The 139,985-nt window shown below is 38.0% G+C and overlaps 10 protein-coding genes, 1 long non-coding RNA gene and 2 other non-coding genes across 14 annotated transcripts; 5 read left to right on the top strand and 8 right to left on the bottom strand.

The window, feature by feature from the left end:
- Positions 1-10,481: 10,481 nt before the first annotated feature.
- On the bottom strand, positions 10,482-12,838 carry LOC131022331 (phenylacetaldehyde reductase-like). The gene is made up of 6 exons (XM_057951787.1): positions 12,405-12,838; positions 12,017-12,186; positions 11,738-11,929; positions 11,464-11,629; positions 11,160-11,346; positions 10,482-10,716 (listed from the first exon to the last, which is right to left on the bottom strand). The coding sequence occupies exons 1-6, from the start codon at positions 12,511-12,513 to the stop codon at positions 10,572-10,574; spliced, it is 969 nt and encodes a 322-aa protein (XP_057807770.1). The 5' UTR covers positions 12,514-12,838; the 3' UTR covers positions 10,482-10,571.
- A 1,331-nt stretch (positions 12,839-14,169) lies between these two features.
- On the top strand, positions 14,170-16,815 carry LOC131022330 (uncharacterized). The gene is made up of 5 exons (XM_057951786.1): positions 14,170-14,584; positions 15,045-15,122; positions 15,797-15,896; positions 16,285-16,427; positions 16,500-16,815. Exons 1-5 carry the CDS (start codon positions 14,279-14,281, stop codon positions 16,713-16,715), a joined length of 843 nt encoding a protein of 280 aa, XP_057807769.1. The 5' UTR covers positions 14,170-14,278; the 3' UTR covers positions 16,716-16,815.
- Positions 16,816-16,883: 68 nt separating this feature from the next.
- TRNAG-UCC (transfer RNA glycine (anticodon UCC)) lies at positions 16,884-16,955 on the bottom strand. The gene has a single exon. It is a non-coding gene; the product is annotated as a tRNA-Gly (tRNA).
- A 201-nt stretch (positions 16,956-17,156) lies between these two features.
- Positions 17,157-17,228, top strand: TRNAG-UCC (transfer RNA glycine (anticodon UCC)). The gene has a single exon. It is a non-coding gene; the product is annotated as a tRNA-Gly (tRNA).
- An 86-nt stretch (positions 17,229-17,314) lies between these two features.
- On the bottom strand, positions 17,315-19,065 carry LOC131022329 (RNA polymerase sigma factor sigD, chloroplastic-like). Of its 2 annotated transcripts, none has more exons than XM_057951784.1 (5): positions 18,548-19,065; positions 18,237-18,470; positions 18,022-18,154; positions 17,724-17,938; positions 17,315-17,650 (listed from the first exon to the last, which is right to left on the bottom strand). In XM_057951784.1, the coding sequence occupies exons 1-5, from the start codon at positions 18,989-18,991 to the stop codon at positions 17,381-17,383; spliced, it is 1,296 nt and encodes a 431-aa protein (XP_057807767.1). In that variant the 5' UTR covers positions 18,992-19,065; the 3' UTR covers positions 17,315-17,380. The 2 variants fall into 2 exon arrangements, with proteins under 2 accessions (XP_057807767.1, XP_057807768.1); XM_057951785.1 differs by having other exon boundaries at positions 17,724-17,924; positions 18,022-18,162; positions 18,548-19,064.
- An 8,435-nt stretch (positions 19,066-27,500) lies between these two features.
- Positions 27,501-29,677, bottom strand: LOC131022884 (uncharacterized). Its single transcript, XM_057952429.1, has 4 exons — positions 28,985-29,677; positions 28,762-28,888; positions 27,889-28,617; positions 27,501-27,772 (listed from the first exon to the last, which is right to left on the bottom strand). Exons 1-4 carry the CDS (start codon positions 29,675-29,677, stop codon positions 27,501-27,503), a joined length of 1,821 nt encoding a protein of 606 aa, XP_057808412.1.
- A 14,891-nt stretch (positions 29,678-44,568) lies between these two features.
- LOC131022334 (structural maintenance of chromosomes protein 5) lies at positions 44,569-58,095 on the top strand. Its single transcript, XM_057951789.1, has 30 exons — positions 44,569-44,901; positions 45,636-45,813; positions 45,908-46,061; positions 47,041-47,114; positions 47,379-47,528; positions 47,623-47,727; positions 47,801-47,946; positions 48,502-48,613; positions 48,709-48,864; positions 49,009-49,130; positions 49,216-49,360; positions 49,448-49,513; positions 50,069-50,197; positions 50,279-50,377; positions 50,525-50,690; positions 50,914-51,059; positions 52,801-52,864; positions 52,942-53,066; positions 53,182-53,259; positions 53,692-53,764; positions 54,616-54,719; positions 55,579-55,695; positions 55,783-55,860; positions 56,164-56,263; positions 56,336-56,390; positions 56,547-56,595; positions 56,670-56,757; positions 56,832-56,904; positions 57,504-57,607; positions 57,707-58,095. Exons 1-30 carry the CDS (start codon positions 44,861-44,863, stop codon positions 57,766-57,768), a joined length of 3,159 nt encoding a protein of 1,052 aa, XP_057807772.1. The 5' UTR covers positions 44,569-44,860; the 3' UTR covers positions 57,769-58,095.
- Positions 58,096-58,959: 864 nt separating this feature from the next.
- Positions 58,960-62,063, bottom strand: LOC131022335 (50S ribosomal protein L1, chloroplastic). The gene is made up of 7 exons (XM_057951790.1): positions 61,551-62,063; positions 60,617-60,796; positions 60,459-60,513; positions 60,037-60,164; positions 59,632-59,715; positions 59,318-59,443; positions 58,960-59,236 (listed from the first exon to the last, which is right to left on the bottom strand). Exons 1-7 carry the CDS (start codon positions 61,881-61,883, stop codon positions 59,108-59,110), a joined length of 1,035 nt encoding a protein of 344 aa, XP_057807773.1. The 5' UTR covers positions 61,884-62,063; the 3' UTR covers positions 58,960-59,107.
- Positions 62,064-64,886: 2,823 nt separating this feature from the next.
- Positions 64,887-67,295, bottom strand: LOC131022336 (uncharacterized). The gene is made up of 2 exons (XR_009101237.1): positions 66,893-67,295; positions 64,887-65,286 (listed from the first exon to the last, which is right to left on the bottom strand). It is a non-coding gene; the product is annotated as an uncharacterized LOC131022336 (long non-coding RNA).
- A 9,363-nt stretch (positions 67,296-76,658) lies between these two features.
- LOC131022339 (protein RETICULATA-RELATED 4, chloroplastic-like) lies at positions 76,659-77,628 on the top strand. The gene has a single exon (XM_057951793.1). It carries the CDS (start codon positions 76,831-76,833, stop codon positions 77,446-77,448), a length of 618 nt encoding a protein of 205 aa, XP_057807776.1. The 5' UTR covers positions 76,659-76,830; the 3' UTR covers positions 77,449-77,628.
- Positions 77,629-80,369: 2,741 nt separating this feature from the next.
- On the top strand, positions 80,370-82,855 carry LOC131022337 (uncharacterized). Its single transcript, XM_057951791.1, has 2 exons — positions 80,370-82,292; positions 82,391-82,855. Exons 1-2 carry the CDS (start codon positions 80,509-80,511, stop codon positions 82,725-82,727), a joined length of 2,121 nt encoding a protein of 706 aa, XP_057807774.1. The 5' UTR covers positions 80,370-80,508; the 3' UTR covers positions 82,728-82,855.
- A 96-nt stretch (positions 82,856-82,951) lies between these two features.
- Positions 82,952-88,427, bottom strand: LOC131022338 (uncharacterized). Its single transcript, XM_057951792.1, has 4 exons — positions 88,299-88,427; positions 85,197-86,033; positions 83,859-85,115; positions 82,952-83,787 (listed from the first exon to the last, which is right to left on the bottom strand). The coding sequence occupies exons 2-3, from the start codon at positions 85,413-85,415 to the stop codon at positions 84,120-84,122; spliced, it is 1,215 nt and encodes a 404-aa protein (XP_057807775.1). The 5' UTR covers positions 85,416-86,033; positions 88,299-88,427; the 3' UTR covers positions 82,952-83,787; positions 83,859-84,119.
- A 12,952-nt stretch (positions 88,428-101,379) lies between these two features.
- On the bottom strand, positions 101,380-104,371 carry LOC131022340 (anthranilate synthase beta subunit 2, chloroplastic-like). Its single transcript, XM_057951794.1, has 7 exons — positions 103,856-104,371; positions 103,656-103,726; positions 103,025-103,062; positions 102,821-102,931; positions 102,083-102,182; positions 101,746-101,881; positions 101,380-101,588 (listed from the first exon to the last, which is right to left on the bottom strand). Exons 1-7 carry the CDS (start codon positions 104,123-104,125, stop codon positions 101,478-101,480), a joined length of 837 nt encoding a protein of 278 aa, XP_057807777.1. The 5' UTR covers positions 104,126-104,371; the 3' UTR covers positions 101,380-101,477.
- Positions 104,372-139,985: the final 35,614 nt, after the last annotated feature.

A 139,985-nucleotide genomic window follows, 5' to 3' on the forward strand; every position in this document is an offset into this window, starting at 1 on the left:
GTTTAAATTTCGATACATCAGATAAACAAATTGAATATTTATATGAATTGTTTGAATAAGTTACAAAAAATATCAAATAAACAATTATGATAAAATAATATTTTTAAAATAAAATGTAAATATTTACGTATGGCACGATGATTAAAAAAAGAATTACGTACTTATAGTTTCCAAATACAAACAAAATATTTTTAACTTATTTGGTGAAAAACTAATGCTTTAAAATTAACATAACAATTTAATGATCGAAATAAACTGATTCTAAGCTTATTTATTAAATAGATGACTTTGTTCATTTTTTGGTTTTGCACTCCAACTTTAAAATCTACCTGCAAATACCTGAATTTTGTACTTTTTCTGATTTTGCATCCGACGAATTTTTATTCATTACTGACATGGCAGTCGGATTGAGAGAAAAATTTGAAGTGCATAATGAAAAAGATAAGTTTGTTGTCAATGTGAATCTAGAACATGTAATGGTAGGATTTGAGATGTCAATCCAATTGTCATGTCAACAACGATTTGAGGGTAAAAACACGTTGGGTGCAAAATAAAAAAAAATACAAAATTCAAGTATTAATAAATAGATTTTATAGTTGTGATGCAAAATCAAAAAATAGGAAATTTTCGAATATTTACAAGCTATTACCCTTAATTAATATTCTAATTAAAGGTTGCGGATCTCAATTAATGGGATTGATGTAAAGTTCTCATTTGTGTTGACAAAATCTATATCTATAATATATTAAATATGAGTTTGTAATCAAAATTCATATTTTATTATATATTTATAATTACAAATACATCAATAAATAAGTTTGGAATCAAAATTTTGACCCATTTGCCCGTAGGGCGGCCTAACACTAATTTTATTTAAACATCAATTATAGTAATTTGTTTAAATATAATTTGTTTGGCCCGACTTTAGGGAATGACTTTTATTTCATATATAGAATCAATTATTACATCCATCATAAATTGAGGAAATTCTTCTCCTTGAAACTTTCAACGGTATGCTTGAGGCTCACCTTCACATGCATGAATCTCACTCTCAATATATATATATGAAGAGGTTCAAATAAGAACCACTAATAAAATAAGATCGGAGAACCATTTTAAGTCATTCGATCATCAAGATCTACGGTGGATGCATCATCTTGGTGGATGGATGCAGATGCTGGGTTCGAATCCTGAAGGGAGCAAAAAATTATTTTTTTTTGGATGCATTAAATTTAATAGCGGATGCATTAATTTGTATAGCAGATGCAGTAATTTTATTGGTTCTTATGTTCTCACGATAATTGTGGTTCTCACTATAACCGCACCCTATATCTATATCTATATATATATATATATATATATATATATATATATATATATATATAGGGTTAGCATCACGTGAGAATTTAGGATTTTGTGATACCTAAGAATCATCTTAGACCCTTGATTATTGTTAATCTAACGGATGACATTAATAGATTATAGTTATAATTTATATTACCATTTAATTTAGATTCTGTGGATTTGTGTGAATAAGGGCAGTTAGGGTATTACATTGAAGACAAATAACCGAGTGCAATTAAAGATTTGTGCATTTCCCTAATTTACCGCGTTGACTAAATGGAAGAGAAATCAATTGATGAGTGAATATAGCATCTTTCCACCGCCATTTTCACTTATTACCTTATGTCACTTTTGGGCTTCCATTACCGAGTAAAACCATGGAAAGGTGAATAAAAACTTGTTCATCTACGGCCAAGCAAGAGTTCAAGGGTTTCGGTCATTCAAGTCCGATGGAGTCCGCTGAACATCACCACCATCAAACAAGGTGAGCATCATATTCTTGTTTAATTTTTTTTGTTTCATCTACTTTTTTGTTTTCATTGAGATTATGAGATGTTCGATGAACACCCGCTAACCATCATCACCATCGAACAAATATTAGAATTTTGTTTCATTTGTGTATGTATTTCTTTTTCTTTTAATCGTAAAGCCTTTGAACAAACCTTTGATTTCCAGCGAAGCGACGAATATTTTTGAAAACCTTCGATTTTGTGTGATTTTCGGCGTGCATGTTCCGACGACGAGTTTATTCTGTGGTTTTCGAAGATCTTCTATGAATTCCAACGAGTTTATTCCATCTATCCAGGTTTTCTCATTTTTTTTTTATATTCGTCAAATCCCCATTATGTTATGTGCAAGTTTATCTAATTATGAATAATATCATATTTTATTGTGTAGATGAGGACTATGTCGGGGTTTATTGGAAAGAATACATCTGGACTTTTTGGTAACAAAAGTGATTTTTTTTTTTGAAAAAAAAAATTCTGGTTTGTTTGAATTTTGAGATACTATTAGTACACCACTTTGAATATTTCAAAAAATTCTACTCCTAGGGTTATTCATGTTAATAGTTTTTATGTTCAACGTGTATAACATTGTTGTTCGCGTACTCATTACTGTTCATGTTAATGTTCAGTAGTTCATTAATTTTTTATTATTGTTCATTACTGCATCAGTTACGACTTTTATTCCATATGCATGTAGTAAAGGAGATTGTTCATGTAGATTTAAGCCTTGTTCATGTTGATGTTCATTTGACTTTTAAATCATATGCGTGTACTAAATTTTGATTGTTCATGTGATTTAAGCCTTGTTCATACCGATGTCAATTTGTTCATTAATATCTTATTGCTTTGTTCACGTGAGTATTATTCTTATATTAGCATGTCCAGTTTATACTTAGATTTACTCATGAGTATTTTAATGCATTTATCGTAGATGATATTTATGTAGCAAAAAATAATTACTAAGAAGTTAAATCTTATCAAATTACCTGCAAATGTGGTTGCTCATGAACATAATTTTTTTCCACGTAGTTGTTATATTTATTCATGAACATGGATTAATGATTTATATTTATACTTTTTTTAATGATTATCACGCCCTCATATTAATGTTATACTCCCTCCGTCCCAATATTCAAGTCCCGTATTCCTTTTTGGGCCGTCCCATGTAACAAGTCCCCTTTCCTTTTTTGGCATTAATTAGGACTCAATTAAGCATTTAATTAAGTCTCTCTACTCCCCACCAACCAACCCACCTACTTCTCTCTCTCTCTCTCTCTCTCTCTCTCTCTCTCTCTCTCTCTCTCTCTCTCTCTCTCGTCTCAACCCCACCCACCATCCTCTTCCACCGCTTCCCACCTCTCACCGCCTCTACAACCATTTTCTTCGGCCGAACAAACAGAGCCACCACTGCGCCGGGCTCCAACACCTCCGCGCCACCGTTCCTCTCACCCTTCCACCTTCCACCGCCTCCAACACCTCCTGCTCCGCCTCGCATCTCCGCCGCCAATGCAACTCGCGCCGCCTCGCGCTTCCGTCTTCACCGACTCCAACGCCACCGCCGCTTTGCGCCTCCTCCTGCGCCGCCTTCCACCGCGGGCAGATCTGCTCAAATAAGTTAGGGATTTGCAAGTATTTAGGGAAAATTGAATTATAATTTAGGGATCTGCTCAGATCTGCGCCGCCTTCCGCCTTCCACCGCTTCGCGCCTCCCACTGCGCCGCCTTCCACCGCGAGCTCAATTTTATGATTTTGATTTTGAAGTTAGGATTATTGAATTATAATTTCGTCTATTGGAGTTGATTTTTTATTTTGATTTATGGAAGAGGGAGAAGAGATTTTGCTAGATCTGGGAAATGATGTAGGTATTGCTATGGGTGTGTGTTCGTGTGTTCTGTGAGACCGCCGGAGGTGTTCTGTGAGACTGCCGGAGAGAGACCGCCGGAGGTGTTCTGTGATTTCGTCTCTTCCACCGCTTCCCCTTTCCTTCCTTTTTAATTTTGCTATATTCCTTGTTGTATTAGTCAATTGAATTAGTAAATAAAATAACATTAAATAAAGCATTAATCATATGATTCCTACTACTTTTACATTCACTTTAACTCTCCTAAATACCCGTGCCCAAAAGAAAGGGGACTTCATTAACGGGACGGAGGGAGTATAATTTTATTATTTCATCTCAAACATTAGAGAAAGGTTCATCATCCAAGCATAGACGCTACACAAGAGAAGAGAAGGGAAATGGTATAGCAAAAACAGGTACGATTTAATAAGAGTGCATTCATCATTGCATATGATATCATTAAATATATACTGAATATGTTGTGATATTCACATGAATGACAGTCAATGAACCCCCAAAGCTTGTTCAAAATGTGGAAGGAAACGACAAGGTAACCATTGGTAGGGGAAAACACAAACCAATACCGAAGAATCCAAAAGATATAAAATGCAAACACATAGGGTGTTGGGAACCTTGTGGAATATCTTAATCCTTGTTTTGATGATACTAAAATTCATAGGTCGTAATTGTAATAGACTAGAAATGTTTTGAACTCAAGTGTTAGAGTTCGTTTCTAGTTTAGCTTGCGGTTCTGAAGACTGAAGAACGAAGGACTGAAGACTGAAGACTGAAGATACCAACTGAAGTATCAGTTGAAGAATCAGTTAGGAACTGATTACTTAATGCGTGCCACGTGGACTCAGCGGACTGATACTAAAGTCAAGTATCAGTTAAACATTCTTCCTCGGACTGATCTTCCAACGTTCAAAGGAAGTCACGCACTCACAAAAGTACAGCCGCATTAAATGCAGAGATCTCAGGATCTTATCTCTGCAGAGGTCATTCCTATTTGGTGGCTACTTTATCAGAGACGTCACATCTCCCGTCCCTCAAGAGAGTCGTTTCCACCAGACAAGGAACCTCGAAGATTGAAGCCTCAGCCCAAATTCGAATTGCTCTCCAACGGAAGAAATCTTGAGGACGTTCTACGCCAACGGATCTATTCAAGAGTTCTCCTACAAATAGCGCACGAGGATCACTTCAATCTTCACCGATGCAACGACATAAGCTGAAGCTCTGCCAAAATCGCTACTCAGCCTAAAGCTTAACCTCCCCAAAGCTTGAATCGAAGAAGAGAATTCCAAAGCCAAAATCAGTCACTGCTGATTACACACACTCTCTTAGACTTTAGGCAAACCTCTGTTTACCCAGAAGCCAAGGTCAAACTTGCTACAAAGAACTTGTTCTTTGCAGTATAGTTGACACTCGTTCAAACCTCATTTCAGACAGAAAGATTTGAGTGTTTGAGTGATTCGGAGTTCAGGAAGGTACTCTGACTCTGAGAGTCTTAGCGCGGGTTGTGCTAAGCAAGAAAAATCCGACGCGAGTGAAGCGTGGGTACTGAAGAAGGGTTTTCTTCAGTGGTACGATTGTGTGCACCCGGCAAGCACACGATTTGGTTTGCAGTGCACTTGTTAAGCACTTGCGGAGTGAATTGTTGGTCTAATCAACCGACCGTGGATGTAGGAAAGGGTTTTTCCGAACCACGTAAAAGTCTCTGTGTTGTTTACAGCTTTCAGTTTTACTTTCCTATTTGTGTAGTTTCATTTAATAAACTGAATACTGAATAACTGCAAAGAGAAACCTAAGACCAACAACGTGCTCAACCGAGGCTATTGCGAAACTAAGTTTAATTTCCACTGCGTGTGATATCAGTCTGACTGACCTATCTTTTGATAGTCAGAAAGAGTGTTATCATCTCTGTTTTAGCAAACTCGACTGAAGCCCATAAGTGCATCAGTTAAGTTCTAGTAACTTAACTGATAACTCCTTACTGAAGAGCTTTCAGTATCAGTCGTCAACCCTGTTTGGTCAAAACTATTTTCAGTCAACAGACGTCACTGTTTGCGTGTAAAGTTTCGTTTTGATCTCTATCTGAGATCCCTCTGTTTGAGGAATTTGTAAAAATAGCTCATAGGTGTATTCCCCCCCATACACCTATTCGAGACCCTCAGGACCTAACAATTGGTATCAGAGCAGGTTGTTCGCAAGAACACTCTGTATCTGATTAGGTTCTAATTAAACTAGATCATTTTTCTCAAAGGTCTCGAAAAAGTTTTCTCTTTCAATTTGTGATTGCTATTTGCTCTGTCTGCTGTTATATGTTCTCTCTTTTTTGATGGAGACTAACCACAGCAGATTATCTACTCTACCTATGTTTAGTATTGAAAAATACGACATATGGAAGTTTCGGCTTGAAAGCTTCCTCACCGCCCAACATTGCCGAATGTGGGAAGTCATCACCAACGGACCAATCACCATCACCAAAACCGTAAAAAGGGTTCCTGTTGATCCACGACAGGATCCTTACGATGAGGTCCAGCCCAAGCAAAAGGCAGACTTCTCCACCGAAGAAAGGAAGCAAGATGAGCTTGACAACCTCGCCAAAAGCATCATCTCCGGCACCGTTCCCGACAAGCATGTCATGAAGATCATCAAGTGCGGAACTGCAAAGGAGATGTGGGACATTCTTGAAAGAATGTGCGTAGGGGGTCTTATATGTCTTATTCATTGTCCTCATGTTATACGAGAAATAGGCGGTCTCACTGGAGCGCACCCCTATATATATATATATATATAGGGTTGGGTTCATGTGGATCCCTATGCTTATAATAGATCCGTAGATCCAAATCTAGACCACACATTTATGACATGTGGCGCATCAAGATGGTGACACGTGGCAAGGCATTTCAAGGCAAAATCTGGAGAGGGGTAAAATTGGAATGTAATTTTCAAAATTAAAAAAAAAAACAATAGATTTTCTCAAAATAGGTATATTTTAGATGCATAAAGTTTCATACGAGAATGCATGAACTTTCATATAAAAATGCATAAGATTTCACCCCACCCCCCACCCCAAAACCCCACCCCCACCCACCCCCCCAAATTTTTTTTTTTAAACTGATTTTCTTACCACTGCCCCACCCCTACCCCCCACCCCCCACCCACCCACCCCCCACCAAATTTTTTATTTTTTTTATTTTTTTATTTTCTCAAAAACTGATTTTCTGACCACTGACCCCCCCACCCCCTAAAATTTTTTTTTTTTGAAAAACTGATTTTTACATGCATAAAAAAACTACATGTTTTACATGCATATACTTTCGCATAGAAATGCATATACTTTCACACAAAAATGCATATACTTTCACACAAAAATGCATTACATTTTTTGAAAAAATATAATTTTTTTGGGCTGGAAGGTGGGTGGGGGGTTAGCGGTCAGAAAATCAGTTTTTAAAAAATAAAAAAAAATTGGGGGGGGGGGTGGGTGGGTGGGGTGCGGGGGGGTGGGTCAGCGACTCAACAATCAAAAAATCAGTTTTGAAAAAAATAATTTGGGGGGAGGGGTGGCGGGGTGGGGGTCAGTGGTCAGAAAATCAGTTTAAAAAAAAAAAATTGGGTGAGGGGTGGGGGGTGGGGCATGGGTGGGGTGGCGAAAATACCAGATTTATTAAAATGAAATGCATTTTTTGTATAATTTAATGCATTTTTATGTAAAATCTTTATGCACTTTTGTTTGATTTTATATGCATGTGAAACATGACTATTTTGGGGGGCAGAGACGGATCTAAGAATTTAATTAGGACCGGGCGAGATTTTATCGGATGTTTTTAATAAATTTTTAGTAAAGAAAACAGATTGGGCGACCGCCGAGATTTCATCAAAATATATACATATATATAGATAATAAAAAAAAATTGACCGGGCGACCGCGGAGGCTGCCCGGCCTCTAGATCCGTCTCTGTTGGGGGGTGGTAATGGAGAGGGTTGGGGGGTGGTGTGGGGTGGGTTGGGGGGTGGTGCGGGGTGGGGTGGGGTGGTGAAAATACCAAAACTGTAAAATTCAAATGCATTTTTCTGTTCAAAGTTATGCATTTCATGTGAAAACTTTATGCATCTTCGTGGGAAACTATATGCATCTAAAATATATCTATTTTGAGAAAATCTAAAAAAAATATATTTTTTTTAATTATTAAATCCGAAAATTACATTCCAATTTTACCCCTCTCCATATTTTGCCTTGAAATGCTTGGAAACTCCTTGCCACGTGTCACCATCTTGATGCGCCACATGTCATAAATGTGTGGTCTAGATTTGGATCTACGGATCTATTATAAGCATAGGGGATCTACATGATCCCATTCCTATATATATATATATATATATATATATATATATATCATTTTGAGATAGCCTTTTAAACAGTTAAATACAAGATTTGATCACTCATCTAAACGACACAAACTTTAGCTATTTTTTTACGTTTTAAGATTGTTTTGCCCTTAATTAAGGCGGATCGGATTCGGGTTTGCGTGCGGGTTAGGTACACTTGGCACTATTAGTGCCAAAAGTACCAATAAAAAAAAAAAAAAAAAAAAACTCGGAACGGAGGTATCACTATTAATTGGTACTTTTGGCACAAATGACTATATTAGTCACTATAAAAAAACGTGTAATTAGCCACGGCAATTAGCGACAGCGGAGACGCCGCCGCTAATTGTCGGCGGCAAAAACGGCGACCCGTTTTTTGGAATTTACCGGCCAATTAGCGGCGGCAATTTTACCGTCGCTAATTAGTGACGGCATCGCCGCCGGTAATTATCAATATCAATTAAAATTAATTTTTATTATATAATTTAACCATTAGCGACGGCAAAGCCGTCGCTAATTAACGATCGCGAAATTGCCGCCCCTATTAAAGCTCGGGTCGTCAATTAGCGACTGCATATTGTCGCCGCTAATTACCTAATTCTAATTAGGTCTACCCAAATCAGAATCCCCCACGGCGCATCCCTCCCCCCCACTCCTGCCCCCAGTGCCCCCGCCCCCCCCCCCCCTCCTATAATTTGATTTAAATTATTTTTATTATTATTTTACATAACTATATAGGATTATTCTTGTGCATCGCATGGGGTAGTGGTACTAATTACATTTAACATTTAGAATTAATTACAATTTGTGTAATTCACAAACATTCATATGATTCTAGGACATATTGAAATTAACTAATGTGACTGCCACAAAAATACACGTGAACTATCCGTCTGATCTCCACATACGATATGCCTCATAATTGCACAAAATATCATGCATGCACTTTATACATTACTTTGGTTTTTTAACATAACTTTTAAATGGACTACATATAATTAAGAAACAATATATTCATATGGTCATTTTAAAGATGCAAACACAATATTTGGTCACTAATTGAAAAAATACAAATCTTAACCATTTTTTACGTTTTCGGATTGTTTGCCCTTAAATAGGGAAGACCGGATTCGGGTCGAATTCGAGTTTGCGCGCGGGTTAAGCACATATGACACTATTAGCGCCATTGGTAACATATACTCAGTGTTGCACGAATGGTACTTATGGCCATATTAGTGTCATTAGTGCCATACGAATGACACTTAATGCCATATTAGTGCCATTAGTGTCATTTTGAACACTTCCCCGTAGGGTTTAGATTATCATTTAGGGTTTAGATTCTCCATTTAATGTGTTGCACGAATGGTACTTATGGCCATATTAGTGTTATTAGTGCCATATACTCTGTTCTGTAGTGTTGCACTAATGGTACTTATGGCCATATTAGTACCATGACATATACTTAGATTTTTATTTTTATTTTCTGGTTGGCACATATGGCACTAATAGTGCAATATGTGTCTAACCCGCGCATAAACCCGAATCCGGTCCGCCCTAATTAAGGGCAAAACTGTCTTTACACGTAAAAAAATGGCCAGAATTTGTGTTTTTTCAATTAGTGGCCAAATATTGTGTTTTCTTCTTCAAAATGACTATATCACGAGCGCTTTCTATAATTAATATCATGAGTTTTACAAATTTTGACAATAGGAATGAGATCATGTAGATTCCCTTCTTGATAGTACATAGACCTAAATCTAAATCACACATTTTGTTTATATGGTGCACTAAGCACGTGACACGTGGAAGAGGTCTTTCAAGGCAAAATACACGCAGCAGTAAAATAGGAATAAAAATTTTGAAAATTTAAATTTAGATAAAAATAATAATATTCAAAATTATATTTCCTATTTCACTTCTCTGTGTATTTTACCTTAGAATGTATCTGTCACGTGTCACGTCCTTAACACGCCACATACACACAATATGTGATTCATATTTGGATTTATATCTACAATAAGAAGGAGAATCTACATGATCCACATTTTAGAAATGGAAAAAGTGTCTTATGTCTAAAAAAAAACTATTGCTCAATTCGGCATGTTTTTATGAAAACAAAATTTAAATATCTACATGATTGCTGAAATGGAAAACAAGTCAGCAGTTTTTTTTTTAGTTTAGAACATTTTGTATTTGATTGTCAATTATATATTTTGTTTTTTGGCGATTTTTTTTTTTTGATCGGGTTGAATAATAATAATTGCATTCAACGCAAACCTGAGATATTAAAGACAAATCATGAAGTAAATATTTTTTAAATTTCTTGAAAACTGTAGGCAGAAAAGTTTATATATTGAATATGAACATGTCTTGAAAGAAATCTAACTGCCACTCTTGTGCTTCAACAATAAATAATCTAGCTGAAACTGCTATATATATTGATTTAACATTCTTGCAAATACATAACATTAGATTCAAGAACATGTGCATCCCAACATGGATTTTTTTCATAAAGTGATCAAATTTCTGTGCTGGAAGCATTCAACAGAGTCCTTGAGACTCTCCTCGAGGGGCCTAAAACTGATGCCCAAACTTTCAGCTCTCTTTCTAGAAACTTGGAACGGGAGCTTAGCCGCCCGATTCACCGTTTCTCTGCAGTTTTGGTTGAGATTATTAAGGTCAAGAGGGAGACTACTCTGTCACACGGGTTAAAATTTGAATCTAAACACTATCAAATTTACAAATATGGCACTCAACTTGAGTTTGGATTCATATATCCAATCACTAAACGATGTTACACAAGTTTTTGTGAAAAATCAAACTACTCTAACAAGAAAAGCATGGCTAAGATGATATTATTCTCTACACAACTTATGAAAGTTCCCAAGTTGTAAAATTCTAGCATCATTGTAAAATTGGAGTTTCCAGGTAGCTTGGACAAGTAAAAATATTATAGACTAATCCACCAAAACTCAATCATGTAATGATTGTAATCCTTCATATATTCAATCATATGTATCGTTAGTCTAATCTATCACCCAAATTAAGTAAATGGTGCAGATAAACAAGAGCAGGGTCGATACCGTGAAACTTACGTTGGAGGGAGGCTGAGAGAAGGGAATATCAGTTTCAAAATGTCGAGTGCTTCAAACGAATAAGTCACTCTCCCAACCAGACAATATCTACCGCTTGCACAAGGGTTCTCCAGCGCTAGAATATGTGCAAGAGCAACATCTCGAACATCAACATATCGGTACACACCATTAGCCATTAACTGTTTTCCTGCACATAATTAAACATGGATGCCTTCAAATGCTAAACATATATAGAGCACTGAGTTAGGATAAAAGAGTTCAGTAGTATGTTCTGTCTCTTGTACAACAGATGAATTTTGAATACCTTCTTTGATGAGATTGAGAAGAGCAGCACAGCTCAAGTTGAGAGATGGCTGCAGTGGAGGACCAATGGTGAAGCCTGGGTGTAACGTAACCAAGTCGAGGCCATTCTCTTCCGCGAATTTCCATGTCTCCTTCTCTGCTAGAGTTTTCGACAGAGCATACCATTCCTGATCGATTTTATAGACTATATTATGTGATGGATTGATTTCCTAACTGCTAAATACTGTATATTGAAAAACAGAATACATACATATAGATATTATGTGTGTGTATACCTTTTTCTCCTCGCAGAAGATTGGATCCGAAAACCATGTTTCATCTACTATAAAATCTTGTTTTAAAGAATCGTAGTTATACATAACAGCTGCAATTGAAGATGTGATGACTACTCTTTTGATGGTTGTTGCTTTTGTGCAGGACTTGAGCACATTTATGGTTCCCTTCACTGCAGGATCTATCAGCTCCGTCTGAGATGTGAAGAGACAAATTGTAATTATAGATCATGATCATCATCATACAGAATCTCACCATTTCTAAGCAACTATATATCAGACCTGTGGATCGGAAACTGATACGAAAACAGGTGATGCAGTGTGAAATACTCCTTGGCAGCCATCAACTACGGAATCGAATGATCCTTCCTCGAGTAGGTTCGCTTCATATAAACGCAGCCTCTCGTTAGCTCCTTCTAGTGCTGTTAGATGTGCAACCTTGCTCGAGTCACCTGCATTTTACGATTGTTAGATTCAATTGTTTGAATAAGTTGTTCTTTCAGCACTAATTGTAATTTTCATCCTTTGAGAGGGTTAAATCATACAATTCATGTGCAATATCATCCAAACCTCAAATCATTCCTAATTAGCAGAAACATGTTGAAGAATTCATTCTCGCAACGAGCTGCAAAATTGTAGCCAATTTAGAGAGAGAGAGAGAGAGACTGACGGAGGTTCCTGACGGTGGCCTTAACAGTGTAACCACGCTGGAGGAGAAGCTTAACCAACCAGGACGCTATGTAGCCGGATGCTCCTGTAACACACACAACCTTTTCCATTTCTGATTTCCCTCTCTCTCTCTATAGAATGAAGCTCAAATAAAGGGGCATACGTGAGCAATTAGGATATGCAGAAATGCAGAATATTGAAATCTCCTACGCAAGCACGTACGTCACCTTTCTTAACCTTTGCTAATCAAACTTTACATTCCACAGCTTCCCAGAGTTTGTACCAGTCTCTTTGGATGGCCGTCCAATTCAAATTAATCAATTTTAGGTGTATTAATCTTCCAGAATTTCAATTAAAAACAACCACTACTTTTTTTTCACTATAAAACATTTGATTTGCTTCTATTCGCCTAAGTTTTTGTCCATTTTGATTTTCATTTTCTTAATTTGGTGTCAAACAAGCTAAACCAACCGACTGTCAAAGGCTGATCCTGATATTTTCGGGATCCTAGATAGGGGTGTAATCGAGTCTAGCCGAGCCAAATAGTATCTTGTTCAAGCTTGGTCCGTTTAGTTAATCGAGCTATTTGATTAATTATCGATCGAGCTTTAATTGAGTCGAATACAGTGCCGAACCTAATCGAGCTTTTTAAATTTTTATTTAAAATTTTAGTTAATTTCCTAATACATAAGTTAATTTTCAAATATATAAGTTATTTTATTCACAAAAATATAATATATTTACTATTTTCTTGTAAATAAATGATGTTAATTAGATACTTAATTCAAATATTACTACATATAGTATAAAATATAGTAAGACATTTAATGAATAATCTTATGTTTTTAAGATAAATCACTTCACCAGCTTGTTCACGAGCTAACGAGCCGAGTATTGTCATGCTCAAGCTTGGCTTGTTTAGCTAAACGAGTTGTTCATTAAATTACCGATCGAACTTTTATCAAGTCGAACGTCGCATAGCTCACGAGTAGCTTGGCACGTTTACAGTCCTAGGCGAAAAGAAAAAAATGGCCTCTTTTTCTATCGTTGTATATTATGATATTTTATACTTGTTCATTGGACTTAAATCTTGGGCCCCCGTAAATTCGGGGGCCCTAGGCTCCACCAATTAACACTACAAGGCCGGCCCCACCGATCACATACACTCACTTCAACCCCTTTATTTGCAAATTATTTTTTGAGGGTGTTTGATTAAGCTTAATATATTTTTTTTATGGAAGCTTATGAGTTTTTCTAAAACATCTTATAAGTTATTTAGTAGCTTATATATTTTTTATAAAGTGTTTGTCAAAATAAGCTTATAAATAGCTTATAAATATTAAAATAATTTTCAAAAACTTATAAATCTTATAAAAAATAAGTTTTTCTATCGCAACTTATATTTTCATAATTTCATGTGCAACAATTATTTTACAAATATCTTTTAACTATAATTTGTTATTTTCATTATATATCCTTTCAAATTCATATCTTTTCATATTGGTGAAGATTATTGTTATTATTATTAGATTATTTTTTACTATAATCACCAATTCATAAATTTTAAACTACCAAGATTTCAAAGCATGCCTACAAATGAAAAATTCCTATAAAAAACTTCTAACTCTACCTTAAAAAAATGTCCCAAAAACTGAACTAGTACAAATTATCAAATAAGACATGCAATTGGATAAAGGCCAAAAAAAAGCGAAAGTGAAAATGAAAATGAAAATGTTAAAAAGAATGGGATTACCGTTGGTATGGGTCCGGCTCCCGCCATCACAACTGATTTTAAGCAGTGCCTTCTTCCCGTCCACAAAAACACTCGTTTTTCACCGCATCAAAACTCGCATCCACTCCCAAATTTTTGCTCCAATGGCGTTGCTCTCATCTTTAGTTTCACCCAATTCGATCCCCCTTCACGTATTCGCTCCAAAATCCCCAACAAAACTTCCCAGACAATTTTCACATTCACTTGCTTCATTAACCCCTCCTCCTCCATCTCCCTCTTCTTCAAATTCTCAAGAATCGACGTCGTCCGCAACAACTGAAAGTTTCACTGTATTAGGAAAAGGGTCGTCTCCAAAATCGCCAGAATTGCCCTACAACTACGCCTTCGCTGACCTAAATGGAGACCCCGTCGTCCGGTTTGTACAGTCTACGGAATCTACGATTGAAAGAGTAGGTGAAATTCTTCAATTTTTTTAATCTCTTTTATTTTGCTGAGATGTGCTATTATAATTGCTCGAATTATATGTTGGTGTTTTTCTTTTTGTGTTTTGGATGAGAGTAATAATCGTCTCCATTACTTCTGCTATGATTGAATTCTTAATTGATATCAAATCCATCTTATTCCTAGCGTAATAAAAAGAGTATAAAATTAGGGGTTTACTTGAGTTTGACCAAGAGGGGAAAAGAAATTAAAGTTAGGTTTGATATGTCTGTGATCAAGATTGGTTTTTTTAGCAGTTTATGGTTCTGGTAGAAATATAAAACACAGAAATACATGTTTGATGATCCTTCCCTAATACGGTGTACTGTGGTGATTGCATACGAACTTCAAAATTTGAACATACTTTGTCTAGTGTACTGATATTCTAATGTTTTTAAGAATGATTTATTCTTCTATCTGTCTATGCAGGTCATATTCGACTTTCGCTTTCTTGCACTTCTGGCTATTGGAGGATCGTTAGCGGGCTCTCTACTGTGCTTTCTTAATGTAATGTTTCTTTCAGGAACTGCTCCCCGCGGCCGCCCACCCCCTTCTTTAATTTATTCGATAGAAAATAGTAGGATTATATCTCATGAATCCTTGTATGTCAGTATTTTCTCTCTGTGCAGGGTAGTCTAATCTATTCAACAGGCTAGCTTCTTGGTAACTAAGAACTTCCCTGGAACATTTCTGGTAGTTTATAAGAACAATATCCTTCTAATTTCTAACATAGGTTATTATATGAAATGGAAGCTATCTATTCCTAATGTGAAATACTGACACAGTAGAGAGCCCGCTAACGATCCTCCAACAGCTAGAAGTGCAAGAAATATTATTTATATTTCTTAGGAAACGAGTACAGTTCTGTCTTAGGAACCGGAAGTTTTGTTATGTTCAATAATAATTCAGGGTAACATAGAAATATTATTTATATAATTTACTTTGCAAGATCATTATTAATCCACATGAAAATTCAAAATGACCTATATATTTGGGACAGGGGGAGTGGTTGACTGACATGCGATACAATTCCACTACATAAATTAGGTATTGCCTGAAATCCTGTCATAGCTTTAGTGAAGACTTTTTAGTTTCATTCTTAAACATAAATTTTATTTTTTGTTCAATGTCTATCAGCAGCATTAACAAGATATGTAAGAGACGAGTCTAAATTTTTGTAGGGATGTGTATACATATTTGATGCCTATAAAGTGTACTGGACAAGCTGTGTCAAAGGAATCCATACTGGGAAAATGGTTCTGAGATTGGTTGAAGCTATTGGTGAGTTTCTTCAAGTTCTCAGTAGTGGAAATCTGAATTCTTCAGTTACTATATAATTGGTTCCAAACAGGCTCAATTCCCATCTTGCAGCATGGTTGAACTATTATGCTATTTTTGTCTATAAACAAATGTATCGTAACTCAACACAAACTTTAGCTTCCTTGCGTACATATGAGTCTGTCACATCTTGTTTTGTACCATTAAGTGATTCAATCAACAACACCGAGGATGTGTTGAGTTTCCACGATCCATCTGTCATATGCATTTTAAGTACAATCTTGATGGTCCTATAAGTAGTCAATCATATATGACAAAGAATCTTCTAAAAATGTGATTTTATTTTTATTTATTTATTTCTGATAGAATCTTTAGTTTCTGTTTAATCCAGATGTGTATCTGGCTGGGACTGTGATGCTGATATTTGCCATGGGCTTGTACGGATTATTCATTTCGAACGTGCCTCCGGGTGTACCTCCTAGCATGGATCGCGCACTCAAGGGGTCTTCCTTGTTCGGGATGTTTGCTTTGAAGGTAGCATCCTCGTAGCTTCCTGGTTTCGATTTTTTGGTGGCAGTAGTTAAGAATGGGGTGGACATGGTGCAGGAGAGGCCGCAGTGGATGAAGATCAGTTCGCTGGACGAGCTGAAGACGAAAGTAGGGCATGTGATTGTGATGATCCTTCTGGTGAAAATGTTCGAAAGGAGCAAGATGGTGACCATAGCAACTGGGCTGGACTTGTTGAGCTACTCTGTTTGTATATTCTTGTCGTCGGCATCCTTGTACATTCTTCACAATCTGCACAAAAATGACTCGCATTAATTAGCAACCTATGCTTGGCTTGTGCTTCTCACTCTCTGTAATTCACCGGTTCCCATCTATATCTAGCCATCTTTGATTAATAAATGATGTTTTTGCTTTTGTACACATTATTTTGACTTATTTCTTGCGGCTTATTAAAATATTTTGTGATTAAAAATAATAAAACTGTGCGTTTGCCGGGAGTCGAACCCGGGTCTATTGCTTGGAAGGCAATTATCCTAACCGTTGGACTACAAACGCTTGGTGTTAGAAGCCTTTGTTACGTACTATTTAAATAAACATTGTCGGCCAATATCTGCAGTATTATATTTTGATAAATAAGTCATATTAATATATGGTGAATATTTGTTAAAAAATATGCATGTTATAAATATTTTGAAAAAGTTAACAACGCTGAAACTAATCAAGAAATATTAAAATGAATGTTATTAAAGCATCTAAGTGTTTGTAGTCCAACGGTTAGGATAATTGCCTTCCAAGCAATAGACCCGGGTTCGACTCCCGGCAAACGCATCTCATATTCTTCTTTTTTGTGTTTGTGTTTGTGTGTGTTTTGTTTGTGACAACTCCGAACCGAAACTTGCAAACTCAAAGCCAGTATAGAAGGATATTTTGAATAGGCAGTGAGTGTATGATGATGAATTACAATCTTGAATTTGTATGTACTAGTAAATGAAATATTTGAGATGATCCTCTTGTCTCAACTTGGCCAACGCAGCAGAATTGATCTGCCTCACTCTCTCCCTCGACAGCTTCAATAATCTCCCTATCTCCTCAAACGACCACACCGACTCCCCGCCCAACCCGTAGTGCAGCCTCAAGATGCGTGCCTCTCTCTCGCACAACGCCTCTAGAAGCTTCCCCATCTCCGCTCTCACCAACTCCTTCTTCATCATCGCTTCTGGATTCAACTCTTCTGGCCCCGCTATTATATCCTGCACAAAATCCAATCCAATCCAATTAATTCTCTACATTGAAGATTCTACAAACTGCGTATGAATAATTAACCTGCAGCGACATGTAGCCATGGCTGGTCATGGCTTCATCCAGAGAAATCGGAGCTCTGTTTCTCTCGATAGCAAGCCTTACAGCTTCGGCGTTCACCTCCATAGCCTCTGCGATCTCTTGGTGCGTAGGAAACCTTCTTAGCTCTCTGCTTAACGCGTTGCTGGCTTCGTAGATTTTGGGGATCAGCTCGCTTATGCTGCCCTGTACATGAGAAGCTAGCCATGTATTCACTAATTATGATCCTCAATTATGAAGAATTAAGCATCGATTGACGTAGGATTCAACCGAGTGTTCGTACCGGTAATCTGACCATCTTCGACTTGCTTGCTACTGCTCTTGTGATGGATTGCCTGATCCACCAGTAAGCGTATGTTGATAGCTTGTAGCCCTTTTCTGGATCGAATTTGATCGCCCCTCGAAGAAGGCCGATGCTGCCTTCCTGCAGATTAAGATTAGTTTCAACTTTCAATCATATTTACAAATGCTGAGATTTGGAAACTGAGAAAAATGCACCTGAGCCAGATCTTGCAAGCTTAATCCTCTGCCTAGATATGAAGAAGCAATCGACACAACGAGACCGTGATAGCAGCTAATGATTCTCTTCTCCGATTCTCTCCCATTCCACAAGATCTTGTCTAGTTTACGCCGGCTAATTCCTGCGGCCTTGGCCCATTCGTTTGAGGAAACTTCATCTCCCCCCTTTTCTGCTACTAATTCTCTTCTCGCTGCTTCAACTCTCGCTCTTTCCTGTTGCATCAATTAGTTCATGAGATTTGGAAAACGATGCACAATTCGTAGAGGCGAAATCATGTATACGTGCATACCTTGAGGTACCAGGAAAATCTCGCCTCTTCTTTAGGGCTCATGAATCTCGATTTTCCCGCCTTCTTGTTCGAAAACACAATCTCATCCTCCTCTTCCTCCTCATCGTCGTCATTATATATGCGTTCCAATGTATTTCTTCTTTTTCTTCTCCTCCTTCTTTTCCTTCTGATTGTAGCTTCGTCGCATCCACTTTCTCTCTCCAATATCCTACGGGGCGAAGGCGTCGCAGCTCCGGCGAGCGGCGGAATTCCGCCACCGGTCACTACGAGTGTATCTTGTTGAAGCGCGCTGCAGCTGTAATGTGATGAAGATTGAGCATGTAGAGGGAGAGTGGCATAACTTGAAATGCAGAGATGTGGTTTAGTAGAGTATGAGGAGAATGGCATATTTGGGAATGGTGGTGAATGGTTTGAGCATGAGCGTATGGCCATGGCCATATGCATATGTGCAGGTGATGGTGAAGGAGAGCATCCAGATTGAAATAACCGTGTCCAATAATTTGGAGATATTATTGCATTACTGGCTTCATTTTATTTGGTTCTGCCTTAGATATTTTTAGTTTCTTTTTTCTTTTTCCATTTTAGTTCTACCTTTTTCCCCAGTGAATCATTTATATTCCCAAAAAAAGGATTTTCGCGTATAAAAGCACGAATTATTTTAAAATTGTAATTTTAATGTGATTTTGAAGCGTGATGAATTAAATTATATTATCTTTTCAATTTTTATAATTTCATCTATTCAATTATTTTCGATCACCAGATTGTTGAATTGAAGCTTACGTGGATTAATTCGCCACGTAATACTTATATTACAATGTTGTTTGCAATAAATTGCTGAATATTGGAAATATGGTGCAGATATAGGATGTAGTCTCTTTGTAATTTGAAAAAAAAAATTATACTACTAAACAATGTCGTTTAGACCTCACGAAAAGGACGCCGTCTTTATATTGGGGGACGAAATTGCAAAAAATGAAAAGGTGGTATTTAATTCATCACACTTCAAAAGTTACGGCAAAATTGTAATTTCTAAATAGTTCATGTTTTTATTTTCCAAAAAATCTACAACCTTATGTTATAAAGAATAGGGTTAAATGCATCTAAATTCACAAACTTTAGTCAAAATTCATTTTTATCATGAACTTTCAAAAATCCATTTTATACACCAACTTTGAGATCCTGTTCAATTTCAACAATGAATTCATCTCTGGCGATTTAAAAAACACGTGGCACTTTGGATAGGCTCAATACCCTCCTCAAATCACACGGGAACACTGATAGGTTGGAAGATAAAGGGTAGTGAGGCTACACTTCAGTGACATGTGTGTTTTAAAATCGTCGGAGATGATTTTATTGTTAAAAATTGAATAGGATCACAAAATTGGTGTATAAAAATGGATTTTGACTAAAGTTCGTGAATTAAGATGTGATGAGGAGTAAATACTACATCAGCCTACCAAATCTCATCTCTCAATATAAATATTTAAAGTTTAAAGTTAAAAAGGATTTCAGGATGCCAAAAAGGGAGTAAGAAGAGCTAAGAAGTATTCCCCTACCACGGTGGAAGGGTCAAGATCGGGTTACACAAACTTGCCACGGTGGAATCCCTGCCATGGACCATGGTGGAGCATGAGCTTTACAAAATGGGGTTTTCTCTCTTTGTCATAATGGAGCCTCCCTTGCCACGATTGGAGCTACATTATTAGACTCTACTTGCCACGGTGGAATTATGAAGAAGGTAATTCTCGACCAGGATCTTGGTCCTGGCCAAGGTAGTTCTCAACCAGGATCTTGTACCTAGCCAAGGTAATTCTCAATCAGGATCGTGGTTCTGGCCAAGTTCTCAATCAGGATCTTGGTCCTGGCCAAGGTAGTTCTCGACCAGGATCTTGGTCCTGGCCAATGTAGTTCTCCACCAGGATCTTGGTCCTGGCCACGAGTGGAAGGCCAATGACGGGTTCTCTCCTCAGAACATATGTTAGGAGAAGATTGGAAGTTAAGAACACACGCGGAGTACGTGAAGTGAAAAGAAGATTTTACATTTTTACTCATTTTTGTATATTGTCCTTATAAATAGAGGAATCGTCACTTTGTAATGTACACTATCTTCATCCGAAAAATCAATACAAGTCAAATTCTCTCTTTTCTGTTGTGTGATACTCAGGTTTTAATTTCTGTTCTTCTTCTCATTCTCATTCTACCTTGATGTGTTGTGAGTTTACTCATCAAGATGCATTTAAAGAATATTTATGTGTGCATATGTGGTTTTGATGTGTTTTTTGGTGTCAAAACCCGAGTTTGGAGTGAAGCTTGAAATTTGCAAAAATTAAGCTCACCGTTAGGGCTGTAAACGAGCCGAGCCGAGCCGAATACTAGCAGGCTCGAGCTCGGCTCGTTTAAATATTCGGGTGTTCGAGCTCGGCTCGAGCTCGATTCGAGCTTTTATCTTGATGATCGAGCTCGGCTCGTCATCCACTTACTAAGCTCGGGCTCGGTTCGAGTTCGGCTCGGGTGATGCTCGATAATATCGAATTCGAGCTTGAGCTCGAGCTCGACTCGTTAGATGTTTGTATATATGGTGTTCAAGCTCGAATTTGTTATAAATTTAAGAAAAAAATTTAAGAAAATCTTCTTAATTAATATGTTACACGAGTTTGAGTTCGACTCGTTTAAGGCTCGTGTACTAGCTCGACTGAAGGTTCGTGAACAAGCTCACGAACATGTTCGCGAACAATCAAATTCGAACATATTCGCGAGCTCAACGAGCCGAGCACTGTCAGGCTCGAGCTCGGCTCGATAAAAATTTCGAGCTCGAAATTAGGCTCGAGCTCGGCTCGTTTATTATCGAATCGAGCTCCGAACGAACTTTTTTCGAGCCGAATCTCGAATAGCTTGCGAGTAGCTCTGTTCATTTACAGTCCTACTCACCGTTACGATAGTATTTTGCGAGGCAATTTCGATTGACCAAATAGTTTCAAAAAAATCTCAAGATTTTAACATATGCATATCTATAAGTCCTTTGGTTGTGTTAAAATCTTGTATTTTTCTAAGGCCGTGTGAATATTTTTTCTAAAGTCACTGGCCAGATTGTATTGGAATCTGGCCTAATGCTTCGGGAACACACATGCACAGCTACTTTGCCCAGATTAGACCTCACAATTTCACATGCTCATACTTAAGTTGATTTTAACCCAAACCAAGTAAAAAATTACCTAAACATAATAAAATAAAAGAACACAAAAGAAATAAAAGAAATAAACATACTTGAATTGAAATAGATGTTTAAAAATAAAAGCAATCTTTGGGCAAAGCAAATAAAAAACAATACATAAAATAAAAGGGTGCCCAAAGAGCTTGTTTTCTTCCTTGGCTAGACTCTCATTGAAAATAGAAATACAAAATAAACTAATCTAAAGTGAGGAATGAGTGTGGAATTATGTGTGTAAAAATTCGTCCCTTTGGCCGCAGGGGAGTGCTTCTTTATATAGAGAATGGTAGTGGGCCTTGGGCCAGGTCCATGCAAACTAGGGTTTATGGGCGCAACAGCTAGGGTTTCTGGGCACGGCGGTTAGGGTTTTTGGGCGTAGCCAAGTTGCTGAGATTTATTACCTTATTTACTTAGCCCAATCAGATACGCACCCCATACTTTGGCAAGTAAATCAAGTCAGATCGTTCTATATAAGGTAAGTGAATATCTGCCTTCTTCTTTCCTTATGTTGATTGGTGCACTGCTTTGCCCTTGTACGCCAGCCTTTGCCTCAAAGTCAGTTTCATATTTCTGCTCAGTTTTTGCTCGACCTCTGATTTGTGGCTTTGCCCTTAAACACTAGTTTTTTCCGCTTTGCCGTTGAACACCAACTTTTGCTCATGTCTCGCCGCTTTGCCCTAGATTCCGCACGGTACTTGGTCTGTGCAAAAGAAGTTGTGACGCCCCAATTTTCTTATTAAATAAAAAGAAGTACTTTGATTGAAAAAAAATATAAGATTTCAATATTTAAATAACTAAAACCCAAATCCAACATAGAAAAGTAAATAAACATCATAAACTGAGACTTTATTCTAATTGAAAATAAAATATTATTTCTTCTTTTATCTTGACCATCACTCGCCCTGCCTCTCATTGCCCGAGTCATCTCCTGAAAAAGATATTGTTTTGGGGTGAGTACAATTAACTCAGTGGGGTGCATTTATCCATATTATAAGAATCACAACAAAATATAAGTGCAATAAAAACTGTCTGCTCTTTCATATTGCCCGAAAGCAATAACTTTCTGTCTCTTAGCCCGAAGGCTATATAACTTTCTGTCTCATATAGCCCGTAGGCTATAACTTTCTTTCTCATATAACCCGTAGGCTATAACTTTCTGTCTCATATAACCCGTAGGTTATAACTTTCTGTCTCATAGCCCGGAGGCTCTGCCTGCTTCTCACACATATAAATTGAGTAAAACGTATAATAAGGATAAATGTTAAATGCAACGTTATAACCCCACCTTTACTTCTCTTTGACACGTGTAAAGTAATTAAAGATTAAGTCTTGCGCGCCTCGCCTAAAAATTAAATAATAATAAAGTCATAATTAAAATACGATCTAACAATGATTATACATCCACATAAAAATACATACATACATATATATATATAACTATTCTGTCCAAAAACATGTATCGACTTTGTTTAAATGAGAATGATTTCTAAATAAGAACATTATTCCAACCCTATAAATATATATATATATATATATATACACACACACGTTTGCATCATAAACATATCTATATATATACACCTATTTTTGTAAAAACATAAATGACTAATTATTAAATCACTAAAGTAGACATTTGCACTCCAACATGATATATATATAGATACACGTATATATATTATATGTTTAGACATAAATAAATTTAAAAACATGACTTTATACATGCATTTAAAAAGAAGTCTCCGTAGCTATCACCTATACACCTATACATAATATATAGGGTTAATAGCAAAAAAATACACGAAGTTTCACCAAATTTGCATTTTGCACATGACCTTCAAAAATAGCCCCAGAATACATGAACTATTGATTTTGTTGTAATTTGCACACGGCGAGAACTCCGGCCATAATTAAAGTTGACCGGCAATGACGTGGACTATACACGTGGCATTTTTATTGTAGGTGGCAATACGCGTGGCAATTTAATTGATCTGGCAATACACATGTCATTTTTATTAAAACAAATTTAAAAAAAAAAAAAATCATCTCTCTCTCAAATAACAGCCGCATCCTCTCCTTCCTCAAGCTTTTCCACCACCGCCGGCCAGCTCTTCCACCAAAATCAGGCATCGGACCTCAGGGGATTGTAGGGAATTTGAGGGTTTTGCAGATATGGCGGTGAATTGAAGGTATGCGGTGCGGTGGAGGTGGAGGTAGAGGTGGTGTTTGGTGTCTGGAAAAGGCGGCGGATTTGGGGCGCCATTCCTCATCGACGCCGCCACCTCCCCCCGTCTCACCTACTCCGTCTTCCTCCGCCAAGTCGTCTCTCTGTCCTCCTTCCTCAACGCCGCCTTCATCCTCATCCACCGCTAGGAGCTAGCGCCATGGCTGCAGATCCCCAAATCGCGGCCCTCGGCCACCTAGATCCCCAAATCGCAGCCCTCGGCCTTCATCCTCTCCAACAACGCCCTCGGCTGCAGCGACCGAGATTGAGATTGAGCGGAAGTTGGGATTGAGATTTGAGTGAAAATTTGGAATTGAGATTGAGAGAGAACAAGACTGTTCCCTTTTTTTAATTTTTTTTATTAAAAAAACGCGTTAAAAAACGACGTCGGTTTACATGTCCGGCGGTTAGTCCACGTCTGCAATTTCCGGCTGCCACGTCAACTACGCTTAAGGTGATGGTTAACGCGTGTGCAAATTGCAACTAAATTAAAAAGTGATGTATTCTGGGGCTAATTTTAAAGGTCATGCGCAATTTACAAATTCGATGATACTTGGTATATTTTTTGGCTATTAACCCTAATATATATAAAGGACAAAAGGACAAACTAAAAAATGTTAGTAGTTATATATATATTCATGGGAAACATAAATGATATACTGACAAGACAAAAGGAAATGATGGCTTCAGTACGAAATGAGACTTACAGTTCTCAAATAAATAAAGTGAATACAGAGGGAAGGAAAAAAAGACACAGACGAGCTACAAGCGAAGAAGAAAAGAAAACGCGAAGGAAGAGGAATACCTCACCCCGAAGAAGAAACGCTGTAATTGTATTTCTTTGAGTGTATGGAAGAAGGGGTCAAGAGCAGCTATTTATACTACGAATTAGGATTTTATTTTTGGGAAGGAGCATCAATCAAACAAATCTTTCCATAATTTCATGATCATCAAGAAGGAAAGGTGAATTAGGGTTTTCTAATCTTCCTCAAACAATTCACGTGGCTGAACAACAAATTACTTGGGCTCAAGCAATGGGCTTCAATAAAAGAATTTGGCCTTTATTAAAAGAGGTAATTAGTATCTTGTAAGAAAATGAAATCCCCAACATAATAATAATAATAATAATAATAATAATAATAATAATAATAATAATAATAATAATAATAATAATAATAATAATAATAATAATATAATAAATGCTTAGAATTTATTATGATTAAATGCTCATGCTCAATGAAATAACTAGGCGCGACTTATAAGACTTAAAATTTAATAAAAAAAATTAAAGAAATTACTATTCTGTAGTTAAAATATTTTTGGGGTCGCTATATCCTTACCAACTAAAAAAAAAATTCATCCTCGAAATTACTTACCTGAGTAAGAAAAAAAGGTGAGGGTATCTAGATTTAATGTCATCCTCCTTTTCCCATGTAGCCTCACTATGGTCATGTCTACTCCACTGAACTTTCACCAGAGGGATCTCTTTATTCCTTAACACGTGAACTTTCCTATCCAAAATAGTTTTCGGGTGCTCATCATAAGTTAAGTCCTTATCAAACTCCAATTCAACATGACTCACAATGTTGCTCAGGTCGTGAACGTATTTCCTTAAGGACGAGACATGGAAGACGTTATGTATCGACGTCAGACTCGGCGGCAATGCTAACCGATATGCTACTTCACCAACTCTCTCGAGAATGTCAAAGGGTCCAATATAACGAGGTCTTAGTTTTCCTCCTTTGCCGATTCTGACAACTCCTTTCATTGGTGATAGCTTCAAGAAAACCTTATCACCCACTTCAAAATAAAAATCCCTCCTTTTTGAATCTGCATACGACTTTTGTCGGTCTTGGGCTGTCTTAATGCACTCCCGAATTTTATTGATCACGACTACCGTTTTCTCCAAAATCTCGGGTCCCAAAATTCTCTTTTCGCCAACCTCATCCCAATGTAGTGGTGATCTGTATTTTCTCCCATATAACGCTTCATACGGGGCCATGCCTATCGACGCTTGATAGCTATTGTTGTAAGCAAACTCCACCAAAGGAAGTTGCTTCTCCCAATTTTCTCCGAAATCTAACACACATGCTCTCAACATGTCTTCAAGTGTTTGAATTGTCCTCTCCGATTGGCCGTCGGTTTGTGGATGATAAGTCGTGCTGAAATTTAACTTCGTGCCCATAGCTTGTTGCAAACTCCTCCAAAATTTTGAAGTGAATCGCGTATCATGATCGGACACAATACTAACTGGCACTCCATGTAATCGCACGATCTCTTGCACATAGATTTCAGCTAAACGCTCCATGTTGTAAGTCATCTTCACAGGCAGGAAATGAGCAGATTTGGTTAGCCGATCCACGATGACCCAAATTGCGTAATTACCCTTGACTGTCTTGGGCAAGCCAACCACAAAATCCATGGAAATCTTCTCCCACTTCCATTCTGGGATCTCAAGTGGCTTAAGTAATCCCGTGGGGCATTGATGTTCTGCCTTCACTAGTTGGTACGTCATACACTTCCCAACGTAGTCTCCAATTGACCTCTTCATGTTCCTCCACCAGAAAAGTTTCTTCAGGTCCTGATACATCTTTGTTCCTCCTGGGTGAATGGAATAGGGTGTGCTGTGAGCTTCTTATAGAATTGTTCTTCTTATCTCTCCCTTCTTGGGTATGCAAATTCTCCCTCCTTGGGTATGCAAATTCTCCCTTCGAAAGTCAAAGCTCCGTCTGCAACTAAGAAGAACCCCTTGATGTTACCCCTTAGGACTCGATCCTCCAATTTGCACAAGAATCTATCACCATCTTGCGCTTCCTTGATTCGATCTCACAGTCTCGGTTGAATGTTTAAAGCCGCCAAGATTATGTTTGTGTTCTCTGAAGCTGGTACCACCTCGATTCTTAGCTTTGAAAATTCCTGAATGAGTTCGGGCATGCAAATCGCAGATAAGCTCCCCTTCCGGCTTAACGCGTCGGTCACCACGTTCGTCTTGCCCGGATGGTAATGGATTGTGCAGTCATAATCCTTCACCAACTCTAGCCACCTTCTCTGTCTCATGTTGAGTTCCTTCTGCGTGAAGAGATACTTTAAACTTTTGTGGTCAGAATAGATCTCACATTTACTACCGTAAAGGTAGTGTCGCCAAATCTTTAAAGCGTGGACCACAGCCGCCAACTCCAAATCATGGGTAGGATAGTTTTTCTCATGCACCTTCAACTGTCTTGATGCATATGCTATCACCTTGCTGTGTTGCATTAAAACGCAACCAAGCCCTTGCTTAGATGCATCGCAGTAGATCACGAATCCTTCGGTTCCCTGTGGAACGGTGAGTACGGGTGTTGTCGTCAGCCTCTGCTTCAATTCCTGGAAACTCTTTTCGCATTTCTCATCCCATTCAAAAATTACTCCTTTCCTTGTCAACCGGGTCATTGGGCTTCCTATCTTTGAGAAACCTTGATGAAACGATGGTAGTATCCTGCCAGGCCCAAGAAACTTCGAACTTCTCCTGCGTTCTTAGGTGATTTCTAGTTGTGAACTGCTTCAACCTTCGATGGATCCACTTCAATTCCTTGGGCTGAGACCACGTGTCCAAGAAATACCACCCGATCAAGCCAGAACTCGCACTTGCTGAATTTGGCGTACAACTTTTCCTTCTGGAGTGCCTCCAATACTAAGCCCAAATGTTCTTCATATTGACTTTGATCTCTTGAGTACACCAGTATGTCATCTATGAAAACGATGACGAACTTATCCAGGTATTGATGAAAAACCCGGTTCATTAAGTCCATGAACACCGCTGGTGCATTTGAATTGATAATCCAAAAGGCATCACTGTGAACTCATAATGCCCGTACCTTGTTCGAAAAGCCGTCTTTAAAATATCGGACTCCTTCACCCTTAGCTGATGATAACCTGACCTCAGATCGATTTTTGAGAAAACTCCTGCTCCTTTCAGTTGATCGAATAAATCTTCGATTCTAGGCAAAGGGTATTTGTTCTTGATGGTGAGTTTGTTGAGTTCACGGTAGTCGATACACATTCTCATGGTCTCGTCTTTCTTCTTTACAAACAAGACGGGTGCGCCCCAAGGGGACACACTAGGATGTATGAACCCTTTGTCCAAGAGCTCCTGAATTTGGATCTTTAACTCCTCCAACTTGGGTGGTGCCATTCTATATGGTGCTTTAGATATGGGCGTTGCTCCTGGGAGAAGGTCGATGGTGAACTCCACCTGTCTGTCCGGTGGTATTCCAGTTACATCCTCTGGAAACACCTCTGGGTATTCCCTCACAACAGGTATGTCCTCGATCTTCAAATCTGCGGGTGTTGAGCTCATCACGTTCACTAGACAAGCTTGACAATCCACCTTCTTCATCATGTTGACAGCTTTCATGGCAGAGATGATATGGGGAGTCCTCCTGGTTTTGTTCCCTCGAAAGGAAAATTGGTCCTTCCCTGGGTGTTGAAAGACTACTTCGCGGTCACGACACTTAATCACCGCATGGTTCTGACTTAGCCAATCCATGCCTAGGATTACGTCAAAGTCCATCATTTCCAGGATGAACAGTTCTGCCTCCAGGGTTCTCTTTCCGATTTCCACTAGTACTCCTTTAGCCAAACGATCTATTTCCACCGCCTTTCCTGATGGAATACTTACTCTCAAGGGTTAGGTTTCCTCAACGCACTTTACATCAGCCTTTTCATAAAATCTCTTTGCAATAAACGAATGTGAAGCACCAGAATCAAATAGTACTAAAGCAGACTTGTTCAGAACGGGTAAGATACCTGACATGGTCTGAGCCTCCCCATTCATCTCTTCCTGATTCATGGCATAGACTCGTGCCTCTCCCCTACGAGCATCATTGTTGTTGTTGTTGTTGCCCTGATTCATTCCCCAGTTATTATTCTTGTTCTGCCAGGTTGGGATATTGTTGTTCGGGGCATTTGTTCTCCGTGCTTATGGGCAGTTCATCGCCATATGTCCTCCTTTGTGACATCGGTAACATACATTTTCGCCATATCTGCACTCTCCAAAATGGTGACGCTGGCAACGTGGGCATAGAGGCTTGTTCGGCATAAATCCTTGGTTGTCTCCCATATTACTCCTTGGTTTCTTTTCTGGTTGATTGCTTCTCTTTTTGTCTCGATCATCCCACTGCCTCTTTCCTCCAGTATGTTGAGGTCGAGCAATCGAGTTGTCTAGTTTGAGGCGTGATGCGACTGCTTGAGCTCGCTCCAAGATTTCTGAGTATGATGTGATGTTGAGAGCTGCCAAGTGTCCACCAATCTCAGGGCGTAACCCATTCTCAAACCTCCATGCCTTCTTCTCATCAGTGTCCACCAAGTGAGGGGTGAAACGAGCTAGTTGGGTAAATTTTCGCTCGTATTCCAGCACGGTCAGGTTCCCTTGCTTCAGGTTCATGAGCTCTATCTCCTTTTGCTTGCGAAAAGCCTTTGGGAAATACTTCCCCATCACTCTCTCCTTGAATGTCCGCCAGCTGATGGCTCTCACCTGCTCCTCAGTAAGGGCAGCAGTTTCTGACTCCCACCAATGCCCTGCATCATCTATAAGTTGGAAGGCCGCACATGTCACCTTCGAGTCATCTCTACAACGCATGTAGTTGAAAATGCATTCCATCTGACGTATCCACTCTTCAGTCCCCAAAGGTCCCTCGTTTCCTTTCAACGTCGGTGGTGCCATGCTCCGGAACTGAGCTACTACTCTATTTCCACTTTCCGCCTGAGGTTGTGGTGGTTGTTGAGGCAATACCCCCCTCAACGCCTATGTTAGTACTTGGGCCAGTGCATTAACATCATTTCGATTTTGATTTCTATTTCCTATTGATTGAGTGGCTTCACTATCAGATTCTTCATCTGTCGGAGGTCTCCTATTACCCCTTGTCCTGGCCATGAACTAAAACAATGCGGTATAAAAAAAATAGAGTTGGTGGCAAAACAACGTTAGATACCAGTTTCATTTAAGCAACTCATAAAAACAAACATCTTGTAATAACGGAAAAAACATAAAGACCTAAATAATCACTAAACACTACTAGCTCTCTTCATCTTCTTGTTTGGGCCATTCGTCTTCGAGTTATTCCCATAGACATAGTATTTCCATGTTATTAAAAGTTCAGAGATAAACTCCTCAAAGTCTAGAGTTTCCATTAATCCATGTCTTCCTGGTCCGATTTTGACGACGTCCTCCATCACTTCCTCCATCATCCATCCTATCATTCTGGGAGCCACTTCCCTAACTCGCTCCGCGAAGTATAACGGTTCAGGTGTGCATCTTTCAGTTTTCATTTCCCTCCATAGGTCACGGTAGAGAAGTAGTTGCATTTCTACTCCAAGAGTATGGTCCCATGTTAGTTCTTGGAACCTATCCAATAATTCGGTGGTACGAGTAGGGACCCGACTTGCTAAAGGTCCTCTTGGGGCACTTCCCCCGAATCTTATCATATGTGTTCTTTCCATCGCCTAAAGGCCATCGCACGAAAAAAAAATAAGAGGTGAGAAAATTTTAAACGATTAAAAAAAATCTAAAATAATAATCCTCAAAACGAGGTCCAATAATGTCTCAAAACAAAGAAGTAACAACGCAATGTCTAAGAAAAAAATTCAATAGTGAGTTTCCAACGGATGGCTCTTCATATGGGTGGTTGGAGCCTTGGCCTTCTTCTACGGCTTTCTTTCCACGAAAGACGGTCTTCAATTTGTTCACAAGAATATTTATATATCGGTCAAAGGATGTCTTTTTAGTGCAACTCTCAGAATGATCGAAGCTAACTTCGAATGCTTCTAGGGCAAAATATTTCAGACGGTGGTCAATTATTTCTACCACTTTATTCATTGCCTGCATATCACCCGACTCTCCACCATTGGAGACATACTCCTCCCATAGTCTCAACATGGTCCACAAATTTTCCTCTGCACCCTTGCTATCTTCCCACTGGTACGAGAAGAAACGTCTTCCCAACTCTTTGATACTCGTAGGCACCAACGTGCTCTTTCTACATGTGTTGCGTGTTCTAGCCATCTAGACAAGTAATCTCGAGGACATGAGAAATAAAAAAAATAAAACCCCAACTTTATTGAGGAAAAAAAACTTAGAGCATAAAAAAAATATACCCTTTTACTTTTTACCTTTCTCGGTAGCGATGCGGCGGTTGCGATGATGGTCATTTTTCCTTAAGAAAAAAAATTATTGCAAGTCTACAGGAACGTAGACCTGCTCTGATACCATACTGTGACGCCCTAATTTTCTTATTAAATAAAAAGAAGTACTTTGATTGAAAAAAAATATAAGATTTCAATATTTAAATAACTAAAACCCAAATCCAACATAGAAAAGTAAATAAACATCATAAACTGAGTCTTTATTCTAATTGAAAATAAAATATTATTTCTTCTTTTATCTTGACCATCACTTGCCCTGCCTCTCATCGCCCGAGTCATCTCCTGAAAAATATATTGTTTTGGGGTGAGTACAATAAACTCAGTGGGGTGCATTTATCCATATTATAAGAATCACAACAAAATATAAGTGCAATAAAAATTGTCTGCTATTTTATATTGCTCGAAAGCAATAACTTTATGTCTCTTAGCCCAAAGACTATATAACTTTCTGTCTCATATAGCCCGTAGGCTATAACTTTCTTTCTCATATAACCCGTAGGCTATAACTTTCTGTCTCATATAACCTGCAGGTTATAACTTTTTGTCTCATAGCCCGGAGGTTCTGCCTGCTTCTCACACATATAAATTGAGTAAAACGTATAATAAGGATAAATGTTAAATGCAACGTTATAACCCCACCTTTACTTCTCTTTGACACGTGTAAAGTAATTAAAGATTAAGTCTTGCGCGCCTCGCCTAAAAATTAAATAATAATAAAGTCATAATTAAAATACGATCTAACAATGATTATACATCCACATAAAAATACATACATATATATATATAACTATTCTGTCCAAAAACATGTATCGACTTTTTTTAAATGAGAATGATTTCTAAATAAGAACATTATTCCAACCCTATAAATATATATATACACGTTTGCATCATAAACATATCTATATATATACACCTATTTTTGTAAAAACATAAATGACTAATTATTAAATCACTAAAGTAGACATTTGCACTCCAACATGATATATATATATAGATACACGTATATATATTATATGTTTAGACATAAATAAATTTAAAAACATGACTTTATACATGCATTTAAAAAGAAGTCTATGTAGCTATCACCTATACACCTATACATAATATATATAAAGGACAAATGGACAAACTAAAAAATGTTAGTAGTTATATATATATATATATTCATGGGAAACATAAATGATATACTGACAAGACAAAAGAAAATGATGGCTTCAGTACGAAATGAGACTTACAGTTCTCAAAGAAATAAAGTGAATACAGAGGGAAGGAAAAAAAAGACGCAGACGAGCTACAAGCGAAGAAGAAAAGAAAACGCGAAGGAAGAGGAATACCTCACTCCGAAGAAGGAACGTTGTAATTGTATTTCTTTGAGTGTATGGAAGAAGGGGTCAAGAGCAGCTATTTATACTACGAAATAGGGTTTTATTTTTGGGAAGGAGCATCAATCAAACAAATCTTTCCATAATTTCATGATCATCAAGAAGGAAAGGTGAATTAGGGTTTTCTGATCTTCCTCAAACAATTCACGTGGCTGAACAACAAATTACTATGGTCTCAAGCAATGGGCTTCAATAAAAGAATTTAGGCTTTATTAAAAGAGGTAATTAGTATCTTGTAAGAAAATGAAATAATAATAATAATAATAATAATAATAATAATAATAATAATAATAATAATAATAATAATAATAATAATAATAATAATAATAATAATAATAATAATAATAATAAATGCTTAGAATTTATTATGATTAAATGCTCATGCTCAATGAAATAACTAGGGGCGACTTATAAGACTTAAAATTTAATAAAAAAAATTAAAGAAATTAGTATTCTGTAGTTAAAATATTTTTGGGGTCGCTACAGAAGTACGACTTTTGTGCCCGTGAATGATTTGAAATATTTGCCTCTTTTGCGGAATGCAGCCTGTTTTGCCCAAGATCTCGTCCATCTGTCCTATTGCCCAAAATGTGTCCTCCCAAACACAAAAGACATAAAACACACAAAAAGAAGACTAGATCTAGACCTAAAAGACACACGAAAAGAGCACGAAAAATGGGCTCGTCATCGCAACACCGCGTTTAGGTAGAGGACGATGTCGTTTTGCACAACATTTCGAATTAAACCCTCAGATTAGGGCCTTTCATTTTTACAACCGTAAAATTAGGTCGCACCATTTTCACTGAGAGTTGAAGGCCAAAAGCTACAGAGAGATTGTTTAATCGAAGTAGTCCCAGCTTTCGTGTCATCAAATCGAGGAATACTTTAAGCATCAATGGTAGACAGGTAGGGCATTTTTAATTGCGCGCCCTTTTTTCGTTTTCGTCCACTAGTTCGTAGTAAAATCCTATAAATGGTAGTCGATTAGTACGAATTAGGGTTTCTTCGTGTTCAGATATTTTGTAATTTGTTTGATTTTGTTGAATGCATGTACGAATTAGTTTGGGTAATTTCTGAATTTTTTGCTTTTTTGGTAATTTGATGCAGTGATGAATTTGGGGTTTATATACATCATGGGGGGAAAATTTACTAGGGTTGGGTGTGCAAGATTATATATTAGGGGCATGTCAACTATCAAAATGGCAGATAAAGATAGATTTGGCTACTTTGATTTACTTGAATTAGTTCGTGAATTAGGTTATGTTAGTTGAGATTCTCTTGCTTGGAAAGCACCTAGGACACTTGCATTTACAGAATGATGCAGATGTTATGAAAATGCTTAAGATTAATCTTTGCAAGAATTCATTTTGTAGTGTGTATGTAGATAATGGTAAATTAGGCAGTGATAAAACTGTTGAACAGGAAAGTGAGAAGCCATTAAAATTGGGGAAAGAGAAGCCATTAGAAATGGGGAAAGAGAATGCATTAGAAGTGGGGAAAGATAAGGCCGTAGGAAAGGAGAAAGATAATATTATTGGAAATGGTAAAGACAAGGTAGTAGGAAAGGGGAAAGAGAATGTTATTGTAGATGATAACAAGAAGGGACAAAATGATAACAAGAAGGGGCACAAGGTTATTGGTGGATTAGAGGAGAATTCACCAATAACTAGGAGTAGGAAGAAGGTTGTAGATGTTAGCACTTCTCCAATTACAAGGAGCAAGAAGGCTTTAGATATGGGGAAATGTAGTGTGTCAGTGGAGACTACACCAAAAAAAAATGGGTAAGGAGAAGCAGAAAATGGGTAGGTCACCTGCTTCTAAAAGGTACAAAAATCAGGTTTCTAAAAGTAATGAAGTAGAAAATGATAGGGTTGGTGAGTGTGGGTCTGTGGACAAGGGTACATAGGCATTAACCGAGCCCCTTATAGAGACAGATCTTGAGGATTCTGACTACATTCTTGATGAAGAGGGGGAACATTATGAAACATATGACAGTTTAGGTCATAATGAATTGGGGTCTGATGATGAAGAGTATAGGGAGGCTAGATTGAACATTAGATTAGAGGAAGGTGTGGTGCATGAGATGAAACCCCGTGATTTTCCAGAGGATACCTTATTGAGTGAGGGTAGGTCTGTGGACAGAGATGAGAGTAATGTTGAGAGAGTTGATGGTATGCATTCTGACTATAACAAATATGATGGGGATATAGTGTCAGACTCTACAGATGAGGAATTGGGGCCTAAGAGATTGCCTCGAGTTATGTATGACCCTAAGTGCAACCACAGTGATTTGCCAGTTAAGATTGGGTTAAGGTTTGAGAATGGGTTTCAATGCAATGAGGCTCTTAGAAGCTGGGCTATTATCAAGGGGTATCATATTCAATTTAGGAGAGTAAGCAAACATCAACTAGAGGCAAAGTGTAGACCTCCATGTGTATGGAGGTGCTATAGGTCTTTAATCAAAGAGCAATGTACTTTTGCTCTTAAGGTTGTTGTGGGGGAGCATACTTGCCCTTTTTATATTCATAACAAATTGGCAGACTATAAATGGATAGCAAAACAATATCTTGATGTGTTTAGACTTAGACCATGTATGCAGGTTCAGGAGATGGCCTTAGATGTGAACTCCAAGTTCTCTATCCAACCCTCTTCAGGGAGACTATACAGGGCAAAAGCCCATGCCCTAGAGTTGTTAAGGGGTAAATAAAGAGCCATTACAATTCATTGAGATCATACATGTCTGAGTTAATAAGGGTGGATAGGGAATGGAGGTTTGGGAATCTATTAGGAGATGGTTCTATATTCGGGGGTCTTTACATTGGGTTCAATGCACAAAGAAAATGATTCATGGAGGGTTGTAGGAAGATAATTGGGCTTGATGGGTGTGTTCTTAAGACTTACTTGGGAGGAAGGCAACTGTTATGTGTTGTTGCCAAAGATGGAAACAACCAGATGTTTCCAGTGGCATGGGCAGTTGTCGAAGTTGAGAATGAAGAGTGTTGGACATGGTTTCTCAGAATTTTGCTTGAAGAATTGGGATTAACAAATGGCCTTGGCATGAGCTTCATTTCTGATCAACAGAAGGTATATTTACTCATTACTTTTCAATATCTGCTCAAATTATTGCATATTTCATAGCAAACTATTATGTGCTATTGTAGGGGCTCCAAAATGCAATAGCATGTCTTGCACCATTTGCTGAACATAGGAATTGTGCAAGACATGTGTACTGCAATTGGAAGAAAACACATAAGGAGCCACATTAAAGAATCTCTTTTGGATGGCAGTTAGGGTAACTTATCAAGCTGAATTTGATATGACAATGGAGGAGATGAAATCAGAAAGTGAAGCGGCATACAATGACTTCATCAACATGGAGTATCACAGGTTTTGTAGATCATTTGTTTCCACTGCTTGTTTGTCTGATATGGTTGACAATAACGTCTCAGAGACATTCAATGGTTATATTGTCAAAGCTAGGGCTAAGCATATCATCACCATGTTAGATAATATTAGAATAGTATTGAGGGAAAGGCAGTACAAGAAATTGGGACTAGTTACAGGGTCTACATATAAGCTTTGCTCTAACATTAAGAAGAAAGTTGAAAAATTGAAACATGAGACAAGAATGTGTCGTGCCCATCCTGGTTTAGGGGGTAAATTTGAAGTGTCTTGTTATGATGATAGGTTCATAGTTCAGTTGGGTGAAAGAACATGTACTTGTATGCAATGGGATATAAGTGGAATACCATGTAAATATGCAATTGCAGCCTTACATTTCATGAAGGAAGAGCCACTGACTATGTCAATGAGTGCTACTATGTTAAGAACTATTTGAAGGCATATGCATATGGGTTAGAACCAATCAATGGAGAAAAAATGTTGCCTAAGGGTCTGGGTTATCCAATACAGCCTTCTTTGATTAGGTCTATGCCAGGAAAGCTTAAAAAGAAGAGAATGAGAGATATTGATGAAAGGGATCTACATAACAACACAAGACTGAAAAGGGTTGGGATTAGGATGACATGTCAGAAGTGTCTTCAAATTGGGCATAATGCAAGAACCTGCAAAAATGAGGTTGTGGTTAGGGAAGAAGCGGATCCGGTATAATTTTTTACCTTCAATTTATCATCTTTAAACCTGTAGTTGTATGAAAATATTTATTCATTATATGAATTTTATAAAGACCCAAAGAAAGGCTAAGAAAGCATCATCTCACATGTAGTGAGAGACCTACTAAGGAAAAGAAGCGGCGCACAACGAAGAAAAATGCTACATCTGCCAATAATGAGGACTTAGCTCCAACTCCTACTTCCATTGGTCCAGCCACCACTTTGCACTCCACAACTAAGGCTGGTAAACCGGTCGGTTCGGTTTTAACCAGACCGGTTTACCGGTTAACCGGAACCGGTTAAGAGCAAATTCTCTAATCGAAAACCGAATCGGTTTTTTGACTGGTTAACCGGTCAAAACCGATTAATACACTGTTTTTCAATTTGGCAGAATTAACCGGTTAATTCGGTTAATCGGTTGACCGAAGTAACCAGTTAACCGAATTAACCATTTTTTATTTTTAAAAATTCAAATTTGTGAAATGTGTGCGATAGGATTTGAACTCTTGACCTTTGAAAGAAAGAATAAGAGCTTATCCATTGCACCAATTCATAACTTGTGATAATTTATAACAAAAAAAATTTATAGACACATGTAATTTATATTAAAAAAAAGAACAATGATAATAAATTAATTCCCAACCTAGACAACAATTAACGACACTTAAAGTAAACTACTAACTCACATTATAGCCAAAAACAACAATAATAAGTCAATTACGTTCAATCCATAAAAATGTCGAATAAAATTAGTCTAAACTCCACCAACAAGGCAACAAACATAACATAATATAAAGTAAGACAAGTCTAAAGTTCAACAGTCAACACCAACAACAAAGAAATGGATTCACGGTAAGACACTTCGGCTTGTCTGACTAGGAACATCTCCACTACTTTCTCCACGAACTCCATGTCCTCCACTCATCCCAAGTTGTGTCAAAACTGTTAATTTTTTAAAATTAAACAAAAAGAATAATTAGCATATTTGTAAATTGTAATGATTTGAATTTTATAGTTTATAAGACATTAAAGTACTCATCCAATTCAAACTCCTTCTCTAACTCAGTCTCAGACACATCTTCTTCATCTTGGAGAAATTTGTCCGACGAATTAGATTTGAGCCAATCCTCAACGCATATCAAAATCTCCACCATATTAACAGTCAACGAACTTCTAAATTTAGATAAAACACGACTACCCGTGCTAAATGCAGACTCAGAAGCAACGCTCGATATAGGGATAGCCATGATGTCCCTCACCATCTCGGATTGAATAGGGAAGCGCGGGCTATTTTTGGACTACCACTGTAGGATATCAAACTGATCACCCTCAATAGCTTTGTGCGAGTATTTCTTTTCAGCAAAGTACACAGTAATCTCTGACATATCGCCTGAACCTTCATCTTCACTATCATCAGAAATAACATCAACATGACTTCGAGCACCACTAACACGAGGTTCAATTTGAACCGAAGTAGGTGCATTCGCAAGTGCTTCATCAGTTGAACCAAGTTGTTTCTTGTAATACTCAAACAACTCATTCAATGAGTTGCGCACCTCCCCCAACAATTCAATTGCTCGCTGCGGAGCATAAATTTTCTTCAAGCACTTTTCCACATGTGTTATCTTCTGTCTCGGATCCAACAATGCAGCAATGTAGAACAACTTGTTCATTCTTGGGTTCATCTCATCAGTTTCCAACCAATACTTTCCAAGCTTGTCCTTCATCTCATTGGTCATGGCCCTAATCTCAGTATCGGTGTCCCTCTGTAACTGAGTAATGAACTCAAAGATAGAGCACATTTCCTTGAAAAACAAATGGGCAGAGACATATGTGGTACCTAAGAAGAGAAGTGTCAAATCATGAAATAAAAGACTTGCTTATTTCCTTAAAAAATAAATTGACTAAGACATATGTGGTACCTGAGACGAGAAGTGTCAAATCATAAAATCTGCCCAAATAATCACAAAACATCCTCACTTTAGCCCAATCATTGCTGTCAGGAACTCCAATTGTCAGGTCTTTGTACTTCTTTTGATTCAAATCATGTACAAATTCCTTAACTACATTCACGTGTAGATTGAAGACCTCAACATATGGCACAGCAGACTCGAGCATGAAATATGTAGAGTTCCATCTCGTCGGCACATCCAAAGTCAAAGACTTGCTGCAAGCAATCTTCAAGGCCTCCACATAACCTCTAAACCTGTCCGCTTTAGATGGTGATGCCTTTATCCATTTGACGGCTTCTCTTACTCGTCTCACGGACATGCCAATCTCATCCAATCCCTCATTCACAATTAATTTTAGGATGTGAGCAACACAACGCATGTGCAAATACTTGCCACCAACAACACTTGTCCCTCACCTCTCAAAGTCTGGCTTCATGTACCTAATTACAACATCATTTGACGTTGCATTGTCCATCGTGCAACAGAGTACCTTATGCAAGCCCCACTCCTCCACGGATAGTATGATTGCAGTAGCAAGATCATCACCTGTGTGACTAGTGCACTTGCGAAAACTGATTATCTTTTTATGCAATTTCCAGTTCTTGTCAATGCAATGTTCTGTGACACAAATAAAATTTGTGTTGTTGATCCTTGTCCAACAATCAGTCGTGATCGACACTCGTCCCATGCCTTTAGCTTGAAAAAAAGTTTTCAAAATGACCTTTCGCTCCAAAAACAATCTCATACAATCAGCTCTTACTGTTTGTCTGCCCGGGATCTTGAACATAGGACATGCAGCCTCTATAAACATCTTGAACCCCTCACGCTCGACAAATCTAAATGGAAGTTCATCCATGATGATCTTCTGACACAATGCCATTCTAACGACATTTTGATCGAATTTCCAACTTGCCAACGATCCTGTTCCATCAGTAGTGGGTTATAAGTTGAGAACCGATTGACTAGCTATTGCTTGATGCTTCTTCAAGCATGAAGTAGTATGATTCTTCAAAGCAGTGGTGTCGTTTCTATTCCTTATTAGTCTGCCACAACGCTTGCATTGCCCTTTCTTAATCCTTTCATCCCATTCTCCGTCCATAAGTTGAATATAATCATCCCAAACATTGGACCTTGTCCCAGAAGATTTCCTAGTTTTTTTTGCCTTTGGTTCTTCATCATCACCCTCTAGTTCACGTATTTCAACCTCTTCAAACATATCATCGTCTTCAATTCCAAGCCTATTGCTAGCTTGTTGTGTCATAGATTGTGATCCATCTTCAATTCTCTCCATCTAATCAAGAAGTTAGTCAACTTATTACTTATTAGTTATTACTCCCTCCGTCCCACTTCAATTGGCACACTTGCCTTTTTTGTTTGTCCCACTTCAATTGGCACTTTCCAAAAATAGCATGTGGTCCCTACTTTCTCTACACACATTAAACAAATGGCCCCCACCCACTTTACACACTCAACCCTTTATTCTTAATCTCCGTGCCCAAAGTAAAAGTGCCAATTGAAGTGGGACGGAGGGAGTAGTAAACAAACAAGTTAGTCAATTTATAAATCATTTACTACTTTCTCTTTAAACTTCATATAAAAAACTTAATTTACACATAATCAAGACAACATACTAGAAAATATTGTCCAAATCAATTTAATTAACAAAGCAAAGATTATTAAACACATTGCCTATCATCATCTCAATTTATATAATAAAAAAGAGTTAAAAGACCATAATCAATTTATATCATCATCGATTTATCATCATTCATCAGTATTAAAAGATCATAATTAAAATGATAATTCATAACAAACAGAAAACTATATAACTGCGAAATCAAATCACCAACACATAAATACATCATACATATTCAAAGCCATCAATATACATAAGATTTGTTCGACTTTCAAGTTTCAAGTTTCAAACAATAGGAAATGCAAACAATTTTTTATATACTAATATTTGTAATACCTTTAACAATGAAATATTCTAACACAAACTAGAAGTAAAAGTACTTAGCAATTCATCTCGCAACTCATGAACTTCTCAAATTAAACAATGCCTAAAAAACTAAAAATAGAAGAAAAGAAAAGATGTTAACCTGCTGAATGGACGAGCTGTTGCTAACGGAGGGAAAAACGGCAGAGGAGGCGAGCCTGGCGGACTGAGCGACGCCGGAAAAGTGACGAGCTGCTGCTGCCGGAGGGAAAAACCGACGGAGGAGGCGAGCCTGGCGGAGTGAGCGACGCCGGTAAAGTGACGAGTTGCTGCCGGAGGAAGAAACCAGGCGGAGAAGGCGCCGGTGGAAGGGACGAGCGCTGCTGCTGCCGGAGGAAGAAACCAGGCAGAGAAGGCACCGGTGCAAGGGACAAGCGCTGCTGCTGCCTGCTGATTCCGGAGGGAAAAACCGGTGGAGGAGGTGTCGGTGCAAGGGACGAGCGGCGAGCGCTGCTGCTGCTGGGACTGTCGGACTGGCGAAAGGGAGGGAGGCGCCGGTGGGAGAGGCAGCGGCGCCGGTGCCGGTGGGAGGCGGGGATGGGAGGCCGGAGGGAACCGTGGAGGCGGCTGGAACAGAACAGGAACAGAACAGAACATGAACAGCGGCTGGATGGAACAGTTTGGAAGTGGGAACCCTAAATGACTAATGTTAAATTAATAAATTAATTAATTTTAAAAAAACCGATTAATCGGTTTAACCGGTTAAACCAATTAACTGGTTTACTGTGAGAATGCTAATCGATAACCGAATCGAACCGAAAAAAATCAGTTTTCGATTAACCGATAACCGGTTTTTTCGGTTCAGTTACGATTTTAACTGAAAAACCGGCACCGATTTACCACCCCTATCCACAACTCATGCACAAGCTTCCACAAGCACAATCATGAGAGAGGAATACAACCTTAAAGGGGGTCTTGGGGCATATATGTCAATGTATGTTACTAAATGCATTTAATATCTTCTATTTTGTTCATTTGTTATAATTTGAACTAACTTATGTTTATTGTCTATGTAGATGTCTTCAAGGAGTGCCTGAGCAACCTTCGTACCACTCCGTCCCAACACAAGGTCTAATACCAGTGGAAGCCTAGCATCTGGAGTAGGATCTTCGAACACACAGCCTAGTCCAACTCAGTCAGCTCCAACACAAGAAAGTGAAGGCACTTAGGCAGTTAATTAAGTTTTTTTAATTGTTTTTTGTTGATGGAACAAGACATACAGTACATTTGATGGTAGCATATGTAATGTAATCATTTTGCAACTGTGGAGACTTGTTTTATCACTTTTGATTTATGAATCAAGCTTTGTTAATGAATCATCAGTTCAGGCATTGATCATTGATACAAATTTACACAGACAAAATAACCATTTTTCAGGCATTCATATTCCACCAAATACTCAAAATCCAACACCACAAAACCAATTACAATTGCTGCTCAAAATGATACAAAATGTCATGGAGGAATCTATCATACTCCAAGCTCCATATCCACCCATCTATCTCTAATCTATCTAAACATTAGATCAAACACAAGCACCAATGGCCTGCAATTGCAATACGCTGAACTCGAATTTGTCTCTTATTTCCCTTCTTAGCAGACTCCAAAATGGAGAGTTGAACTCTTAGATCATGATTATGCTTCAAGAAGGCTGCATTTGACTCAGAAATCTTGAAGTATTCCCCAATCCAAAAGTTGAGCTTTTTCGGGCAATTTTCATGTAGAAATGGAGAAGATGATAACATTGGTTGAGAATCAACCCACTGATAATAGTTACACTATAAGAGAATTTGAATAATTAATACAATCTTTCAAGAGGAGGTGAAGAACAATCAAAATTAACATCTATCTACCACTCCATAGGTGCAGCAGAAAAATTCGCTCCCAGGATTCTTGGTAGTCCTTGAAATCGCTTTTTTTGACCAGAGTATCACAATGGCACTTCCGTGAGTACGTGGCTGACGGAAATTGGCCGAAAGTTGCAGACGAAGACGATATTTGAACTTTCTCAGTGAGGAACCCTAGATTTGCTAAATAGGATGGAAATGAGCGAAATTCTTCACATTTAAACCTAATTATGCGATTTGGAGAGAAACGATGTCATTTTTCTCTTTTAAAAACGATGTCGTCTAAGTTATTTTCCGGCGGTTTAAATAGCACACTTCCGGCTGCCACATAGGTGCCACCTCAGCATCAAAATGGCCGAAGCTCAATTTTAAGGAAAATTTGGAACAAATGCAAAGTTCATGATTAAAAATATAATTTTCAAAAGTCATGTGCAGAACGGAAAAGTAACTAAAGTTCATGTATTTTCATGCAATTAACTCTTTTTGTTATTAAAAAAAATTGGAGCTATTTTTTATTTTTTAAATAATAATTATATAAACTTTTACGTGTTATTTACAAAGGATGGTTTTATTTATAGCCCATGTTTTACTCAGTACTCCACTTAAAATAATAACAATAAATAATTATCCTCAAATTATGGATTAATAGTAAAATTTGAAGAGAAGAGAATACAACACTATTCTATTATCTTCTCTTCGTAACAATTTGATAATTAGTAACCATTCTCTTTTCTTCTTTTGATGTAATTTTTGGAAGTCAAATTGATGTTATACGAAGAGAAGAGAATAGTGTTGTGTTGTGGATAATTATGACAATATTAGTGTATAACTCATCCAGATTCGACAGAAATAATTTGATGTATAATTTATAAGCAAAAGAAATGTAAAAATTATTTCACAATAGGTGAATTATACATGTTTATCATTAGAAGAAGTGTTACATGACATGTCAAATTATTATAATAATCAAGAACCAAAATTGGAGCTATTTTTGTTATTAAAAAAATTGGAGCTATTTTTTATTTTTTAAATAATAATTATATAAACTTTAACGTGTTATTTACAAAGGGTGATTTTATTTATAGCTCATGTTTTACTCAATACTCCACTTAAAATAATAACAATAAATAATTATGAATTTTTACTATTCTACCCTATATATAGCTTATAGCCCATAGCCCCCAAATTAAATACCTAATAACCCATAACCCCAAATAATTTATTCTTCTATATTTTTCGTTTTTATATTTGTGTTCTGCAATCTTTTCAATCATCTCAGTTTTTGAAGTTATGTCGTGTTATTTCAATTTACGAAATTTTGATGTGTCATCTTAATTTTCAAAGTTTGGATATTTAACTTCTACTCCGATATTTGTGATTCATGTTCAACTTTCTTAAAATTTATGTTACAATGTTCCCCTACAAGTTTTGGCTCGAGTAGGCTTTTCTTTTGATATTAAGGTTTTTCATATTGAACACTTGGGGGGTAGGGGGATGGAGGGGTCTGAAAAGTTCATTAGCGTTGTTTGTTTAAATGGTGGAGGAGGGAGTTCGACCCGGCGTGTACACTTTTCTGAGGGCGTTGAAAGCGTGCATAGGAGTTGGAATACTCGGGTTGGGGAAAAAGTTCATCATTGGGTGATTTGCTCTGATTTTGGAAACAATACCTTTGTTTTAAATGCTCTTGTCGATATGTATGATAAATGTGGTGACATTGTTAGAGTTAGGAAAGTTTTCGATGGCAATAAGCGAAAAAAGTTGGTTTCTTGGAATTAAATTGTTATTGGATATGTTAGGCATGGTTTGGTAATAGAAGCACTCTCTACGTTGGATGATAGTCGAGGGACTAAGCCCGACAGTGTCACTCTATCCATAGTTATGGAGAGCGTTGCTGTATGGTTGTTACCTTTATGGTTATGTTGAGCTCGAAGAGAGAGCTATAAATTATTTGTTCGAGTTAGAGTCAGAGGTTATAAAATATTTAATTTGATGTTATAAGTTATTAGATAAAACAATAAATTTATAATTATTTATTATTATTATTATTTTAAATGGAGGCTACCTGGACTAAAATGAATAGTATGAATAGAATCTCCATTTACAAACTACGGAACACAAGAAATGAGCCTACGCCAAGAATATTGGGAGCAAATCTATCCTCTTCCAAACTTCCGTCCCCATCTACTCACACACGTGCGGAAATCAATATGTAGACTCCATCGCACGTGCTTCTCTGTTGGCGCCAATTCTCCCACACTCTCTCTTACTGTATAGCCTGCGGGGCTGCTCAACTTGTAAAATTTTCTCTTTCATCTTAAAACACGCACTACACATAGTAGAAGCCCTAGTTCTCACACTTTGATTTCAAAAGGTATTCGTCGTCATCACCGGTGTTCCAGTATTTGACACGCCAATGGCGGACGAGCCAACGCCCAAGAGGCCCAAAATTTCCAGGTTTGCCGTTTACCCCCCATGTTTGCACTGTTTTTGAGGTTACTGTTTTTTTTCTTTAAAATTAATAATTTTCCTTTTTGTTTCGATCTTTTGCTATGTTTTATGTTTGGAAACTTTTTGCCCCTTTTGCTATGTGATGGCTATGCGTTGTTTTAGGGACCTTTTCAAGTTCTGATATTGCTGAAGGTATTGCACAGTGTACTATGTTTCTTGCTTCAGATGTCATGTGGCTGCTGAATTTTGGGTTATTCGTCTGTTAGTAGTTTATAATGATGGTTATACGCTTGATTATATATCACTGGATTTCTTATGATTGCTATTTTTGACTTTGCCAAGGAAATCTACTACCTTATGAGTGGGAATTTACTTTTGCTTCGTTGATGTATGTTGCTTCAGCATGTAGCATTGGTATTTCAATTTTAATGCTCCCTTCTGTCAAGAACAATTTTAAGAAAATGGGATTAGAAACATTTTTCAATAACATTTGTCTCCCTGCACCAAATTATTGTTATTTGATTTAGATGAAATAATTGTTTATGTTTCCGTAATACAATGTGGGATGTGGGAGGCAGGTTCATACTGTAAGGTTCCGTGAGCTTATTTTAGGTTGTGATTGATTGTCCTCACATTTGTTCGAACATATATAGAAATGTTTAAAGTTGGTCTGATCAATAAGAGAATTACGAGATAGATTCAAATTTCTAACATTTTGCTTCTCTTTCCTTCATTGTCAGGGGGGATGATGATTATGTCCCAGGAAATATAATCAAAATTGAGATCTGCAACTTCATGACCTTCAGTAAACTGACCTGCAAGCCTGGTTCACGCTTAAATTTGGTTATTGGGCCAAATGGCTCTGGAAAGAGTTCTCTTGTATGTGCCATTGCACTTGGACTTGGAGGTGAACCACAGGTAAGAGATGGTAGATTCCATTTGTCCAATTGGTAATCTCTATAGAAGCATTTTCAGACGAAAATATCTCCTTTTTTCTACTTCAAATATGCAGCTTCTTGGAAGGGCTAAGAAAATTGGTGCGTATGTGAAACGCGGAGAGGAATCTGGGTATACTGAGATTTGTTTGAGAGGAGAGAGCAAGCAAGAACAAATTACCATTACAAGGAAAATTGATATCAATCACAAATCTGAGTGGCTGTTTAATGGTAAAGTGCCTCACCTTCTCGTGATAAACCAAAGGGACAAGGTCATTACTTGAAGTTTTTCCCTGAGAATGATATTTTAAATAATAATCCCAAAGCAAACCTTGATGCTTCTAAGAAGCCAGACTTAGTCTCAGTTTGTGATTAGAAATTGCATCTTCCCTTTATAACTAACATTTCAACCCTTCCAGATAATTCCGTGTACTTATGTTAAATATTTATGGTCAGTTGGAAGTTGTATTCAGGCTGGTTATCTGAAGTTTAAAGGAACATGTGATATCCATCTTTAAAGCAATTTTCTTCTTTCTCAAGCTTCTGCTGTTGTTTAAACATTTTCCAATAGTTCGGGAAATTACACTGGAAACATATTTAGTGGTTGCATCAGAGATCTTGGAGCTTGCTCGGACGAAAATATGATTGAATGATCTATTCAGAAGTAACAATTTAATATCTTTTGGGAGGGATTATAAACTTTGTGTCCTGTCACTTAGGGAAACTTTCAAGTTTAGATGTCTCTGTCGTAGAAATGTTGTTCTGCAATAGCTTTATATGGGTGTGCTATTCGTTAGGATGATATAGTTTAACTAGCCTTTGATAAGTATTGGAGCAGTCACTTTTCTTTTGTTTGATGATTTATTTCATGTGTATCTATGAAGATCAATAAAATAACGTCGTCAACATCAGACATGACCTTAAGGTGATTTCATCAAAAGAAGCATTATAGCTCCATTCGAAATTATGAAATTCTTGCGATCCAGCATGATGTTTTCTGCATTCCTCTTCATTGGTTTTGCAATATCAAAAATGTTGTTTGAATGCGTGTTATCTAATCATGTCACTTTATCCTTGCCTCCTTTGCATCAAAGCCTACAATAATGGAATTGTTTTTCCCTTTTTCTCTTAATGTTACAGGTTGCAGTTTTCAATACATATGATATGTTATTTTGATAAGATTATGCTGCAATTATTTTGTATATTTTAGGTAAAGTGGTTGGGAGAAAGGTAATTAGCGAAGTAATTGCAAGATTCAATATCCAAGTCGATAATTTGACTCAAGTAAGTTATTACTTGCTCTACTGCTTGTGTGTGTAAATCTCTCTCTTATTATTGAAAAAGCTGTTTAAGTTTCTAGATTAATAATGCAAAGAATGTTTATGATCTCATGAAATTAATCAATTGAAAATATAATCATTACCACTGTGTTTCCTATCCCTCTTTATTTTAGCAGTTGGTCCAATTCTGAAAACTTTTCTTAATTTTTAATGGTTGTTATTGCTTGCCTTTAATTTTGTTGACTGGCCCCTTCTCTGGAATGTATAGTTTCTGCCACAAGACAGAGTTTGTGAGTTCGCCAAGCTGACCCCAGTACAACTCCTTGTGGAGACTGAAAAAGCTGTTGGTGATCCTAGATTACCTGTTCTGCATACGAATCTCATCAAGAAGAGTACAGAGTTGAAGAAATTTGAACGAGTAAGTCGGTGGTTCTGGTGGTTTTTGGCTCTCTACTAACGTTATGTCATCTCTACATAAAAACATTTGTACTAATTATTGTCATCTATAATAGGCTGTTGAGAGCAATAGAGGGTCTTTGAATCAATTGACGGCTCAGAATGCTGAATTAGAAAGAGATGTTGAACGTGTTCGCCAAAGAGAAGATCTCTTAGCAAAGGTTGTTCATATTGTGTTCTCCTATTATCAACAGACTATGATTGACGAATTGATCATCACTGTTATGTTTCTAGGCTGAATCTATGAAGAAAAAGTTGCCATGGCTGAAGTATGATATGAAGAAGGCAACATATCAAGAAGCCAAAAAGCAGGAAGATGATGCTAAGCTGAAGCTAAATGAAGCTGCTAAGGCCTTGAATGATCTCACAGTGCCTATTGAGTAGGTTAAATTGATTGATCAATTGTTTTGGTGGTTCGTGGGATTCTTGAGTGGACCTTTCTTTGTTTCATAACCTTGCATAGTTTTATTCTCGTGATACTGGGCAAATAAATTTACCCATGGATGGAACCAAAGTCGCAAATCCAAACTACATTTAAGCCTCGCGTTGATTGATAGTGATTATATAAATTCGATTTGCTAAGGGTGGTTTCAAACTAATTCGGTTGAAATTGACAATATTGTTTTGAAACTTCATTGGAATTTCCCTAGTTTGTTTGAACATGTTTCAAATTTTAATAAGTCAATTCTAACTAGCTAGTCCAAGTGCAAGTTCTCTAGTTCAGTTTGCTGTCTTTGTCTGTGTCCTTTTCTTCTTTATCTTAGCTGAGCCTGTAAATTTGGTCGATCACAATAGTGATTTTCCAGGTCAGCAACTGAGCTTGTAGTGGCAAATCTCAATCAAATATAACTTTCTTGGTTTACTACTTTAGTTTTAGGCTTATAATGCCAAACACTATTCGCTTCTTGTTTTTTCTTAAACTATTTTTCTTTCAGGAAACAGAGGGGAGAGAAAGCAAAACACGAGGCTAAATTTAAACAGATGAATGGTTTTCTAGATAGTAATTTGAAGAAGCGTATGGCTCTTTTGGAAAATTATGAGCGCTTGGTATGTTGTTATCAGTCGTATGACATGCCTGTATTTTGTTTAGTCTATGATATTTCAGGAATTCTTTAACTGTATAATTTTGTTTCAAATTCTAGAAAGTTGTAATCAAAGGGAAATTTGGTGAAGTGGATGATTTGAGGCATCAGGAAGAATCTCGGCAACAAAGACTCTCTAAAGCTAAAGAAGATCTCGCTGCTGCAGAGACTGAATTTGCAAATCTCCTTCCTTACGAACCTCCAAAGGAAAAGATGGTCAGACAACTCTTTTTCGCTGATGATAGATCTTTGACAAATAGATAGTTACAGTAATCCTATCATTTGGATTGTTTTTCAGAATGATTTAATTTGAAGTGCTTATCATGAATTCCTTTTCCTTATTGCATTTGCCACATCCAGGAACAATTAAATTTTCAAATTATGGAGCTTCAAGAGGCTGCAAAAGAGATCAGATATGAGAAAAGGGATAATGAGAAGCACCTAAACCATCATAGAATAGCACTGAAGCAGTGTATGGACAGGTCAATGTCAGCATTATTGTTGCATTCATTCATATAACACATTGTTGTAACTTCCTTCTTTCTTATTCCCCTGCATTAACAAAAGGTTGAAAGAGATGGATAATGTAAACAATAAGTGTTTGCAAGCATTAAAGAATTCTGGTGCTGAGAGGATATTTGGGGCTTATCAATGGGTTCAGGACCATCGTGCCGAGTTCAAAAGGGAAGTGTATGGTCCTGTATTGCTTGAGGTGCGAAATATATATTGAAACAAGAATTTGTAATATGTATGTTACGTCCACTACATCAATTTTTATATGTTTGGAATGCGAATTCAGGTCAACGTAACCAATCGGCTGCATGCAGGCTACCTAGAGGGTCATGTAGCCCATTACATATGGAAGGTACTGTGTGGTACATTTCTGTATCTTTCAAAAAATCAATATTTCGTGTCTAATCTAAGGGTGAGAATTCATGATACTTTGACATTTGAGTTTCAATATCCTATATCTTTACATATTCTCTTAGAAAAAAAAAAAGATTATTAAGAAAGTTGAAGGAGGTGAATGTCATTCTTTAAAAATAAAGATAACAATGGTAATTAGAAGCCCATTCTAATATTTTTGTAGCAATGCCTTCCTTCTGGTTTCAAATCAAATCATTTCAAAAAAGATGACAAGGCGTGGCTGATGAACTCAAAAATAAGATTATTAAAGTGTTTAAGTGGCATGGTTCTATTTAGGTTCTACTTTCTAGTTTCATGGACACACTGTTAGTTCTGTATGTTCCTTCTCTCTTCTTTTTATCATATCATCTTATGGATGTTTATAACTTGTAGTCCTACATAGTGCTAGGGCTTTGGTGTTGCTTTGAATCATGACTTACACGATGGATAGCTCCATCATCCTCTCTCTTGTTTATAAATATATTTCATTTGGCTAATTGGTTACCTCCTGTAGGCTTTTATTACTCAGGACTCTGAGGACCGTGATTTACTGGTTAAAAACCTAAGGTCCTTTGATGTCCCTGTAATTAATTATGTCATGACTGGAAACCACCAGAGTGATTCCTTCCAGGCAACTGATGAGGTATCAAAGCAGATTGATATAAGTTCAGAATTCTGGATGTTTTGAAAATCGGCTGCTCCATTACTGTACTCTACTTTGCAGATGCGTAAACTTGGCATATCTTCCAGGCTTGATCAGGTGTTTGAAGCTCCTCATGCTGTCAAAGAAGTTTTGATCAGTCAATTTCGTTTGGATCAATCAGTATGCTTACTCATTTACCTTTGTATTGTCAGTTTTAACTATAAACTCTAATCAAAGTTGGAGACTGAAATTAGGTGGTAAATGAAAATCATTCCCAAAAGTGAACTTCTTTAACCTGATTTTTGTTGTGGTATTTGTTTTGCTCAGTACATTGGGTCAAAAGAGACTGATGAGAAAGCTGATATGGTCTCTAATTTGGGAATTGATGACCTGTGGACCCCGGAAAATCATTATCGTTGGTGCAGGTCCCGCTACGGGGGTCATGTATCTACAAATGTTGAAGCCGTAGATCAGTCTCGCCTACTTTTATGCAGTATGTTTCTTGAAGATGTTTAAGTCACATTTGTTCTTAGAAGCATGATTTTGTATTAATTATGTATGTTTTAGAGTTTATGGAGGTGACAAATAATATAACAGCTCTCAGATCTGAGAGATATTAAATAAGTTCGATTTCAATAAAATCTCAGTTCAGCCAAAAGGTCAAATTTGCTTCTACATTCTACTGAGGTCTATGTTTCTCTATGTGACATTTTCAGATGTGGATGTGAAGGAAATTGAGATTCTGAGATCGAAGCAAGTAGGGCTGGAAGATAAAATTTCTACTATAGATGCAACTTTAAAATCTCTTCAAGCTACCTTAAGACAGAAAGAAGATGAAGAGGCAGAACTTCAGCGTGAAAGGGTAAGTGAATACATATGAAGAGTTTGCTGGCTGGCCTTTTAAGTCTGTGAGACTTCCGCATATGATAGTATTCACATGCATAGATTGTTCTGGGTCGTATTCACTAGTCCACATATATAGATTCTGATGCGAGTTTTTATTCTGTATAGGACCATGACACTTATGATTATCTTGTTATAACCAATATTTTACCACAGCGTCACTAATATACATGTTTGTTGCACATATCTGTCTCAAGCTAGATATCATCAAGACGGTTCTTGTGAAAAATTCAAAACTTGAAATCTTTTAAAAAAATGAAATTAAAGTCTTGAGCAGTTTCATTATTTAACTGTTCTAATTAAATATACCCTTGACTGAAAGTCCTCTGAGATTTTAACAGTTACAGATATCTCTTTGAGTCTACTATTAGCTTGTATATGTGTGTGGGTGCTATTGTGACTAACCACCACCATCACCAGCCTCTGATACAGTATTTAGTTAGTCGTCATGTTCATTAGGTTCAAATGTTGACCAGTTATCTTTATTTCTTCAATCAGCTCTAGTGCTAATAATCATTTTAAGACCAATCTATCTAGAACCTCAGTTGTACAGGCTAAGCTTGTCTGATTTATTATAGCTAGTACAGACCATTACCTGTCAACATTGTCGGATGCAGTGCATTCTCCAAGTAGACTGAACTTGGAGATGGCCAGATGATAATCATTTAGTGTACAGAGATTAAAGCTTTCCTTGCTACACTATGTTCCTGAGAAAATTAATGCTAGAATAAGTGTATTGATTCATGATTGGCATCAAATGATGTGAGTGTCCATATATAATCACATGGACACAATAGAAGGTGTCAAATATTAGCTTTAGGAAGCCAATAGCAATAGGTTTTCTGAATGGTAGTAATAGGAAACATCGATTTAGCATGCATCTTTTAGAATCAGTTGTCTCACCAGCTTTAAAAATGACAACATGGATTGTCAACGGTGCAAGCTTTTGAGCAGTCTGTCAATGAAGGGTGAGAAATAGTTTAAGTCCCAAGGTTATGATACTCTAGCTTTCTTTCAGAACAGCTTCACCCCTGTAGGTGATAAAAAGGAGTTAAGGACTGGCGGTGCTTATGTTTAATGGTGTTGCATTGTGGGTATATTCTGCTATAAGAGTGCTGAGAATTTTTTTAGTGTTCTTTTGTTCTTCAGTAGAAAACCCTTAAATCTGGAGGAAAATTCATAAACTTTGTGAGATATCTGTTTACTCCACCAAACATTCGCAAAATGAATATTTTAACAGCATAAGGGTTCATGAAGTAGGGGTTTGCCAGAAAGGAGTTGTTTAGGGGAGATAAATTATCTGGATATTGGAATAACATGTTTTGGGAGAATATCCGACAGAGGACAAACTCATATAAGGTTTCATGTTAGACTGTCAATGGTTAAGATTCTAATAAACTTAGAAAGGAGAAGTTTAAGCCAAAATATATGATGTTCTCCACACTACTGTTAAGCATAGAGAATAAGTAGGAGGCCATATGACTTTTTTGTAATTGGTAAAGCTTAGCCTTATGTAAACAGTTAATCTGGCATAAACAATATTGTAATACGGACAGGTGAGATAAAAGAATGAGTTTAAATGAGAAAGAGAAGTATAACTGTATAAGAAGCAGAACTATCAACTTTCTTCACATGTATAATACTATCATATCATTTATTATGGCTCTCTTTTTACATTTCCATGAACATGTCATGATTAGGAGAAGATTGTTAACATCATTCAAAAGGAGAAGAGGAAATGGAGGGACACGGAACTTTTTGTCAGTAAGTAACATTCTGGTGTTTCTGCAGAAGGTGATCTTGTTGTTCAACATATATTTCACATAATTTCTGTAATTTAGATCAAAAAAGAATGAAGCTGAAGTCAATTGAAAGTGAGGATGATCCAGATGCTGCCATAGAAAAGATCATTGAGCAGGTTAAAGAATTGAAGGTTCAGCACTTCCAATGTATTGTTGAGATTAAGGTGAAGCAAACTTTTTCGTAATCTATTTAATTGTTTTTCAGGAAGTTTTAGAGTATTAAATTTGGATCTCTAACTCAATGTGGTGGTTGCTTTTCTTGCTGCTTTGTGTTGGCAGAATTTTCTCATTGAGGCTGTTGCTTATCGGAGAAGTTTTGCTGAAAATAACATGAGCTATATTGAACTTGATGCTAAGGTATATTCTGCTTATTCTTGTTGTGCTCTTCTTATTCTGCTGCTACTTTATCACGAATTTAGTTAATATGAATTTGCTTTCATGATAAGTTATATCGAGGAGATGGGGTATATTCTTTAGTACTTTTGATTTGATAAACTGTTCTACCTGCTTGCTGTTGCTTGGAATTTGTGGCACCACTCTGCTTCACTATACACGAGCTTGTCACTGAGATCATGTGCTATCAGAAAAAAATCTCATTTTATTATTGTCACCCCATAATCTACTACTACTATTGTAGAAATTCGCCTTCTTTTTTAATGAACTTGTATTCATTGGTTATTCTCAGTGTAATTCCTTTAAGATCAATGAACTTGTTTCCTTTTTGTAAAGAACTTGTTTTTTCCTTGTATTGTCAATGTAATTCCTGTTTTTATTTTGGCTAAATTCTAGATTAAGGACATGGAATCCAATGCAAAACAACAACAGAAGTTAGCCTTGCAAGCATCCTTATTCCTTGACCAGTGTACGTATAATTTTCTGTCAAATCTCGAAAATGCTTTGCGCTCTAACCTCTTAGTCCAGATGCAACAGTTATGTTTTATGTTTAGTATTTTCTCTACTGTGTGAGAAAACATGCAATTGTTTCCACATTACAATTTTCTTTTCCAACCTCTGCATTCTTTTTTTTGCAACTTATAAGATAAAACACTACAGTCAGTAGATATTTTATCTGGAAAAAATTTACCTTTTGCTCGTTTCATTGAAAGAAATTATGTGGAACTTTACTGTGAAACCGGATTCTTTAATACTCCGAAGCTTCCAGTCAATTAAATTTCTCTTTTCCCCTCAGCTTGGAAAAGCAGCCAAATTGCCAATGATCCGATATGTTTACTTTTAATATTAGGTGAGTAATAATATGGTAAGAAAAACTATACTTGCACGGGTTTGAAAACAAATGTGTCAACTTGAGAATTTGTGACAGCTGCACATCCTTCTAGGATGAGGGAGTATTAGTTTGACATCAGATATCCTGCTCCTTACCAGTTATTTTGCAAAGTTGACGTGATAGCTCTCAACTGCAAATAGTGAAAATGTAGTTTATCACATGGGATTGTAGCTTCAGCGGTTGCAAGGACTGTTCATTGAGCATTTTCATTCTATGAAGGAACAATCTCTCTGAGAGTTGGTATAACCATAATTTTCAACTTATATGTTATCATGTATGTTACTTATATAGTTGGATTTGTATGCCTTCCTATTGATCCTTTCGAAGGGATAATGTCTTGTTTCGTGCCTTTTATTGTAAGTAAAATCTGTACTGCAAAACTGCATGTTTCAATTTCTTCATATCATTCCCTTTTGCTTTACGATTAGGTAAAAGAGCATCAGATAATTGCCGAAAGGAGCTGCAGGATGCCAAGAGATATGCAGAATCAGTTGCTGATATTACTCCTGAGCTTCAGCAGGCCTTCCTGGAGGTTTGTACTCTGGCTGAATCAATGTAGTACTTAATACACTTAATGCATTTATGGTATGCTTCCTGACATTTTCATGTACCTTTTCCTATCAATGGCCCTCTGGGAATTGAACATTCTTTAAGTAGAAAACAGAACAAGTATCCGCAACTTTCGGTGATTTGTCAAACTTGTGTGGCTTTAAGATTGAAATCCTGAAAACATGCCCCCCCTCCAAAAAAAAAAAAGAAGATAAAATACTGACAAGAGCAATGAGCCAAAAAAGGGGGGATATATGGCGTGCATATTACACTATTACACAGGTTATCAACATGGTCTGTTGCTTATGAAGAAAAGTTGTACTCTATATGTAGAACTTTCCTGGATTTTATTTAGACGTATTTGTTTTTTTGGCAGTTACCTGCCTGTCCATAGCTTTCCTTCTTATTTATCTGCATTATACTTTTTAACTAATGCTACCTGCTAGTGCGTTGCTATATTGTCTTCTGTGTGATTAGCTGACTATAATGCTCTTGTAAATAATATGTTTTCCTGGGACATAGCACCTGTAGAAAGTTAGATGTAGGAGCTCATGAAGTTTCTAAATTAGAAAATGTTTTTTGGGGTGTGAATTTGGTTTGCAGTAAATGCTGCCCATTTCATTCTGAGCATTAGCATTTTCTTTGTCAATTGTGGTTCCAATCGCCAAAATTCTAATTGATAATCCTTGATACCCAATTACTGTTGATGCTGTATAGTAGCTATACAGCATAATTGATTGCTTGCAGATGGAATTGGTTGCTATATTGCATTTTCTTTTGCTCTTGCATTGGTTGCTTCTTGATGGAATTTGACAGTACTCATAATTGGTAAATGCTTGCAGATGCCTACTACTGTCGAAGAATTGGAAGCTGCAATCCAGGATACGATAAATCAAGCAAATGGCATCCTTTTCCTTAACCATAATATTTTGGAGGAATACGAAAACCGTCAAAGAAAAGTGTGTATATTCCAGTTTGAAATAAAATTATGGTTTGTAAACTCCTTTTATTATAATGTTGCTTTATTGAAAATGGTAAATATGCAGATTGAAGCACTTACAAACAAGCAAGAGGCTGATGAAAAGGAATTAAAAAGCTTGTTAGATGAAATCGATGCTCTTAAGGTTTAAGTCTTGGATCAACATCAAAACTTTGTGCTGTTACTCTTTTTTTTTAAGGGAACTTTGTGCTGTTACTCATTGCTCTGCTTTTCCAACCTGCCTTTTAATAGCAGCTGCAATTTTCAAATATCCTGGTCAATGTGCAAGCACCCAAATCCCCCCACCCCCAAACCCATCCTCCACCCACACAGAAAAAAAAAATTGTTGGAAGATATGCAGAAAATGATTTTGTCCTTGCAATTATCTGCAGTGTGCTTGTCCTACTGTGTTACAACTCCTAATACCCTAATTGTGAATTATCTGCAGGAAAGTTGGCTCCCAACATTGAGAAGTCTTGTGGCTCGGATTAATGAAACTTTTAGTTGTAATTTCCAAGAAATGGCTGTTGCAGGGGAGGTATCATTAGGTAAAATGTAATCACTTTATCATTTTGTTTGAGGTCGTTTATGGTTCATGTATTAATGGGTTAATTTTTCAGATGAACATGGCACAGATTTTGATCAATATGGAATATTGATAAAAGTGAAATTCAGGTGATTAAGTTTACCTTCCACTTAGTTTCCATTTAGAGTTTTAATTTACCTTTAGAAGTCTCTTGTTGGGTCGAATCTTAGTTAGTTGTGAATCTCTTAAGATTGGTTCTTAGTTTGATGTTTGGTCATTTTAATGCTTGCCACTATTATTTCCAGGCAAACTGGACAGCTGCAGGTTTTAAGTGCTCACCACCAATCTGGAGGGGTATAGCCTCAGGCAAACTATCCAATACATGATCTTTTATCATCAGCTTCTAACTTCCTATGCCTGATTTCTAGGAGCGATCTGTTTCAACCATTCTCTACCTCGTGTCTTTGCAAGACCTTACAAACTGCCCATTTAGGGTGGTTGATGAGATAAATCAAGGTTGGTCTATATTTATGTTCCTTGCAGTTTGTAACAGAAGGATTTGATTGTTAAATTATTTCTTATTCTCCCAGGCATGGACCCCATAAATGAGAGGAAAATGTTTCAGCAATTGGTCAGAGCAGCCAGCAAGCCAAACACACCGCAGTAAGAGATTGCTCTTTGTTTCCTTAGGGGGTGCTTACTATTGACTATTGAGGATTAGCCTTGATATATAAAAATAGTATAGGCTAATCCATTGAAACTTTGAGATATTCCAAGGCTCTTGATAATATTTTTAATTTGAGCTAACTTGTTTGATTCATATCCCTTTGAAAGGGGTTGGATTGGAGAAATCTTAGTAATAAAGATAAAAAATAATCAATCATAAAAAGTAAATGCCTCCTTAGTTGATCTACTACTTATATTCTTCCATGACAAATTGCCTTAGCAAATTTAAGGTTCTTCTTGCATCATCATCAATAGTAAATGTATTTGTACAAAGAGGCACACTTCGAGGCATAAATTCTAATTCTTGATTAATAAATCCAAATGGGAGTTGGTGAACCCATTGGGATGGATGCACCGTGCATCCAAATGTGCACAAGTTTTTGCCTTCTACAAATTATTGGTTGTAGCACAAAGACGCATTAACACTTGTGTTTGTTGATTGGCTCATTTTCTCTTTCTGCTAACACCTCTTAATGGAAATTGAGCCCTACTTTGATTCCAAATTAATTGGACTGGCCTAACTTGGTCGTGTGCAGGTGCTTTTTGCTCACCCCAAAATTGCTGCCAGATCTAGAATACAGTGACGCATGCAGCATTCTGACTGTGATGAACGGTCCTTGGATCGAGCAACCTTCAAAAGGTTTTTCATCAATCTCGATTCCATGGATACATGCTTTTGTCATTACCATTATATACCTTACAAGGCACCTTCTTTTTTTCTTAAATTATCAATTTGCAGTATGGAGTGGTGGCGAAAACTGGTCTTCAATCAGAATGCAGCTGGAGAAAAACCGCTGCTAAGGGCTGTAAGTTTTCCGATCATATTCTTTTTTTGGGGTGAGAATACACAGAAAGGAGGCAGTACCATATCAGTGCCAATTCGTCACCGTGTATAAATTATTATTTTGCTTGGCAAATAGGCTGTAAAATTGTTATATATTAGAATCATTCAATCTTGCCCACGCCATTTTCATAGCCATGGTGTATTATTCTATTGGTCTTCCATTTCTGAGGATTTATTGTACATGTGTTCTTAACATCTGCTCAGAGTGAAGCTTCGATAGTTTTTTCTTAATTTCATTCCGAATGGTTATGTGGTTCTGATATAACATTCAACCTTGCTGTGTTTGTACAGTGCAGGTTATTTCGTTGATTTTTCCAAGTATTTTAACAACTCCTACGTATTTCCTAAGGGGCATTTACTTCGGAAGATTAGCCTTGGTAGATAAAAATAGTAAGGATAATTCTTTGTTTACTTGAATGGATTGAAATTTTAGAATATCTGTGTGCTCTTGATTATTTCTATCATTTGAGCTAATTTTGCTTGATTTATATTCCATTGAAAGGGTGAGATTGTAGAAATCCTACTCGAGGATAAAAATACTCAATCATGCATCTTATAAATCGTGTAAAGTAAACGTCTCTTAAAAATAACGGGACATTTACTTTGAGTGATATGATAGATTGATAAAAACAATTCAAGTTAATCTGCTACTTATTTTGATGGATTAATTTTGAACTTGTTTCGATCATTTTTATTCTTTTAATATGCAATTTTATGTTTTTATCAATTTATCATATCATTCAAACTAAATAGCCCTAGAAGTAGCTCTGGTCCTAGAACTGTTTTATTTTATGTTTTATCAATCTATAATTTTGATTAAAGAGTTGCTTTTTTAATCTAAGCACGTAGTGAAGTGCTTGTTAGACCATTTCCAACCATATCTCAAAACCAAACGCAAATACCATTTTCAATCTTTGAAAGAATTACATTTAAGGCCAAAGTTATTATGGATTGAAGAAACAGAGAGGAAAAGAATATTGGGTTGAAGAAATAGAAAAGGGAAAAGAATATAAGTACCATAACTGAAAAGGTATAAAAAAATGAAATGAAAAGTAACAAAATAGAGAATTGAAGTTACATTTGGATTTGAGTTCGGATTTTATGGTTGGAGATGGCCTGCAAAGTAAATCACACTAAACATTGCAATATACAAGCAAAGACAACTTCCACTTCATTTTTCTTTGGCTCTTGCCTGTCGAATCCATTTGCCTATTCTACACTACATATTCTGGAAATGGATGATACAAAAGAGAAGATACTCTACAATGTTATAGATGTATAGTGTGAAGCAGCAGTTTAAGAAAGCTTGTACTCGAGCATATCTCTAATGTTTAACCGAATCGACGGCCCCATCGACGAGCATACATGAGCACTTTTCCAGTACACACCTTTTGCCCCTGACGGCTTGTTCGCCTCTACTGATTTCTGCAAGTTTTCATGGCAATTACTCGATTGCCTCTAGCATGCACCACGACAACAAAACACAGCTAAGCAAAGATCACTTACCACGGCAGCGAGAAAGTTTACAATGAGATCTTCCTCTGAAAAATCTGCCTTTCCGAAAGGTAAGTGGACGATCCCAGTTTTATCTGCTCGATATTCAACTTTTCCTTTCTTGAATTCCTCTATTGCCTGCAACAACATTTATGTTGTAGAAAACATTCAAAAGAGCCGATTGATAGAAATTCATCAGTGCAAGATAGTAATCATGTGTTCTTCAACACCATGAACCACAATAATAGGTAATATGTCCAGTGTTAGTATAGTTTCTTGAATTAAGTTGTTTGCAATAATAAAATAAGTCGAGTATTGGAGAGTACCTGTGGTATGTTTGTAGTCACTGTACCAGCTTTGGGATTTGGCATCAGCCCTCGTGGTCCTAGAAGCTTTCCTAGGCTCGCAACCTAATGATGGAGAATAGTATATGTCAATGCATCAAGAAGAAAAAGAAAAACTCTCATGGTTTTAAAGCGCATGCGCAAGAGAGACTGGAAAGTAAAGAACAACCATAGCCAGTGCCCAGTCGTGCAATTACCATAATCAATCTTTCTCCAGGGATTCAATTGTATCAATAATACTAGGAAAACACTTAGTGTTAGGATAAAGCTTGTTCACAAACATTAACTACAAATCACTAAATGATTGTTTTCTCGACATAAAGATCAGAGTTCTTAAATTATAACCGGGGTATATAAGAGCAACTTAATAGGGATATATATCAGGACCTTAGGCATCATATCTGGTGTTGCAATCAGTTTATCGAAATCCATGAATCCTCCTTTAATCTGTGCTATCAAGTCCTCTCCACCAACGATATCAGCTCCCGCATTTTTTGCCTCATCAAACTTTTCACCTGCAAGAGAAAACCAACTGGGCAAGTGAGGCTAACGAGATGATAAACCAGGTCAATTAAGAGAAATGGAACATATCAGGGACATCTGGCACTGTACACAAGATATATGATTTCATAATGACTGTTGTTAGTAGCTAAGTCGACATGAAGCTTAACAAGAGTTTGCTAAGGCGGAATACAATTTTCCACTTTATAAACTAGAAAACCTACTACCCTACATTTTAATTTATTCATGTGATTCTCTCATACTGAAATGCATCAGAGTTCATCAATAGAAACAAATATGCAATTTACCTTGTGTAAGAACAGCAACTTTAACAGTCTGACCAGTTCCCTTTGGCAGATTTACCTATAAAAGTATTTCAGTTATGAAAACATTGCATCAGCCATTATCAATTGGCAAGAGTTCAAAACTCACTTTTGATTGAACAAACAATATTTAGAAAGCTTACAGTTGCCCTCAGCTGTTGATCATTATACTTGGGATCAATATTTAGGCGGAAATGAGCTTCGACTGTTTCAACAAACTTTGTGCTTGCTGTTTGCTTGACCAATGATATCGCTGTTTTTATGTCATACTCCTGTTTGATTTCTCTCAATTTTTGAATTTCCAAAAACCTCTTCGACCTTGTCTGTCAATTGCAACCAAAACTTCAGAGTTCTTGAAAAATGAAAACTGAGGGGGAAGATAAGGATCCAGAAACTCGTAAGTAAATTCTAGCATTGATGAAATATATGTAGTTCCCAAATTGGACAATTCATCAACTACCAAACTGTAAGAGCATCAAGTTGGAGATGAACTGCTACTTCTTCTCAGACAAATGACTAAATAAGAAATTCTTCTAATAACATTGCAAATACATTGTTTTTATGCTTTAAGGGGGGCGATTACTTTCGAGGATTAACCTAGATAGATTAAAATAGTATAGGCTAATCCATTGTTTATTAAGATGGGTTGAAACTTTGGGATATCCCAAGACCCTTGATAATTTCAATCATTTGAGGTATGCTATATCTCATTGAAATGGTGGGATTGGAGGTATCCTAGGATAAAAATACAAAATCATATATCCTATCTTATCAATCATGAAAAGTAAATGCTCCCTAACTGCACCAGATGAAAACCTCTGTCAACATGCATGAGCAAGTTTGGTCATTTCACTATATTGTTGCACACACATGCACAAAATAATCAACAAAGCACATACTGCAGCAGTTTTACATAACTAGACTTAACAAAATCACAGTTTCCCCATTTCACACACTCAGTGATCACAATGAATTGCCTAATGCTTCTAACAACAGCAGCATACAAGATTATATAATCCCATTCATCAAATTCTAGGTAAAAATAAAACAGGAAAAATCCCTTTCTGGCATACATACTCTGTCCCTCTTCAAAGGCAACGCAGCCTTGCCTTTCTTGGGCTTGGTCGCAACCGCAACAGCAGCGCCGCCTTCTTCTTGCTGCTGTTCTTCGGCCACCTCGTCTTCAGTAGCGACGGCGGCGACGACGAATGATTTAGAGAAGCGGGCATTGTCACACACCCTATGGCACTGGAGAAGTAAGGGGGAGAGGGATAAGCTTTGGGCGGCAGCGGAAAAGATAAGGTTTTCTTTGGTGGGTTTTCGGAAAGAGAGGGAAGGGGAGGCGGGGCAGGAGCGGTGGAGGTCTTGGAGATGCGGCGGAGGGGTGAGAGTGAGAGTGGTGGACGCCATTTTTGGAGGAGAGGAGAGTATTTGTGGACTATATAAGATTTGATTGATTCATTGATTGGGATATCCAAATGGAATTGTGGTGATAAGGCTGTCCATCTCAATGCCACCTCCAACTTCACCTCCACAAATATTATTCCTCGCAAATTTTACTTTTTCTTTTTCAGTTTTTTTATGGAGCATAAAACAAAGGTACGAATTTGCGGTGCTTAACTACTTTGGAGATAATTAAAAATAAATAAATAAAATTATGGCGTTTTCGTTGCATTATAAATATTGTAAATATTAGACATCTGATGTGACAGAAAGGCCGTCCCAATATATAAAAATTATTACAATAAAGATTTTCGGACACTGCATGAAAAACCGGCTTTTTTAAGATTTTTTGATTGAGCCGATTTTTTGCTAATTTATGGTTTTACTAAAATATCTTTTCCTTAAATTTCTCAACTACTTTTAATCTTTTCCTAAATATATTTTATTTACATTTTATTTTCTGTAAATTTCGTTTTTTTTTTTGCCATTTTTTTTTCGAAAAATATTTTTTATTTTTAAATTGTTTTTTTTTTATTTTTTTTTATCATTTTTTTATTTTTCTTTTAAAATATTATTTCCTTAAATTTCTTAACTACTTTTAATCTTTTCCTAAATATATTTTATTTACATTTTTATTTTACCTAAATTTCGGTTTTTTTTGCCATTTTTTTCGAAAAATATATTTTATTTTTAAATTATAGTATTATGATTATGTTATAATAATCAATTTAATGGGATCAAAACGGTACACAATTATGGTAATGGTTTGATCAATTTTAAATGTTTAAAATCTTTCTTACACTTGCTGACTAAATATTTGTGAAAGAATGAATAGATAAACAAATAAATATATTAAAAGTTCATATATAATCATAACTTTTACTAATATTAATATTTTAATAATTTTATTTACATTTATTGAAATTTTAACACATTTACTGAACATTCGTGATCATTTATATACATGTATAACTAACACCTATAATATATTTAAGAAATAAAAATTTAATAATATATTAATTGGCTTCTCAAAAAAATATATTAATTGGACAATAGAAAAAAGAGTGGATTTTGAAAATGGCCACTTTCATATTGTAAAATTAAAATCTAGCCTATGAAATAAAAACATAAAAAAATGGCCACTGTTACCAAAATACCCTTCCACATTAAAAATTAAAAAAATGGTCACTTTACACCACCCCTTTAAAAAATCCCGCAATTCACAACCAGTGTGAATTCACAACCAAAATTTTTTGGTTGTGAATTCACACTGGTTGTGAATTGAGAATTCACAACCAGTCGAATTCACAACCATAATTTTTTGTTTGTGAATTCACAACTAGTCGAATTCACAGCCAAAATTTAATTCACAACTAGAATTTTTTGGTTGTGAATTCACAACCAAACGAATTCACAACCAAAATTTAATTCACAACCAGATTTATGTTGGTTGTGAATTCACAATCAGTCGAATTCACAACCTGAATTTAATTCACAACTAGAATTTATTTTGGTTGTGAATTCAAGTAGTTGTGAATTTGAGTTTTTAAAGTTTGAATTCATAATTAAAACTGTAATTTATTTTGATTGTGAATTTATAGATTTGGTTGTAAATTTAAGAATATTAAGTTGTGAATTCATCGAGCTAGTTGTGAATTCATCGACTTGGTTGTGAATTCTTAAATCTAGTTGTGAATTCATAAATGTATTCTTAAATCTAGTTGTGAATTCATAAATGTGGTCGTGAATTCAAGAACATTAAATTGTGAATTCATAAATTTGGTTGTGAATTTAAGAACATTAAAAAAATTGTTGTACAACACCAAAATACAACAACTCAACAGCTGCAGGATCTGAAATGTTTATCTCTTTGTAAATTAATTTTGAAATGTTTATTGAGTTATTCACGGTAATCTAATTCCTCCACAACATCAATTAAATAGAAAGGAATGTCAACAAAATACATAGTCACAAATGTACCAATCCACAAATGTGTTCGACAAAACGACTGAACCAAGTCAGAAAACCCAAAAGCCAAGCTTGGCAAAGACGTGAAACACTCAAACTCCGGTAGATCCAAACCCGCCGCTGAGATCCATTTCCCCGGAGCTGAGATCCATTTCCCCGGACGTGAATCGGACGTGAATTCACAGCGACGCTGAGATCCATTTCCCCGGAGCTCATCAACAGCTGCAAGATCTGCTCGTCGTCGTCGGAGACCGGGATCTGACGCAGCACCACCACCGCCTCCTCGCAAGCCCTAAACGCAGCGAAGTAGAAGATGGCAGAGGCGACGAGGCCGGGGGCGGCGGCGCTTCGCGGCAGGGGACGAAGCAGGAGATGGCGGAGGCGACGGGCCGAGGCGGCGGCGCTTCGAATTTCAAGCCCCAAGCCGCCTGGAACCCTAGATCTACCACACCTGGATGTCTGGAACCCTAGATCTGCAACATCCACCCAAGGCGGCAACAATCGCAACAATCCCTGAGCTCCGTTTCTCTGTGATTTCTCTGTGGTGGTGGCTCGCTGTGCGGCGGAGGCGGTGGCCGGCGACTGTGCAGCGGCGGCGAGGACGAGAACAGCAGTGCAGCGGTGGTGGTCGGCGGCGACTGTGCGGCTGCGACAGACGAGAAGGAGAGGAAGAGGGAGAGAGAGAGAGAGAGGTGAAGAGAAAGAAATAAATGAGTGGCCATTTTTTTAAATTTTTAAGTGGGGGGTAATTTTGTACTTTTACACAAAAACTGGCCATATTTTTATGTTTTTATTTCATAGGCTAGATTTTAATTTTACAATATGAAATAGGCTAGATTCATATATTGACACTAGAAAAAATTACAATAAAAAAGTTTTAATAGGTAAAAATGTCCATACTTATAACTTCGAATTAAAATTGTCCACTTTTATAATAATAATAATAATAATAATAATAATAATAATAATAATAATAATAATAATAAAATGATCACATGCCCAAATTAAAGTGAAATGTCTAAATTGATCTTGAATGTTGATAGATTTACATTATTTTTGTGTAAAGTCTTACACTTTTCTTACACAAATACAATTATGTAAGAAAAGTATAAGAAATTTATGCAATTATTGAATAAGGATGCTGATTTCTGTCAATTCAAAGTGATACTATTTGAGATTTTTTTTCTTTATTAAACAATAAGGAGAATCACTCTTCTCTGCTTCCAACTGGTGCCGTAATATTGAAAGAAGGAGCAGAAGGCTGAAGCAACCATCACCAAGCTCCGTCGCGTCATTGGCTACATTTCCACAGTCCAGGCCCACGACGGTCATTGGCCAACTGAATTCACCGCCCCTTTGTTTTTTCTCCCTCCTCTGGTATGTCTCTTCCTTATTAAGATCACTTTGGTAAACATGAATATATTAAGGTTTTTCCCTTCAAAGCAGAAGATAAATCGAATTCTAATATGATATAAGAGCAATCTCAAATCGATATGAATTTACACGTGATTGCGTTGTATATAACAAGGGATTTGGACATTATATTGTCGTTGGATAATGTATTGTTTTATATATACAGTGAAGAAAAAAAATATATTATCATTTGCAGGTAATTTTCAAACATATCACACCTTATCCCATACTACGTACCACAAGAGTCTTAATTGGACTCAAACTAAAAAAAACATGCGTACCAAACGAGCCCCAATTGGACTCAAACTAGAAAAACACGTGCCAAGGTTAGCTCACTCCCAAAATGAGATTTCCTTTTTCCTTTCTTTTCTTGTATACATATTATTCCTTAGCTACAAATGTATAGTTGCATATACAGATGTCAATCATGCCAACACTGTCGAGCTCAGGCTATTTTTTATTTCGGGCTTACAAACGATTTTTTATATTTTTTTTACCCTAATCCTTCTTTTTTCTCAATCCATTTTTTTAGTGGGGTAACACTTGTAGTCCACATTTACACAGGAACAGGAGGATGGCAAACCCAAAGGCAAGGTTTGACCAATGGTCATACCCCTAGCTAGCACGACTCTGACATTAACAAAAGTAAGAGATCGGGTTTGGATGTGAATCTGAGATCCCAGTTATGACCAGTTCCTAAGACAGTACAGAATCAGTTCAGAACGTAACATAATTTTGGGATCACTCGACACGTGTTCTTTCTCCCCAAATCCGAAAAATATATGTAACGTACATAATCATCATAAGAAATAAAATAACAAACTAAAGTAAAAGATGCTTAATGAGATAGGAAGAGATGATATATCACTATAAATAAAGAAAGAGAAAAAGAAAACAAATTCCATTAACATCTCTAGTTGTGTATATGGTAGGAGGGTGTTTACCAAGCGTAGCCTTTAGCACAAGATATGCGTTATGCAGATGTCGAACTCAACTCAAACACCACAAGAAACTCAATGCCCTTATCAATCTATAAACACGCAATTTTACGTGGTTCGACTTAATCAAGCCTACGTCCACGGCAAGGCTACAAGATTTACACTTTGAATATGCACTAACAAAAGCAATCTCTCCAAATATTTCCTCTCTTGTTTGAACTCTTCTCACACCAGCTAAATCTCCTATCACATATATATCAGGCTTCCTATACAAGATATGCATCTATACTTATACATAAAATACTCGGGCATAAGTACGCACATCAAAACTATAGAAGGAAATCAGTTATAAGTTATAACTAACTTCTCCATCTTGCAAGTTAGTCCCTGATATTTAGCATATTTGTCAAATACTTCTTCCATGTACACGTGGAATATTCATCATAAATCAACAATCTCCACCTTGACGAATAGGGGTGAGCATCGGTTCGGTTCGGTGCAAAACCAAACAAAAAATCCAAAACCAAAAACCAAACCGATGGTTAAAATCAAAACCGAACCGCACCAATTGAGGGTCCGGAACTGAACCGAAATCGAACCGGTAAAACCATCGGTTTTGGTTCGTGAACAATGCAAAGTGGAAGCCGAGAAACTTACGGTGAGGGTAGGCCGCGCAGGAAGGGGAGTCTGGTTGTTGGCGACGCGGAGGAGTGGCGGACGGCAGCGGGCAGTCGCGCTTGGGAAGGGGGCTGTCGGACTCGCCTGGGCAGGGGACGAGGACAGCAGCGGGCCTCGCGCCTGCACACGCGCCGACGATCGCCGGACTGCCGGAGACAGAGGGCAGATCTGGGAGGCTGGGAGGAGCAGCGCAGAGTGTAGAATGAGAGGCTGGGAGGAGCGGCGCAGAGTGTAGAATGGGAGATAGACTTAGGGTTTCTTACTTTCTTTCTTAGTTTAGGTTAAAACTAAAATTAAATATATTATAAAATATAAATATTTAATAAAATATTAATATTAGTCGGTTCGGTTCGGTGCAAAACTGAACCAAAACTTCAGAACCGACACCAAACAAAAATTTTTTAATTCTTGAATTCTGGAACCGAACCGAACCGACCACCAATAGAATTGGGACCGAACCGCACCAATACGGTTCGGTTCGGTTCGGTTTTGACTGTCGGTTTGATTTCTGCTCACCCCTATTGACGAATGCTTCCACGTCCATGAAACAATCAATCAATAGAAAATCAGTTCATTTGCAACTCAATGCCCCATCACAGGGCTTTACACTTTACTCAAGCAAATGACAACATATTAACCAGGTCCAAACAATATTTAAACTTAGAGCTAGGCAATGCCTTAGTCAATATATCTGCAACATTCTCTTATGTGGAGACTTTAACAACTTTCACTTCACCTTTGTTGACAATATCTCTCACAAAATGGTGTCTTACGTCTATATGATTAGATCTTTCATGAAACACTTGATGTTTCACAAGGTGTGTTGCACTCTGATTATCACAATTAACCTCTACAAAATATTGTTCAATTCCCAATTCTGACATCATACCCCTCAACCATATGGCTTCTTATGCAGCTTCTGTAATTACCATATATTTTGTTTCTGTTGTGGAAAGAGCTACCACTGATTGTAGTAATGACCTCCAATTAATGGTAGATCCATAAAGAGTGAATATCAATTTGAGATTTTCTAATGTCTAGGTTTGCTGCAAAATCAGAGTCAACATACCCCTTCAATAGCTTACCTTCAAAACCTTGTTTTTTCTTGAACGATATACCATATTCAACAGCTCCTTTAAGGTATCTGAACTTTCACTTGAGTGCTTTCCAATGATATTTCCTTGGTTCAGCCATATACCTACTTATCACACTCATCCCATGAGATAAGTCTGGTCAAAGTGCAGACCATTGTATACATCATGCTGCCCACAACATTAGCATATGGGACTCTTTGCATTTTTATTTTTTATTTTTGATAAATTTACAATATTAAATAAAGAAATAAAAGACCGCGCCACAGGGGACGAACCCAAGACCTTTGGCCTTAGGCATTAACCCTTACCGCTTGGCCAACACACGCACACCATTTCTTTTCTTTCTTCTTCATTTTGTGGTTTATGAAACTCCCTGAGTTTCAGATGTTGTCCTAATGGAGTGGAGACAACTTTTAACAGAATCCTGAAGGGAGTGAAACTTTTACTTATTTTTTTAATATCATTATTCTACATTATATACTATCTGATTCATCACTATATATTGGCTTATTCATTAGTCTCACATCTCACGAAAAATAGCAATCTCACTATAACCGAACCATGCATATTTATATATAATGAGAATTATATTTTTCGAGAGAATGGAGAATAACAAATAAATCAATAAATTTTACGAACATACGAACATAACTCATGAACAAGCGTATTTAGTAAATATAGTGAAAATCTTGCCACCCTCAGGATTCGAACCTAGGTCAAAATGCTTGTTCATACGGTACATTGATTTGTTCATAGAAATATATATATATATATATATATATATATATATATATATATAGGGGGCGGTTATTCAATAAACCACCCTTATTTTAAGAATTACGAACTAGCAAAAATGCATGAATTTTATGTATAACACGCATGAATAAACTGTATAAAGGCATGAATTGCGAAAAATAATTTTTTGCTACCTTTGGGATTCGAACTCAGGACCATGAATTTATCCAACAAGGTGATGAATCAACCGTAGATCTTGATGATCTAAGGGCTGAAAATGGTTCCTAATTTATATTTTAAGAAGCGTTCTTATTTTAGCCTTCCCCTATATATATATATATATATATATATATATATATATATATATATATATATATATATATATAGGGTGCAGTTATTCAACAAACCACCCTTAGCATATATATTAAGAACCTTTAATGACGGAAGATTTGAGTGGATTATACGGCTGTGATTTAATTTAAGATTCATTGTATAATTCTATTGATTATGCCAACTAATTCACACTCAAATGGACGAAGGGGTAAAATCGATATTGACTGTTGACTTTCCATATCACCATCATAACTCTTCCGATTTTGGCGTCTGGATACCTACCAAATTAAAGATTCGATTTTGATTGATTAACCCAACTTTAATGCGTGAATTGTATCTTGATATTTAGGTGTACAAATATATTGTAATTACGCATGAATATTTTGGCTTAGCACATTATACAGATGTGTCATATTGCGAGTATAAGTATGGCGCGAATATTTTAATGCGTACGCATGAATAATCTGCATAACAACGTGAATATTAATACATATTAATTGTAACAACGTGAATATTCATGCGATGAATTTTTCATCGCGACATGTGTAAGATTTGAAGTTAAACTTTGAGAAGGTGTGTGAATATATTGTAATCGTCTATAACATATTGAGAAGGTGTGTGAATATATTGTAATTACGCATGAATATTTTGGCTTAGCACATTATACAGATGTGTCATATTGCGAGTATAAGTATGGCGCAAATATTTTAATGCGTACGCATGAATAATCTGCATAACAACGTGAATATTAATACATATTAATTGTAACAACGTGAATATTCATGCGATGAATTTTTCATCACGGCATGTGTAAGATTTGAAGTTAAACTTTTTATTCATCGTGTACAAGTTCTTGAAATCATTGCTTGTGCAACCAACATCCTCATAGTTACCAACGCCAGCCCAGGCAGCTCCAATCCCATGTTCTGGCATTCCCTCAAGCAAATCCCCAAATCCTTGACGAAGTGATTCACGTAAAATCCTGCCTCCAAATCCCTCTTCAATATTCTGCCGCCGTACAAATCCAGCGATTTCGAGCCGGCCGCGCCGGTCGAAATTGCGCTCAAATAGCTATCTAAATCCAGACCGGCCTTATGCGCGTAGATCAATCCCTCGCACAGTCCCACCATTGTTGAGGCGATGGTCACCTGGTTCGCTAATTTGCAGAATTGCCCCTTCCCCGCGCCGCCCATGTAGTACACTCTGCCCAAGCAATTCAACACAGGGGTTAGGCGGTTTACTAGGGCTTCGTCGCCGCCGGCGAAGATCGAGAGAGCCGCGAGGCGGGCGACGATATAAAGATTATCAAATCTTCAACAGAAAATGAGATACACGATCCCCTTAATTTAGGCCATGATAATTACTTAAAACTTGAAATTACCATTGTATCCTATTAGTGAAAAAATCGGCAGTTATATGAATCAAATGAGTGGAGATCTGGCCGTTGATTTGCAAAGATCCATTGGTTTAGATTGGTTCTTAATTTATATCCTAACTCTAGTTCTTATTTTAGCCTAACCCTATATATATATATATATATATATATATATATATATAGGGAGAGGTTCAAGAAAGAACTATTAAATAAAATAAGAATGGAGAACCATTTTCAGCCATTCGATCATCAAGATCTACGGCGGATGCATCATCTTGTTGGATGAATGCAGATCCTGGGTTCGAATCCTGAAGGGAGTAATTTTTATTTTTATTTTTTTGAGTGCACTAATTTTAACAGCGAATGCATTAATTTTTACAGTAGATGCATTAGATTTGATGGTTCTCACGTTCTCACAAATAATGTAGTTCTCTCTAGAACCACGCCATATATATATATATATATATATATATATAATACATGCGTAAATGTCTGTTCGTGCGATCTCTTGATTTATTCGAAAAAGTTATTGACTTATTCGGAACCGACATTTCATTATCAATTCCCTCTACATTTTAGCATTCTCTATTGATCTCTTCTATATATATATAGTCATTGGCGGATCCAACATGGTGCAATGGGGGTACAGTTGTACCCCTAATTTTTTTTTTAAACAATACTAATATATGTAAATATTAAAAAATTACTTCTATTTTTTGTTATTTGTACCCCCTTTTATTCAATGTTAGTTCCCCTCCAATGAAACTTGTTGGAACAAGTAGACATACATAATTTATCCTCTAGTGTTTACTCATCAAATTGGTGTTAATTCTTCTTATTATTATTGCAAGTGTAAATATAATGTTTTCTCAAATGACTTATGTTGCTAAATAGTAGCATGAATGATCAATTTTAAAATGACTGTTTGATTATTTTAATTAAGAGAGATGTTGGTATCAAATATTTTTTATGATTATATTTATCTAATTATTTTTCGCACCCCTAAATATATATTTCTGGATCCACCACTGTATATAGTGGATCATGTAAATCTCTTGTCCTTAGATATTATATACATTCAAATTAATTTAGATCGTACATTGTGTGTATGTAGTGCACTAAGAATACAATACGTGACTGAGGTCAAAATACATGGAGAGATAAAATAAAAATAAAAATTTTAGATATTATATATATATAAAATAAAAAAAGAAACAATAGGGCCGGATGGCCCTATTCAACATACAACATCAAATTTTTTCCATCATTTGAAAAAACATAAATTTTAGCCATTTTTTGTATGTCATGACTATTCTACCATTCTCTCTCTCTCATCTCTCTTTCTCATCTCCCTCTCTCTCTCTTCAGCGGGCAGCGGCTGCCGCTCTCTCCTCTCTCTTTCTCATCTCCCTCTCTCTCTTTTCAGCGCGCTACTTAGGCAGAATTCGTCTGAGTAGAGGATGAGGCGGCAGCGATGGAGGAGATCCTCCCTCTCTCTCTCTCCAGCGCGCCGCTTGGGCAGAATTCGTCGGAGTAAAGGATGAGGCGGCGGCGATGGAGGAGATCCGATCCTCTGAAATCGGCGGAGTGGAGGAGGGACTGGTCAGGTAGCGGAGGATGAGGCGGCGGCGGCAGTGGATCTGATCTAATGAGGCGGCGGCGGTGGATCTGATCTGATCGTTGCGCCGCCTCCTCCATCAGCAGATCTGATCTCCGCCTCCTTCGATTTCAGTCATCGACAGATCTGATCTGATCTGTATTTGTGCTGCACGTATGGCACTATTAGTGCCATAAGTGCCATAAGTGCACACTTCCCCCTAGGGTTTAGATATTCCATTTAGGGTTTAGATTATCCATTTGGGGTTTAGATGTTCCATTTAGGGTTTAAATTATCCATTTAAGGTTTAGATGTTCCATTTAGGGTTTAAATGATGTTGTTGTTTCTGTATTTGTGCTGCACGTATGGCACTTATGGCACTATTAGTGCCATAAGTGCCAAAATGACCATTTTACTTAGTTTTATTTTGAATTTCCATTGGCACTTATGGCACTATTTAGTGCCATAAGTGCCAAAATGACTATTTTACTTGATTTTATTTTGGATTTCCGTTGCCACTTATGGCACTAATAGTGCCATAAGTGCCTAACCCGACCCGGCACGCGACCCGCGTGCCTGGTCCTACCCGGTCCGCCTCATTAAGGGTAAAAACGTCAAAATCAATAAAAATTGCCAAATTTTGTATTTTTTCAATGTGTGGCCATAAATTGTGTTTTATGCTTCATTTTGGCTACTTCAAAATTTCACTCATAAAAAAATTACATTTCGATCTTTAAAATTGATGATTCGACCCGAAACCTGAACCGTCGAGTTCGAGTTCGAGTTCGACCACAACCGACGTACAAACGTTTATTCATCGTGTTAAAAACGTTGCGTACAAATGGTTTTTACGTGAAAAAAATTTCATCATATTAAAAACCAACGTTTTTTGTCGTGGTCAAACAGAATCGGAGCTTTTCAAAATTAGGCATTTCATTCCCACTAATAAGTGGCATCTTCTTAGTTTTTGAAGGAAATAAGCGGCATATTCCACGTCTAACATTTCTTTCATTGTACATAGCTTAAGGGGGGTGTATTCGTTGTGGATTTCCACAGACTTTAAAAAGTCCATGGAATTTAAATTCCATGGAATTCACATAGATTCCAGACGACTTTCAAAGAATTCGTGGTTGGATTTCACCCCGATTTTAACTGATTTTTGAAGACTTTACGGGATAATTTTGGAATTGAATTCCATGAAACCAGCGCCCGCTAGAAAAGACTCAGCGACCGCTGGGTTCCAGCGAGCGCTCAAATCCTCCCATTCCAGCGAGCGCTCGCTGGAAGAAATTAATGCACACTCAAATCCTCCTCATTTACATCAAACATATTCTGGAATTAATAACTTTATTACAGATAAAAAAATATACTGAAAAGACTAGAAACTTCTATAGCAACTATGCTCGATCTGGTCTTTTATTTTGCCCACCAGTGCAGCAGTTTCCTCACTAAAGATTCAAACCTCTTCTGATACAAGTTGGCTGGTTGCGAAACGAATGAGTAAGGACAATACAAATCGCAGCAGTTAACCAAATATACAACTCATGCGCAAGACCAGTCATTTACCATAAGATTATGAAACTTCTGAGCATCATCAATATTGGGATCGCCAAACATTCACTCTGATTGAGATAGCTGTATTCAGAAGCACTTCTTAATCTCAGACTACCTGAAAAAAAAAAAAAAGAACCATGTGCCATATCATCCAGTCATAATATTTGAAGAAAAGCTATAAATGTATTATAGGTAATAGGTGATAAAATAAAGTGCAAAGAATTGTGCACCATTAAAAATATACTAGCAGACGGCGGGGCGGGGCTACTGCCGTCGGCTGTGAGTCGGTGAGAAGCGACATTGGTTGCTGTCGTTTGTGGGTGAGATGAGGGAGATCAGAGGTAGCACCGGCGTCTGAGATACGGACGATGGTGACTACCGTTGCGTCACAGAGTGACGGAAATGAGAGAGAGTAAGGGCGGTGGTTGTGGCTTGTTGCTGCTCGCCAGTCTGTCTCAGGGAGTCGGCGGCGACGATCGTTGTTGCCTGAAAACAGTGAGAGAGATGAGATGGCGGCAGCGCCGCTTGACCCATGAGCGGCGGCTGTTTCGCTGCGGTTGTCGGAGAACTTGAGGGAGGCAGCGGCGCCTTGCCGTTGCGAAGGGAGGAGACGGCGCGGGGTGGTGTGTGTGAACAACTCACCTTTTTTATCTCTCTGCAACCTTTGATTGAACGATTGCTGAGTTCCAGCGCTCGCTGGCTTCTTAGCCAGCGAGCGCTGGAACTCATCGCTCGCTTAAAACTTCATGGATTTCAATTCTCGTGGTTCTTGGCCGGATTTCGTCGTGTGTATTTTTTGGATGAAATCCATGAAAGTCATTCCGGATTTTAAGTCAATGGAATAACGAATACACCTAGATTTGTATGGATTTTAAAAAGTCTGCAACGAATACACCCATATTTATATGGACTTTTAAAAGTCTTGAACGAATACACCCAGATTTCTGCAGACTTTTAAAAGTCTTGAATGAATACACCCAGACTTTTAAAATCCATAGAAATCCATCAAATTCCAGAACGAATACACCCCCCCTAAGATTAAGACTGTGTGTGTTTTAATCTTTTAAACAAATAGATAATATAATACAATACAAACTTATCATTTAAGATAGCGATCAAACTTTTTATATTTTATAGGTTTAAATGATAGTAATATATTGATTTCACTTTTATATTATTACCAAAGAGATAAAAGATGTGATAAAAGATATGGTATATATAAAATTATAACAATACTTTCTAAGTATAAAATTATACCTTGTCAAAGAGAAAATGTGTTGCCTGAAATTTTATACAATATGCCCAAATTTTTTATTATATCAAAACAAAAGAATTATAAAATGGTAAATGAAGCCTATTCATTCTTTATACTTCAAAACTAACACACTATAAAAGAAAAAAATAAGAAAGAAAAATATACTTTACTTTCACAAAAAAAGAAGAAGTTAATACTACTTTCTGACCCATCATTTTTTTGGTGGAGGGTGTTCTTCTCCAACAAGTATTTTTGGGTAGTGTGCGTGGGGCTAATCTTTGGGAGAGTTTGCAGTGCCGCCAGAGGGATCTTCCATTGGTGGTGGTGGTGGCGGCAGTGGGGTTAGCAGGGGCGGATCCAAGATTTGTCGATAGGAGGGCTGAATTTGAAAGTATTGCATGGGGTTTGAGGGCGATAGCTTTTGAGCAGAAATTTTCGAACAGTTCGTACAATTTGTTTTTAATCTCAAGGGACGTAGGTTTAGAATTTGATCACCGGTTATAATAAATAATTGTTCTATTTCTATTAATTCAATAACAAATTTATTGAAAAGCATATAAAAAAACTACCTCTATATATTTTTTAAACAATTAATTTATCTCCTACAAGAATAAATAAATACTCATTCCGTCCCACGAATCTTGAGTCATTTCCTTATATGGCAAATAAATTCCTTTTTATTCACTTTTTTCATTTTTTTCACCTACCACACTTACACACTAAATACTATTTTCTTAATTCCCGTGTCGAAAAGAATTGACTCAAGATTTGCGGGACGGAGGAAATACATTTTTAAAAAATTTATCTTTTTATGAAAATTGGACTGAGCTATGTAGATATTAGGCTAAATATATTTAATATATATGACAAAATTTTAGACTTGCACTATGCTGGAGCCCAGTGCACCTCCAATGCAGATCGCCACCAAGGGTGAGGGGAATCTTTTGTTGGAAGAAGGGGTTTTTTTTTTTCTAATTTATTTATATAAATTTATGTAAAATTAAAATTGTAATTTAAGTAATTATTCTATAATTATATTTTCTATCAAATAAAAGTATCAATTATCTCAGCATTCTATCTAAATAGATAATTAATCTTAATTTCCTTATATCACTTATCTTAATTTTATTAATGTGATTATTTTTAAGTTTGGATACCAAACATGCATTACTGTATTTGCGAACTAACAATTTTGTATTGGGGCAAAAATAGAGCGGGTAAGTGTATGTGTTGGCTTAACGGTAGGTGATTTATGTCTAAGGTATGGGGTCTTGAGTTCGAGTTCAGCGTCGTGGTATCGTTAAATTTCTTTATTTATTAGGGTAACTTATTAAAAAAAAAATCGATAACCGAATATTATAATTTTAAAAAATAAAAAAGTTCCACATGCATAGCATCATGTGGACCGTTTGCAACACATGGGGTATCATCAGCCTTTCCCTCTAATGAAATGGGGTCACTAACATCACAACATATACTCCCTCCGTCCCGCGAAGCATGACACACTTTCCATTTTGGGTTGTCCCACGAAGCATGACACGTTTCCTTTTTTGTCAATAATTATTACATTCTCTCTCCTACTTTATCACCTTTATTATATTCTCTCACCTACTTTATCACTTTTATTACTTTCTCTCTCATACTTTATCAATTTTATATTTTATTAATTACACACTTAAAATACTAATCTACAATTCCTTAATTCCCGTGCCGAACTCAAACGTGTCATGCTTCGCGGGACGGAGGGAGTACTATACTGCATTTATAATGTGACTATCTATGTAAGGAAATACTACTATTACTATATAGGAGTGGAGTAGATTTTTCTTAAAATTCCAAATTCGTTTACTCATACTCTGTCTTCTCGAGTCAACCCCTCACCCACTGTTTCCCTATCTCTCTCTCTCTTTCTCTCACACACACAATCAAGAGAGAGAGAGGAGGGACAAACGAGGTCAGCCAGCCACCTCCTAGATGGCCACCGCCGCTTTTTCACGCCTCACAACTCAATTCATCGCCTCACCAAATGCGCACCACCACCACCGCCACCACTCTCCCTCGTCCCTTGCCTATCCGTCGACTACCCAATTCCTTAAAGTTACTCTCTCCTCAACTTCTTCGCTCCAACTAATTGGCTCTCTCCACTCCCCTCGCCGTCCTTCATTTAATCTTATATTGTTCAGCGTCGGCGGAGGCGATGAATCCGGCGGTGGCCTTAGCGGCGGTGGCGGCGGCGGCGGAGGAGGAGGAGACAGTGGTGATGGAGATGCAGGGAAGAGAAACAAGGCTGAGGCGATCATGGCATTGGCCGAGGCCGGTAGATCTTTAGATAGCATTCCCAAGGATTTGGCAGCTGCCATTGAAGCAGGGAGGATTCCGGGATCGATTGTTCATCGGTTTTTCGAGCTCGAGAAGTCGCCTTTTCTGGGCTGGTTGCTCCGATTTGGAGGGTTTAAGGAGAGATTGCTCGCCGACGATCTTTTCTTGACCAAAGTTGGCATTGAGTGCGGCGTCGGGATTTTCACCAAGGTTTGTCATCTTTTTCATATAATGCTTCATTTGACAAGAATGTTTTTCAATATATCTGAGTAATATTGGATCCTGTGTTGAAGGCCTACCGATCTTGGTGATATTTTTCTGGTTGTAAAGATGGATTAAGTTGCACAAAGTTCTTGCCGTTTTGTTTTTGAGATAGTACACCGGATGTATGGTGCATCCCGCCTAATGAAATCCTAATTGGAGATTAATAAATTCTGATTGGTTATTGATGAACCCTAACTGATCGTTTATCTGGATGCACACAAGTTTTTGCCTTTTCGTTTTTAGTTTTGATTAAAAATAGATGAATTTTATGTTCCTGATTTGATATAAGTCGATGGTCTTCTGTTGTCAGAGTTTTTATTGTTTACTGTATACAACAGAAATGGAGATCCCGGTGACATTTTATGTTAATTGAGCATATGCAATTGTAAGAATTTTTATTTGTGATAATCTGATGGTAATGACGATAAATCCGGTGAAATGAAATGAAGTTCTTTTCAGCATGTCACTAGGGATGGAATCGAGTGAGAATCACATCTTTTGCTGAGAACTTAGAACTATGCACAAACACATAAAATACATGAACAAATCGTGAGCAACTAAGTATAACACATAAATCAACTAAATAATCGAGCACACTTAGCCATTCTCATTTCAAAGTTTGTCAGCGTCTCCATAGAATTCCATGATTGGACGCTGAGGTGTTTCAAATTGCTGTTTGATGTGAGCTCTTGAAAGTTATGCTTTGCTAGTATTTCAAGTGACAGTATTTCCAATTGTTTATTCTACATAGCTCTGTTTTTTTATTTTATTTTGAAAATAAAGTTTCTCTGCTTGTGGCCTATGTACAATATTGGTTGGCGGCCTTTTCTTCTAAATATAGTTTATACATGCATGTTTGGCTTTTGTAAAGTCTTGATTTTTAAACCATTATGACGTGTATTTCTATGCTAGACTGCTGCAGAGCTGGAGAAGCGTCGAGAAAATTTCACCAAGGAGCTAAATTTCGTCTTGGCTGATGTGGTATGGTTCTTTCATGTAGTTGTGACATGATTTATAACTAACCAAATTATTTTTGAGTTTTAACTTGCAATATAGTTAATCAATCTATATATACGCCACAGATAAAATTTTGGAATGTTTTGATGAAATGTGCACTCTTTTCACATGATAGTATTGGCTAATCAACCTTCTTTGTTTATAAAATAGTCTGTCAAGTGTGTGTTTTTTCTGTTTTGGCATAGTGGTAGTGTGGTTAATGGCTGAGGCCAGAGGTCTCAGGTTCCAGTCCACCGTCATTCGGTCTTTTAAAATATTTGTTTCTCCTACCAAAAAAGAAAGAGGCAAAATTTAAAGTGCCCTTTCTCTTATGAATAATTTGAAAAATGCCCACCCTTATCATGCAAAGCACTACATGCCCTAAATAAGTGAAGAACCGAAAATGCCCTTTGAATGTGATGGATGTGCATTGTTTTCCGCAAAAGTTCTTACACATCTATGACAAAAGTTGTTAAAGTGTAAGAAAAACATCAATTCATCAATTTAAACATTGAAATCGGTCAAATATGTGTTGGAACATGTGAAATACTGACAGAGAAAATAATATTTATTTATTTTTGAATTAAAATCGAAGGTTTTACAAGTAAATCGTAGGCTAATTAATCAATGGAAAAAAAATACTAAAAATTAACACAATCGATATTAGCACTCAAAACACACATTGGAAAAAAAAAAGCGTCCGACCGGAAAAACAAAGTGTCCGACCGGACATAAGGTTTCTTCGGGCGGACACATATATGTTCCGGTCGGATAGATGTTTTTTTGGTTCTTATGTGTGTTTTGAGTGCTAATATGGATTGTGTTAATTTTTTGTATTTATATTCCATCGATTAATTAGCCTTCAATTAAGGGACATAATTTTTTTTTAAATTGATGATAAACGACAAATATGATGTGAAATAGCTTTGTCAGTAAAGTATTCATGTCAAACACTCTAATTTCATTGAAATTCACGTGAAATGAATGAATCTTTGTTTATATATGAGTGAATTCTCTCATCCTCTCATCCGAACACTCAAAGTGAAAAAACACTCAAACTCATTAGAAATTCTAATATTATCCAAGTGGTGAAACTATTATTTGTGAATTCTCTCATCCGAACGTTTAAAGGTATGTCATTTTACGTTTGAAATGTAATTTAAGTTGGTTATTGTTTATTTTCAATGTTTTGTTTGATCCTATATGCTTATGTGAATTATTAGCATATTATAGCATACTATGATTTAAAGCCACGTTTGAAGGAAATACATGTGAATTAGAGCAAATTCTATCATGTTTTAAAGTATTAATTAGTAATTATTAGTTGCATTTTAGTTCTATACATATATATTGCTACATAACTCATGTTAATATGCTCGAAAATTATGTATCCGCCCGGACAAGTGTCCTTGAAAATTTGTCCGGCCGTGTGTAATTATATATCATGTAATACACGGCCGTACACATTTCCTCGGATACTTCCCCGGGCGGATAGATGTTTTTCGAGTGTATTAACATGTTATATGTTGTATTTTAACATTTTATTCCATTTACATCATATATTTATTTATTTATTATTTTTTCTGTAGATGAATGAATATGGGAGATACTTTGTGGTTAATTATGGAGGTGCCTTCAATGGTTATGAGTACATCGGCGGCTCTTCTAAGAATTTGCATATTTTCGGAGACACAATGGCCAGTACGGTGTACATGATAAATTACCTGATGATGGAGAATTCATTGAGCACTAATTACAGCTTGTATTATTTGACGAAGAAATTAAATGGCAGGGTATACAGTAAAAATATTCTTGCCGATGACAATGATTTGCTTCAGTTGCTGGCGTCCCAGCCACATTTTCCTGAGATTTATGTTGTCGAAGACGATTACAGTGGAGGAGTGTATGTTCCTTCGTTTGATCTCCCTCAATCTTTCGGGTATGGAGGTGAATCCAGTGCACAATTCGAAGGTGGGGACGGATTGGAAGCAATCCAAAGATATGCTTATTTAGACCTATCAGCCGGAGATTCACCGGCGCAACAAAGTGTTGAACCGTCGGTCACTTGGGGTAATGATCAGTCAACGGGTTGGCCTTCATGGGATGAGCCAAATCCGTACCAGTACTGATCGTTGTTGGGGTCCAGCTGATGATCAATATACGTACGAGCCTCAGTTTGTGGAGGATGCTGGTAATGTAGATGAAGATTATGTTCCATCGTCTGAAGCCGAGACTGATACAAGCGCCTCTGAAGACTTGTCGGAGCCAGAGAACGTGAGAAGGGCGGGGATTGAATATGCAGGTTGGCAGAATTTGCAGATCGACGAGGATGATGACGAACAGGTTCCTGGAGCAGATGAACTAACTAATTGGTTAGTTCCGGTTATCCCGTTGGACGCCGCAGCGGCACTTGTGGATATTGAAGATTATCAGCTATTGCCTCGGGAGTTGTCAAAGAATATGTATTTCAATAGCAAAGATGATCTGATCGTTGCAATCGGTCTGTGGAACATGAAGCAGGGCAAGGAATTTTCTGTCAGCAAATCAGACAGCAGACGAGTCTACTTCAAATGCAAGCATTCAGATACGTGCCCCTTCAAGCTCCATGCATCGTCACAAGATGGAGCCATTTGGGGAGTGTATAAGTTCACCAATGAGCACTCATGCGACGGTGAGCTAGGGCGCGTAGCGCGAATAAAGGTCCCCGCAAAAGTCGTCGCAGCATATTTAGCACAGAAGATACACGACGATTGCGAGATCTTGAAGCCGAAGGCCATCCAGCTGGAGCTGCGACGTGAGTTTGGCGTACAGATCAAGTACGATGTTGCATTGCGAGCCCGTAATCGAGCCACTGAGATGGTTTATGGTCGACATGATCAGTCCTTCGAGATGCTGCCCAAGTACTTATACATGTTGAGACAATCCAATCCCAGTTCGAGGGTGGAGTGGGAAGTTGACGATGATGGCCGATTCAAACACTTATTTGTTGCTCTTGCAGCTTCGGCTACCCCTTTCATGTTCAGCTTACGGCCAGTGATTGTCGTCGATGGCACACACTTGAAGGGCAAGAATAGGGGTATTTTGTTTGTTGCAGTGACGAAGGACGACAACGAGAGTTTGTTCCCACTCGCGTATGGTGTTGGCCCGAAAGAAAACGATGAATCGTGGACTTATTTCATGTCACGCATTCGACGTGTTTATGGCCAAGCCGATCCACTTTTGATTGTCTCTGATCAGCATATCTCCATTGCCAATGCTATCAGGAATGAGTTACCAAATGCAACCCACGGCCTATGCTACTACCATTTGCAAAATAACCTAAAGCATTACGGTAAGGCAGTGGTCGAGGTGTATCGACAAGCTGCATTTGCGTACGAGAAGTCCGACTTCAATAGGGCTATGAACGCCCTGAAGTTTATGAAGAGAGCTGCGTACGATAAACTAATGGGGATTGGGCCGGAGAAGTGGGCTCGTTCGATGTGTCCTATGCCTGTGCGACGCTACAGTTTTATGACATCAAATGCTGCTGAAGCTTTTAATTCCAGATTGTTGTGGGCAAGAAGACTTCCTATATGCTCGATGTTAGATGCAATCAGAATTGTTATTGAGAAATGGTTCAGCGAGCGACTAAGGGCTGCACAACAAATCGAGCAAGGCTTGACTGCTGAGGCTGGTAAAAGGGTAGCTATTGAAGTCCAAAAAAGTCGTCGATACACTGCACAAAGGCTGAGTGGCATGAAGTATAAGGTGCAAACTGCTGACAGAAGCTTCAAGGTGGATCTGGAGAAGAAAAAATGCGAATGTCGAGTATTTCAGCTAGACCAACTGCCCTGTTCTCATTCAATCGCTGCAATAAGGTACGATCATGAAATGATTACTGTCGGGTTCATTGAAATGTAAATATGTTCTAATGTTCGTTATATTGATTACTATCGGAGTTTGTTTGTTTTTATAGTGAAGCCGGTGATACGATCGCGGAGTATGTAGACTCGTACTACACGAATGACTTTCTTATCGATACTTACTCTCGCGAAGTTAATAATCTCCCGCCGAGACGCCAGTGGTTGGTTCCCGAGCACATCGCTGAGCAGGTTGTATTACCTCTGATTGTAAAAGGTCAAGCGGGGCGCCCAAAAGAAGGTAGACATCGAGGTGGTGGTGAAGGCAGCAGCACACAAACAGATGAGTCTTCTAGTATCAGGCGTCGTAAACCAAAGAAGTGCAGCATCTGCCGTGAAGAAGGACACAGCAAGAGAACGTGCGCTGGCAGGGCGACTGAGCCCAGGGAGTAGTGGGATGTATTTGTGTGCTGTAATAGTTAATGATATTGATTGAATTATCTTATTATTCGCTAAGCTGGAATGATTTACTGGAAATAATGCTACACGAATAACCAAATAGAAGCACACATTAATGTAACAATATACAAAACTATGCAAAACCAAGTCGTCTGGTACGGGCATTCCAAGTTTCACACAACGAAAATATAGATCTAGCAATCTTGGCCCTATATGCCGCCACGTTGCTATTACCCCACTCAATGGATGGAGAGCCAGATATCAGTCGTTCAGCATACATGCAGACGAAAGGCCCGCAGCTGACAGAGTTCTGCTGGTGAAACTGAACCTCCGCTGGAGCAAACACTACCGTCATAAGTGGCCACTTGCTCTTTGCCACTGTCGAATCAATGGATGTGTCGTCGTACCACCTCGACACCTGAAGGACAACTGGCAACAATCTCAGTAAAGGTAATAAATCACCAACTCGAGCATCCTGTTGTCGAGGTGTTAGCTTGTGGAATACTGGGTCATAGACCTCGCAAACGGCTTCTCCTAACCGAATCCGACATAGGATAAAATGGTGGCCAATTATGACTGGCATGAGAACCTATGACAAACCACAATGAATTGATAAGAAACAACGATAGAGCACAAATGACAAGTAACAATAATTGTTTAACTGATAACCTGTGCGGCATCCATCCATCCTATATGACCAGGAGGAAGTTCATGGCCCTTAAGTGATTTTCCACGTACTTGGCAGATCCAGTCTATATCAGGCTGACAATCATCAGTCATGTTGTACTAGTCAATACATGAAACTCCTTGGGGCCGAACTCACTTCGTGGCCACTTCTCCAATAGAGCGTTCCACTCTTTCTGGAGGTATATCTACAGATCAAATAAGTAATTAATAATTTATATCCGCACCAATGAAAACATATAAATAATGAAAGTTTACTTACAAACCAATCCGTGTCTACTATGATTGTATTATTCATATCTACGTCATCCAGTAAATCCAGGGAACCTCGAAGTCTATTTCTCAAGGACAAGAAATACAAGTCAATATCCTGCAACAAAGTTAAAATCAATAAGTTAGTAGACAGTAATTTAACAATGTTAAAATCAATAGATTATTTACCCCAGTCGAGAATTCCTGGCTGACATTATCCACCCGCGCGAAGTCGTCGTACTCCCGCAAACCACCACTTGCCTTGACATAAATCTCACCAGGCCTACCCTCTCGACACCTAGCCATCCACTTCTCATAATGGTCACTGCATTATTGTGTCACTGGACGTGGCATTTGGCTATTAACCCAAGGCGATCTCTGAAAGTTAGACGGACGCCTCACCCTCTGACTGCGACGCGGGAGCTCTGCTGGCGGCTGCTCTGCCGGCGGCTACTCTGGGTGCTGCAGCAGCAGTACCTGTGGCTGCTCTGCCTGTGGATCAGGCTCCTCCGTCTGAGCCTGCCCTGCCGAACTGGACTGTCCCCACTCATGTGGTGCAATAGAAGTGAGCGGTTCAGCAAAGAATATCGGGGTCTCTGTGCTATACTGCGGCTTCAGGAATGGGGAAGACCAATGAGGGTAGACCTGGGTCGACCAGTCAAAAGTCTGCTCTGCCGGTGTGTAGTCGCCCTGAACAGACTGATTCATGGACCGCCACTGCTCGTTGTAATCCGGGGTCTCTGCTGGGCGGGAATGGGCATAATCTGAAGGGCGTGATGGGTAGGCCTGGGTCTCTGGATGGCGTGGTTCCTCATCGCGGGGGTCGTTGTCGCAGGGACGTGAAACGCTTGGCCCTGAAGCGTCGGGCCCTGAAGCACTGGGTGGAGGAGACCGTCGCTGTGGAGGAGACCGTGGCTGGTAATCATCAGGGGACCGTCGCTGGTCATCATCATCAGGGGAGTCGGGCACTGGGAAATGTTTGCTCTTCTTGCACCTATCCTTTTTACCCTTGCCCTTCAGTTTATCCACGAATTTGCCGAAGGCCTTCTTAATCTCCTGACGGATCGTCTTCTTCACCCACTTACGGTCCACCTCACCCTCGCTGGGACTGGATACAGACCGAGATCCGCTCGACGATGAAGAAGTATGCGGCGCTGGGCGCTTGCCCGGATCTACTGAATGACGAGCCGGCTCGTGGGGTCGAGCATCCCTCACAGGGCCCCGAACACTGTGACTGCGAGTCATACGAGGTTGACTAGGTACATCCTCCTCGTCCCCGCGCTCCTCCACAACACGGGCTCCGGTCTGCTGTGGAAATTGGACACCCCGAGCTAATGGGTTGTCGGGGGGCTTGAAGCTCACCGAGAGTTCGCCCGGTGTCAGCGCTGATATGAAGTAGTGATTCGACAGATCGTCACCATCGGGCTCCAGGGGCAGGACACCACCCTAGAAAGCAACAAAGATAATATATTAGAACATAAGTAAAACCAGTAACGGTGAAACACTAAATCTTAAATAACTGATTACCTGTCCCTCGAATAGATCGCGCAGACCGTGAAGCCGGGGCTTACCCCTGAAAGTCCATCTCAAACACCGAGGGTGCGCTGTCGGATCACCGCTAGATGCTGCGACCATGTGTCCGAAGCCCGGGACGCGCTCCAATGCCCAGACATATAAAGCCCACGAAGGACCGTAGAAGTGATACTTCTCGCCGGTTCCTATCTCATGCGTATAATGGCATAACATCTTATACGAATACGCGCCCCAGGGGAATCTATCAAATGTAGCCAGATCATCCACCAAAACCCAAAGCCACGGCTGTACCCGCGTATCCAACCCAAGAACAAGGGTGTGAGCCACACACACGAGGACAGCACGAAGGTACAGGCTCCCATCCTCATCATCCACTCAACGATCCAAATCGCACACGCGTTTGATGAGCGACTGTATGGTCATGCTTCGCGTACCGCAGAATCGTCGGTATGCCTCCACGCGACTGCAGTCGTGCTGTAACGTCGCATCGAACCTCGATCCCCCGAAATTGAGCCCAGTCACTAATGTGTAGTCCACAGGGGAAAATCTGACTCGTGCTCCGCACAGAAAGAAGCACATCTCATTTTCTTCTGACACAATCTGCCTCGATACAATCTGGTGTAATGCTTTATTGCTCTTCGGGCCGGGCCTCCAATCAGTGAAATGCCCAAAACATGATGCTCTAAATCTTCCCAATAAATCTGAATTGCACTGTTCGCCGACCACATTTAAAGTTTCAACCAGCTCCGGAAAATGTGAATCCCTATAGTAGGTGCTGATAGCAACCTCCGTCTGGTCTATAGTGTCGCGACGAAGATATGGGACATTCGCCTATTCATTTACAAAATGAATACATATTAAATTCAGTAAAATATTTAAAAATAATACAAATAGGCATAATTAAAAAAGAGGCGAAATTAATTAATACCAAGCAATTAAATTAAATAATATTAAAATTCAGTAATTCAGTAAAATAGTAAAATTCAAGTAAAATCGTAAAATTCAGTAAAATATTAAAACATTTCCTTTGAGTAATACTCCCTCCGTCCCGTTAATAATGGCACGTTTTCCTTTTTGGGCTGTCCCGTTATTGATGGCACGTTTCCTATTTTGGAAAAAATAAGGGATTGATTAATGTTAATTAAAATCCTAATTAAAAGCCTAATTAAACACTTTAAAAAAATACTCTCACTCTTAACACTCTCTCTCTCTCTCCCAATTACTCTCACTCGCCGTCTCTCCTCCTCCTCTCCTCGGCGACTCCGTCTCTCCTCCTCTCCTCGGCGACGCCGTCTCTCCTCCTAGCGCCACCACCACCCTCCACCGCCTCCACACCTCTGCGCTTGCTCCATCCGCCGCCGGCTCCGAGATCTGAGCGGCTCCATCGTCGCGCCTCCACCCCTCCGAGAAAACCATATCAGCGGCCCGGCGGTGGTCTGAGTGTGACGCCGCCGCCGCCTCTACCCCTATGAAGGCCGCCTTCTCCGCGATTTGAGTCCTTCCTTCCTGTTGGTGGTTCCGCCTCCAAAAATTAGGGCCCGATGCTCACCCAAGCTTTGATGTGCTTCGCCGGCGACGACAGCGGAAATGGCGGAAATCTGGGTTTGTAAGTTTTGATATTCAATCAGTCAAAATCTGGGTTTGTAATTTTGTGAGAATTTATTAAAATGCTTCGAGCCTCACTTTTTGGTGATTGGAGATGGGTTTGTAATTTTAGTGTTTGAAAACCCATCTGTAATTTTTCGCCGCATTTGGGTGTAATTTTTGGTGATTGGAGATGGGTTTGTAATTCTTTGGGTGTAATTTTTCGTGCATTTTTTTGGATTTTGTGTTTGACAACCCATATCTCGCCTTTCTTCCTTCCCTCTCTTCCACCGCCTTCCCTCTGTTGTCGCCGGAGTTCTGTAAAGGGAGGGTCGGTGGTGGCTTCTCTGCCTTGGCCAGATCCGATAGTACAGGGCCTACAAGCTTGAGTTGAGATCTGAAATTAGTGGCATTAGTTGCAGAATTTCTTGGATTTCTTGAATTTGGGGGAAACACATTTGTTGGACGGAGATGAGGAGGACAGACGAGGCGAAGGGAAGTACTTCATTCGTCTCCCTTTACAGAACATTACTCGCCGGTGTTGATGAAGAAGAGAGTTATTTAAATTTTATTAACTATATTTAACATTAATTAACAATAACATTAAACATGTGGTCCCTACAACTTTTCTCTTAATAACACTCTCCTTAATACCCGTGCCGAAAAGAAACGTGCCGTTAATAACGGGACGGAGGGAGTATTAAAATATTAAAATTCAGTAATATTAAACTGCAATTAAATTCAGTAAAATTCAGCAATTTAATATTAAATTCAGTAAAATTCGAGTAATTCAGCAATTTAATATTAAATTCAGTAAAAATTCAGTAAAAAATATTAAACTGCAATTAATACCAAGCAATTTAATTAAATTCAGTAATATATTAAAAAACTGCAATTTAATTAATACCAAGCAATAACATTTTCAATAATTAATAATTAAACAATTATAATTAAATTAAATTCAGTAAAATAGTAATAATTAACGTAAACATACAGATAGATTTAATAAAGTATTTTATGCCTAAAGAGAAACTATCCGGCCGGTGAAGTGTCCGATAAAATGAATCCGGCCGGGTACATTTCAGAAATAAACTGTTCCGGCCGGACGCATTATTCCGGGCATAGTGCCGGCCGGATAGTTTCACAATAGGCATAAAATAATTTATTTTATTAAATTGTACAAAACCCACATAAACAATGCAATGTAATACCCAGCAAAACTCGCAATAATAATTCAATAATGATTACTTAAACAAATATAATTAAATTAAATTCAGTAAATTACTAACTGATAAATATAAACATACAACTCATTAAAATGGAATATTTTATGCTAAAAAACGATCGATCCGGCCGGTGAAGTTCCCGGAAAAATCAATCCGGCCGTATGTTTCATATAAATAATGTACTCGGCCGGATCGATTTATCCGGCCACTTCACCGGCCGGATCGATTGTTTTTTAGCATAAATTATTCTATTATATTGAATTTCATGAAAATTAAAAATAAAAACCTGTGAAGAAGATGCCATGGATGAGTCCGACGTGCTTCAATATTTTGAACTCTCTCGGTGGGTAAAAAAAAGTGAAGAAGCCGATATGTGTGGTGAGTAAAAAACCCTAGTGAAGGAAGGTAAATATAGTGTTAAATAGAGATAGATATATGGACGAAAATAAAGTGATTGAAGCCGATACAATCGGCTTTATGTCTATCAAAAGAGAATCAATTTTTTTAGTAAGATTTTTTTGTCCTTTATGTATCGGTTCTTGCATAATTCACTTGGTAACATGCATGATTTTTTTGGGTAACAAGCATGCATTTATTTGGGACGGATTTTGAATATATATATATATATGAGGCGAAATTTAACACTTTTGGCTATTAACACTATATAAATTTTAAATTTAAAGATATGGATTAATTAACACGATATATATAGTGTTATATACTATATATCAACATTCAAGAATAACACAATATATATATATATATATATATATATATATATATATATATATACAAATAATTTCAAAGAATATATGTATTGAAATTAAGATATTAAAGGGAAAAAAAATAAAAAATTTAAGATAGATACGCATGGATATATATTATTAGCTTCTTGATTTTTTTTTTATGAAATTGAATAAAATAGAATATTTTATGCCTAAATAATATCTATCCGGCCGGTAATTTTCAAGGAAAAATGTATCCGGCCGGGTCATTGTTTACCTGAAATGTACCCGGTCGGATACATTTCTCTGGCCATTTCACCGGCCGGATCGATTCTATATCGACATAAAAGGTTTTATTCTATCTATTTGTATCTTTATATTAATTTTTACTATTTTGTTGAATTTAATTTCATATATTGTTTAAGTGTTAATTAGTGTCTGGTCGATAATATTTGCAATTTAAACATATGAACACTATATATATATACAGTGTAAAAAAAATTATTGCATGCAATCAATGTGTAATCATTTCGGTCAACATCACAAATTATTGTACAAAAATGCATTGGAACTTAAAAATGTGTAAGAAAGTGTAAGACTGCCGAAATGATTACTTAAGATGTTGACCCACTTAAGGGTTATTTAATAATTTAGGGCATGGATAGCTTTGCATGATAAGGGTGGGCATTTTTCAAAATATGAATAAGGAATGGGGCACTTTTGCCTATTAACACATTTGCAAAAGTACCCAACTTTGTAAAACTATCTACAACTTTTAACTACTTTTTCTATCATCTACAACTTTTAACCATTTGTATTTTTTAATATATTTTGTCATCACACATGTACACGGTTATTTATGGTTGTCAGCAATCTTCAATAATTGTTCACGCATGAGTTGAAGGAGTGTACTATGATTCTCTATCATTTTGTCCTTTTATGATTCTCCCATCACCTTTTGTGCCTAAAATACCACCAAAGGAAATGAGTTTGAAATACCGCACATATGTAAATATTATACAAAAATAATATTTACAGGTTAAAAGGATGCAAAAGATTCTCTACACCATAGAAAATACTGTCTAAAAAACTTAAAATACCATCGAAACAAATGATAATACCGCCGGTCGATATTCTCAAATTTTCAGACGATATAGTGATTATGACGATGGTATTTTCTTTTTTCGACAACGGTATTAAATTTATTTCCAACGGTATTCTAAGTACGTCTGGCTCCTTTTAATTTCACTTTCACGTGAATATAAAGTTCTTGCAAGTACACTCATGTCAACATAAAGTGATTCCTAGTACATTCACGGGTGAGTAAATTAACTATAAATTAAACACAAAGGCCTCCATATATGTTGAAAGGATGAATTAAATACGACACAAACATTCAAAACAAGTTGTCTCAAAGGCCTCCATATTTGTTGAGTTATAATTCTTCTTCTTGGAAGCTTTGGGGTTCTCAGCTGCCATTTCATTGGAGAATTGGAAGAAAAGAAATTTCATCGCATATCTATCAACTAAAGGTAATTCTTACTTTTATTTTAAATACTGAAGTATATTTCGTAAATACCGTTGAGTAATGGTTTAATACCGTTGCATATTTATCATTCTAGTGTACATAGAAATTGTTGCTAATATTAGGTGTATTTTGCTTGTGGAAAATTTATCTTGGAGTAATAGCATATTACCGTTGTATAATATGTACATACCGTCGTCAAAATCTTAAATACCATCGTCAAAAAATGTAAATACCGTCGTATATCTATCATGTTAATGCCCATGCAATTTTATTTTTAATTAAGTATTCTTTCATTCTATTCTAACAACCTTTGCATATGAGATAAATACCTTCGTAATGTTGATGAATATCGTCGATTACTTGATTAATATCATCTCCTAATAGTGTAATGTCGTTGCATATTTATCATTTTAGTGTATATAGACATTGTTGATATTATTAGGTGAGTTTTGCATGTGGAGAACATACTTTCGATTAATAAATTAATACCGTCGTCGAATATGTACATACCCTCGTCGAAATGGTAAATACCATTGCTTACTCATTTAATACCGCCCGATTTCTATCATGATAGTGTCCATGCAATTGTGTTGTAATTAAGCATTCTTTCAATTATTTATAAATACCTTCGAATCGTAGTTAAATACCTTCGGAATGTAGATAAACACTGTCGCATAATTGTTAAATACTATCGTGTAATAGTTTAATATTTCCGCATATTCATGAATAGAGATTTAATTGATGGGTTCTTCGTAAATAATTTGGTAATTAGCGATTAATGATTTGTGGTATAAGCTAATTTATAGGAGAATATATTGTTTGTATTTTAATTTATTTTATTCATAATTTACAGATGACGGAGTGGAAAAACGTCCTTGTGAGATATGGAGGATATTGGAATGATGTCTTATATTGTGGTGGAGGTGCTACATTTGCTTATGTTCAGACAAATAACATAAGCATTTCAGAGTTAAGGTAAAATATCAATTACTACTTGATGGCAAATTCACTGAGTACCGTCTACAATTTATACTATCTATCGAGATCTCGAAGTGGCAGGATCATCCGATCTCTTTTAAGTACTGATGACCAACTTTCTCGACTTTGTGCTTTTGAGGTCGAGCCAGAGGTTTATGTGACACATGATGGTGGCACTTCCCAATCGGAGCAAGAAGTTTATCGACCTTCGATCGAGATACCGTGTGCATCTACTTATGAGCACCCTCCTCAGCCCACTTCATTCGAGGAGCCCATCTCAAACCACATGAGAGGTTTTGATTGGTTTGCTGATAATAATGATGATGAAGAGTATGTTCCATCAACAGACACTGATGATGATGAAGATGAGGATGATGAAGAAGCTGAGGAGCGTGAGTCTGCTCGAGTTGATTATGGCACATTTGATGAGCATATTGCTTGGATTCGTCGGGAGGGAGGAATCGGGCAGCTTATGTCCATGATAATGCAGACAAACCCGCAAAGGCTTGAAGAAGAGTTGGGACTCGAACAAACTGCAGAAATGAGCAATTGACTAGTTCCGGTGGTTCCGAATGATTTTTCAGTCAATTTATTTGCAGGTAAACTTGACAACATACCAGATCCCGGTGAGTTGAGCGAAGGTTCTATCTTCGAAAGCAAAGAGGAGCTGAAATTAGCGGTGGGGTTGTGGCATTTGGAACGTCGTGCAGAATTTGTCATTCCTCGATCGGACTTGGATAGGATTACGTTCAAATGCAGATATCGGACTCAGTGCCCATTTCTGTTGCGAGCTACTCAGCATGGTGACTTTTGGATGGTTCGAAAGTTTGGGCCTGCCCACACATGCACTGACAACCTCGTAAATATTGGAGTGAGAAAGGTACCAGCTCGTGTAATCGGAGCATATATAGCAAAGAAAATGCGTGAGGATGGGGACATAGTGAAGCTGAGGTCCATTGTTGTTGATTTGCAGAGAGAGTACGGTGTTTAAACCAGTTATAGTGTGGCGATCCGAGCCCATAATATGGCGGTGGAGATGATATACGGCGAACACGAAGAATCTTATGGATTGCTACCAGGCTATCTTCACATGTTGCGGATGTGCAATCCGGGATCGGTGACCGACTTGGAAGTTGACCTAACTAGGGATAGTTAGGCCGAGTGGTCCACGACTAGGGATGGGGTTAAAGAAGAAGGGGAAGAAAAGGGGCGTCATTTATAGCCGTAAAACTTACTCATCTTAATAAAACTCGTCATTTTTATTCATTAATACTCAATTGAAAACAGTCTATGAAAGACTGCATAAAAGTTAATTAATATCATTAATCAAGTTATACATCATATGCAACCATTCTCTTAAGACTCAAAGTATGACATAACATACTATAACATCAACAACATCTTGCAGCGGAAAGTAGCTAGACATATGTATGAAGACATATTCTAGACAGGTTAACTATTTATTAACAACCCTGGAGACTCCGCTCATTGCAGCACCATCATCACATCATCCAAACATTATCAAAAGAACATCTCAACATCTTTTTAAAAAAAAAAAAAAAAAAAAACTTCATAACTCATCATCTATGTACAAAGTAATCAAACAAGGGATCTATACCCTAATTACTCAAACTTAAGCAATTAAACACGTCATCAAAAGCCCGGGTATTACATACCTTCCCCCTTAAAATAAATTTCGTCCCGAAATTTGTACCTCTTGTAAATGTTTCGGGTACTTCTCTCACATCTTATCCTCAAGCTCTCTTTCCACTTCTTTCTAACTATCATATCTCCATTGGACCTTATCCAATGCAATCGACTTATTACTCAATTGCCGAATTTTATGATCTAACATCATCTGAGGTCTCTCTTCATAACTCAAGTCTGGTTCTAAGATCATTTCTTCTTAGTAAACCACATGGTTTGAGTCGAAAATATATATCCTCTCAATTGTGACACGTGAAACACGTTATGCACATTTCCAAAGCTAGGTGGCAAAGCCAACCTATACGCTATTGGACCTATCTTTTGCTATATCTCGTAAGGACTTATAACTCTGGGTCTAAGCTGTCCTTTAACTCCAAATCTATTCATCCCCTTTGAGGGTGAAACCTTCAAGAAAACTTTGTCTCCTATCTCGAAACTTTGTCTCACATCTTATAGGCAAACTCAATTAGTGGCAACACATTCTCCCGATTTACTCCTCTATCAAGGATAGTAGTTCCTATAATATCTTCTATCGCCTGCTATGCTAAAATTCATCCTTGTACCCAACTCTTTCTGTAACTCATCCAAAAACGTGATGTAAAATTTTTTTTTTCTCTTTCTGAGGTGATCTACACCGGTACTCAATGCAATCTTATAATCTCACGAACGTACAATTGTGATAACTTATCTGGTCCATACGCGATTAGGATCGGTATGAAATGTGCCGATTTTGTTAGTCGATCTACAATCACCCAAATTGCTGTATTTCCTCTTTGACTTTTGGGTAAAGCTGTCACAAAATCCATCGCTATGTGATCCCATTTCCACTCGGGAATCTCCAACGGTTTTAACTTCCCATAGGGTCGTTGGTGTAATGCTTTCACTTGCTGACAAGCTAAGCATCGCTCTACAAACGAAGCTATGTCTCATTTCATTCCGTCCCACAAAAATCTATTTTTTTACAACCTGATACATCTTTGTGCCTCCTGGGTGGGCGGTGTAAGGCGTGTTATGAGTCTCACTCATGATCGTATTCTTAAGTTCGTCATCGCGGGGAATGCATCTTCTCCCCTCAAATAAGATAGCATTGTCTGATTTTTTTTTTTTTTTTTTTTTTTTAACTCTTGAGATCTCCTGCTCTTATCCTTTCTCGTAACTTGTTCATTGTCTCATCTTTCCTTGTGCTTCAATCACCATTTTCCTCAAACTAGGCATCGTCGCAACAATACTTGCTATCGTCCCTGGTGGTTTTATCATCTCTATCCTCATCTTGTCAAAGTCCTTTATAAGCTCATCCTCTCTCGTGAGAATACATCCTAACTTTGACGAGACCTTTCGGCTCAATGCATCGGCTACTACATTGGCCTTGCCAGGGTGATAGTTAATGTCGCAGTTAACATCTTTTACTAATTCGAGCCATCTCATTTGCCTCATGTTAATATCCTTATGCTTGAAAAAGTATTTCAAAGTTTTGTGGTCCGTGAAAATCTCACATCTAACTCCGTAGAGATGATGTCTCCAATTTTTTTTTTTTTTGGGCATGCACAACGGCTGCAAGCTCTAAATCATGCATTGGATAATTTATCTCGTGGGATCTAAGTTGTCGTGATGCATAGACTATAACTCTTCCTTCTTGCATCAAAACACATCCTAGCCCATTCTTTGACGCATCTGTGTAGATGGTATACTCTTTATCCATTTCCGGGACTAGCAGCACTGGTGCTGTAGTCAATTTCCTTTAAGCTCTTAAAAACTCTCTTTACACTCCTCTTTCCAATTGTACTTAACTTCTTTTCTCGGTCTTGCTATCATGGAAAATCCTTTAATAAACCTCTGATAGTATCCTGCTAAACCTAAAAAGCTGCAAATCTCGTTAGGCGTAGTTGGTGATCTCCACTCATGTACAGCTTGTACCTTGGCAGGGTCAACTTTAATTCATTCGGATGAAATAATATGTCCTAGAAAAGTTACTTCGTTCAACCAAAACTCGCACTTGGTGAATTTGGCAAAAACTTCTCAACTCTTAGCGTTTCCAACATCGTTCTCAAATGTTTTGGCGCTCCTGCTCATTCTTCGAATAGATGAGAATATCATCTATGAAAACTAGGACAAATTTATCCGGTTATTGATGGAACACTCGATCATGTGATCCATGAAAACTATTGGTGCCTTCGCCAAACCGAATGGCATAACTATGAACTCATAGTGCTCATACCTCATTTGAAAAGCTGTCTTACGTATATTCTTCTGTCAAAATTTCAACTGGTGGTAATCTGATCTCATGTCAACTTTCGAGAAAAAGCTCGCTCCTCTTAATTGATCAAACAAGTCATCTATCCTCGGTAAAGGATATTTGTTCTTGAGTGTCAATTTATTCAGTTCTCGATAATTTTTGTACCTTCTCAACGTGTCATCCTTCTTTTTGACAAAAAGGACTGGTGCTCCCCACGGGGATACACTAGGTCTAATAAAACCTAACTCGAGCAATTCTTGTAGCTGAATCTTCAGCTCTCGTAGCTCCTTAGGCGCCATTCTATAGGGTGCCTTCGACACTGGTGCTGATCCAGGTTCTAGGTGGATAGTGAACTCCAACTGTCTTGTTGGTGGCAATCCTGGTAAGACATTGGGAAATACATCTCTATATTCCCTTACCACTGCTACATCCTCAAAGTTTTTACTTGATTCTCCTTCATCATTCAAGTAAACTAGGTAAGCTTGTGCTCCTTTCTTCTTTACCAATTTCGACGCCTGAAGTGCCGAAATGATTGGAACTCTCTTCTTTCTATCAATGCCGTGAAAACATGTATGTTCTTTCCCAGGTGGTTGGAAAGCTATATGTCTCTTCTTACAATCAATCGGGCCAAAGTTCTCTGCTAACCATTCCATCCTTAGAATAATGTCTACGTTCCACATATGCATTAAGTGCAAGGTTCTTGCTTTCATCTTTAGTGATCCTAACTCAAGCTCTAAGTTAGAAATCATGTGAGAAACTGTAGTAGCTCTTCCTACAGGAGTGATTACTCTCAACTCGGGACTAGCTTGTTTTGGTTCGAGTTTGAAGGTAACATGCTTCAACCAATTAAAGAATGCGAGGCTCTTGTATTAAACAGGATTCTAACTGGTGCATCCAATAACTTGCCCATACTACCTTAAAGTCCTGCCTTAAACCGGCACTTAAAACTCAGACATCTCTTCATCAGTATCCATCTTCTGATGAGCGAACGTGTTAGCTCACAGAATTCTCGATTATACTCTACAACCGATTTCTTTCCTTGCATCAAACTTCGATAATCAGCCTCTCGCTGCTTACTGTACTCCTCTGTACATACTTCTCAAGAGTAGTCTTCAATTGTTCTCAAGTGTAGTTTGCCAGTTGCTCAGGTGTTAAAGTCCTCTAACGTGCCTCTCACTAGTCTTATACATAAAAAAAAACTACTAGGATAACTCAAAAGTTGTAAGGGTTCAACCATAGAACGACATCAAAACAAATTGTTCAAGAAACTCAAATGAATGACCAGAGGGTAGAATGAAGTAACTACCAGGTCGAACAAAATGACCTAGAGTAAGAACCCATCTGGCTTTTCAACCGAAAGTTGAAACACATGGGTTTATAAACCCAAAACACGTTTACTGAGATTTGGATCATGCGGACTGGCCAGGTCCAACATAATCACTCCCCAGTCACACGGGATATACTATCCCGAACTTGGAAATTCTGTGTCTTCTAAACCCTCAACATACTATACATAACAAAACTTAAGTTCACACCAGCAAGCTAAAAGCTTAAACTCAGGGTCCTATGTTCTAGACTCTTGTTTCGAAAGTTCAATATTTTTTTACTCTCCTCTCATGTTGCGGTGGTGGTGGCGGAGTATTATCCCGCCTATCCTTCACATCACACTCTTGATGACATCTTTGAGGCATTTTTGAAATCACAAAAGGAAAACTCAACTCGACCAACGCTCTAAGCATCCTCAAAACTCAAGTTCAATTTACTAACTCAACTTTAAGGAAAACCCTCACGGTCGCCTTAACATTCATCTGTAAGGCAATAAGCACTCACGAAATGCTAACAAAAAGACCACTCTGGTCAACCTAATATATCCATCAGTAGAATGCCTCTTTTTAGAGGGCTTACATAAAGGGGTTATTTAAACCCTACAAAAACCATAGTATCTATCGTAATGTCCCTTCTAAATCGACACCGTTAATAGTACTATGTCTCGGTCTGGACCTCCTACGGTAATTGCTACCAGTTAACTCATCTAGTTGCTACTTTAGCACACTAGGAACATCCATCTATTTAACATCAGTAGGGTACTAAATTCGCATGCTTATCTATCATCATGTCAAAATCTCAAGTACCAGTATCTCCTAAGTAAGTTATATACATCGCAATGTAATTGCAACTAATCAAAAACGAGGGTGTACCGCGCATACTCTCAAGATCATCCTTAGCTCTAGCCTACATCGACTTCTCTTCTCATCCTCATCAACTCTAGCCCTCCTCGGCTACTTCTCGTCCTCATTATCGTTTATCATTTTATCATCTTTGGTAACTGATACTCAAGGATCGACTCGATATCTACTACACTCTTCTAGAGTCCCTGGTAGAAAACAGGCATCTGGTCAGTAGATCCGCATAGAAAATCTGGGTATCTGTAACAAATCCCATCTCCTGTGGGTCCAATGCTCAAGACGACATGTCCCATCATATTGAGTGGCTTTCTTCCTTGCTCAATCCTACCACTCGATTGGTAGCACGGGGACTAGGTGCACGATGCCATCCAGTCTAGTAAAAACCATAAGGCTTTTATCCTTTCATAGTCTATGAACATGTGTTTGAAAATCTGCTAGGGTATCTCTGTACCACATACTGTACGCCTCGTCCTCGTATCCGATCTTTCCTGAGTTCGATCTCACAACAGTCCACTTTCGTGCATTGCCAACAGTCCTGGCCAACCTATAAGGAGAACTTAAAGGTGACTCTAGGAACTAACTCTACTTGGCTCCAGCAACAGAAATAAACAAAACATAACTTAGCAAAACTCCTATTAAGTAGTACTGTTATCTTAAAACTCAAGCTCAAAACATCTAAATTCTCATCTCGTCCCATCTTTACTCAGTAGAGAATCTCTCTAAACAATGATATTAGATCCCTTAATCTAAATCATCGTGACTCAGTAAGACAACTCAACAATTCTCTCTCAAAGCCATCTCCAAAGACTATGGCTCATGATACCTCCTCAAGTACCATTAAGGTTGCGTTAGCAAAACTCGCGTCACAAAACAACTCAACATATCGTACAATATCTCATTGCAGCATGCTAATAACTCATCATTAATCATGCTATTATACTCAAGCTCATAACTCAAACTCATAACTCAAACCAACAAGTACTTAAAGCAATTGCTAATTCTCTCAAGCTTTAGCTCTAAGTTCTCATTTCATCCTTCTACTTAGTAAAAAAAATCTCTCTTAACAATGACATTAGATTCCTTCATCTAAATCATCGTGACTTATCACAACTGCTCAAACAATTCCCATCACAAAATATCTCAAATACATCACATCATAACTCATAATTATGCATCCTCAATCATATAACATCATATGATATAAACGCTCTCATGATTCATCATGTAACATCAACATATGCTCTTACAACATAATAACTCATTATTAATCATGTTGTCATCCTCAAACTCAAACTATGCACCTTTAAAGTGTAACATCATAACTCATCATATAACCTCAACATCACGCTCTTCAAAATTTAACGTCAAATAAACTTTGAAATTTTACATACCTCGTTGAGCCTGGTGTGATGGTGCGCTGAGCTCACGGTTGTTAATAACTATTAGTCTAGTGACTCATTCTAGACTAAACTCAAGACTTCTAATTCAGAGCTTTCCTTCGCTCTGATACCACTCTGTCACAGCCCGCCCTAACTAGGGATAGTTAGGCCGAGTGGTCCACGACTAGGGATGGGGTTAAAGAAGAAGGGGAAGAAAAGGGGCGTCATTTATAGCCGTAAAACTTACTCATCTTAATAAAACTCGTCATTTTTATTCATTAATACTCAATTGAAAACAGTCTATGAAAGACTGCATAAAAGTTAATTAATATCATTAATCAAGTTATACATCATATGCAACCATTCTCTTAAGACTCAAAGTATGACATAACATACTATAACATCAACAACATCTTGCAGCGGAAAGTAGCTAGACATATGTATGAAGACATATTCTAGACAGGTTAACTATTTATTAACAACCCTGGAGACTCCGCTCATTGCAGCACCATCATCACATCATCCAAACATTATCAAAAGAACATCTCAACATCTTTTTAAAAAAAAAAAGAAAAGAAAACTTCATAACTCATCATCTATGTACAAAGTAATCAAACAAGGGATCTATACCCTAATTACTCAAACTTAAGCAATTAAACACGTCATCAAAAGCCCGGGTATTACATAACCCCCCCCTCCCCCCATCTCCCACCCCCTCATAAGTTTTGATTATCAATTGGCTCATAGTTGTTTTTTTTAATAAACAAATCAGTTAAGCTTTTAATAAACCAACATGCCAATTTCTCCAATCATAGTTGTTGTTTTTTTTTTGTTTGTAAGTACATTATTATTTAGCTTATTTTTACATCGAACCCCTAGACCTCTTTTTTAACATATAACTATTTATACAAGAGGGTTGTTTAAGACAATTTATATCATCAATTAACTCGAGAGTCGATATTCAATTAAACATAATTTATTGTAATAATTATTAAGCATATATACAACAATTCTAACAAGGTAATATTCTCAAGGAATTCTCAAGGTACACGTTACAATATTTAATGAACACGTTACAAGGTATTCTCAACGAAAAAAACAAATAAAACAATACTAATATCAAACGAATGGAGTAAATACCGCCGGAAAAACTGAATATACCATCGACAAACTTAACATACCGCCGGAAAAGTTTAAAATACCGCCTGAAAAACTTAAAATACCATCAATCGATATTCTCAAATATTGTGACTGTATAGACAAAAATCACGACGGTATTTTCAATTTTCAACGACGGTAATACAATTATTTACGGCGGTATTAATATTTAGTACGGCGGTATTATCTTCTTCGTCTGAGAGTTGGCAGTAAATACCTCTTGCGGTGCATCCATGACGGAAATGGAGAGAGGCGAGAGACAAGCTGACGAGATTTCAGGTGGTAGAAAGCTGATAGCTTGCCGGTAGAGAGCTGAGGTTGAGTTCGTTCAGAGCCTGAGTTTGTTGAGAGGCTGAGTTTGTTGATTCCGTCCACCGGAAAAACGGAGCCGGCGAGAGAGAGGCTGAGTTCGTTCAGAGCCTGAGTTTGTTGAGAGGCGAGATGGAGACGGTGAGAGCCTAAGTTTAGTGGAGAGAGGGAGACGGCGAGGCGAGAGGAAGACGACGAGAGGCGACACGAAGACGGCGAGAGGCGACAGGAAAATGGCAAGAGTCGAGGCGGAGATGGCGAAGGGAGACGACGACAAGCAAGCTTGCGGCGGTATGCAGCGGCGGTATTTTTTTGAGAGCCTCTCAAACCCTAATTACGCAAATGTGTTTCGAATGTGGATGAAAGAGACAAATGAGTTGGTAGATTTTTTAATTTAATGCTAGGTAGGTGAGAATAAATGATGTCATCTACACATGCCCACCACACATTTCAGATTGTCCTTCCCAAAGTATATTAATATAAAATTGAAATGGATATAGAGTGAAGGATTTTTAAAAAGTGGGTAAAAGTTGTAGACACTTCTAAGAATTTGGGTAGTTTTGTATATTGCCACATAGTTTAAGGGTCTCACTTTTTGAGTGCATTAATTAAAGAAATGTGTGGGGTACACTTACCAAAAAGGGAAATAAGAACTCATTTCGTGGACGGATGGAGTATTTGCCTTTAAACTTTTGCCCCTACTTTTCACAATTTTTAGTGGGGCAAACTTAAATATTTATGTAACATTGCCCCTACTTTTCACAACTTTAAGTGGGGCAAACTTAAAAATTTATGTAACATTGTCCCTACTTTTCACAATTTTTAGTGGGGCAAACTTAAACATTTATGTAACATTGAATATATATGGGAGTATAATAGCACTCAATTGAGGAGGGGGCAATTGCCCCACCATTCTATAGTGTAGCTCTGCCCCTGGTTTCAAAAGCCCTAGCTCAAATTTGCTACAAATCGTAAAGTTCAGATAATGATTTTAAAAGTTCGAATCACTAGCTCTAAGTAAAAAAAAATCACAAGAGAATTTGTAAATTAAAAGTGAAATTATGCATAGTATAATATAATAAATTTATGATTCGACCTACCAGAAAAATGGCGTACATGAATGCTATATTCAAACTATTTAAAAACTACTGCAAAAAAACAAACTCAGAAAAATCCATCGATAATTTTATTGAATTGATGTAGTATAAAATTTTACAACTGACAATTATAACCAAGAACTAGAATTTATCCTACACTGAAGATTAATCCCACTTCTGCGATTCAGCTTCCTTTCTCTTTATCAGCTTGATAAAATTATGCACGATAGTTTTGCCTTCAGTAGATATGATGCTTTCTGGATGGAACTGAACGCCCTGCAGTTTTCGGAAAATAAAACAACATTAAATCCATGCTCGTTTGCAATGTCCGGTAGCAAAATTCCACGCTCATATCAAATGGCATATTTGTAATTTTGCTACTGTTTTGGTGAGTTTGGATCTGGATCTTTTAACCAATCTTACGGCACCTCACCTGTAGATGACGGTGTACTTTGTGACGAGCAGCCATTACCAACCCGTCTTCTGTCCATGCAGTTATCTCGAGGGCATCGCTTGGGAAACTATCTCGTTCAATCACGAGGCTATGGTACCTACCAGCAGTAAAAGGGCTGCCAATGAACCAAACAGTTGTCAGAACTCAGAACTCAACATGATTCATAAAGATAACACAACTGAGAAAAGAATGATAAGAAAAACCATTGACAGGGGAGAACAAGTAATGACAATTGCTAATTATACAGAGAAATAAAGAACTTCGAATATCTTTCTCATTAGTTATAAAAGTCTGACAGACATGAAAAGAGACGTACTTCGATAAGCCTGCAAACAAGCCATCTTCCTGTCCTTCATTGTAGTAAACAGGAGAACTTTTTCCATGCACAACTCCATAAGGAGATCTCACAATTTTCCCTGCAAAGCACAGTATCATTTAGGGAGAGGAGGAGAGAGAGATAAATAATACTACAAGTATTAGTAGTATGACCAAATGTAGAACTGTAGAAGCACATATGAAAACAAGGGATACCCAGCAAATATGATGTTAGCTAAAAGATATTACCACATGTTGCTAAACACTAAAAGCATTTGCTAGGTTCGCTTCGAGAATATTAAAGGGAAATTAATAATTGGGCTTAAATGGGAACCATCATCCAATGGGAAGATACGACCTGCCCCTGGCTTATTCTCAGACCAGTCGTTTTGTTTGAAAAAAATTCTCCGACAAATGGTTGGTTCTTGAGAAAGAGAAAGGTCAAGCATCGATATCTTTAAGTATCCATATACGAACAAAAGATATATCACTCAACTACTAAAGTTATCAAATAGAGTTATACACGTGTTCATTGAAATCCATCATCATATACTCAAGCTCAAGAGAACACATATGTGACATGTTATCTTAGGAAACTTACATATTTTATCTCATAAAACCCCAGCTAACAAATATCTAATTTTCTCTCCCTTAAGGACCACCTACAGTCATTTTTCCTATTTATAGTCCATAGGAGAATATGGACACGTACAATTTCATATTGGAAATACAAAGTTACCTCCAAAAGCTTCCCCAATGCATTGCAACCCCATGCACACACCAAACAATGGCACAGTAGGTCCAAGCTCCAGCACCGTTTGTAATGATATTCCTGAATCTTGCGGTGTACCTAAATTTTTTAAGTGAAGTATACTTATATGATATAACTAGACGATAATAAGATATTAACAAAGAAGAAACTTAAGCCAAATAAAATTCTTACCAGGTCCAGGCGATATTAATATACCTCTTGGATTTTTCCTGTAACAACAAATAACAAACTGTTATTAACTATATCAACATCCATAATCGATTAGCATTTTCTCTAGTAGAACGTAATTGGCTCATTTCAACAAACAAATAAAGTAGACTAACATACATTGCAATCCACAAATAATTTAACCTAACCAAATAGCTAAATGCACTTTACACAAACAAAACAAGATTTGATGGGGAAAAAAATGACAATAAAAAAATGGAACAATATTTCTTTTCAGTTTTGATTATGAATCCAATTACTCTCTAGAGTGCAAGTAGACAGTGTTAGCTTGATAACATCTCAGGACACGATGAAAACGAACATAACTCGAACGCGCATCTAAATGCTCTGTTAATGTAACAAGTAACAATGCAGGAAACATCTAACAAATAGCAAAAGCAACACCTAGCTAACTCCACAAAATCAAAACTTGTGCTTCTGCTATCAACAAAGCTGGAATGGTCATCACATTTTTCCCCAAAATGATCAAACACTGTAATTTTTATTTTATTTTATTTTTCATTAGAATAAATGATGTAGGTTGCTGGAGATTAAATATTGCACCAAAAAAACGAAGAGGAAAAAAAAAACTTACTCTCTAAGCTCATCAGCAGTGAGCTCATCATTTCTGTAAACTTCGAATTCACAACCTAGCTCTCCAATATACTGCCCAAAACACGAAATGAGTAGCAAGAAATTAAAAAAAAAAAAAAAAAATCGAAACATTATTATATCTTATGCAATGTAATTAAGAATCATGAATCTATAAAATAATAAAAGAGAAAATAAACTGACTTGGCAGAGATTATACGTGAAGCTGTCGTAATTATCAATAACGATGATTGGCCTGGTTGGCGTTTTCGGATACGATGAATTGACGGAGGAAACGGATGTGTTACCGGAAATTGCCATGGGCGTTTTCGATGATGTAGAAGAAGAGAGTGCGGGGTGATGAATGGTGGTGAATCTGAATGGCCGGGCTCTTGGAAGCGGGGAGTTCTGGTGTGATAAAACGACGGAGGATGGCTGGTTGATGGAAGCGGAAGAGGCGGCGATGGTGGCCATGGCGGGCGGCGGAGCTGTGACTGTGAGGGTGCCGGGACCCGTGAGTGTGATGTGAGGGTTTATTAAGAACAACGTAATTTCTAAAAAGGCCTAATGCATTTAATTGCATTTGCTATTCCTTACCCAAAAAATAAGGGAATAATTGTTGCAAACTTGTCTCTTCAAAAAAAGAAAAAAAAAGAAAAAAAAGATTGTTGTAACTTGTAATCAGTAATCAGTAATCAGTAATCAGTGATAGTGAGAATTTGTTTGACAAAGCACCCAAATATTCTCATTTCGGGAAAGGTATTTATGTTCAATTCCGCCTGCGTTTGAATATTGTATTTTCGCATGTTTTCAGATCATTAGATGATTGATTATATTTAGAATTTTTTGTAATTTTCGTTAAAAAGAAATTCTCATTTAAAAAAAAGGTAATCACTAAACAGTAGTATTTGTGTATTCTTTATGGGAAAAGTATCAAATAAGCCCCCGTCGTGGTGGCCCTTTTCACGTCTGGCCCCCTATAGTCGAAGGGGTATCAACTAAACCCCTAAACTAATTAAAATCGAATAATTTCCCCCCTCTGACCTAACGCCGTTAAGTATCCGTTAACGTTTGGGTTTAATTGCACCCTCTACTTCAGGGGTGGATCTGCACCTTTTTTTTTTTTTTTTTAATTTCAGTAACCCACCTCCGACATCAACTTAACCGCCCCCCGTACTCATCGGCTCCAACTTACACTTTGTCAGCTCGCACGCGCTCAATCTCTTGATCGTCGAGTGCTTACCGCCGACATGCAGCAGCATCACCAACTCCAGATGTGGACCTGGATCGAATCCTGCTTGGTCCAAATCCATATCCGTATTTTTTTACTTAGGTCAGGATCCGGTCCAAATCCATTAGGTCCAAAAACATGATATTCATGTCCAGATCCATTAGAGTCACAGGTTCTCGAGTCCTGACCCGAAAAAGAGAAAAAAGAATGGATTCGAGTCAGGACTCGAGAACCTGTGAATCTAATGGATCTGGACATGAATCTCATTTTTTTGGACCTAATGAATTTGGACCGAATCCTGACCTAAGTAAAAAAATACGGATATGGATTTGGACCAAGCAGGATTCGATCCAGGTCCACATCTAGAGTTGGTGATGCTGCTGCATGTCGGCGGTAAGCACTCGACGATCAAGAGATTGAGCGCGTGCGAGCTGACAAAGTGTAAGTTGGAGCTGATGAGTACGGGGGGCGGTTAAGTTGATGTCGGGGGTGGGTTGTTGAAATTATAAAAAAAATAAAATAAGGTACAGATCCACCCCTGAAGTAGAGGGTGCAATTAAACCCAAACGTTAACGGACACTTAACGGCGTTAGGTCAGAGGGGGGAAATTATTCGATTTTAATTAGTTAAGGGGTTTAGTTGATACCCCTTCGACTATAGGGGGCCAGACGTGAAAAGGGTCACCACGACGGGGGCTTATTTGATACTTTTCCCATTCTTTATTGAGTTCGAGTTCGGCTAATGTAATTACTATGTAGCCTATGCGAGAAAATAATTTATTAAGGAGGTAAATTTCAGTTAATTGAGCAATATATAGTTATGTGTATCTATACATATATAAAAGTTGGTTCGTTGGCTAAAAAAATTTCCCGCCTTTTTACTATTTAGAAGATTGATTAATATATGAAGCAGTTACAATTTTCAAAGCGGTTACAATATATCTAACAAAAGCTACCACCATTAATTATGCATAATAATCAATACTAAATAATTTATTGTGGAAATTAACATCTCAGTTTGTACTAAAATCACTCTAAATAGTTAAATATAGATATTTCGTTAAACGATCCAGCTCACTAAAATTGTTCGAGTCTCTTCTTTTTTATTTATACCTGACTTGGCTCTAAGAGTTTAAACGATGTCACACCTTTGATTATATGATCTATGATTTCTGAAGTTTTTATTTCCATCTATAATGTTCATCTGGTTTTTAATTCTTTTGGATGATTGACTTCAATAGTATTGTAACTCATGTATTTACTATCTGGTGCTTTTTTTTCTGGTTGAAACTCATGCATTTACTATCTGGTGCTTTTTTTCTTCAATTCATGATTGCAATGTCTGTGACATTGTAAAGACTTTGTGATTTTGTGTTTCTATAGACTTATATAAAATTATTTTTATGATATGCTTGTGTAGGATGTAGATAAGTCACATACTTATGGATGTTCCTTAACCAAAATTTTCTTTTAAAATTTGACTAAATCTGTTTTTCGGTATATTTGTAGTCATACAATTGAATGAGTTTAATAGATTCTAAAACTTGATGAGAACTGACAATGGGATCCGAAGCAGTAGCCAAAAACAACAGCTTTATACATTGCACCCAAAACTCGGTATACATGTTTTGGAATGGAAAATTCTCACGAACCATGATGCAGAACATCAAGTCCTGATACCAAAGATGACACCGAAACCAGCTGATCCAAGACTATCGTTCAAGTTTCAACAGCAGTAGTTTGTTATTATAGTTTCTTATGCAATGACTATAGACAAAAGTCAAGGTCAATCACTTTCTCACGTGGGTTTATTTTTTAAGAAGCCTATTTTTAGGCATGATCAATTTTATGTAGCTGTTTTTAGAGTTACAAGCTGAAGAGGTCTAAAATTTTGATATGTAATAAAGACAAGGTAGTTTATTCGTCTACTACAAATGTTGTATGTAAAGAAATCTTTCAAAATTTATAATAATAAGATGTTGCAGTTGTCTTTTGATATGTTACCCCCCTCTCCCGTCCGCCAAAAGTATGACACTTTTGATTGGCACAAAAATTGATGGTGATTTTTATACACTTGAGAAAAGGTCCCACCATTATATGAAATGAGTGGTTGAGATTTAATTAATGTGATCTTTTTTTGTAAATAAGAGGGGTGTTTGTAATGTAAAAGATAAGAAAAATATGTGGAATCATATTCTAAAAAGTAGAGTGTCATACTTTTGGTTGACACGAAAATGACAAAATTGTTATATTTTTTCATGGACGAAGGAAGTATTATTTTTATATTTTTTTGAGAAATTTAAAATGTTAATCTTAAAATATATTTGTAGTATTAATATAAATTGTATAACAATTTTATAACTTTTATTTGATGTCTTACTCGACTACTTATAAACGTACTATGAACTTTTATAGTTTTATGTAAATAGATAAATTTTAAAATAAATTAAGAATTTTTTTGTTATCTTATAACTTGTAGTATTTAATTTTAATAATATTCGTGTATATTTTGAAAAATAAATTAAATATATGAAATTTCAACAAAATACGTATCTCGTGCATCGCACGGGTGAAACGCTAGTTGAATTTGATAGCCTAAACACAATATCAGTAAGATTCTTAGTATCACGGTTTTTTTTTTTTAAGTAAAGATTTTTATTACCATTTACGTGATAAAAAAAATAATGTTACAAACATTAATCTCACCTACTACTCTAGAGCTCAACTTTGTAGCATTCTTCTAAATTTATCATTCCTATTATAACGAATAGCAATTTGAACTTGACAAATGTGTATCAATACCTCCTCCGCTCTTGTTGTTTGTTGAAATTTTCTTACATTCCTTTTAAGTCAGATGTGATACACTGTAGTAGCAACAGCAACACGATATATCAATTTTTTCCCTGTCTTTGATCAACGTTTAGGGATGGCAATGGATCCGGGACCCGGTCCAAATTCACGGATCCGGATCCTTTTTTTCGGATTTGGACCTTGTCAAAATTAGACCCGGCGGATCTGGACCGGATCTAGAGTACTCTTTAAATTTCTTGATCCAGATCTAGAGTAATAGATTTAAAACTCAGATCCCACCCATTGAACCAGATATGTATAAGTATATATAATATATTATTTTTATTTTTTATTTCTATCAAACTCTAAATATTGATGTTATTCTGAATTTCTAACTATTGCTATTTCGTCCACCACAAGCTGCTCCTCTCCAGACTCCAGTCCACTGCCCGACTACCGCTCATCTCTAGTCTACCGCCTGAGCCGCTCCCCCACCCGGAAACCCATCGGCGCCGGCAGCATGAAGGTAACGCCAACCACCGCAACGTGAAGCTCTCCAATCCACTGACGCTGAAGCTCTCAAGCTCCCCTTAACGTGAAACTAAATAATATGTTGTTGTTTGTGTGCGTGTGTTGGTCAAACGGTAAGGGGTTAATGCCTAAGGCCAAAAGTTTTGGGTTCGAGTCCCTTGTGGCACAGTCTTTTAATTTTTTTATTTAATATTGTAAATTTATTAAAATAATAATAATAATAATAATAATAATAATAATAATAATAATAATAATAATAATAATAATAATAATACGTTGTTGATTGATTTAATTCCGTTAAACAAATTTGTGCATAAAGTTTTGCATTCCGTAATTGATTTGATTCCAAGTCTCATTAAAAATATTCTATTTGTTCCATGTTGGATTAAATTATTGGTGACTTGGAGTACATATTGGGATATTAAATTAAATTTGGTAAAACGAGAAACCAACACCTAAACTAGAAAGCTGTAAACGACATCGGATTTACGTGGTTCGGTCGAGAAGACCTACGTCCACGGGGTGTTGGGGATTTTTCACTATAATCGAGAGAGTATTACATTTTACAAGAGATGAATGAATAAAAATGAGATGATCCCCCTCTAACCTACTACTAAGTCTCTATTTATAAACATGAACATAAACCTAAGGCCCTTGGGCCCATTGGACCCCTAAAGCCCATTAGCCCCATGAAACAAGCCCAAGCCCCGTTATTCTAATCTATATCTTGAAATTGAACCATCAGAGTTGGAAAGCGGAGCCGAGCTGAGCCAAGCCGAGAGTCAGGGCAATCCTGTATCAAATATCAGAAATAACCACAATAATAATAATAACTAGAAATATTCTTGTTATGTTTAGCACAGTGCTGGTGCACATTTCAGTCCTCATCAACCACTCCCCCCTCTGGTCTGGTTGAACCGGGTATTCTTCGTGTTCAACCAGCGAAGTATCGCTAAAGCCAGCGCTGTGCTGTTTTCCTTGGTCCCTGCAAATCATGAAGACATAAGAGTTTTAATACTTTAAGAAAGCAAAGATAAGCATTTTTCCCTTGACTTTGGAATTGTAATTCCAAGTTAGATTTCCTTCTTATTTGTTGAATGTTGACAAAGATAAATAATTTCCATTTCTTTGGGCGCATAAGAAAACCAGCGCTGAGAATACCCCATATTGAATACTTTGCATAGATAAGCAATATGAATGCTTTGTGTTAGAAAAATCAGAAGACCGTTGCAAGAATACCCGAATAACATAGGAAGACCCGTGTCGAAGTTGAGAAATATGATACTCTGATCATGTGAGAAAACCCGTCATAAATATTTGTCGAGTCTGAACAATATACCCTGTTGTTGAGCGCGTAAAAAATCCAGCGCGTGAGAAGACCAATAGATAACATTGGCACGCCCAAGAGGCGGCTTACTTCTCGCTGAGCAGTGATTAGAATAGATCAAAACAACCCATAAAGCAGAGGCGCAAAAATAGTGTAGCCCGTAGAGTAGAACAGAGAAATACCCCAGCCCGATCAGAGCAGAGAAATGGCTAGCCCGGTCAGAGCAGAGAAATACCCCAGCCCGATCAGAACAGAGAAATGCATATCAGATCAGAGAAATGCCCGTCAGAGCAGAGAAATGTCTTTTCAGAGCAGAGAAACGTCCCTCAGAGCAGAGAATTGTCCCTCAGAGCAGAGAATTATCCCTCAGAGCAGCCCGGTCAGAGCAGAGAAATGCCCTTTCAGAGCAGAGAACTGTCCTTCAGAGCAGAGAATTGTCCCTCAGAGCAGCCCGGTCAGAGCAGAGAAATGCCCTTTCAGAGCAGAGAACTGTCCCTCAGAGCAGCCCGATCAGAGCAGAGAAATGTCTTTTCAGAGCAGAGAAATGTCCCTCAGAGCAGAGAATTGTCCCTCAGAGCAGAGAATTGTCCCTCAGAGCAGCCCGGTCAGAGCAGAGAAATGCCCCTTCAGAGCAGAGAACTGTCCCTCAGAGCAGCCCGATCAGAGCAGAGAAATGTCTTTTCAGAGCAGAGAAATGTCCCTCAGAGCAGAGAATTGTCCCTCAGAGCAGAGAATTGTCCCTCAGAGCAGCCCGGTCAGAGCAGAGAAATGCCCTTTCAGAGCAGAGAACTTTCCTTCAGAGCAGAGAATTATCCCTCAGAGCAGCCCGGTCAGAGCAGAGAAATGCCCTTTCAGAGCAGAGAACTGTCCTTCAGAGCAGAGAATTGTCCCTCAGAGCAGCCCGGTCAGAGCAGAGAAATGCCCTTTCAGAGCAGAGAACTGTCCTTCAGAGCAGAGAAATGTCCCTCAGAGCAGCCCGGTCAGAGCAGAGAAATGCCCTTTCAGAGCAGAGAACTGTCCTTCAGAGCAGAGAATTGTCCCTCAGAGCAGAGAATTGTCCCTCAGAGCAGCCCGGTCAGAGCAGAGAAATGCCCTTTCAGAGCAGAGAAATGTCCCTCAGAGCAGCCCGGTCAGAGCAGAGAAATCCCAGCAGAGGGTTGAGATCCCGGCAGAGCATTGAAATCCTGACAAAGGATTGAGATCCCGGTAGAGCATTGAAATCACGGACGGCGGCAGAGCATTGGGAACACGGACGGCGGCAGAGCATTGGGATCACGGACGGCGGCAGAGCATTGGGATCACGGACGGTGGCTGAGCATTGGGATCACGGACGGTGGCTGAGCATTGGGATCACGGACGGTGGCTGAGCATTGGGATCACTGCAGAGTAGTGAAATCACGGTAGGGCAGTGAAATCACGGCAGAGCAGTGAAATCACAGTAGGGCAGTGAAATCACGGCAGAGCAGTGAAATCACGGTGGAGTATTCCTCAGCTGCTTCCCTCCTTTGTATGCATTCCTTTGCTGCTTCCCTCCTTTGCTGCTTCCCATCCAAGCTTGAGCACTCTGCGCGGAGCATGGAAGACCCGGGGGGTGCAACCAACTTTCGCGGCTTACGATTAAATAGTAACCCTCTGCGCGGAGCATGGAGGACCCGGGGGGTGCAACCAACTTTCGCGGCTTACGATTAAATAGTAACCCTCTGCGCGGAGCATGGAGGACCCGGGGGGTGCAACCAACTTTCGCGGCTTACGATTAAAAGGACACCCTGCACGGAGCTTGGCAGACCCGGGGGGTACAACCACCTTCCATGGCTTACGGTTAAGTGCAACCTCTGCGCGGAGCATGGAGGACCCGGGGGGTGTAACCAACTTTCGCGGCTTATGATTAAGTGCAACCTCTGCGCGGAGCATGGAGGGCCCGGGTGGCGCAACCAACTTTCACGGCTTACGATTAAAAGAACACCCTGCACGGAGCATGGAAGACCCTGGGGGTGTGACCAACTTTCGTGGCTTACGGTTAAATAGTAACCCCTTGCACGGAGCTTGGCAGACCCGGGGGGTGCAACCACCTTCCATGGCTTACGGTTAAGTGCAACCTCTGCGCGGAGCATGGAGGACCCGGGGGGTGTAACCAACTTTCGCGGCTTATGATTAAGTGCAACCTCTGCGCGGAGCATGGAGGGCCCGGGTGGCGCAACCAACTTTCACGGCTTACGATTAAAAGAACACCCTGCACGGAGCATGGAAGACCCTGGGGGTGTGACCAACTTTCGTGGCTTACGGTTAAATAGTAACCCCCTGCACGGAGCTTGGCAGACCCGGGGGGTGCAACCACCTTCCATGGCTTACGGTTAAGTGCAACCTCTGCGCGGAGCATGGAGGACCCGGGGGGTGTAACCAACTTTCGCGGTTTATGATTAAGTGCAACCTCTGCGCGGAGCATGGAGGGCCCGGGTGGCGCAACCAACTTTCGCGGCTTACGATTAAAAGAACACCCTGCACGGAGCATGGAAGACCCGGGGGGTGTGACCAACTTTCGTGGCTTACGGTTAAATAGTAACCCCCTGCACGGAGCATGGAAGACCCGGGGGGTGCAACCAACTTTCGTGGCTTACGGTTAAATAGTAACCCTCTGCGCGGAGCATGGAGGACCCGGGGGGTGCAACCAACTTTCGCGGCTTACGAGCGCTTCCCTCCCTCTGGTTTTTCCCTGTCCACTGAAAAGTTGTTTTTGAATTTGAAAATTGGGGCCTACGGGTATACACCCTACTCCCCCCTCTGGTGACATGTGCAATACTCTGTTATGAACATGTTAAGTGTGTGTGTGTTTGGTGCTCATGCTTGTGATGCTTGTGAGAGAATTAGCATAACTACAGTTCCCAAGTAACATAATTCAAGTTGCATTTCAAGCCCTAGCACATATGCAAAAGGTGTGCAGCTTCGTGTACTTAGTCAATTCATAATCCAGCCCTAGGCACATATGCAGAAGGTGTGCAGCTTCCAAGACATAATTACTATTGCATAAATCCCAGCACAGATCATATAAGTCATGGTTTTGCCCAAGTAAAGAAGTAGAATATGTCCAAAATCCCTATCATGCTTACATGTTCCCACAAAATACCCTAAGATCATAATTTTGCCTAGTGATCAAGCATAATACTCCCCCATCATGCTCACATGCTTCCACGAGATAAAGTTCAGCGAAGTACCTGAATTACCACTTACAAGTGGTTTACCGTTTTCATGTTATGGCGGTTCCCATATTTTGTTCAAAGCTTTCCCAAATTTAATTTCCCTGTGCTACAAGAATTCTTAAGCACATATATTAGTAATAATATGAGAGCCCTTTGAGATAGGGCCGTAAACTCATTGCAAAGATAACCCAAACCTTCGATCGTGTAAACTATTGCCACGCCTTTGTTCATGACAAAAATCATATTATAAATGCTTATGTAAAGCTTACTCGGGGAGATCATAAGGTTTAATTCCAGATTTCACAATAGAACATTATATATGAGATCTCCAATGTAAAGGCTTCCACAAATCAAATCATAGTAATCTACTCACTTAAAGCTTGATTCAATACTAATTCTCAATCTAAAAATAGACCATCCCTAGCATGGAATAATCTCCACAATATTAAACACATAATATTTATCATTTGCTAAATCATGTCGATAATTATAGGTTGGCCCCATTTCAAACATCACATATGGGCTTAAAATCATTGGAGCTCGCCCCATTATCCCTCCTGCATCAGCACAAAAATGGATTAACAATACCTAATTAGGCAAAGCTATTATATAGTCTGATTCACCCATTTTCAGTCAAATCACTATTAATAACATCTAAATTTGATTCCACAAATTCATGAGTACCATATGCAAAAAATCCCAAGCAGATATGTGGATCCCATAGACAAACTTATCGATTAGAAGATTTTAAGGAATTAAAACAAGCAGTGGAAATGAAAACTTAGCTTTATGTGCTCTACAACAGTCTCTGAATCATGGCTTAGCAGCCTGCAAATAAGGCTCCGCCCAGTTTTCGAATTCTTTCTCTCTCAGCTTGAACTAGAGGGAGGTCCCTCGCCGGCGTGATTCCGGCAGACATCAGCGCGATTCCGACGTGAAAAAGGTGCGCTGCAGAGCTTGAACACCCGGTCATCGCGCCGCTCGACGATGACGAGATCAGCGGCAGTGGCTTAGTCGTGCAGCGGATCTTTGGCCATCTGTGGAGAGGTTCTTCGGTGCTCGGTCGGAGGAGGGCGGAGATTCCCTAGCTGCAGAGGAGCGACAAATCCGTGGTTGCGGAGGAGCGGTAATCCGCTGGTTGCGGAGGGACGAACGGCGAAAGCTCTGTGGCCCAGATCTGAATTTAGGGATTTCGACCATGGATTTTTATTTCCCCTTTCCTCGTTGAAGACGAACTGGATCTAGGATTATTGCTTGGCTGATAAATTCCGGCGAGATCTCTCGTTGGAGAACACGAACTTTTTAATTGAAATTGAGGCTTCGCGATTTCTATGAGAGAATAATTGATCCGAAATTGGGGATCGAAAGAAGTAAGAGGATGTTGGATTTGTATACTGAAAGCAAGAACTTTATGCTTGTATACAATGATTCCTGTTTTTCACTATTCTTATCTCCTATCTGATTGTGTTCATGATTGCATATGTATGTTCTTTATCTCTGTATAAGTAGATTATATGGTGTGTTGTAGATCACAGAAGACCATATAATTGGAATAACCTTAAGAGATATAATATGATCACAGCCGAAATAACTCTAGGACAAGTTATTGGTTTAGGCTGCAGTATAGATGGAAGTAGTTTGTCTTGGCTACTTGTCTATACTGGTACGTCTTTACGTATTGATAGGACCACAGTTTGAGATGTATTCTTCTATCTGACTTAAGTGAAGAATCAAGATCTCGGTGACTTATAAATCTTAATACTAATAAGTATTCAGATATATATGTTAACTCGTATATCACTTTGACTTACTATGGGTGAAAGTTATATACTAACTCGAGTACTCTGTATCTTGGGTGATAGCGGTTAATATATGATATTTGATTATCTGTATTAGTACCCGTATCCGGTATAGGATAATGACATCCCCTTAAGGAGCTCAATAAGGTTTATTACGCTAAACCCTGCAGGTTGATTAAGTTCAGGCGTAATAATAAAGATTGAGTGGTACTGCTTAAGGAATTATTAAGAGATTAATTAATTTAAGCTGTCAGAGCTCTAATTAATTAATGGATGTCGGATATTTTAAATACGAAGATTTAATAAGTCTAAATACAAGCCCCGACTCATCACCGGCAATAAAGGGGTAAGTCAGTATCGGTTCTCTAGTGGAATGAACTGATATTTATAAATTAATTATGGTCTGGGCTGACCATAGATAAATTAATTTATTTGAGGCCCATCTTTATTCCTTGTATCTGGTCCCTGGGCTGGCCCAATGTCTCCTAGCCCAAGTAGGGCAGAAGTCGCCTATCACAAAGATTGCAGCGCCCCATACGTATTTAATTATCTATTAAATACAGCTGTCAGCTCTCAGGAAAACACACTGATCAAAATTAGGGTTTTGAGAGCAGAGAGGAGGCGCAGAAACATGTGAGGCTCTTCTGTCTTGGGAATCTCCATAGCTCGTTGTCCATCCAACGTTGGGGATTGAGCGGGATACAGTCGAGAAGATCAGAGCTGGAGTCTGAATCATTCGACGCGATCGTCAACCATCTGTGCATCCGATTCTCAAGTAAGTATTTCCTAACACCTAAGTGCAGCTGTTAAATTCATAGGAGCATGTTAGGAATTAATCGTTGTATGATGAATTAATAATAATCCAAGAAACGATCATCGGGCAATCGAGTATTAATTCAATTTAATATTCCTTCAATTGGTATCAGAGCCCAGGATTAATTTCTTGGCTCTATTATTAATTTGTGTACGATTAATAATATGCGTTGTTTTTTAACTGCTGTTGTTCTTCGTGATTCGTTGATTCGTGGGATACGTCGTTTGACGTTGTAATCGTTTTTCACCACGAGAAAATCCGTGGTTAGATTAGGATTTCAATTGTATTTGTTTTTCCGTTGTAAATCTGTAAAATTGAAAAACGGAACGAGGATGACGACGAATCAACAACGGAGGATGGTGTAAGGACGAGGCGCGTGTGACCGAGAGCGGGGGGCCGCGGGCGCCGAGGGGCAGCGCGCACGCGGGTGCTTGCACACCGCGCGCAGCGCGCCCAGGCAGGCGACCGCGCGGCCGCTGCGGCTCCTTGGTCCTGGACGCGGGCTGATGGCGGGGCGGGCTCGGCTAGGGCTGGGCGAACGGCTGGAGGCAGCGGGCAGGGGCGGTGCGCGCCCGGGGCAGCGTCTGCGCGCTCTGCGCGCTGCGCGCCCGGCGGGCGGCGCGCTGCCGCTGCTGTTGACGTCCGCTGGAGCAGCTGCCGCCGAGATCGCCGAGGGCCTGTTGCTGCTGCTGCTGTGCGCGCGCTGGAGGCGTGCTGGAGTCGGCGCGGGGCGAGGGCTGGGCGTGCTCGGGCCGTGCGCGCGCGTGCCTGCTGGCTGCGTGCTGCGCGCCCAGCGCCGCACTGCTCGGCCGTCTGCCTGGGCCGCTGCTGCGCACGCTGCCGAGGCTGCTGCCGAGGCTGATGCCGAGGCTGCTGCCGAGGCTGGTGCTGCCGAGGCTGGTGCTGCCGGAGCCGAGAACAAGGAGGAGACCGGCGGTGGGGCAGCCGCCGCCGTGGACTGCTGTTGCTGGCTGGAGGCGGCGGCGCCTAGGGTTCCAAACCCTAGGTGCCGATTGTTTCTCAACCCAAGGGGGCCCAAACCCTAGCTTGACGGGCCCATGTGTTCGGGCCAAGTTTTTATTCAGTTTTGGGCCTGTTTTTCTATTTTATTTTGTAATAGAATAGATGTTGGGTTTCCACGAATGGATCACGAAGAATTTTAATTCTTTTATTACTGTTCTTTGCATGTCGTGGTTGTTAATCCCTTATGCTCTTTACCTGCTTCTTGCACGTCTTTGCTTGTTAATATTTGTTTATTAATTGCGCTTAGACGAGCATGTTAGTAGGTTTGCCGTTTTCTTAAGCATGTTTTAGAATTCTGCGAGCATGATTTACATGTTGCGTTCTAGAGAAGCATGTTTAGGTTTATGTGCTTGAGCATAACAAACCTTTTGAAAGAAAAAGACTAAGCAGTTTAATAATTTTTATAGTAATTAAAAATTATTTTAGACCTCCACATGCGGTCTCTAGACAAAGTGATTAGCAATATGAGTAAACGTCCACCCAACGTGGCTTACTTCATATTTGTTTTTCATAAGTTTGTCAGAAGAGGTTTCTATTAAAAATATTTAAACCATTAAAGTAGTGGGAGTTATGCAGTAAACGTCCACCCAACGTGGCTTACTTGTGTAATTTTCACAAGTACTTTGGAGAATGGAATTAAATAAGATAACCAAGAAAATTAAATTGAAAGCGGCATGGTCCTAGTGAGTATGCTAATTTCGAGAATTTAATTTTCAAGGTTAAAATGTGGTCATTGCTTAGATATCATATCAAGTACAATGTACAACTCCCAAAGGAGTCCCTTCTTGATGATGATATGGTCTAGTAAAGGTGCCAACTATTAATTTCCTTTGTCGAAAGGTTAAGTTGACATGGATGGAAATTAAATGACTAGGTAAATAGTCTGGTTGAGGAGTTCATGTGTAAACGTCCACCCAACGTGGCTTGCATATAGGATTCTTTGAGCCGTTGGAGGTTTCATTAATATTGTTTTATCAAAAGGTTACAATATTATTGTTACGAACTATATGCCTTTCATGTTCTTACATGTTTATTTGTTTACTTTCAGATATGTCTATGTCTCCGATTATTAACATTCTAGCAAACAATCCTCTCACCGGTCCAAATTACACCGAATGGAAACGCCACATTATGTATATTCTTGACGCTGATGAGCACAGTTTTGTGCTTACCACTCCACGTCCCGCGGCCTTAACTGATGAGTCGACTGATGCGGAACGTGAGGCGCATAAAAGGTGGCACAAGTCGAATAATATGGCCAAGTGCTATATTATGATGACTATGTCGCAAAATTTGCAACTCCAGCATCAGGTCATGGATGACGCAGCGACCATCATGTTGAACCTCAGCGAGGTTTATGGGGAGTCCGAGAGGTCTGCTCGTTTTAACTTGATGAGAGAAATCTTATCTTGTAAAATAAGCGAGGGCAGCTCGGTGCACGATCATGTCATGCATATGACAAATCTGTTTGACAGGCTTGATCTGCTAGGAGGGGGTATCGAAGGCGAAGCCAAGGTCGATATCATCCTCAATACTCTCCCCAAAACTTTTGAGCATTTCCGTCTCAATGTCGTTATGAGCAAGGCCAACTACACTCTTAATGAGTTATTGAATGCTCTAGTTTCGGCAGAGGGGGTCATGGGCACGCGCAATGGGAAAGAGGTCCTTGTTGCTGCCAAGGGATCTACTTCTTCGTCGAAAGGCGGGAAAAAGAAGTGGAAAGGTCCAAAGGGCAAGCATGACAATGAGGCTAGTGGGAGCGGTAAAGCCAAGGTTGATGGCCCTAGCGGCGGCGTGAACAAGCCGACAGCCAAGGGAAAGTGCTTCAAGTGCGGCAAGGTTGGGCATTGGAAGAAAGATTGTCCAGTGCTCAAGGCAAAGGGACAAGGTACGTCACAAGTTTTAGTAACAGAAACATGTTTAGCTTCGTTTTCTACTCATTCGTGGGTAGTGGATACGGGGGCAACTGACTATGTTTGTTACACCTTGCAGGGGTTCAACCCAACAAGGGAGCTGGCAAGTGATGAGATCACCATCTCCATGGGCAATGCGTCGAAGGTCGCAGCTGTTGCTATTGGAGATTTATCTTTATGTTTTGGTGATGACATTTTAGTTTTGAGAGATATTTTGTATGTGCCGGAGTTTCGGCGGAACATAATTTCTGTTTCAAAGTTGTTTTTGAATGGATATTCTGTTACTTTTGATGGGGGTGTCTCTATCATGAGAGATAACAAGATTATTTGTTCTGGAATTTTGAACAACTCTCTCTATACTATTACATGTCCAATGAATAACTCTGTCCATGTTGCATCTACATCACAAATTCTTCCAAATCCGAATAAGAGGAAGTATTATTCTCATGAACAATATACACATACTTGGCACCTAAGATTAGGCCACATCAATCTAAATAGGATCCAAAGGCTCGTATCAAATGGAATCTTGAAAGACTTTCAAGCTGTGCCATTTAGAACCTGCGAATCCTGTATAGAGGGAAAGATGATGGCAAGGCCTTTTAAGGCAAAGGGGAATAGGGCATCGGATGTGTTAGAATTGATTCACTCTGACTTGTGTGGACCGATGTCCACTAGAGCTCGTGGAGGGTATGAGTACTTCGTCACTTTCATTGACGATTACTCAAGGTATGGGTATATTTACCTACTTCAACGCAAGTCTGAATGCTTTGAGAAATTCAAAGAATTCAAGGCGGAGGTGGAGAAGAGAACGGGTAAATCTATCAAGTCATTGCGGTCTGATCGCGGTGGCGAATACCTCGGAAACGAGTTCTTGCAATACTTGTCAGATTTTGGGATTACATCCCAATTGACTGCACCGGGTACTCCCCAACAGAACGGTGTAGCAGAGAGAAGAAACAGGACTCTTATGGAAATGGTACGATCTATGATGAGCTATGCATCATTGTCTATTTCGTTTTGGGGATATGCCTTGGAAACAGCGGTTTATTTGCTGAATCGGGTACCGTCCAAATCGGTTCCTAAAACTCCTATTGAGTTATGGTCAGGGCGTAAGCCCAGCTTGAATCATATAAAGATATGGGGTTGTCCTGCATACGTGCTAGACAAGGAAGCGAGGAAATTGGAGCCGAGATGCGAACTAATGCTGTTTATAGGATACCCTAAGGAAACGAAAGGTGGTTACTTTTATAATCCGAAGGATCAGAAAGTGGTTGTTAGCACCAACGCACGATTCTTGGAACACGATTATGAAAGTAATCACAAGTCTAAGTCCGAGATTGTCCTTCAAGAAATCGAAGGCAAAGGACAGGCGATTCCATCACCCCAGCCAAGTGTGCAAGTGAATGCACCACAAGACACTGCACAAACCATTGTCACAACTGTACCACCACCGCTTCGTCGTAGTGTGAGGGTTGTAGTTCAACCCGATCGATTTATGTTCTTGGGAGAATCTTCGGATCTACTCCCTGTTGATGAACAAAAGGATGTCGACCCTGATAACTATAGACAAGCGATGAAAGATCAAGATGCAGATTCTTGGTACGAGGCCATGGTTTCTGAAATAGAATCCATGGGTGCTATGGATGTATACGAGAAGACCGAACTACCAGATGGCTTCCTAGCTATAGGTAGTAGGTGGGTATACAAGAGAAAGAGAGATTCGGATGGCGAAGTCGCAGCTTTTAAAGCTAGACTGGTGGCGAAAGGTTATACCCAGGAACAGGGTATAGATTATGATGAGACCTTTTCGCCGGTTGCCATGCTTAAATCTATCCGAATACTCCTTACCATAGCAGCCCACATGAACCTTGAGATTTGGCAAATGGATGTCAAGACCGCTTTCCTAAACGGTTTCCTTGAAGAAGGAAGGGACATCTATATGCAGCAACCTGAAGGGTTTGTGAAGAAGGGCGAAGAGCATCTTGTGTGGAAGCTTAAGAAGTCCATTTATGGACTTAAGCAAGCTTCGAGGTCATGGAACAAACGTTTTGACGAGGTCATTAAATCCTATGGATTTACTCGTTGTGAGAACGAAAGTTGCGTGTACCGTTTAGATGCCAATGGTGACGTGGTTTTCCTTGCACTTTATGTAGATGATATCCTCCTCATTGGCAACAATGTTGAGCTATTATCGGACATAAAGAAGTGGTTATCCGAACAGTTTCAAATGAAAGACTTAGGAGATGCAGCGTACATCCTGGGGATCAAGGTCGTTCGTGATCGCCAGAAAAGGATGTTGAGCTTATCTCAAGCGTCTTACATTGATACTGTGATTGCTCGTTTTAGCATGCAGAATGCCAAGAAAGGCTTGCTACCTTTTAGACATGGCATTCCTCTGTCTAAGGACATGTGTCCTAAGACGCCTAGTGAGGTCGAGGAGATGAGGAAGATACCCTATGCTTCCGCCGTAGGTAGCCTCATGTATGCGATGCTTTGCACGAGACCTGATATTTGCTATGTCGTTGGCATGGTTGCAAGATATCAATCGAACCCTGGATCAGGACACTGGACTGCGGTAAAGCATATTCTCAAGTACCTGAAACGGACTCGAGATTATAGGCTAGTTTACCAGTCAGACAGTCTATTTCCTTTGGGTTACACCGATTCGGATTTCCAGGCTGACCGGGATGAGAAGAGATCTACCTCTGGTTATGTGTTTACCTTGGGAGGTGGAGCCGTATCGTGGCGGAGTGCAAAGCAGAAGTGCATTGCAGACTCCACCATGGAAGCCGAGTATGTAGCTGCTTCGGAAGCTGCTAAGGAGGCTGTATGGTTCCGGAACTACCTCTTGGATCTAGGAGTGGTCCCTAATTTGCCTAAGAGTATCATAATTTATTGTGATAACTCGGGTGCAGTGGCAAATTCTAAGGAACCCAGGAGCCACAAGGCGTCAAAACACATAGAGAGAAAGTACCACATCATACGAGAAATCGTAAACAGAGGAGATGTGCTAGTAGAAAAGATTGATACATTGGAGAACCTAGCTGATCCTTTCACGAAAAGCTTACCGCAAAAGACCTATGAGAAGCATGCTCGAGGGATGGGATTGCGGTTGATGCCACCCACTTAGAGAAAAACTTTCAGTATAAGTGGGAGAGATGAAGTGAAGTTTTTGTAATAGCTAGTATTTAGACACATTGTATACTAAAAGTTTTGCTTTAGTATAAGTGGGAGATTGTTGGATTTGTATACTGAAAGCAAGAACTTTATGCTTGTATACAATGATTCCTGTTTTTCACTATTCTTATCTCCTATCTGATTGTGTTCATGATTGCATATGTATGTTCTTTATCTCTGTATAAGTAGATTATATGGTGTGTTGTAGATCACAGAAGACCATATAATTGGAATAACCTTAAGAGATATAATATGATCACAGCCGAAATAACTCTAGGACAAGTTATTGGTTTAGGCTGCAGTATAGATGGAAGTAGTTTGTCTTGGCTACTTGTCTATACTGGTACGTCTTTACGTATTGATAGGACCACAGTTTGAGATGTATTCTTCTATCTGACTTAAGTGAAGAATCAAGATCTCGGTGACTTATAAATCTTAATACTAATAAGTATTCAGATATATATGTTAACTCGTATATCACTTTGACTTACTATGGGTGAAAGTTATATACTAACTCGAGTACTCTGTATCTTGGGTGATAGCGGTTAATATATGATATTTGATTATCTGTATTAGTACCCGTATCCGGTATAGGATAATGACATCCCCTTAAGGAGCTCAATAAGGTTTATTACGCTAAACCCTGCAGGTTGATTAAGTTCAGGCGTAATAATAAAGATTGAGTGGTACTGCTTAAGGAATTATTAAGAGATTAATTAATTTAAGCTGTCAGAGCTCTAATTAATTAATGGATGTCGGATATTTTAAATACGGAGATTTAATAAGTCTAAATACAAGCCCCGACTCATCACCGGCAATAAAGGGGTAAGTCAGTATCGGTTCTCTAGTGGAATGAACTGATATTTATAAATTAATTATGGTCTGGGCTGACCATAGATAAATTAATTTATTTGAGGCCCATCTTTATTCCTTGTATCTGGTCCCTGGGCTGGCCCAATGTCTCCTAGCCCAAGTAGGGCAGAAGTCGCCTATCACAAAGATTGCAGCGCCCCATACGTATTTAATTATCTATTAAATACAGCTGTCAGCTCTCAGGAAAACACACTGATCAAAATTAGGGTTTTGAGAGCAGAGAGGAGGCGCAGAAACGTGTGAGGCTCTTCTGTCTTGGGAATCTCCATAGCTCGTTGTCCATCCAACGTTGGGGATTGAGCGGGATACAGTCGAGAAGATCAGAGCTGGAGTCTGAATCATTCGACGCGATCGTCAACCATCTGTGCATCCGATTCTCAAGTAAGTATTTCCTAACACCTAAGTGCAGCTGTTAAATTCATAGGAGCATGTTAGGAATTAATCGTTGTATGATGAATTAATAATAATCCAAGAAACGATCATCGGGCAATCGAGTATTAATTCAATTTAATATTCCTTCAGAGGAATCTCCCCGGAAAGAGCTCAAATCGAAGACTTCATGGCCCCGATTCCGAAAATCGGAAATCCCCTCTCTCGCCTGAACAGTACTCGATGAACAGTACTCGATGAACAGTAACTCCAAACGAGAAACCAACACCTAAACTAGAAAGTTGTAAACGACATCGGATTTACGTGGTTCGGTCGAGAAGACCTACGTCCACGGGGTGTTGGGGATTTTTCACTATAATCGAGAGAGTATTACATTTTACAAGAGATGAATGAATAAAAATGAGATGATCCCCCTCTAACCTACTACTAAGTCTCTATTTATAAACATGAACATAAACCTAAGGCCCTTGGGCCCATTGGACCCCTGAAGCCCATTAGCCCCATGAAACAAGCCCAAGCCCCGTTATTCTAATCTATATCTTGAAATTGAACCATCAGAGTTGGAAAGCGGAGCCGAGCTGAGCCAAGCCGAGAGTCAGGGCAATCCTGTATCAAATATCAGAAATAACCACAATAATAATAATAACTAGAAATATTCCTGTTATGTTTAGCACAGTGCTGGTGCACATTTCAGTCCTCATCAAAATTATTCCATGTCAGATTAAATTATTGTTTGAATTCCTTTAGAGAAGCTATACGTTATTGCCGAATCAGTTTGCAATTTCGCAATTGTGCAATTTTGCTAATATGTAATTATTGTTGAATTCGAGTCAGTTGAATTCCTTTGTTGAATTGTTGCTGAATTTGAGTCAGTTTGAATTCCTTTATTGAATTATTGTTGAATTCGTGTCAGTTTGTGAAAAATGTTAGTATTAATTGTTACTCAATTTTGGTGATCATTTTTGTCTTTGTAGAAAAATGGAAAAACAATCTATAAATTCAAATATTGAAGCGGTTTACTCACAAACATCAATTAATGGCGTGGCTGAAGGCTTTGTTGAGCTTCAATTTGGAGATGACAAAACCACTGAGACTTCGAAAGAAATGGAAGAAAATCCAATGGCGTGGCTGAAGGCTTTGTAGATTATGATGTAGTGTTTTTTTTTTTTTTTTTTCGTTGAAACTTTAGACAATTATTATGATTTTTATTTGATGTTTAATTAGTTTATAACTTATTTTAGAAGTGAAAATGAAATGGATCCGGGTCTGGACCCGAGATCCTGTGGATCTTATGGATCTGGACCTGGATTTCATTTTTTTGGATTAAATGAATTTGGACCGAATTTGAATCTAAGTGGAAAATTATGGATCTGGATTTGGATCAAACATGATTCGGTACAGATCCGGCTCATTGCCATCCCTACCCACGTTGCATCTGCATGTACACTTTATCATCTTCCAAATTTCTAATGTTTCCATTCAAACCACACCATGTCATGATCTGACTCCAAACTCGAGTAGAATAGTAACATGTAAAAAAACAGATGTATAAATATGTGGATTGAATTTTGATAGCCTAAAACACAGTATCATTGAGATTCTTATCTTTTAGTATCACGTTTTTCTTTTGACATCAAAATGGGAGTTCGTCATTTACAAAGTCAAAATTTTAATTTTAAATTAATTTTAAGATTAAATGATAATTTTATAATTATATTAAAAATTAAAGGCTTATGTATAAATATATATTTTTTATTTTGTTTCTTTGTCTTTCTTTTCCTTTTTTAAAATTGTGAAATTTAAATAATTATAATATATATTTTATATAAATATTTAATTTAAAATATAATAAAAATTATACTCCCTCCGACCCTATAAGACTGACCCTAGTAGCACCCAAATGAGACAGTGGTCGGCCGCCACGTCAAAATTTTACAGAAAAATAAAATAAAAATTCCACTCTTTTTTTTTCTTGGTAGATCGCCATAGGCGGTAAGGCCGACGGAAACCTCCACATTCATTTGCATTTTCCTTACTTTTTTGATATTTTTATTAGTTACTCTCTCTGTCTACCAAAAATAGTTCTTTCTAGGCGCGCCAAAAATAATTTTAAAGGTAAACAACACGGATTTTAATTAAAATAATTATTGTTCTGTGAGTGGATAAATGGTCTCACTTAAAAAGTACTTCATCCGTCCACGAAAGAGCTTCCTATCTTTTCTTTTTGAGACGTCCACAAAAAAATTTCATACCTATTTTTGGACTATACCCCACCATTTATAATTACTAATACTTTTCACTTTTTTCACAACTCTCAATATTAATTAGGGTTAATTACGTATAAATTATTGAACTTTCAACAAATTCTCATTTTGCACTTGAGCTTTAAAATCTTTATTAAAATTACTCAACTATTAATTTATTCTCATTTTGCATATTTGTTCATTTTCAACTAAATTTTGGGTCTGAAATGACGTCATATCCATCTAACTATACATTACAATGTCAATTTTATTTTTCCATACGATCATATTTATGTTACGCAAGCATATTCATGCCAAACCAGTATATTTATGTCATGTCACCACGATGAAAAATGGGCAAATATGCAAATGAGAATAATTTAATAGTTGAGTAATTTTTAATAAAGATTTAAAGTTCATGTGCAAAATGAGAATTTGTTGAAAATTTAGTAATTTATATGCAATTAGCCCTATTAATTATCACCTTTTCACCACTCACAATGCACTCAACAATCTTTTTTTTTTTTCACTTTGAATACACTCAACAATTTTTTTCGTAAAACTCGTGTCACTTCCTCCTAGGAAGTTCTTTCGTGGACGGAGAGAGTAGTATTTATAATGATAATTAATTATATTATGAGTGGAGAATAGAGTCTACCATGGATAGATATTTTCTAAAATTGGAAATTGACTAATTTTTGCGGACATCCCAAAATGACAAAAAATGGCTATTTTTTGTGGACGAATGAAGTATTTTTTTTAAATTAATTTTAATTATTTTATTCTTTTTAATTATCATTTGTTTTCTTCTTTATTTATTTGCTTTATTAAATTAAATAAAATTTATAGCCCTTTTTGAATTGGATTTATATTTTGTATTGAGATTGATGCAATTTGTGTTCTTAGTTTACAATTTTATGTTATTTTAATTTATGTTTAATATAATTACAAGTAATAAAAAATAATTATATAAAATATTGTGATTGAGTGGTTGGAGTGGTCACTGATAAACTATAAAATATTGGTGTGGTGGGGTTGAATGAAATATTGGTATTGTGGAAGATAGATAAATTAATTAAATATTGGAAATGTTGGATGGTTGAATGGTTGAGTCGGCCACTACTAGAGATAGTCTAAGTTTGCTAAGAAAAATAATGATTAAATGATAAAGGTAATAGAAATTGTTGGAGCTCACAATTTTTTAGTAGAGAAAGTGGTTTGATTTTTTGGAATGAGTCATTATCAATGAGATAGACGAAAAATGAAAGTGGTCATTATTAATAAGACTAATGAAGTTTTTATATAAAGATTTTATTTAATATCTTATATCTGTTCTTTTGAATAAATTTAATTTTTATTTATTTTTTATTTTTTAACTTATTTATTTTGGTCCTTTCATAACATCAATTTTTATTATTGTGATTTTTTTAATATTTAATTTAAATATATTTAGTTAACATTATTTTTTATTATATTTATAAATATAATAATTAAGTTGGTATCAATTTTATATAAATCTAAAAATGTAAAAATATTTTTCGTGTATTGCACGAAATGCAAATACTAATTATTATAAAAAGAAATTAAAGAACTATTATTGATCTTTCTATTAAAAAATTGAAATCATCCAAATTCAACTTTTGTGATTATACAATTCTTTTTTGTTAAGGAAACAAAAACCTGCATTCATCAAATATAATCGATTGTTCACAGATTACCAATGACCGCAATTAATATAAAAATAATTATTCCCTTCGTCCCATCACAAGTGAGATCCATTTTTTTGGGCATGAAAATTAAGAAAAATATATTTTGTGTGTAGGTGAAAAAGTGAAAAAATATTTGAAGGGTAAATTTTTTTACCCAAAAATAAAAGAATCTCACTTACGGGACACCCAAAATAAAAAGAGCCTCACTTGTAGTGGGACGAATGGAATATTAATTTTATCTATAATCATTCTTTGCTTTTAATCTTTTTCATGTAATAATTAAACATAAAAATAAAATTAGTATTTATTTTCTTGATATTCGAGTTCTTACAACTAAAAACACTTATTTGGAATCAACTGAAGTATAAGAGTAATATTATGCAGTCATATTATGGTTAGTGTCACAAGTCATATTATGGTTATTTTTCGCCTTGTGCAGCGCCGTTCACACACAAACAACCAGCCAACACTCTCTCACCAATTCTCGTGTTTAGATTTAGGTGAGTATTCGTGTACTCGTGCAAGCCAACACAATCATAGAATGCACAACGAACATAAACGAAAAGTACACACAAGCTTACGGGATAACTCACTCCCAACCTTTGTATTTACTCATAACTTCGTACAAAGGACATAGGCTTACACACATGAATCTCTAACGTGAGATTCTGCCCAAAATCGCCTATCTATGTGATGGACAATCCCCTATCACTAGGATAACCACCAGGACAAGCAAACCAACAAATCAGGAGCAACCCACGTCGTGGGCGGTTTTGGCTTTGGGCGATTCTTGCAAGCCAAAACCGCCCACAAGGTTTAGCCTTAGCCCATGAACTGCCGCACAACCGCTCGAACACATCTCTGCCCTTTGCCTTGTTGGGACGCACTGCCAACTATTGCTTGCGTGGCCGCCTAGTGGACTCGGCGCCAAACAACATGTCGTGGTGGGAATTCGTGCGCACACCCCAGACGCCCATTGCTCGGCGAGCGTGCTCGCACTTCCGTAGCCCATGTGCAAGTCTGCCTCGGTAGATGCCCGTGCCCGAAGCCCCGCACGCCCGACGCGCAGCACTCGGCATCACCCGACGTGCGTGCGCGGCGCACGGCACTCGCCCGACACACGCACTCGGTGCCCCGCACGCCCGAAATCACCTGGCGCACCCACTCGACAGCGTGCGTGCCCGACGTACGACACTCGGTCTCCGTCCTCCGATCCAGCCAAGTTGCCTAGAACAAGAACAAGTTGACACCATCGTGCTGAGGCGTGCCAATGACTCGACACATCTTGGCATCGGCCTTCAAGGGTCTAATAGTTAGCCATTAACTAGTCAAATAAGAAAAGAAAAAAAAAATCAAAATGAAAAAGAATTTAACTATTTTAGTGCATTATCTTGTAGTTATCTTTTCAAATTTATCATAAATTTTTATTGTTTCTATAAATACTATAGAACTCACAACGGTAATGGTAAATTTGCGGACGGTTAGATAAATACATGTATTTGTTAGGTAATCAAAATTAAGAGGCATGGATATACGTAAGTAGTGTTTGGTTGGAGTATTGGAAAGTTCCAATCCGGCCCATATAATTAGGGATGTCAATCGGGCCAACCCAGCGAATTTCGGAGTGTTGGTTAATCAGGTTGAGAATTTTTTCGGGTTAGAATTTTTTAACCCTAACCCTAAATGTTCGGGTTTCGGGCTAGTTGGGCTCAAAATTTTATTTTTTTTAAAATAACTAATATATTTATCTTGACAATATTATATTTATAATAAATTAATACACGCATAAATAAGTAATATTTTAATATCGACTTACATAATAGCTAATATGCAAGTCTTATAGATATAAAGATTCAATGTTTTTATTAAATGAGTATCAGTTTTTAATTTTTATATCTAAATATTTTATATTATGTATTAGATTAAAATACATAGAAGTGAAATGATGAGTATAACTTTCTAATATTGAATAAAGTACATTTCACAAATTTTTGAAAAAAAATATCTTATTATACTAATTTTCATAAGCAAAAAAATGAAGTTAAAAATCAAATAACGAGAAAAATTTCATATAATCAAGGTAACACATTATTTTTGGGTCAACCCTATAGGATTTCGGACCGATCATATTGGTTGTCGGGGCTATTCGGGTTGTAATTTTATTGGGATGAAAATTTCCAGCCCTAATTAATCCTCTCGGATTTGAGGGTTAATTGAACCAGGCCACGGATTTCGGGCCGGATTGACATCCTACATATAATAATAATATGAATTTACAGTAGCACGCTCACTTAAAATAATTAATTCCACTAATGCCCTTCATTTTGTTATTCCATAGGTAGTTGGTAACATGAGCTACGAGAGGTGATTCTATTGTGCCAATTCTAGGGAGTTTCAAGGGAGCCTTACTGTTACACAGCGTTTGGTTTTGCTTCTCATTTCCTGTGTATCGTTTTCGAAGATCTGAATGTGTTACGTCTATGAAGCAGAAATACGAAATATATGTTCATTACTTTGTGCATTGTTAGTTTGAAGTATGCAATTATTTGGCAGGGCACAATGTCGAGTTTTTTGCTTTAACTTATTGCTATTGCCTACAGAAGATGATGAATCCATCAATGAAGCAGAAATAGGAAATACAACCCAGGCCATATAGGTTTTTTAGCACTTGAGAATGAAACTCATTATACACTTGACCTAGCTCTCCGGCAGCATATACATAGAGAAATCATAGTAATGATCATCATCAATTTTCTACTTATATACAGGTAGCAGTAGATTAGCATTCACATATTCTTAAATGTCATTTCTTGTACAACATAATCATCATAGAAATGTCATTTTTACACAACCCATTCAGAAAACTACAAATACATCATGGTAATTTGCAGAATTCAGCATAATGAATAACCTAATACAAGATTTCAAACATCATATTCATATGTGACAGAGTGAGACAAACAACCCAATGAAGATCTATACCTTTTTACTTGTATGTTTGGGTCTGTCAAAATATTTTGTATAGAATTAGGTAGTTTGACATTCACTTTTAAAGGACTTTCCCCTTCATTTATCACCACAATCAAAAAACAATGATTCTGGACTTATCACAGTTCATACTGTTGGTTATCCTTGACATCATCTAATGATACGCAGCGGAATATACATTCAAGGATTAGATCTAGATTTACAAATGCATTATGTGTAGAGATAGGCACACAACGAAAGGAATAACTTACTCGTTGTGTGGTACGCGTGCGTCTCGATTCGTGCCGTGAATCCACTACTAAGGTATCCACGTGTATGTCGATTCGATGCAGGAACGATTCCAAGTGCACGATTCGATCGTCAACAGCTAGGAAATCTCCGATTGAAACTATAGTGCTTTCTTAGTGTTTTGCCAAGCAAAAGCTCTAAGCTAATGTTTTTGTATCTTCTCATTTGTAAGACCAAGCTCCCTTATTTATAAGGAAGAAGACAATTCTAAATTGTCTTGTCTTCCTTAGTATTAGAATATATCAAATATATCCTAATCTAGTATCTTTCAATCTCCCACTTGGACTAGCATTAGATTAAACACCAAGCACTAACTTTGCACTCTTGAGCGAATCAACAATACACATAAAGTGTGACCCTTTAGGCCTCCATTATCGACGATAATCAAATTAAAGTCTACACAAAACTCCTAGACTGCGTTGTGTAGCGAACTCGATATATGAAGAACGTTTACGTGGATTCTGTAAACAAACCTTTATATGAAGTTTATGTAATATCCCTTCATTCACGAACCACTCGATTGAGCCTAGGATCTGCCATGTGTCTATCCCAATAGCTCAATCATTATTAAATGACCCTTCCGATCATATTCAATTATTCTAATTGAATATATCTTTGCATTGGCCAATGACTAACGGTCAAATAATATAGAGAATTTGAAGTGTTCTCTCGAAATTCAAATCGAGGAATGAATCCTATTCTTGGCTCAACTACCATTTTCATTTGCCTCATGATGTACCCAACACAAGCCGTATCTACCCCTTTGATGGAGTGCAAGCATTGTACTTGGTCAAAGCACACCACTCAACAAACAAAATGAGTATTGACCTCAAGTCAAAGGACTATTACATACTCCATACACTATTAAATCATAGACACTAGAACAAATGATTTAATAGTAGGGTATACCAATATTCTCCAAAATATCCATGTGTCCATCACGAGAATCAAATTACTCGTAGTTGTGAGATCAACTACATTCTCTAAGAATATGATGCAGACCACATGCTAACCTATCGCATGTCATCAATATCCCATTCTTGATGACCATTGGTTAGAGCATCTTTAGAATTACACTCAAACCATTAATGTCTCACATCATTAATAGTAGTGATAATTCAAGGGAACAAATAAAAGAATAAAGTCAAACAATAAAACCAAATATTCTAATAAATGCACTAGCCCATGAAATCAAATAACATATATAAATGTGATCAAGTAAGGATGTCTCAAATCAAATTGTTTCTAAGACATTCAAACCAAAACTCCCACTAAATTAAAGCCAACTTCCAACATGTCTAACACCCAAGCTCTCAAAATGTTTGTTGTGTTTTGCTATACACAACGGCTTGGTGAAAGGATCGGCTAAGTTATCATCAGTGGGTATTCTTTCTAATTTCACATCGCCTCTTTCAATTATTTCTCTGATCAGATGATATCTTTGGGGAATGTGCTTGTTTCTATTCGTGGGTCTTGGTTCCTTTGCTTGCGCAACTGCACCAGTGTTGTCACAATACAACGGTATTGCACAATTGGTACTTGGAATGACACCCAGTTCTTTCACGAATTCTAACAGAGCCACAGCCTCCTTGGCAGCTTCAGATGCAGCAATATACTCGGCTTCGGTGGTGGAGTCGGCAGTAGTGCTTTGTTTGGAACTATTCCAACTAACTGCTCCACCATTGAGGATGAAGACATAGCCAGACTGTGACTTATAGTCATCATGGTCTGTTTGGAAGCTAGCATCAGTATACCCAGTAACTGATAACTCTGGCTGTCCACCATAGACTAAGAAGTATTCTTTAGTCCTTCTAAGGTACTTTAGAATAGTCTTGGCAGTTCTCCAATGTACCTCACCGGGATTTTGCTGAAATCTTCCTGTCATGCTAAGCGCATAAGCCACATCTGGCCTAGTAGATGTCATGGCATACATTATCGATCCTATAGCAGAAGCATATGGGATCTTTTTCATGTATTCGATCTCTTGGTCATTAGAAGGGCAACCCTTCTTAGACAAGATAATACCATGTCCCATAGGAAGAAATCCTTTCTTGGAATTTTCCATTGAGAAGCGCTTTAGCAATTTGTCTATGTAGGTGGATAGTGATAATCCCAACAATCTATTAGGTCTATCCCGATAGATCTTTATCCCAAGGATATAGGAAGCATCACCCAGGTCCTTCATCATGAAGGAGCTAGCCAACCAATCTTTCACGGATTGCATCATGGAACGATCACTACCCATAATCAAAATGTCATCAACATATATGATAAGGTAGACAATGTTCCCATCTTTGCGTTTACTATAAACACATGGATCCTCTTTGCTTCTGACAAAATCAAACGATTTGATAGCTCTGTCAAAGCAAATATTCCAACTCCTAGAAGCTTGCTTAAGTCCATAAATGGACTTCTTTAGCCTACATACTGCATTCGGCCTTTCTTTGGATACAAAACCTTCAGGTTGAGTCATATAGACTTCCTCTTCAAGTTCTCCATTGAGAAACGCGGTTTTGACATCCATTTGCCAAATGTCAAAGTTATAATATGCAGCTATAGCAAGTAAAATCCTAATGGACTTGATCTTTGCGACTGGTGAAAAGGTTTCGTCATAATCAATGCCCTCGCGTTGACTATAACCCTTTGCCACCAACCTAGCCTTGTAGGTTCGTACTATGCCATCTGCATCTCTCTTCTTTTTGAAGATCCATTTGCAGCCTATGGGATATTTCCCATCTGGCAAATCAACTAGTTCCCAGACTAGATTGAAGTACATCGAGTCCATTTCAGAAATTAAGGCTTCAAGCCACTTCTCCGAGTCGGTGCCCGACACCGCTTCGGTATAGGTCTTAGGTTCATCATCATCCGAATCAACTCTATCATCTTGGTTCTCAACCAATAGATTAAGTCTTTCAGGTGCTCGACGATTCCTACGAGGCCTATGGAGTTGTTCTTGCGTTTGTTCGGGTTGTATATTCTGAATGCGAGCAGGTTCCTCTGTGTTGAACGTTTCAACAGTTTCGGAATTTTCAGGGACATCCTCAAGATTTTCTTGAGGTGGTGGTGACACAACTATTGTATCATCATGTCTTTGATGTATCTCATTGTCTTGAGGCGTCTCTCTAAGAGATATTCCCCTTCCCAATAGATCATCAAATACTCCCACTGAATTCTTGTCCACACCATTAGACAAGTTTTCATCCTCTATGTTATTTTGTGATTCTTGAATTTCTTCAAGTTCTATCGTATTGTGACCTTGTTCCTTAGAGACAAAGGTGTCTTCAAGAAACGTCACATTCCGGGAAACAGTCACCTTGTGATCACCGGGAACGTAGAAATAATATCCAATTGTTTCCTTAGGATATCCCACAAAATAACATTTCTCACTTTTAGATTCCAACTTATCAGTCATCATTTTCTTAACAAAAGCAGGACATCCCCAAGTCCGCATATGGTTAAGACTTGCCTTTTTGCCACACCATAACTCATATGGTGTTTTCTCAACTGATTTAGAAGGAACTCTATTCAGAATATAAACAGCGGTCTGTAAGGCATGACCCCAAAGGAATAAAGGGAGACTTGCAAAACTCATCATGGATCGAACCATATCTAATAAAGTTCGATTCCTCCTTTCGGATACTCCGTTCATTTGAGGTGTTCCCGGAGGAGTCCAGTCTGACCGAATTCCATGTGATTTTAAGTAATCAAGAAACTCATGGCTTAAGTATTCTCCTCCTCGATCTGATCGAAGAGCCTTTATACTTTTGCCAAGTTGTTTCTCGGCTTCTAACTTGAACTCCTTAAATTTCTCAAAGGCCTTAGATTTGTGCTTCATGAGATACACATATCCATACCTCGAAAAATCATCAGTAAAAGTTATGAAGTACGAATATCCACCTCTTGCTTCTGTTGGGAACGGTCCACACACATCTGTGTGAATCAATTCTAGCAAGTCTTTGGATCGTAACCCCTTCCCAGAAAAAGGTTTCTTAGTCATCTTACCTTTGAGACAGGATTCACAAGCACCATATGACTCAAGGTCAAATGATTTGAGATAATCTAACTTTCTCAATCTCGCTATCCTGTTCTCATTGATATGACCAAGTCTACAATGCCAAAGATAGGTAGTATTATTCGCATTACTCAGCTTAGGTCGTTTGTTTTGTACATTGAGAATACTCCTTTCACATTCAAGATAATATAAACCATTCAAAAGAGAGGCACTTCCATAAAACAATCCATTAAGGGAAAACGAGCATCGACTGTTTCCAAAATGGAAGGAAAAACCTTCAATGTCCAACATCGGAATGGAAATAATATTCTTAGAAATAAAAGAAACGAAGTAACAATTACTTAAAACAAGTCTATTTCCCGAAGGAAGATCTAATCTATAAGTCCCCACGCGTTCAGCAGCAACTCTTGCTCCATTTCCCACGCGTAGATCGACTTCCCCAGGCATCACTTTCTTGGTTTCACTTAGGCCCTGCACATTATTGCAAATGTGTGAGCCACAAGCTGTATCTAATACCCAAGATTGTGAATTATCAATAGACATGTTTATCTCAATGACAAACATACCCGAGCTCATACCCGATGCACCTTGTACCTTGTATTTCGGGCAGTCTCTCTTCCAGTGCCCCTTTTCATGACAGAATAGGCATTCATCCTTTGGCAACTTCGGCCTTTTCTGAGCCCCTCCACCTTTAGGCTTCAAACCAGCATCAAATGCCTTCTTCTGCTTTTTCTTCTGCTTGTACTTCCTTTTGGAAGACGTGGCAGTAGAGCTCACCATGAGCACAGATTTGCCTTTAGAGGTGGAAGACTCAAAGGTCTTCAACATGTTATGAAGCTCAGGCAGGCTTGCCTTCGTGCCGTTCATATTGAAGTTCACAATGAAGTTTTCAAATGAGGCAGGCAAAGACTGCAGAATCAGATTGACAGAGACAGTAGCGGGTAGCATCGTTCCAATCGATGCCAACCTCTCAATCAATCCGATCATCTTCAGTACATGATCAGAAACCGGACTCCCTTCTTGAAGCTTACACTTGAAAAGATCTCGGAGTATCTCATACTCCATAGTCTGAGCTTCTGAAGCATACAGACTCTTCAAGTGTTTTAGCATATCATAAGGAAACATGTGTTCGTGTTGCCTCTGTAACTCTGTAGTCATAGAGGACAACATCACACATTGTGCCGATGTTGCATCCTCGACATGCTTCTTGTGAGCAGCTTCATCAAATGATGCATACTCAGCAGACTGCTTGTCAGGAATGACAGTAATTGGGTTGTCCAAGACATACTCAATCTTCTCTAGCCTTAAGACCAGACGCAATCAACGGAGCCAATCCGTGAAGTTTGACCCAGTCAACTTGTTTGTTTCTATCAAACATTTCAGTGACAAATTCGACATATTATCTGATCAATAAATAAAGAAAAGCAAATTAGAAAGAATAAACTATGATCACATTGTATCACTAATCAAACAATGGGCTTTCGTATTGATTAGCTCCCACTAATTTTAACATATCTTACGCCCCCAACGTAAAATACGAATTTATAATCCATATAAATCTTAGTGGTGCAAGATCCAAGTCAATATTATGCAGCCTCTGCTTTGCTGATGACTACAATAATATTACTTAGTAGGCCTCTAAGCCAATTGCAACAACAATTTTGCAACTCTTGGTTGATTAATCAAATTAATCTGCGTCCTTAAATCATTCTTGGTCGCTTTGCGTTCCAAAATAATTTAAGTAAGTCAACCCCATCACACGGTGCCAACCTATGAATGAGACTTGGCCTTGTCGATTTAGAGCATACAATTTTATGTAAATACTCTTGGACGAAAAAGGTTAGGTACTCAAACAATTATGATGGACGACGCATTTTGTGTTTTACGCAAAGACTTATATTTAATGGGGATTTAGAATGTGATACTAATTGCTTATATTTAATATCCAATATTAAATAGCAAAACAATTACTGGGTGCCGCCTACCCAGGCATATAAAATGCGGACCACACATATTGGGCGCCGCCTACCCAAGATAAAAGCGGTCTTTAACTACTATAGTTAAATAATAAGCATAAAATCAAATAGCATGCTTATCACATAAAGACACAAAACTCTACGAATAAAATCATTAATCAAATTAATATTTTATTCTCTAATTAATAATGGGTTAATCAATTTATATTAATGCTAAATTAATATAAATTTATTTCTATTATTATTAATTCAAAATTAATAACAATAAATTAAATTTATTAATCCAATTAATAAATTAATTCTGAAATTGGGGTTCAATTATTAATTCTAAATTAATAAAAGATTTTTTTTATAGGGGCTGTTACAGCCCAACTGGGCCATTTATTATAAAACCAGGCCCAGCCCTTTTAATAAAACATTTTCGCAGCCCATCAGCCCCAGGCCCATACCAAGGCCCAAATTCCTTTGGCCCCAAAAACCAATTCAGCAGCTAGGGTTTGAGAAAAGGGATTTGCAGCTGCAACAGCAGCGCCTCTTTCTCCTTCCCGTCATCTCGCCCGGAGCAGCAGCCGCCTCCCTCCAATTCCCGTCAGCCCGTCGCCGCCACCAGATCCGCGACGCCGACGACGTCGCGCGGCCTCGTCTGACGAAGCCCGCTGGTCATCAGCACGCTGGAGTTCAAGCCCGCGTCGAGGGGAGGCGTTTTCTGAGGAGGAAGCAGCGGCGCTCTCGCCGCGAGCGCGCAGGTCCGCCGCGCGAGACCACCACCGGTGCGACGCCTCTCGCGCCGTCTCGCTACCAACACGCCACCACGCCGTCGCCTCCCACCACCGGACTCCAAGCCCGCGTTAGGGACGCGTTGCAGAGGGATAGCGGCGTCTCTGAATCGAGGCGCGACGCAGACGGCAGCGAGTGGTCGGGCGCGGCGCACCGGCGAGCCCCGACCCACCTGCGCCGCCTCGTCAATCACCCACGCCCTCTGCATCGGCGGTGGTCGATGGCAGCAGCAGTGATCCAGCAAAGGTTCGAATGTTGCCCAGCAACAAAAACCCAATTCCAAAACTATCGATTTCAATTCCAATTCGAAAGTCGAAACATATTTCAAAATTTTCGATTTCAAACTGAATTTTCAATTTCGAAATCAGATTTCTAAAATCACATATTCTTAACCCATAAACAATTAGAACACAATAGCAATTGTAAATCGAGCCCCGGGCTCTGATACCACTGTTGGTTATCCTTGACATCATCTAATGATACGCAGCGGAATATACATTCAAGGATTAGATCTAGATTTACAAATGCATTATGTGTAGAGATAGGCACACAACGAAAGGAATAACTTACTCGTTGTGTGGTACGCGTGCGTCTCGATTCGTGCCGTGAATCCACTACTAAGGTATCCACGTGTATGTCGATTCGATGCAGGAACGATTCCAAGTGCACGATTCGATCGTCAACAGCTAGGAAATCTCCGATTGAAACTATAGTGCTTTCTTAGTGTTTTGCCAAGCAAAAGCTCTAAGCTAATGTTTTTGTATCTTCTCATTTGTAAGACCAAGCTCCCTTATTTATAAGGAAGAAGACAATTCTAAATTGTCTTGTCTTCCTTAGTATTAGAATATATCAAATATATCCTAATATAGTCCATAATATCTTTCAATCTCCCACTTGGACTAGCATTAGATTAAACACCAAGCACTAACTTTGCACTCTTGAGCGAATCAACAATACACATAAAGTGTGACCCTTTAGGCCTCCATTATCGACGATAATAACAAGTTGGCTCTGTTTCTCCCTTCACTCAAGCGAATTATGTTCATCCCTTTCCGAGCCACTAGAGGTGTTGCACACTTGGATAATTGAGTTTAGCCATTCTAAGAGAGGTTACTAGTTACATTCAAGACCCAGCTACAGGAAACCACTGGTTAACCAATATTTCATATATATAATCTGAGATTTTTTTTAATAAAAAGATATACCATCTTGCATGAACACAAAGGAATTAGATACTACCAAGATTAGCATATAATAGGAGAAGCAATACCACCATGTTTCGAGATTTTAATGCAGCCAATCATCATTTGCTCCTTGCAACTACTAATTGATCCATCACAGCATTGGTCGCATTGGCCTTCCCATTGCCTCCATCAACTCCACTGCCCTTCTTCTCACCTAAACATTCGGATCAACTACCAATGTCGCATTACTACCAGTTTCACTTATCGAACTCGTATTCATATATATAAGAAAGTTACGAATATAAGAGCATCCACATTGGGACTTACTTGATAGCTTACTTGATAGTTAAATACGTTTTTTAAGTTCAAAAAATTGAAGACATAATTTTTTAAGTTAAAAAACTAACACGTGTCAAATAACATACCTTTTGAGTCAAAGGAAAAGACAAAAAAAAAAACAAAAAATCGGCTAAAGCCGTTGAATTCAAAAAGCAACATGGATATATATTTTTTTAATATGCTGCGTGTCATTCACGTGCTGCTCATTTAAGAGAACCAGTATTACTTGTCTCATCGAGTACCCCTCGAGTAGCCCCTTTGTATTGGACTACTTACGAGTAAGGGCGATCGAGTAGCCCAATGCATGCGGATGCTCTAAGAACTGCAAAAGAAAACCACTAGACGACTATTTGAAGAAGGACCTTAAATGTTAGAGAGGACTATCTTTATCACCACTTCTTTTTCTTCTTCCTACCTATACATAATAGGTCCTCTCTCTTATATCTTTCGCCTTTCTCCTTCACAAACACACACACCAACAAATAATTATTCATTCGCAAGCATTGAGAGAATAAATCAACAAAACATAAGATTTTTAAGTGGTTATTCAAAAAGAAAACAAAACAAAACAAAACTAGGAATGAGAAATCATACTGCAACGCTTTCTTGATTACTATCAAGAACTGAAAAAAAAAAAATCACACAATCTCAGCATCTGATTCTTTCTTAATCTCGGCGTGAGCATCCGATTCTTTAATCTCGGCGTCAGCATCCGACTCTTTCTTAATCACGATTACATCCGACTCTTTCTTAATAGAGATTACAACGTCTCCAGCTCCACCCGCCTTTGAAAGTTGTTCCAGTTTGCGCTTTTTAGCCTTGCATTCTCTGTCGCTAGCATTCAACTCTTTTAAAAGTTGACGCAAATCTTTTAACTTTTGCTTAACATCCCACGCTTCTTCTTTGTTAGACAAAATTCCTTCTTTCAATTCCCGTATCCGTTTCCGAGCAGCGTCCAATTCAGCCCTTACTTCCACATATTTCTTATTCATGGATCCGTACGCCTCTAGATCCACAGATCCAACATCCATTTCGAATTGGAGGCAATTGTAATCGAATGCGTCCAAGAGGGGAATAAATTGAAGCCTAGGGTTTCACACCTTATATTTATAAGCTAATACATCTTTTTTTTCTTTCTTTTTCTTTAACTTTCTATTTTTCTATTTTATTTCTTTTCTAAAATTGTGAAATTCGACTAATTATAAATATTTGATATGCATATCAAATTAAAGATCACGACAAGAGCTTTAATTTAATACATGTTATGTAAATATTAGATTTAAAATATAAAAACTATATTTATTTAAAGATTTAAACTTAAGAAAATTCTCTCTCCCCTCTCTCATTTTTTTTCTTGAATAAATCTATTTTTTTCAATTATCTTTTAACTTATATTGTTTTCTTTTTTCACAATATCAATTTTTATTAATGTGAATTATTCTTTATTTTTTTATTAAACTAAAATATTTATCTTAAATTACAGTATTTATTTTTAATTATATTTAAAATATATATATAATAATCAAATTAACATCAATTTTATATATAGTGAAATATAAAAATATTTTTCGTGCTAGTCTATACTTAAAAATGAAGTTTTCAATTTCAAATTGATTTCAAAATTGAATAACAATTTTGTACTTAGAATAAAATTCAAGGTTTATTTATAAGCAAGTTTTTTTTTCTTTAAGTTCTTATTTATTTTATTTTATTACTTTTTTTAAAATTGTGAAATTCGACTAATTATAAAATAT

This window comes from Salvia miltiorrhiza, chromosome 4, assembly GCF_028751815.1.
Source record: "Salvia miltiorrhiza cultivar Shanhuang (shh) chromosome 4, IMPLAD_Smil_shh, whole genome shotgun sequence".
Classification (NCBI taxonomy): domain Eukaryota; kingdom Viridiplantae; phylum Streptophyta; class Magnoliopsida; order Lamiales; family Lamiaceae; genus Salvia; species Salvia miltiorrhiza.

What these genes read in the sequence shown, in the direction of transcription:
- LOC131022331 (XM_057951787.1), bottom strand. Translation starts at nt 12,513, where the DNA reads ATGGAAAAGGTTGTGTGTGTTACAGGAGCATCCGGCTACATAGCGTCC. An exon ending in GGCCACCGTCAGGAACCTCC is followed by an intron (nt 12,187 to 12,404) that starts GTCAGTCTCTCT and finishes CGTAAAATGCAG; the next exon opens with GTGACTCGAGCAAGGTTGCA. An exon ending in TCTCTCAGCCTCCCTCCAAC is followed by an intron (nt 10,717 to 11,159) that starts GTAAGTTTCACG and finishes CCAAAACTGCAG; the next exon opens with AGAAACGGTGAATCGGGCGG.
- LOC131022330 (XM_057951786.1), top strand. Translation starts at nt 14,279, where the DNA reads ATGGCGTTGCTCTCATCTTTAGTTTCACCCAATTCGATCCCCCTTCAC. An exon ending in CGGAATCTACGATTGAAAGA is followed by an intron (nt 14,585 to 15,044) that starts GTAGGTGAAATT and finishes CTGTCTATGCAG; the next exon opens with GTCATATTCGACTTTCGCTT. An exon ending in TCGGGATGTTTGCTTTGAAG is followed by an intron (nt 16,428 to 16,499) that starts GTAGCATCCTCG and finishes GACATGGTGCAG; the next exon opens with GAGAGGCCGCAGTGGATGAA.
- LOC131022329 (XM_057951784.1), bottom strand. Translation starts at nt 18,991, where the DNA reads ATGCATATGGCCATGGCCATACGCTCATGCTCAAACCATTCACCACCA. An exon ending in GCTTGCAAGATCTGGCTCAG is followed by an intron (nt 18,155 to 18,236) that starts GTGCATTTTTCT and finishes GCAGGAAGGCAG; the next exon opens with CATCGGCCTTCTTCGAGGGG. An exon ending in CGAAGATGGTCAGATTACCG is followed by an intron (nt 17,939 to 18,021) that starts GTACGAACACTC and finishes ATACATGGCTAG; the next exon opens with CTTCTCATGTACAGGGCAGC.
- LOC131022884 (XM_057952429.1), bottom strand. Translation starts at nt 29,677, where the DNA reads ATGGCACCACCGACGTTGAAAGGAAACGAGGGACCTTTGGGGACTGAA. An exon ending in GGAGGCTCAGACCATGTCAG is followed by an intron (nt 28,618 to 28,761) that starts GTATCTTACCCG and finishes GTATTCCATCAG; the next exon opens with GAAAGGCGGTGGAAATAGAT. An exon ending in AAAAATCGATCTGAGGTCAG is followed by an intron (nt 27,773 to 27,888) that starts GTTATCATCAGC and finishes CAAATGCACCAG; the next exon opens with CGGTGTTCATGGACTTAATG.
- LOC131022334 (XM_057951789.1), top strand. Translation starts at nt 44,861, where the DNA reads ATGGCGGACGAGCCAACGCCCAAGAGGCCCAAAATTTCCAG. An exon ending in AGTTGAAGAAATTTGAACGA is followed by an intron (nt 47,529 to 47,622) that starts GTAAGTCGGTGG and finishes CATCTATAATAG; the next exon opens with GCTGTTGAGAGCAATAGAGG. An exon ending in TTCAGCAGGCCTTCCTGGAG is followed by an intron (nt 54,720 to 55,578) that starts GTTTGTACTCTG and finishes AAATGCTTGCAG; the next exon opens with ATGCCTACTACTGTCGAAGA.
- LOC131022335 (XM_057951790.1), bottom strand. Translation starts at nt 61,883, where the DNA reads ATGGCGTCCACCACTCTCACTCTCACCCCTCCGCCGCATCTCCAAGAC. An exon ending in TGCCTTTGAAGAGGGACAGA is followed by an intron (nt 60,797 to 61,550) that starts GTATGTATGCCA and finishes TGCAATTGACAG; the next exon opens with ACAAGGTCGAAGAGGTTTTT. An exon ending in AGTTGCTGTTCTTACACAAG is followed by an intron (nt 60,165 to 60,458) that starts GTAAATTGCATA and finishes TTTCTCTTGCAG; the next exon opens with GTGAAAAGTTTGATGAGGCA.
- LOC131022339 (XM_057951793.1), top strand. Translation starts at nt 76,831, where the DNA reads ATGGCCACCGCCGCTTTTTCACGCCTCACAACTCAATTCATCGCCTCA.
- LOC131022337 (XM_057951791.1), top strand. Translation starts at nt 80,509, where the DNA reads ATGATCAGTCAACGGGTTGGCCTTCATGGGATGAGCCAAATCCGTACC. An exon ending in CATTCAATCGCTGCAATAAG is followed by an intron (nt 82,293 to 82,390) that starts GTACGATCATGA and finishes TTGTTTTTATAG; the next exon opens with TGAAGCCGGTGATACGATCG.
- LOC131022338 (XM_057951792.1), bottom strand. Translation starts at nt 85,415, where the DNA reads ATGTTATGCCATTATACGCATGAGATAGGAACCGGCGAGAAGTATCAC. An exon ending in GCGATCTATTCGAGGGACAG is followed by an intron (nt 85,116 to 85,196) that starts GTAATCAGTTAT and finishes GTTGCTTTCTAG; the next exon opens with GGTGGTGTCCTGCCCCTGGA.
- LOC131022340 (XM_057951794.1), bottom strand. Translation starts at nt 104,125, where the DNA reads ATGGCCACCATCGCCGCCTCTTCCGCTTCCATCAACCAGCCATCCTCC. An exon ending in ACTGCTGATGAGCTTAGAGA is followed by an intron (nt 103,063 to 103,655) that starts GTAAGTTTTTTT and finishes TTGTTGTTACAG; the next exon opens with GAAAAATCCAAGAGGTATAT. An exon ending in CATTGGGGAAGCTTTTGGAG is followed by an intron (nt 102,183 to 102,820) that starts GTAACTTTGTAT and finishes TGTGCTTTGCAG; the next exon opens with GGAAAATTGTGAGATCTCCT.